The sequence below is a fragment of the Cibotium barometz genome, chromosome 23 (genome assembly GCF_041138505.1).
Source record: "Cibotium barometz isolate CiBa-2024 chromosome 23, ASM4113850v1, whole genome shotgun sequence".
Classification (NCBI taxonomy): domain Eukaryota; kingdom Viridiplantae; phylum Streptophyta; class Polypodiopsida; order Cyatheales; family Cibotiaceae; genus Cibotium; species Cibotium barometz.
In genome coordinates this window covers 25576751-25711550 of record NC_141068.1, presented here as the reverse complement: position 1 = coordinate 25711550, position 134800 = coordinate 25576751, and the positions used below count along the sequence as shown (strand labels likewise).

General features: G+C 44.3%; 3 protein-coding genes across 3 annotated transcripts; 2 read left to right on the top strand and 1 right to left on the bottom strand.

Annotated features, from left to right (window-relative positions):
- Positions 1-293: 293 nt before the first annotated feature.
- Positions 294-2130, bottom strand: LOC147625786 (seed lectin alpha chain-like). Its single transcript, XM_086817363.1, has one exon. The coding sequence runs from the start codon at positions 1941-1943 to the stop codon at positions 573-575; it is 1371 nt and encodes a 456-aa protein (XP_086673489.1). The 5' UTR covers positions 1944-2130; the 3' UTR covers positions 294-572.
- A 22683-nt stretch (positions 2131-24813) lies between these two features.
- On the top strand, positions 24814-87125 carry LOC147625785 (NADH dehydrogenase ubiquinone complex I, assembly factor-like protein (DUF185)). The gene is made up of 10 exons (XM_086817362.1): positions 24814-25066; positions 25156-25220; positions 27707-27850; positions 27945-28055; positions 71264-71507; positions 71721-71779; positions 75647-75699; positions 75809-76040; positions 86318-86426; positions 86591-87125. The coding sequence occupies exons 1-10, from the start codon at positions 24838-24840 to the stop codon at positions 86851-86853; spliced, it is 1509 nt and encodes a 502-aa protein (XP_086673488.1). The 5' UTR covers positions 24814-24837; the 3' UTR covers positions 86854-87125.
- Positions 87126-108505: 21380 nt separating this feature from the next.
- Positions 108506-128562, top strand: LOC147625784 (U2 small nuclear ribonucleoprotein A'-like). The gene is made up of 8 exons (XM_086817352.1): positions 108506-108661; positions 125391-125431; positions 125578-125707; positions 125828-126033; positions 127072-127236; positions 127374-127424; positions 127705-127884; positions 128103-128562. Exons 1-8 carry the CDS (start codon positions 108580-108582, stop codon positions 128106-128108), a joined length of 861 nt encoding a protein of 286 aa, XP_086673478.1. The 5' UTR covers positions 108506-108579; the 3' UTR covers positions 128109-128562.
- The last annotated feature ends 6238 nt before the right edge of the window (positions 128563-134800 follow it).

Sequence of the window (134800 nt, the reverse complement as noted above, 5' to 3'; positions counted from 1 at the left end):
AATGGGCAACGCGATCTGTGCAGGCATTTGGAGAGCTATGAGACGTGTTTAGTACTTGCCATTGTCTTTAATCAAAACCTAGCAACTTGCTAAGCATTATTAGCAAGTTCATGGCTTACAAATGGAGGGGATTAAGCTTGATCTTGGTCATGAGGCTACCACCAAACTTGTGTCTGTTTTTTCCTTGGTAAGTGAAGCTTAGCCATTAATCTCTCTCTCTCTCTCTCTCTCTCTCTCTCTCACACACGCACACACACACACACACATTTATGAAAATGATCACCACCACTCAGTACATAATACATGCTCATTTGTACATTATATAAGGTTGTGTCCATATAGGCATATACCCAAGAGACAGTACATGTAGGCATATTCTCTGTACACAATGCATACTCATTTGTACATTATATAACGTTGTGTCCATAAAGGCTTATAACTGGTCCTTCTTCAACTACACTTAAGCATATCAAGAAACAGAATAAACCTATGTTTCTCATTTACCTCACAGAAATTAATACTATAGTACTCAAAGCATGTCTGGTCTTATGTACGTACACGACTAGATGGGCTTAGGCACACTCTGTCTTGCCTTGAGGTTCAGTAGTGGCCAACTTTTGGTACCCATTACCATCCACTTTGACATCAGTGTCTGGAGTGACGAGCTTCTGAAAACCATATAGGATGCCGACATCCTCCTCAGCATCACCAGCAACTTCCATGTACCTCCTGCGGATGAAAGACCATACCACCAATATAGATGCTGCAACGGCAGTCCCACAGGCAGCACCAAAGAGCAGAGCAATGATAACTCCCCACACGTCACTCAAGCCATCAAGCCATGAGTCATTGTCAACGACATCATGATGGTGGCGAGGGTTAAGGTGCCAGTCATTGGGTTTGTCATGAAGCTGCCAGTTTGGATTCCCATCTCGATGCCAATCACCAGGGCCATGATGCCAGTCACCATGACGATGGTGCCAATCGCCAGGGCCATGATGCCAGTCACCAGGACCATGATGCCAATCACGAGGACCATGATGCCAACCGCCATGACCATGATCCCAGTTGTGAGGACCAAAGAAGCCAGGATGAAAACTTGGACCCTTTTTCCACAGGCCAGGATCACGGGTGACGAAGCTCCACGAGTATATGATGTGCTTTTGTGGAGAATCGCCTGTAGAGGAACTGAATCCAACAAACATCTCCTCTGTCAACACATTAGATAGATCAATGCTGTAAGAAAGGATGGCATTCTCAGGCCTGTTGGCCTCAGATCTGCTCAGTCTAACCTCTAAAACCTTGACCGGGGCTCTGTAATCAATCCAAGCATAGAGCCTTTCACCATCATTGAGCGAGAAGCCATCAGAAACATCGGCTGTAGCAAGGGAGATGAGGCTTTCTATGTCGAGGCCGATGTGGTTTTCACTGGGGTCAAGGACTTCAGCATCCATGGATGTGTCAAACTCAATGGCCATGGTATGAGCCAAGGGGGGGAGCCCATCATCAGATGAAGGGTTCGGAGGGGGTAGCCCTAGCCATGGGCCGCTCCTGCCATGGAAGACCTTGCTGGGGGCAATGACAAAGGCAAGGCCATCGCCCTTGTTGGCATCCATGGAAAACGAGAAGAAAGTTGAGAAGGACATGGACTCACCAGTGCGAAATGGGCTGAGGAGGCGTACGGGCTGAGAGTAGAAGAGACTGCCCACGCTCTGGGGCTGGGAGCCGGAGACCTGGAGGCCAGAGTCGCCGAGCTGGGAGTCGCCCAGGAGGGTGAGCTTCTGCATGCCCGCGCTGAAGTCTGAGAAGGAGAAGGCGATATTGGAGCCATGGCAGGACTTACCCAAGCGAGCCGAAACAGAGGCCAAATTGAGAGCTGAGAACACCAGAATGAAGCTCGCGCAAAATGCTAAACCGGGTCTGAGTCGAAACGAGCCCGCCATAGCTGCCAATTTTCTGAGAAGTACACCACATGCGCCCTGATTCCTTTTAAGGTTTTTGGCTATGGCGAAGGCCTTGACGACTTGACTTTGCAACGCGCTTTGATCATTTTCCTCACGACGCGTGATAGACCGGTCACCGCCCAGCTACCTAACCTGTTAACAATAATAAAAATTCCTCAAATGCAAATCCTCGAAGGCTCTCTCTCGCAAATCCTTCTCGCTCTCTCACTCTCTCTCTTGGGACCAATAATTATATATATATATATATATATATATATATGACTTCAAAATCCACTTTACATCAAGAACCAGACAAACCCTTCCTGAATCCTGACCCCCCCACCTCTCTCTCTCTCTCTCTCTCTCTCTCTCTCTCTCTCTCTCAATGTTCCCAAGTTGCATGAGGGTCTCTGTTTGTGCAAACGACGAGGATGCGGCCATGGTAGGTGCACGGAAGGGGAGGAAGTGCAGGGGAAGGAGGCAACCGAGGATGTGCAAAGGTTGCTAACCTTAATAGTTGAAGCTTAATTTAGCCTATTATTAATAGTTACAATTGACATGTGCAAAGGTTGCTAACCTTAGTTGAAGCTTATTATGAAACCTACATCTCTTTTAATGTTAACACACACACCCCTAAGCACCACAAGGGGATACTATCTTCAAAAGCGTTGGCAATTTTTAAGACACTAGGTAAGCCATCGACAGAACATGCCACATAAGCACATCCTTCACTCAACTAGAGAGAAACCATTCTATAGTTACGAGATGAGATGGAGACCGTGCCTTCAAAGATCCTCGTGGAACAAACTACCAACTATAAAATGACAAAGCTTGGGGACCCAACTTTGCACATTGTTGCTAGTTGACATTTGATATGTGAGAAGATATATAAGATAAAAGAGATTAGGGGTAGAGATCATCCCCATGCATGCCCCTTTGTCCCAAGCTCTCTACCCCAATTGGGTGCCTAGGTTGGGTGTGCACCACAATATTTGGCCCAATTTTGTGTCGACATGATATCAAAGCCTGGTGGAGCCTATGACATTGTATGTTGTGTGAATGGTGTGCTATCTTCTATTGTGTGAATGGTGTGCTATCATCGTTGTTGTGTGACCCTATTGGTATTGTTTTTGTGACATCTTTGGTTGTTGAAACGAAGTCACATGTAATTGCTACTATAGTAGCTGGCTTGTGTGCAACCTAGTTGGTTGAATGTGTGTGTTGTATGTTGGTCCTAGTGTGTGCAAGAGTTTAGGAAGTAGTAAAGTTGATTGGTGTAGTGTTGGTTGTGGTTTCATCGTCCGTTGATTATGTGTCGTTGATTATGTGGTGGTTAGTGGTAATTGTTCGATTAAGTGTGGTGTTGAAAGAAATAATCGAACCCCTTCTAGTGACATGTGGCAACTAAATGCAAGATTAAGTGTGGTGTTGAAAGAAATAATCAAACCCCTTCTAGTGACATGTGGCAACTAAATGCAAGATTGGGGGCTATGTAATAAGATATACAAGGTAGAAGAGATTAGGGGTAGAAATCATTCCCATGCACGCCCCTTTTCTCTAGGCAACAAGGACTCTCTACTCCAATTGGGCAACTAGGATATTGAGTGTGGGACCCCAAGACTCAATCCAGTTATGTGTGTTGATATTGCTATCATCCAATGTATGTTGACATTGCTATCATCCAATTTGTTTGCAGAAGAAACGATACCCATTGGTAATGTATAATGCATGGGAGTTGAAAACCATCATGCCACTTACATGGGACACTAGAGCATGTGAGAACCCTCCCTTACAAGGGGTGTGAAATCCCCATGATATAAACCTAAGACCTCCCTTTTAGGAGTCCTAAAGCTCAAACCAATAGGCTAAAGCATAGCCTACTATATTTAACCCACGACCTCCCTCAAACAAATAGGCTAAAGCATAGGGGACTTTATTTAGCTTTTACATTACATCATTTATATGGATTCAAGTTATGTTATTTTAATGATGCACTTTGGTTAACCACCATGATCTCAAATATTGGGTTTATAAAATCTTGTTAAGGCAAATTCTTAGTTAGCCTTATTCAATAAAGTTAGTTATTATATCGGGTATTGGTATGTCAAATTTTCTTAATTAGGCTATTTTTGGTAGGTTGTTATAGTAATATATATATATTAGAGTATTTTTTGGTAGGTTGTTAGTAATATATATATATATATATATTCCAGTATTATTATTATTATGTCCATTCTTAAGAATATACTTTCATGAGTCAATGTAAATTTAAGTTTAGTGAGTATTTTTGCATAAAATCCCACACGCACATTTAAGCACAAGAAGCATTCAACTATAATGACTTTAGCTCACCATTTAATAATGCTTAAGTGATTCTCCTCTTCATGGGCCATGCTAATACCATGCTTACATTGTTATAGTAGCAACAATGACTCATCAAACTACCCCATGAGAATCATAAAAACAAGACTTGGAAATTTTTGTCCTTAGTTTAAGTTGACACATCGGAGCCAGATGCATTAGAACTAGTATAGGGATGTTATGCCTTTAAATTTTAATAATTCTCCCTAATCTCACATCGGAGCTAGATGCATTAAAACTAGTATAGGCATGGTATGCCTTTAAATTTTAATAATTCTCCCTAATCTTAAAGAAACAATACGGTTACAAGTTATACCTAATTGAAAAAAATTACTTTTTATGTAACCATATTGTTTCTTTCATTGTGCTTATGCATGATAAGTTGCAAAATCAACTATTACTGAATCAAAGCCCTCTTGTATTTACGCTACGTAAATAATTCTCTTTCAAAAGTGTAATCTTATTCTACATAATTCTTTCTTTCTCTTTTGTTGAAACATCTTCCAAAAATTTTAAGCAAGGTATAAAAAAAGATAAAAGTGGCTTTCATAGCAATTAATCTCATGCTTAAGAGACATTCTTTTAGTCGCCTTTAGCAGCATTTGACAAATTTGGCTGCATCTCTAAAGAGAGTATAAGACACCATAGTCTAGCTTGGAGAACCTTGTGGGTTATCATGTTCCCCACCGCCCCAAAGGTCCTTCACCTATGCTAAAATGGGCTTACAGTAGTGAGACAATCATTTTTGTGAACGTATTTCCTCATGATGCCATCTTCTTTCTTCTTGTAAAGCATTTCCATTATCAATCTAATAGGGGGCCGCCTTCCTATAAGGCATCCGGCTCTTTCCTTCTTGATATTAGGAATCCATCTCACTCCATTTTTATATATGGTTCAATGTGGAATAATGGAGAATCAAGAAGATCATATTACACTCTAAGAGGAGTTCTCTGTTTGGAATTTTAGAAAGGTGATCGGCATGCACATGCATAGATCCCTTTTTAACTGTGATAGTGAAAATCAAATTCCAAAAGAATGAGTAACCAACTAGTGATGCACCCTATGGTGCACCAAATAAAGCAAGGCTTAATGGTGGTTGACAAAAAGAAAATAAACTTTGTAGGCCAAGAGATAGTGTCTATAGTGTACATCATGCTTAAGCCCTCTCTCTCTATGGTATAGCTAAACTCTCTCTCTCTCTCTCTCTCTCTCTCTCTCTCTCTCTCTCTCTCTCTCTCTCTCTCTCTCTATATATATATATATATATATAATTGTGTTCAACATTGTTGAGTTGTTCACGACTAGCAAAGGTCGTAGGGAGGTCCATGTTGTGCTCTCATGGTTGTGCTAACATGCATCTAATGACAAATGTTAAAGCATCGAAAACTCCAAGAATATGCAGATCTTGTTCTTGTCTCTGTGGAGATATCATTCTTGGAGACAATCTATCCAAAAGGATGACACTATGTTTAACCCAAAACTAGCATTTAAGTGGGTTCAATGAGATATGGTAGAGTCAACATCTCTAAAAAACAAGCCTAAGGTAAGTGAGATGCTCCTTCCACTTTGAGTGCACGCAAAGGTCAACAATGAATATCTCCCCAAGATCTTACAAAGGAGATCCTTAAAGGTTATACACATCAAGCATTGGAAGGTGGCAGGGGCATTGGTCAAGCTGAGAATAGCATGATGTAATAAGTGTAGGTAGAAAACCTTATCTTATACTGATGAGCTGGATCAACTGTCATCTTGTTGTTGCTGCCTGAGAAGCCATCCAAGAAGTTGTAAGTTTCTACTTTGTGTGACTTGCTCCAACATATGGTCCATTTATGGTAGGGGATAATGATTGCAAACTATGGTAGCATTAACCTTCGTGAGGTTAATGCACACTCTAATGATTGCAAACTATGGTAGCATTAACCTTCTTGAGGTTAATGCACACTCTACGATTTTTTCTTCTTATGAATTCTTCTTGAGAACGATCACTATCAATGAAAAAACCACTCGATGTGCTTAATCTCATACATAAATCATGCATCAATGAGCTTGATGTTCTTCTTAAGAATTCTTCTTACAAACGATCACTATCAATGATAAAACCACTCGGTGTGCTCAATCTCATACAAAAAAAATTGTGTCAATGAGCTTGTTTAGCTCTTTCTTTGGCCATTTATTCGTACTTGGAATTCATGTGGTGGGCTCTTTATTTGGAATTCATGTGGTAGGCTCTTTATTTGGATGGTTTTGTTTCTTCATGGAGAGGGATGGTGTGCTTCATAACTTTCAAAAAATTTTCCTTCATGTAGTAGACTTTTAGATGAAAATGTTTTGGAATATTTGAGTAAGGCTACCAACCCTTCTTCTTACTCAAGAGGTATTTAGTAATAAATACTAGCTTAGGTTCTTCACCAAGGCTAGTAAGTTTTACTTAAAAAGTATGTGAAGCATGCTATATTGGTAAGCAAGCCAAACATGCTTTTCTCACATGAAAAGCATGTCAATGCAAGGCCATTAGATGTTATACATTTTGATATATGGCGACCGACCAAGGTAACAATTTTGTAGGCTGCAGGTAATATGTCACATTCATCGATGATCACATTGGTAAAGTGTGGGTTTATTTCATGAAGGAAAAAAGTGAGGTGTTTGCTCACTCTTAGAGATTTAAAGCCTTGGTCGAGAAGAAAACAGGTATGCATATTAAATGTCTAAGATTGAATAGTAGGGGAGAATATTTCTCCAATGAGTTCAGTGATTTCTTGAGAAAGTAGATAATTAAAAGTCAATTTATATACAAGTACACTCTGCAACATAGAAGGAAAAACATGCACATTGAAGAAACTCCTCGTGTATTGATGTCTAAAAAGGATATGCTAGATTATTTGGGGTTGAAGCAGCAACCAACTACTATTGTTGACATTTGTTAAGAAATATGGTGCCATGGAGCACAAGACTTGGTAGAGAGTGAGTGTCAACCTAGCATGCTATCACATGAGCAAGCAAAAATAGTCCCACACATGAGCAGGAAAAGCCAATATAAGGGTCATTTCCAAGTAATGAATCAAGCAATCTATCTCAAGTCTTTCTATGAGTATAAGTCTCAATCTTGTAACCTAACTAAACTTGAGTCTAAAGCTTCATTAGCACAACACAATCATCATCATGAGTAATCTTGGGCTTCACCCACCTTAGCATTTTCTCAAGATCATAGCTCACAACATAGCCATTTTGCTTGAGGTACTCATGTCTTTCAACATGGTATAGCGCTTAGCTTTAGGATTAGTCATTAGCAAGTGATTAAAATCTTGTTTAGAGTTTATCTCTATATTCTTGCTAGTTGATCTACTTTAGGTCTAGGTATTTGATTAGATAGGAAATCTCTCAATCTAGAGAGAGAGGAGAGCTTTGGGATCTCTACCCACACTATAGTAATTGACGAGTCACTTCCAGTAAAGGAGAAGAGAGAAGAATACATGGTAAAGCTTTTTTTACAACAGTATAATTTCTTTCGCCACATCAACCCTTGGGTTAGTGACTACACCATCTGCTTGACAACGAGTAGCATAGACATGGTCACCACCCTCAACACAACTAGCCACCAATAATGAACCCATACTATTGGGCCGGGGGCTCCTACTCCCTAAATCCCTCCAGGTGGAGCGTTGGCCCCCCTGTGACCCCCTAACACCCTAGGCCCCAAATAACACTCAAACCCTTGACTATGTCCTAGCCATTAATGGTCGCAATAACGACCCCATCGATGTGTCTAAGCTAGGGTTCCCACCAAAGACACGTGAATCAATGGCTTCTCCTCATGATCAAGGCCTTTACAAATGTGCACCAAACATCGATGTGAGATACATGATGTGAGGTAGGTATTAAGTGTATACTCGAAGACTGATCATGTTCTTGGCCCAATGCCAAGTTGATGAAGATGCCACGTGAGCTAGTCCTTCCCAATAACCTTAGTGATGATGTCGGCATAGTTTTGGTCCATAAAATAGTATTATAACTCCACTATCTCATCCTCAATCAACTCACACATAATGAAACATAGGGTTCTTGGCAAAAGCCATGCAATTGTGGTTGTCGTATTACAAGGTTGTAGCCCCACTAATATAAACTCCCATGTCCACTAAAATCCTCCTCAACCATACTACTTCACAAGCAGCAAAACAAGGTGTCTTACTTAGAATAAAGTGCCACTATAGGCTACTTCTTGTTGGTCCAAGAGAAAGCATTGGAATCCCCCACTAATCTAAACTCCCATGTCCGCTAAAATCCTCCTCAACCATACTACTTCACAAGTAGCATAACAAGGTGTCTTACTTAGAATAAAGTGCCACTATAGGCTGCTTCTTGTTGGTCCAAGAGAAAGCATTGGAATCAACCAAAAAACAATATCCAAAACCAATTTCCAAGAATCAGTAATCCATAAGAGTGTCACCTGCATTATAAGTGATGCCATACTTAAGAGTACCTCTGATGTACCTAAGTACTCTCATCCCTTACTCTCCTATGGCTTGTTGGAAAACCTTCTCAAAACTCCAACTATGAAGCTAATATCAAGTCTAGTGTTAGTGAGAAAAATGAAACTCCCCATTAGCTTCCGGTACTTCCTGATGTCTACTAATGGTGAAGAGTCTTTAGCAAAAAGCTTTACGTTCACCTCCATAGGTGTTGGCATAGGTTCAACCATCCCAAATTCTATAAGAACCTCCCAAGCATACTTTTGCTAGGATATGAACATCTTACCTGACTCTTGCTAGAACTTAATGTATAAGACCCAAGTCTGCCATCTCAAACTCATGGCTCAGCATATCCATTGTGTGCTGGATCATTTCTTCATTGTTACCTATGATGTTTAAGTCATCTGCATACATGACAACCAAAGTACGTTCAACCATCCCAAATTCTATAAGAACCTCCCAAGCATACTTTTGCTACGATATGAACATCTTACCTGACTCTTGCTAGAACTTAATGTATAAGACCCAAGTCTGCCATCTCAAACTCATGGCTCAGCATATCCATTGTGTGCTCGATCATTTCTTCATTGTTACCTATGATGTTTAAGTCATCTGCATACATGACAACCAAAGCAATCTTGCCATGCCTTTTTAAAACATACAAGTTAGCATCAAAAGCACTTCGTAAACCCAATCTTTTTGAAAAAATGATATATCCTATAATGCCATGCGCTTGGGATTGTTTCAGCCCGTATAATGCCTTCTTTAGCCTGCAAACTTGTTTTCTGATTTGGGAATGTCAAAACTTGGTGGGCTGAGCTACATATATCTTCTCCTCGAGATGTCCATTTAAAAATACCGATTTGACACCCATGTGAAAAATTGGCCCACTTTTTATGAGCAGCCAAGGTAAGTTCCACCCTGCAACCTTTGGGAACAAAGGTTTCAACAAAGTCAAAACCCTCCGCCTATGAAAATCCCTGGCACAACTAACTTAGCTTATCTTTTTCAAGTGAGCCATTAGCCTTACTAATAACCTTTATGTTTGGTGGTCACTAGACTAGCACCCAAGTGTTGTTCTTTATGATGTTGTCATACTCAGACTACATCATAGCTTTCCACTTTGGACGTGATAAGGCTTCATCCAAGGTGGCTGGATCCTTCACTTTTCTCATTATCTCAACCATCAAGACCATGTTGGCAATGAGATTAGATTCTCTTCTTTTCTCCTCTATAGTCCTTGATTAGATGGTCCATCCATTGAAGATTCTCGCATCTCAAGTACTGGTTTATGCTCAAGAGCTGTTATGCCCACTTTTGAAGTGGCTTTCTTTGTGGTGAAGCAGAGGCTGCAAACAACAGAGTAGAGCAATAGGCTGGATTATTATCCATAGGAAGCCACCATAGCCACCAAGATGAGGGAGGAGAGGAGGGCTCTTATTCACCAAGATGAGGGAGGAGAGGAGGGCTCTTATTCACCACCCAGTGTGGATAAGCATCCACACTGTTAGGCTTATGTAGTGGCCTGCCTACCCACACTTGCCTGACTACCTACGATCCTCTAACTACCTACGATCCTCTGACTTGAGTGTGGATAAGCATCCACACTGTTAGGCTTATGTAGTGGCCTGCCTACCCACACTTGCCTGACTACCTATGATCCTCTGACTTGAGCGCCTCACCCCTGAGCCCTGGACATCCTACCAATTGCACTCTGGCAATCAAGCTCCATGTCTGATCGAGCCCTATTTAGATGGTTATAAGCTACATGGCATTATCTGCCCCTTAAGAGGAGTTTTTATCCACGAAAATAAACGAAGGATAGTTTTTGGTTAGTGTACTCAAGCGTTCCTAAGTGGACGCTTCCTCATCTCTATCCTTCCACTTGACAAGTACCTCTAGGTACACAGTATGCCTCGTGTTCTAATCCCTAAATCCAAGAATCCTCTTGGGTTTATGTGGAAGAGATAGTGGTTCAATAAATTCCACCAAAACGTTAAGAATAACTACGCTATCCTGATGATCCACTCTTTTTTGTATTCTATTGACATGAAAAACATGATGTAATCAAAAGCTCTCCATCAACTCAAGTTTGTATGCTATCCTACTAATATTTTTAAGGATTTTAAATAGACTGCAATATCTAGGAGAAAGCTTTTGACACTTTCTCATCTTAAGAGTCTCCGACTTCATAAGGACTTTTAAGAAAACAAAGTCACCCTCTTCAAAGGTCACTTCTTTGTGGCTCTTGTCAACATACATTTTTGCACGCCCTTGTGCACTACAAATACTATCTCTTATTTCTTTTAGCATATTTTACATCTCCTCAAGGAAATCCTTGATAGGCTGAATTTTCTCCTTCTCTAGGAGATTTTGGCTAGACACCATACATCAACATGAATGGGCTAAATCTAGTCGACAAATGTTTTGAACTATTATAAGAAAATTCCAAAAGTGGTAAGTACTCCTTTCAATTTGATTACTTTTTACTGACATACACTTGACACATGTCTTCTAACTCTTGGTTGACTCTTTCTGTCTTATCATCAAACTTAGCTAAATGGTCAGTTGTACTCATACTTGAAGTAGTATCCATCTTTTTGAAGATTTCCCTCCAAACGTGGCTATCAAACTTGCTATCTCTATCAGAAACTATATTTGCGGGCATGCCATTTAGCGTGTAGAACTGTTTGATAAAAAATTTAGCTAGGTTAGGAGTTTTTACCTCCTTTTTAGTAGGAATAAACTTGGCTATTTTAGTCAACCTATCTACCACCACCCAAACTGAATCATATCCTCAACGTGTTTTAGGTGGCCCGCTATTAAAATCCATGGAAATATTCTCCCATTTCCCTTTGGGAATATCCAAAGGATGGAGCAAGCCTCCTACTTTGAGATGCCCATGCTTATTGACCTAGTACTTCTTGCATTTCAAAACAAAGTCTTGGTCATCCTTGAATAAACTAGGCCAATAGAATTGTCTTTTAACTCTAGTGAATAGGTCTTTTGTAGCCCAAGGTGACCAGCACTTGGACTATCATTGGATAATAAGAATTTGGCAATGAAAGTCACCAATAGATAGTACACAAACTCTACCTTTGTAAAGCAAGTACCTATCATCAATAGAGAAGTTTCTAAACCTTTCTCCCCAATGAACTTTATCACCCCCATTCGAAAAAATGTCGAATGGTTGTGAACGGTCCACCCTCGAGTCTCTATCTCAGTACATAACCCAAAGGACTCGTCTAGTCTTGCTGGACTAGAACTCCCTCTTCTTCTTGTAGAAGCCTCAGCTAATTGCTCTGGATTAGCACTCTTCTCTGACAAGGAAGGCAATGGCTATTGGCAAGTGCGCATACAGCAGGCCTAACCTCTAAATAAGATGGATCATGCTCACACAAATCATGTAGAAAATCCAAGATCTTGTTATTGAATGTGGTTAAGCTCAGTTCGTTCACCATTGGTATGCAGTTCAACACATCCGCCTACTACGTTAAATTTACCTCTTTGGTAACGAAGTTGAAAGAAACTCTTGTAGGATCTCCGCCCACCTAACCTTTCAACTCATTTTGACTTAAATGCCATTTCAAGATTTCATGGTCCATACGAACCTCAAAAGTAGCACCATATAAATAATGTCGTCACTTTTTAAGAGCATAAACTATTGTAAATAACTCTCGCTCTCATAGGCCGAGTAGTTATGCTTTAGCACAATCAAGCTTGTTGCTTTCAAATGCAGCTAGGCATCCCCCTTGCATTAAAACTGCCCTAATGGCTTCCCCACTAGCATTTGTTTTTATGAAAATTGGTTCATTAGGGTCCACTATACTCAAGGCAGGTGTAGTTGCGATTGTGACCTTGAGTTTCTCAAAAGATTCTCCTAAAAATGAATAGTTTTGCCTTTATCTCTCAGGTGATCTATGAAGAGGACTGCAATCTTCATGTAATCCTTAAGAGGACTGCAATCTTCATGTAATCCTTTACATAATGTTGGTAAAACCCTTACAAACCTATAAAAAAATATAGTTCTTCTAAGTTTTTTTGGCTTGGGCCATTTGAGAATAGCATCCTTTTTCTTAGGATCCATCTACTTTCCCTCATTTAATATAATATGGCCTAGATAATGAATTTCCTTTTAGTAAGAATTCGCATTTGCTTTCCTTCACAAATAACTTGTTCTTTCTGAGCAATTCGAACACTAAGCATAAATGCTCTACGTATTCCTTTCTTGACTTATTGTAAAACAAGTATGTCATCTAGGAAAACTACTACAAAATTTCCTAAGCATGGACTTAAAACATTGTCCACATTAGTGTCATAAATGTTGCTTGCACATTAGTTAAACCAAATAGCATGACCAAAAACTCATAATGCCCAAATCAAGTTCTAAATACAGTCTTGGAAACATCATGTTCCCTGATCTTGATGTGGTGGTAGCGTGACCTAAGGTCAATTTATATGCACCATTGAGTTGGTAAAACAACTCATCAATGTGGGGCATTGGATACTTGTTCTTAATCGTAATCTGATTAAGAACATGGTAGTCTGCACATATCCATAAAACCATCCTCCTTTTTTACCAAAGAATGGGTGAAGCCCATGGCGAAATAATCCAACCATCTAGCAAACTCGTGACGTGGCAAGTAGTTCAAATCCACTAACTTTTCCACATGAGGTGGAGATAGCAGATACAGTCTTGTTGCAAGCTACCTGCAAATATATTTCAAACTGTGCAACAAAAGCAACTAGTGCATTTACATCATTGAAAGCCCAAAAAGATGTGTAGAATACGTGTAATTTGTTAAGAGCTGAGCTAGCAAAATCTAGAGCAGAACTGGCATAAGTGTCTGCAATTTGGAACACGATGACAGCCTTGGAAGCTGAACATGAGACCTTGAGGTAGACAATAGAAGCGCTTAAAGAATAGCATAGTCTAACATAGATAAAGCTAGGATGCAAGAAGAAATTTTGGATTTCCAACAAAAGTACACAAGTTCAAAGCTAGAACTATTAATCCATCATCTTTTTGCCATGAATCAACATGAGGTTACGTCCAAATCTTGCAAAGCCAAATAGATGCCATGGATGCAGTCGAGGATCTAGAGGTCTACAAGTTTGCAAGTGCTATGGATTCTTATGAAGCTTGAATCAAGCAACTCATGGAATATATGTATGCTAGATATATAGAATAATTTAAGCTTTTGGTTAATCTTGAATGTTGACCAGGCACCCTACTAAATAAAAAACTAGATGATACATCCGGAGGACATGGATCTAGAGCAGGTGGATTTGGAAGGCTAGGTAGCATTCCGGTGACAACTGCAAGAGGATATGAAGACATACCAGCAAAGACCTTAGTGGCCCAATCTTCAAAGAATGGTGGAAATCAGCATGATAATTTCAAACACGTTACTTTTTAGTAGGATTAACAACTTAGCCGAGTCCAAAGAGAGTGTATCATTTACAAAGAATACACTAAAGCTTATCATAATGCAAGAGCAGTTCAAGAATGAAGTGTTAGCTTTGAAATTAGTAAATCAAAAGCTGAAAGAAAGAAATAAGCAACTTGAAGACCAGCGAGCTCAAGATACTAAGAAGATTAACAATCTTAAAAAGAAAGCTATTGGATCTAGAGAGTTACATACAATAGTTGCGAAGCTAGATAATTATGAAGAGATAATCCAAGATCTGAAAGCGCATCATGTAGAATATGCCAATTTAATGAAAGGCTGAGATAGGCTTTTGAGACACAAGCTAAAGAAATCAAGAGCTCTGTTCATGTGCTAGAAAGAGAGCTGGAAAGATGTGTCAATTTTATTCAAAATGTTGTGGAGACTCTTCAGGCTGGTGGAGATTTGTCCGTTCTAAAAAGCTCACGTGATGTACAAAATATTGTAGCACATTTTGGTAGTAATAGCCTTTTTGCAAATCTCCAAACTATCCATATCCTTTCTAGGATCAGGATCATCCTTCTGGATCTCAGCCTCAACCAGCTCAACATGTTCCATTTTCTGCCAATCTCAAGACTCATGCACAAAGGCAAGTTTGATTACCTGACTATATGGTTAGAGTAATAATCCGGATAGCACGGGGTAGACTGCATAAAATCCATAACCCAACAATATGATTTTTTTTTAAAAAAAAACTCTTTATTCATAGGCAAATTCATCCTTTGGCTCATGTAGATACTAATTTAGACATTCATTACATCGATCCAGATTAGGATAACACCAGCATATATTCACTTAGGAAGCTATAAAATCTAGATTTAATATTACTTATCCACATAATCCTTGTCATCAAGTGGGTTGGACATTTGTCCGCGGGGCGTACTACCCACCACCAGATATGCCAGGTGTTAGCTTAGGAAATAACCCACCTTAGTTTTACATTTACTTTTACCTTAGCTTAGGGGTAGCTTAGGAATAAGATTTCAATAGGCATGTTGGATCAGAGATAACACTTTGTTTCTCGATGTTGCAAATGGTTATTTATGCACTAAGTGTTGATATATAAGCATGCAAATGGTGATTTATGCACTAAGTGTTGATATATAAGCATGAAAAAGAAGGAATACACAGAGTCAATTATTTATCTTTGTCTCACAATTCTATGTGAGTACTATAATGTTTTGTAATCTATGTGATGATCATTTGAAAGTTTGTTAGTCGTAATTATGTTTAATATTAAACCTATAAATATTGTGTTGTTTATCTGCCAACAATCAAATTGAGTGACCTTTTGGATTATGCTAAAAGGTTATTTATATTCAACAAGAGCCTAATGAAGAAGCTCAATCAACTAACTAATGAGCGCTAGGTTACTTGACATTTTGAGTGGGATAGATACACAAAAACTGATCCACCTCTGATAGTATATCTGTATAAAAACCTAATAGCACACCAAGAATTAGGAGAGATGCTACCACTACTATCAAGACTATAAATGTTTTCTTCCCTATTATGGAAGAGATGGAGGTAGAAGATAAAATTTGAGAGGCACGAGTACAAATGCAAATGCTTGCATTTAAGAAGCAAAGCTTGGATTTGAGACGAGCTTCGGTGAAAGGGGGGATGTGGAAACTTTATAATCCTTGGGAAATGGTGGGTTTCAAGTTGACCCCATGGCAAAAATGTGTGCACAAGTCTAGTCTCAAGCTCTAGCTCGAGCATTAGAACAAGGAATGGTGGGTTCCAAGTTGAGCCCAAGGTAAAAAGTCTACATTATCCATATGGAATGCTGGGTTCCAAGTTTACCCACAAAAAAAATGTCATCGTGGGTTTCCAAGTTGAGCCCATGGCAAAAAATGTCACCATGGATTTCAAGTTGACGCCGCAGCAAAAAAATTTGCACGTCTAGTCTCAAGTTCTAGCTTAAGCATTGGACCAAGGAATGCCACCATTGGAACCAATTCAAGAAGGCTTAAGGGAGGGAGGGTTGGGACTCGACATTGTGGAGCATAGTCTCAACAAATCAGTGGAATCCATGGAAACAATTGTTGGTTGATCTTGAGTTGCTAGTGCACATTAGCCCATATGACTCCAAATTCAAGAAGGGAACTCCAAGAGCACCAAAACTGACAACATTAAGAGTACATGTGGTCATGCCCTTACTATACAAAATTATAGGTTTACACCTCACTTTTATTTCTAACCTGGAAAAGAGGAAGAATAAGAGAAAGAGGTGCAGTGTCATCGGTAATATTGACATATAGACCATGGTCACACAAGAACTAGTTATCATAATCCAAGTTTATTTATTAAGAATGGCCAAAGAAATAGGAAGTGGGGTTGCTAGCGAGTTTGGGATAATTCCATAATCACCAAAAACATCATATATTTAACCCTTTAACTTTGCTAAGATCATGCAAAAATTCATAAGTGATGGAGATCCTATCCAACATCTAGAGATTTTTGAATCTATCCATGAGACGTGTGGGGCTATGGTGGATGACTTGAAGAAAATACATTTCTTTCCCCTTATGACATCTAGAGATTTTCATTTCTATCCATGAGACATGGGGGGCTATGGATAACTTGAAGAAAATACATTTCTTTCCCCTTCCAACATCTAGAGATTTTTTATTCTATCCATGAGACATGTGGGCTATGGATGACTTGAAGAAAATACATTTCTTTCCCCTTACATTAGATGGAAAAGTGCACCAAGGGTATCGACAAACACTAAAGCTAGAGGATAAAATCAAATTTACTAGGCTTAAGAATGTGTTTGTAATCAACTTTTACACAAAGTGGCCATAAATGGAGTTTAGTAGCACAACTCCATAATATCAAGCAACATGAGCTTAAGAATGTTTTTTTGTATTAACTTTGCATGAAGTGGTCATAAATGGGGTTCAATAGCACAACTCAGTAATATTAAGCAATATGAGTGAGAATGAGTCCATGATAGATTATGTATGTCAAGCAACATGAGCTTAGGAAAAAACAATTAATTAACTTTTACACGAAGTGGTCATAAATGGAGTCCAGTAGCACAACTCCATACACAACTCCATAATATCAAGCAACATGAGCTTAAGAATGTTTTTTTGTGCTAACTTTACATGAAGTGGTCATAAATGCAGCTCAATAGCACAACTCTGTAATATCAAGTAATATGAGTAAGCATGAGTCTATGATTATGTCTATCAAAAGCAACATGAGCTTAACACTAGTTTGGTACCAAAACAGGACACTTGAGTGTCCTTTTTTGGGGGTTGCGAAAAAAAATCAAACTCCTAATGTAGGCTTTAAAAACCAAAATGCTTCATTGGGCATGTAGAACATAACCCTATGCTTATGTTAAAAATGCTAAACATATAAAATGCCTTTTTATTTGGAAGTACATAAGCAACAAAGTAGCATATGTCTTGAAAATGAACATTTTTCAGGATTTTTCAGGATTTTTCCAAATATGCAAGCATCATTCTCTCAAAAAAAAAATCCAATGATATCAATAGCATTTTTCCCAAGATATTTTGATAGCATACATCAGTCCAAGGAGGTAGAAGTTCACCAAAAAAATCATTTTCCTTTCTTATAATTTTTTCCAAAAAAGTTGTATAAAATCAACAAAAGTAACGCGTATTATCAAAACTCAATCACGCCACTAAAAAAAATTATAGCCCTATCAATGAGAATGTTGATTATTGGTTTTCATGCTTGAGATGAGATAAATAAGCCATAATTTGATGTGTATGACACTAACTTAGCCTCCACTTAAGTAGGTTCTTATCGCCTAGTTCTAAAAAAACTGTAAAAAACAAAAATATAAAATTTGATCATCTTTTTTCAAAAACTAATCATAACTATGCTTGCACAAGTAGTCTACACCTATAGTTACAACAAATAATGCACTTACACAGCTTTCCCCTTTGATGAAAATCAAAATTAGGCTCATAATTAGACATTTTACGTATTAAAAACAGGTTGCGCAAAAGGCCATGTATGAGAAGAGGCCCAAAAAGTGGCTCTAAAGTTTTGGAAAATTCAAAACAAAGTAGTATTTACCCTATATAACATGGGTGCACCTCAAGTTTTACATTATTAGCTTGCATATGGAAGGAGAAAAATTCATGCTCCACCTGTATAAAAAACATCATTTCAATATTAGCGAGTCAAAAATTTATCCAATAATTATCGTTTGATGATTCCAAGATTTAGTTTACATCATGGGCTTTCCATCAAGCCAAGTTTCATGATCAAACTATGTCCCTTCTAAAAGTTATGTACAAATTACTACTATTTTGAAAACAGCAAAAATCATGCGTTTTATCAGCATGTGTCTAAGAAAATTAAAATATTGCCTTGCAAAAGCTAAGAAAAGTGCAATTTAAAAAATCTCAAATTTTTTTTTGGGTCGTGAGGAACATCTGTGGATGTTAAGCATTTCAAAACTCTTAATAGATTGCCCACAAAAATTCAAGAAAAATGCTAACTTTCAGGACACTTTAGTGTCCTCAGGACACTGTAGTGTCCAATTACAGAACTAGTGTTAATAATGTTTTTTTTGTATTAACTTTCCACATGAGGTGGTCTAAATGGAGTCCAATAGCACAAGTTTGTAATATCAAGCAATATGAGTGAGCATGAGTCTATGATAGATTATGTCTCTCAATTGAGACATCTAAACTCATTGCTTAAACTTTGGGAAAGGTTGATCAATGAGATAAACTATTACTGCCTATGTAAGGGGAGTACGTGACACAATAATGCATGACTATGTGCTTGTATCAGCGCCTACTATGCTTACTGAATGTTGTAAATTTGCCATAGACTTTGAAGATAACATGCCAAAACTTAATGATAACTAAATATCCACTTTTATTGCATCACAACTTAGGAATTTGCAATAAACAACTTGATGATAACTAAATCTCCATCTTTGGTTGCATCAACTTGGGAACCATCTCGGGTTTTAAGTCATCAAAACCCGGGAACTTGCAATAAAAAAGTCAACAACATGAATGTTGGCAAGTTAAGAAGCATGGCCATTCTAGAAAAGATAAAGTTAAAGGAGGATAGAGATCCACCAAGCAATCAGCATGTCCATCCAACAAGAGAACTAATTTCATGTTCAAATTATAGGCACAACCACATAAGTATTGTGAATGCCTACATGAGTACCATTCAAATTTGTAGAAAAAACCCATGAGTACTATGAATGCTCGCACTTACAACCTATACAATTGCTTTTATATGCTTGGTAAAACCACATGAGTACTGTGAATGCCCACATTTGCAACGTATACAATCGCTTTTTATGTGCTCAATGGCAAAACTACACGAATATTGTGAATTCCTACACACGAATATTGTGGATGCATGCACACAAGTACTATGGATGCCTACACTCGTAACTTACACAATGACATTATCTAGTGTGGTAGTCATGGGGATGCCAAGTATTTTTTTTAAAGTAGACGGTGAAACAACACTCTTCTTCATGTACAAAGCTAAGCTTGAATGACATATATAAACTAACCTTGGGATGCCAAGTTTTTTTTTGAAGTAGATGATGTGAACAACACTCTTCTCAATGTACAAAGCCAACTTGGGATGAATCCAAGGCTAACTATCGTGTAGGTTGTAAAATACACGCTATAAAGGCCCCTTAATGTTGAGGTAGCCATAAAGAGGAGAGAAAATGATAGTTGTATTTGCTTGCATGTTGATTTGACTGCTTACTTCACAATCCACGAAGGCTTATAGATATGTTTCCTAAGGTAGAGACTCACTTACATGATAGACGCTACATTGGCCAATTCTTCCCTGTTGTTACCGCCTTTATAATATATACAAAATTATGAGTAGGGATGAAGCTTAGGAGATAATGGAGTTGTTGCAAAGGTAAAAGTGGGGTAACCCCATGGAGATGATGGAGTTGCTGCAAAAGTAAAAGTAGGGTAACCTCGTTCAGATAATGAAGTTCTTGCAAGAGTAGGGTACTTCTCTCTCTCTCTCTCTCTCTCTCTCTCTCTCTCTCTCTCTCTCTCTCTCTCTCTCTCTCTCTCTCTCTCTCTCTCTATTCAACCATGAGTTCAAGCGAAATTGAGAAGAGGAAAACAACAAATGGTACTTTATGTTAATCTCTGCCATTCAAAGCCATTGCTACACCCATGGTTTTTCTAAAATTGAGATGTGTCACATGGAGTAAAAGGCATCGTGTGTGCCGATGCCTCGGTTGGTAGGCTCCAAGCTAGCTACACCTTGAAAGGCTGTTTCTACACCTATGATTTTTGTTAAATTGAGATGTTTCACACAAAGTAGAAGGCATCTTGTGTCGATGCTTTGGTCATCATTTATAAATTTACATAGAAAAAGCAAAAAAGGAGAGATTAATCCATCCAACTACTTTTAAGCAAAAAAGGAGAGATTAATCCATCCAACTACTTTTAAGCAAAAAAGGAGAGATTAATCCATCCAACTACTTTTAAGCAAAAAAGGAGAGATTAATCCATCCAACTACTTTTAAGCATATAATAAATATGCTAATACATCATTGAATAAGGGAGAAAAGGATATGAGGGTCTCTTTGTTGCTTGCATAAATAGGATTGGAAGAAATTCTTACACATGGTTGAATAAGGGAGAAAATATTATGAGTTTCTCTTTGTCATGATTGGATAACTAGGAGAGGAGTCTATGGCAAAGCTAATGGTGTCTTATGGGGGTGAAGCCACATACATTGTCTCTTGCTTTGGTTTCCATGTCATGTCAAGGCCCACCTCCACATATGCTTACACATAACTAGGAGAGGAGCCTATGGCAAAGCTAGTGGTGCCAAGAAGCTTGCTTTGTAATTATGACAGTAAGTCATGCAAGGCTGCATCTTATGTGTGTTGTTTCTTGCATGTGGCTTAATCAAACATCGCTCATACCTTTGTATTTGGTTGGCGACCTCAAAGCAAATTTTTGAGCCAGATAAGTTTCCTCATTACAAGAATAATACTATTTATTTTCTCTTGATAAATGCTTACTTTGAGGTGCTTAACTTATCGTCGCAGTTGGAATATGCTCAACTTTTTTATCACAAATATATGATATATTTTGGCACTTCGTATACTTCAAGTCACCTTTGGGAGTGGGCAACTCTTTAAGATCCTCACATCAGCTATGTCATGACACTTAGACTAGACATTTCCATAAAGTGTCATGGTAGGCTAATTTTTGAGAGGAATCGTATCTTTTCAGATGATGGAAGTGGTATGTTCTTTGTTTTGAATCACTACTGCCCTTGTACTTGTTGTCATGTCACCTTTGGGAGTGAGAATCTCTTTAAGATCCTTACATCAATTGTGTCATGACCCTTAGACAAGAAATTTGCCATAAAGTGTCATTGTGGGCTGATTTTGGTATTTTCGTACTTCATATACTTGTTGGAAGTGGTAATTTGGTCCTTTGTATACTTGTTGTCAACTACCTTTGGGAGTGGCCAACTCTTTAAGATCCTCACATCATGTGATGACCCTTACATAAGACATTTGCCATAAAGTGTTGTGGTAAGCTTATTTTTAGATGATGGATGTGGTATGTTCTTTGTTTTGAATGCCCTTTTGTCATACTTGGTTTACATGGTGCTAAAGCTTTGGGGACACTTGTGGCCAAATGGGTTTTCTCAAAGAAATGGCTTTTTCTACGACACTCTCACTTCTTGCTCATGGGGAGTAGACATTTTGGGAAGTTAAATTGGAGATATACTTATTCATAGTAGCTATGATTAGTGACACAACTGATGTATAAAAACATTTGAGAAACCACCAAATACTAAATGACAAGATATTCTTGTACATCAGACAACAATTTAGGCAAAAAGGAGGAGAAGAACCCTTTAAAGGTCTTGGTAAAGGAAGCAATGTCATCCAAGTGATTCACATATTCATTGCCAATATGGCATGTACTATCTTGAAGAAATGGACATGTTGAATTGTTGTTGTTGAAAAGAGTTGGCTCTTTCGCTCTTGAATGTTTTTCCTAGAAATTTTGTCAAGATTGTGACAAGACTATTGACAATGGGGAAGTAGTCCATTTCCCACTTCAAGGAGGTCTAGTTTATATTCCTAAGGAGTTGTGGATTCCTAATTGTGATTGGCGAGCATGCCTTTCATGCTAACAAGAAGCAAAAGAGCAAAGTGAACCAAAGGGGTTCAAGTCATTATTGCATGGAATAGAAAGAGGAATGGAAATAGCTAATGTCGGCACATGGAAATGTTGTGAAACTAGGAAATGGAAATGACAGGTCTTTAACATTATATATTATATATGAGAAGTAAAATTGTAATTAAAATACAAGCAGGGATGTTAGATTACTTGGGAGAGGCTTCTTCCAGATTACTTGGGAGAGGCCTCCAACCTTAGTATGCACTTCAAGGATGTCAGATTACTTGGGAGAGGCTTCTTCCAAGTCGACTTTGACGATGAGAAGGCGTTGCATTGCAAGTTGATTGTCCGAGGATTTCTTCATGGCTTGAGCCTTGGAAGGACTTTCTCATGCAACAGGTTATGAGATACACTCTAGTTAGGGGTGGCGAGACTGGCTCTACAACTCACGGTCTATCTTTTCTGAGGTAGATTACCGCTCCCCCTCCTCCCCTTTGGTTAGGTCCCTTCTTTGGGCCTGGGCGCATATGAGAAGTCCTCTAGTTCATATACCTCCTCGGTCAGTTAAGGAGGGTTACAGACTGTCCATTTTGTGGAATGATTTGATCGTGGATGAGCATGGTAGATCTCTTGGCGCTGCCACACATATCCATTGGGCTGCCTGGTAGATGTTTTTTCCTTTTGTCCTGGAGTGGAAGAGGTTAAGAGCCTCACGGAGGATCAAAGGGTTGGCCTTGAGGGGAGCTAGTCAGAGGATTATGCAAATTGATGTAGCCATACCCAGCCATTGGGTTACAGGGGCTTTTCTGGATGGATCTTCTCACTTGTGGTTTGGGGTTTTTCAGGGACTGGGGTTCCTCTGTAGATTATGGGTCTCCCCTCACCAGGGAAGGGTGAGGCACCATTTTTCTTTTCTGTTCACGATGGGTGGCAGTGGTGTAGGATATGGTTGAGGCCCCAGTGGTTCAACCCCTGAGAGTTGTTGTTAGAGTAGGGAAGCACTTTTATATTGATCCCCCTAGAGATGATCACATATGCTTCTTGCCTTTAGTTGTTTGGTGGATGACCTATCAGACATTTGCCTTGGGATCCTGGTAAGTGGGCATGGATGGATGCCACCAATCTGATGAAAAGTTTGTCTTTCTATCGCTACACTGTGATGAGGAACGCCAGGCAGCTTGTCTTGGGATAGATTCAGAGAGTCCATACCCTTAGACCTCATTGGGGGTCCTATGGTAATACCTCTGACATTCAGAGGAGTTTCTGGCGGAGGCTGTGGCACTCTTATAGGAAGGCACAAATCTCCTCATTCTTTTGGATTTCACTACATGGTGGACTGGCCACCAACTAGTGGAGATCGGTTGTTGGTGTTAGCCCAACTTGCATGAGATGTGTAGGAGCTTCAGAGACAGTTTATCAGTGCCTATGGGACTGCAGGGAAGCACAGAGGATTTGGACCGTGGTAGCACACCTATTTGGCAGGATTAATAAGGATGCCTACATTTCTTTTGGTGCTATCATTTGGACCGTGGTAGCACACCTATTTGGCAGGATTAATAAGGATGCCTACATTTCTTTTGGTGCTATCATTTGGTTGACTCTGTTGGGCCCCCAGCTTAGGTATGAGGGAGACGACAAGAGTCACGTCATTTTGATCAAGAAAGGAGTTGCTCAGCGGGGTTGCCTTTAGGATTTGCTAGATTCAGGATACGCCCCGCTGGCACAAAGATTGGACAGTGCATGGGAGATTATTGCTAGTATTACAGCCTGGCACAAAGATTGGACAATGCATGGGAGATTATTGCTAGTATTACAGCCTGGCACATCTGGAAGGCTAGATGCACTGAGGCCATAGAGGGCACTATTGTCTTGGACACAGTGTCTTTGCAGGATTTGGAGTGATATTATCCATACCCTTATGGCAACTTGGGCCAGAATCCAGGGATCTTCGAGGGCCGCAGAGAGAAAGCGCGGCCAGTTTATGAGAGCGGGATCATGGTCTATTATTCATTTCCACTCATATGGGACCTTGTGGGCAAACAGATTGGTTGAGATCTCCACCTAGTTTGGTTTGAAATCTCCCTTTTGTAATTATTTTATCATTATGGGAAAACATACGAGATCTCGAACCTGGGTTCAAGTCCCCACAGTGACCTACGGATGGATGTTGCCACTTAGGGTTGGGCACCCATTGTGGTGAAGTAAATGCCCCGTGGCTAGGTCTCAGGCCGACTACAAGTCCTGAGTGATTTTGACGGCATAAATACCTCCAGATAACACGGCTCTCTAAGAGCTTATTAAAAGAAAAAATTCATGAACAATCAGATGTGTACTTCATTTGAATAGTTATTGCATTAATTAATTAATGCATTTCAACGTTTGGGCTGCTTATTTTGCTTATTTTGAGATCTTTTATGAACCTTATATAGTTAATAAATCTGCAGGCTTAAATTTATAAGGGCGTATGCTCACTGCGTTGCCTTGCACGCTTTGGATGGAAATGGTGGCAGTGTCTTTCATTCGGAGTGGCATTCAAAGCATTAGAAGCAGCAGCAGGAGGGGGCTCTGCAACTACAAGCTTTTGCCTCTGCTATCACAACGTTTCTGCTCCACCTCCAACCAGCACGCCGATCTTCAACAAGACGAGGGCATCGTCATCAGTGTCGACAGAACAGGCCTGTCCACAGCCCCAGGTGAGAGTTGCCTTTCTCAATTGTTTTTTCATCCATGCACACGTGCAAAAAGATTTCTTACACTCATACACATGGTTGTGTGTGTACAGAGCACAGCCATGAAAAACCGTTGGAGGAGTCCGCCATGGCCAAACACATAAAGTCATTGGTTAGGGTAAGGATCCCATTTTCTGTACCCATGTATTAATTAGGGCTACGCTTTTCCTTTCTTCTGTTAATTAAACACATCATTTTCTGCTAATCAAGCACATTATATCATTGGAATGCATCTAGTGTATAGTTAGGGTGATGCTTCTGTTGCTATTGCAAATCATTACTTAGGCTCCATATACCACCCACCAGCAGAGCATCTGATGAAGAGGAAGAAGAAGAGATTGGATTACCGTCCTATGGAAACCAAAAAATGGTCAGTGGGAGATGTGTGGTATTTCAGAAGCTTGTTTTCGTGATGCACATAGTCTGCAGTCCAAACCATGTGTATGTGCGTGCATGTGTGTGGCTGGTCAAATATCATGGTTGATCTGAGCCATGATTCTCTATGATTGAGCGCTTGAGCAAAGTAGAGCTCATAGCTGCTACATCTAGATTTTTGTGGGGGGTGGGGGGCGAGGGGCTGCTCATGGACAGGCAATCATGTCCAACCACAACCGCCCGGTGGTGTTTTGCAAATTGCTGTGTAGAGTCCCTTAGGGTAATTTCCTACATCAAGCAAAATGTGCCAAGTGATCAAGCCTTCATTATGGCATCAAGTTGCAGGTTTTAGGATGATGTTTTTCTTGGGGCAACTCCGCATGTCAATCAAATGTATGAATTCATTGGTTAGAACAAGTCATTACGGTGTATTCTATCTACATATCAAGCCATTGGTTAGGGTAAGGTTTTTCCTTTGCTGTTCTTGTCACAACTGAAGATAGTCTTCTTTTGCTGCATGCATTGATTGAACACATCATATTATTGTTTAGAGTACGCCTCCATGATTGTCATGTGCATGAAAGATGCCATGGACATTCTCAGGTGCTGGTCCAGAAGAGGCAGCCAGATAAAGAGTATGAAACAGATAGAGCTAGGACTTGGAGCACAAGGAGCAGTGTTGGACTGGAGAATGGACTTGGATCCTTGTCGGCTGTACCAGAAATAGAAGAAGAGCTGTCGGCTGAATCAGAAAAGGGGGCAGCTACATGCGCATCATTTATACGATGTTATGTCCAATCAGCTGGCCGACAGCAATCGGCCAGCTCTCCATTAAAGTTAAGAGACTATAAATAGCAAAGTGTGCTTATAGTTCTAACCATTCAGTCCTTTATGGATTGGATCCTTAGGGTCCTAGAGTAGGACAAGATTTTGGGTGTATACCACCTTTTGTACTAGGCAGCCTATGGCTGACGTGGAGGTACCTTTTTGTACCATATTAATATACTGAATTTCTAGCACCTCTCTCTGTCTCTACTCTCTCTTCATATCTGCGTTTTGCATCAGCATGTTTCTAGGAGTGTTTAGGGCTGAAAGAAGACTCCCAGAGCTTCTGCCTGTTACATTATAGCCTATATCAATTAAACACAAGAAGTTACTGGTTATGGTGTTGCTTTTTTTGCAACATCATATCATTGTGGAGGAGAAGCCTTTGATTTACTGTATATGTCAATTAAATGCATCAAAGGATTCATCAAATTCATCCTCATAAGATGCATCAAGTCATTGGTGGTTACTAAATGCATCAAGTCTTTTGTTAAGGCAATGCATTGCTTAGCATAGCCTTCATTCGAATTAAACACACAAGTCTATCTTGAACTCCCAAAAAACATATTTAGTCATGAGGATCTAATAGACACATAAAGATGTTTGTCAAGGTTAGGCTTAATCCATTGGCTTTTTCGTTTCATTCATTGGCTAGAGTAAGCCTTCTAGGCAAAGCCTTCATTTGTCTCACGTGTCAATAAACACATTAACTTATTTTTTTTAATGATTTGATGAATCTAATCAGCAAAAGAAACTTTGGCTTGACCATTGGCTCAATGTGCTTGTAAAAATAGGCAGCAACAAATGGAGTCTTTTTCTGGCTTAAATATGATAAACTTATACATGTAACTAAGTTAGAGCTATCTTTCTGCTTTAGTTTACACATTGATCATATGTACCACATTTTTGGTCTCATAGATCCATTGGTTTTTAGTAGACGCTAGGAAAATCTTTCTTTCTTTCTATCGAATGAAAAGTTTTTGGGCCTTGCGACGCAGGTCTATTGGAAGTTTCATGCAGAATGCTTTGAGAGCACAACAACATTAGGAAAGCAAAGCATCTTTGTTAATACTTGCAAGTGCTATGTGATGGCACCCATCATGGCATGTGGCCAGGTGCCACCATGCTACACGACGAAAGCCAAAGTATGCCACCTGGCGCAATGTGGTGGGTGCTCACCATGCCACATGGTGCTACATAATGAGCATTCACCAAAGCATGTGGCACATGTTACCACCACAGGGGGACTCTTTGAGATGTTTAGAAAAATATTTATCAAGGAAACAAGAAACATCCTGCTGTAAGGGGTTATTTAAAGACAACCTCTTTGCTGCCTTTGTTAAGAAAACATAGAAACTTCCTGATGCAAGTGTTTTTTTTAACACAGCCCTTTTTTTTTTGCAGTTCCGAGGTGGTCCAATCACCATAGCAGATTACATGGAAGAAGTTCTCACGAACCCAACAGCTGGTTTTTATATCAACAGGGATGTGTTTGGAGCGGAAGGAGATTTTATAACATCACCGGATGTCAGCCAGATGTTTGGGGAGGTTTGGAAGCACATCTTTTCATGTTTAAGTTGCTTGTTTTTTTTGGATCCTTTTGACACATTGTTAAGAAATGAGTCTCGGGAAACCTGTTCAGCTTGTTGGGATATGGAGCATGTGCTTATGGCAGCAAATGGGTCAGCCAAAGGAACTCAATTTGGTTGAATTGGGGCCAGGTCGTGGCACGTTGATGGCTGATTTATTACGGGTAAGACTTGCTTACACATTTCTGGTTACCATCTTTCACATTAGTTAGCTTTTTGTTTGCATGTAAAAAACAAAATCCGTAGAGATATGTATGGACTTTTATCTTTATAGACAAGAGGTAGAGCTGAAGAGAGAGAGAGAGAGAGAGAGAGAGAGAGAGAGAGAGAGAGAGAGAGAGAGATGACACCAGATTGAGTCCCAATATACCCACTGAAGAGCCCCATTTTGCAAGGAGTATTTGCTTTATTACTTTGGAGAACTTCTGTTACAATGTAGAGAATTTACTGACTAAGACTGCCAACGCAAGGACATTGTAGACCGGACGTTTGTTGAACCATCAAGCGGGTTGAAGGCAATTTTGGCCACTTTGGATAGCCTTATGTACGCCGAGATTTGCTGAGGGGGATGCACAACTAAAGGCTGGATGCCAAAAAACAAAGCTTTGGGGCTGCCTTGGGACTAAAGCACTAAGTGTTTGGCCAAGATTTATGCATGCAAAAGACCAAAGTCTTTAGGCACACATGTTTTGCATTGGTTCCACAGCGGAATGAATGAATAATGAGATGATTTTGCAAGGGAATGTGGGCTGCTTATATATGAGACATGCTGTTGGTCGGTTAAAGACTGTTGTCAGCCTGTTTTTAATGCCCAACTGGCTGAATAAAGCATTAAATGCTTCTGCATTGTTCACACATGTGATTCGCTTATCATTGGGCTGGCTGACTGCTGCTTACCAGTCCTGATTAGCTGTCTTCTTGTCACCAGCCTGGACATTGCCCAGTATGAAAGGGGTCTGGTGGACTCCAAGATGTCTAAATATTTGGAAAGTACAAGCTTTGGGAATGGGGGATTATCCTAGAATACAAAGGACCACACTCCTAAAATTTAGGAGAGTTGCTATTTTTGGCCCGACTCCGATGGAAATTCTGTTCGCGTCATTACATCTGGAATTGAGCAGATACCAAGAGTTGGCAAAGTGCCTATGACACAATGTCTACTAGTTGGGTAAAGATTATGGAAGGACCCATCTCTTAGATTGGGACATGTGGCAAGAAAGTGGACCAAAGTGAGAGAAGTGGCCTGACACTTGTTAGAAAGTGGATCAAAGTGAGACAAGTGACCTCACACTTGTCACTTCAGCTATTGTGTGGCTCTCCACTTGTCATTGTAGCCTTCTCTTGCCATTTTAGCTCATGGGAGGCCCAAATCTATAAATTGGAGCCCTCTCTCTTCATCAATGGAGGCTCTCTTGGTGTACACTAGCCTCTACCACCGTTACAGACTGCCCTAATGATGGCTACTCTCTTTCTCTCTCTCTTGAAGGCTGCCCATGAAGAATACCGGCTGTTGGGGACTGTTTTGGAGGCTTCCATCGCGAAGAAATACTGAAGGCAAGGATATTTAATCATTTATTATGATTTCTAACCATTGTACTTGTTGTACCAGTCCTTGTACTTGCTGTACCAGCCACTGTAATGGCTGTACAAGCCCTTGTACCTGCTATACCAGCCACTGTTTTGGTTGTAACAGCCCTTGTACCGGCTGTACCAGCCACTGTACCTACTGTACCAACCATTGTATCTATTGTACCAGCTGAATGGAGAGCTGAACCTGTTGTACCAGCTCTATTGCATGAAGACCCGTGGTTTTTGGGGAAGAATCAGTACCCACACGGAGGTATATGGATTATATTGTTGGCTCGGCATTTCTACAGCCTGTGTTCCAGCTTGGTAGCCTCGTGTTGGGCTGTGTTATGGCATTTGTATATGGATAATCCGGCATCTCCCGTGGGGAGAGTAAGGCCCTCAAAGCTTGTACATGATATTATTCTCCTTGGGTAATAAAATACTCCAAGGGGGGGGGTCGGCCCATTCCGGCCTCTATGTGGTGTCACATATGCAAGCTCCATTTTTAGCATTTGTGGATGTTTTGTCCAACTTTTATGTTTTATGCAAAGTGATGATGGATATGTGTTAAGGTTGTGGCCATGTTTAAATGTTTTAATATGCATTGATGGTATCAACAAGTGTGTCAAAGGCCCTAGTCCCCCGACACCTGCCGCGAGTTACACTTGTGCTGCCCCTACTAGCTGAGCTAGGGTGTCCTAGGGCTGGCCGACTTGGTCCCCAAGGCCAAAGTTGGCCCCTTTGGTGGCCCATGGACTGCCCATGTGTGAGCCCACAGCCTGGCCATAAATAGGCCAGAGCGTTCTGTAACTATTGGCCCTCCTAGCTTTTTTTCACATGATGGAACTCATGCCCGGACCCATGGATAGATGGATGAAAGCATTGGAACATGGATCTTGAAGTTGGCTCAAGAAAAAGCACTAGTCTCGGTCAAAAAAGCAGGAAAACCGTCAGATGCCCTGCTCTGCCATCTCCGCCTGTGGCCCGCCCTGCAGTGCCTGCTCCACCTTTGCACTGCCCTGCAGTGCGTGCTCTGCCTTTGCGCCGTTGCTCTGTCGGAACGCTGCCCTGCTTGTGCTGCGCTGCCCTGCCAGATCTTGCTGTGCCACCCAGTGCCTCTTGCATCACCTTGTCGCCGCTTGTGATACCCGTTTCAGTGCCAGAGCCACCCTGTGCAGCATCGCCCAACAACTTTGCCGCCTGCCGCCTCTGAGCCCCGCTGCCTTGCCGCCTCTGAGCCCCGCTGCCTTGCTGCCTCTGAGCACCGCTGCCTTGCTGCCTCCGAGCACCGCCGCCTGTCGCCTTTGAGTAGACCACCGCTGCCGTGTGTAGTTGCCAACACCTTTGTTGCGCCGCGTGCTCTGCCCTACTCAGCCACTAGCAGCTTCAAGTGAGAGTTCTTCTCGGGAGCACTCTCAGATTTGTCTTCATCAAAGGATTTGATTTTTGGTACAAAATTCCTCCAATAAAGAAAAGGGTTACAACGCTGTCTCGATGTTTGCTCTTCCGAAAAGCTTTCTTGAGGATCTTTTACGGATTGGGTATTGAGTTCTCTTGGTCATCTTTGAGATTTGGGATTTTACTCATACTTTAGTACTAGCCCGGTGAAGAGACTCTTGTGGGTCATCCTCGTGGTGTGCTCAGGCATCAGAGATCTTGTGCCTCGACACTGACTTCAACCCATGCCTCTTCATCAACATACTTGTTTGATATTGTATTCATTTGTTGTATTGGTCCTGGCTTGGAAAAGCGCATGGATTGTTCCTGAATAAATTCTTGAATCGTGGTGGGGCCTGTTCCCCGCTCGGTGTGGTGTACTGTGCAAGATCCTATGAACCCCTTCTCCACGCTAGACCATATCTTTACTCTACGGGCTATCATAGAGGAGGCGAGGTCTTCAAAGAGACACGTGTATTGGTGCTTTGTGGATTTCCACAAAGCCTTTGACTCTGTCCCTCGATCCCGTCTCATAGGACACTTCCAAGAGCTCCAGTTCTCACATGAGATGATATGGGGTGTGATGGCACTATATGAGGTAGTACTCGGCTGAGTACGTGCACCCGGTGGGACCTCGGGAGATATATGTAGCACTGTTTATAGTTGTTGTCTTTGTCCTACTCACCTATACTCTTTGGCCTATACATTGATGAGATCACAGTATTTGTGGATAGTTTTGGAGGTAGAGGTTCACCATTGGCTCGGATAGTAGTGCCCATATTGCTATATGCTGATGACATTGTCTTGATCTCAGATGATGGATGCTTGCTAGATAGGATTGTTTGTAGGTTTTTTTGCTTGCATTAGCTTCTTTTTCTTCCCTCGCCTTTTGTGAGAGAGAACCATCGTAAAGGGCCTATATATTCACCTCCATCTAGGCAAAGAGACCTCTCCCTTCACCTTATTAGCGTCGTTAAGGAACATTCCGGTTTGAAAATGGAGTGAGGATGTGAATAGGCGAGGTAGCACAAGCACATAGGGAAGTTGCAATTGTAGCTCTAAGGCAAGGCCCAATGACACATGCTTTGGCAATGCTAAGCTAAGCTCTTGACGTGAACATGTTTGGTGGTACTACCGCCTAGGGATTAGCTTTGTTTATCCATCCATTCCAAGCTATTAGGATTAGCCAATATTTTCGGCTGCCCACTCTCACCTACACTCCTTGGCCTATACATTGATGAGATCATAGTATTTGTGGAATTTGGATAGTTTCGGCAGTAGTGCCCATATTGCTATATGCTGACGACATTGTCTTGATCTCAGATTCAGCTGAGGGTTTACAGAAACACTTAAATGCATTGGATTGTTTTTGTAGGGAGAGAGACCTTATGGTCAATTTGGGCAAAACCAAGGTTATGGTCTTCAACACATCTTGATTTTCTTTCATATACAGAGATGCCCCAGTGGAGATTGTGAAGAAGTATGTGTATCTAGGAGTCACTTTTATAGGCCCTTTGTTTTGCATGACCACAGCTTCCATTGACCGACTTGTGAGGGGGCATGCCTCCCTAGCCCGTATGGAGAGACAGTGTTTCCAGGCACATTACCAAGAACCTCACACTAAGTGCTGGCTCTTCGATACTCTAGTACTACTAGTGGCTATGTATGGTGTAGCCTTTTGGGGGCCAGGCCTAGGGAAAGATCATTGGAGGAGCATAGAGAGGCTACAGGTGATGATGTTGTCACGCATGATCAGGAGTAAGCCATCTCTACCACATGACATTCTACGTGCAGAGTTTGGGGTGGCCGCAGTAGAGTCCTTTATGCAATTATACTGTGAGAGGGAGAGGGAGCGATTGAGACGAGCTGGACTGCCCTCCTCCTCAGTGACACGGCCACCACCATTACCGACACATGCATGGTACTCTGAGGTAGTCGAGTGGTTTCATGCACATGGCATACAGATGGACGGTCTCCCCCCGTTTCAGTATAACTTGGATTCCCCCTACCTTGATCTTTCACGACGACAGGAGATCAACCAGATCATCCAGTTGGATCTACTCAGGCTACACATACACCACACATGGGTGTCTCTGTCAGAGATTGGTAAGAAGTGTGAGTTCTACAGAGATCACTTCTTGAGACTTTCCAAGGATGGATTCTTTGAGATATCGGGATACATACAAATGCACATGTCACATGCTATGCGTATCACGATCAGCCAGCTGAGGGTATTCTCCCACCGTCTCAGAGTAGAGACTGGCAGAGCTGAGGATATCCCACATAGGAGAGGACATGCACAGTATGCGTCACAAGAGCAGTAGAGGATGAGGTCCATTATATGTTCAGTTGTCCAGCGTACTATGAGATACGGGGGAGATTCCTGTGCCTCTTACGAGAGGGATTCGGACCACTCACATGGGTGATACAATTTGAGGATCAGATGTGCTTGGGCATGTACTTGATGGAGCTCAGATGACACAGGGATGTAGTGTTGAGGCAACATGCTAAGAGAGCCCCGGCTCCGACAGGACACCTCACAGAGTGTCACGTGCACACCTTAATCCAGTGCCATGTAGACATGATTATTCCTTATAGCCGCCTTAAGGGCAAAGTTAGAGGTCGTATATGGGCAGTTTGGAGCCAATTTGGTGGCCCTATAGGTGCCTGGATGTGCCTAGGACATGCACCAATGGTTGGGACATATTATGGGCACAATATGAACACAAGCCTTCCAAAGGCAAAGGGACGACTTCCATTGCCCGCAGTTCCTGAGGAAATAGTGGTGGAGACACCACACCCTATGGGAGATCCACTTTGCAGTTGAATCGACAACATGGCGCAAAGGTGCATCATGTGCACCCGAGCTCCAAGTTTAGCAGGAGGGAATGTCACGTGCTCACCTTAATCCAGTGCCACGTAGACATGATTATTCCTTACAGCCACCTTAAGGGCAAAGTTAGAGATCGTATATGGGCAGTTTGGAGCCAATTTGGTGGCCCTATAGGTGCCCGGAGGTGCCCAGGACATGCACCAACGGTTGGGACATATTATAGGTACAATATGAACACATTTTTGATGACTTTTTATGGCCTGAAAAGTGAAAACCGACATGATTACGACTTGCTATCACTTTACTATATAAAGGCAGGTCATGGGTCGTTCATAATCATTCAAAGATAGAGATTGCAGAGCCAAGACCAAGGACATGCAGTCTAACAGTTTGGATTAGCCAAGTACATCAATCAACGTTTTTCATTAACGCATAGTGGAGGATAGTAAGCTTAAGTTCATTCATAGCATTTATAGTCTAGATCTACATTGGATCTATGACAATCATTGTAATTACTCATTCATTCAGTAATATATAGTAGTAGGTAGGTAAAGAGTCTCTCTCTTCTCCTTCTCTCTACTTCTCTATGTCATGAGCATAGCTGCAAGCATTCTTTGCATTCGTGCATTCGCATTCGAGAATGCCGAGTTTGCAAAAGAATGCATCGAGGGTGGATGCATTCGCATTCGTGGCGGGTAAAAAAATTATTTTTTTGGGCATAAATAGAATGTTCAAAGTCAATGCTTGAAAACACAATGAAAAACTTGAAAGCTTGAAACTTAAAAGATGTTAGAATTTAGAACTTAAGACTCAAGACTCAAGACTCAAGAGTGCTGGAAATGTACTCAATTTGCAAAGGGATGCAAACTGTTAAAAAAATTGCAGGCAAAGTTTGCAAAGGGATGCAAACTGCAAACGTTTGCAAACGTTTGCAAATGTTTGCAAAGCCTTGCATTCGCGAATGTTTGCAACTATGGTCATGAGCATGTGATTAGCGTTAATCTTTATTGCTTTGTGTGAATCATCATTAAGCATGCGTCCGCATAGTAGTCATGTTACACAGAGAGCCATCATAGATTTCTTTGTGGTACACACATCCCCATCGGAATCCACTGCCCACAACAGTTCCTCTACTACGACATCAAAGCCCACCACCCCCACCCGTACCTACGCTTCAGCTACACGCCCGAGAGGAGTTCTTAGCGCGAGAGAGCTCGATCCATTCTGCGAGCTTGACGCCCCCGACCTAGAGCATCAGGACCCTCCACCACATAGAGACGGATTCGTGAGGTTCTCCGCTGACATGACACACTTCCATCACATAGGCTTGACATTCACTCCGCCATCAGATCGGTTTTGGTTGAGGCGGGTATCGTCATGCGCTGATCACAACATATCTCAGTCTACACAGGATCATCCGTTGATCACATGTATTGTCAGATGTTTTCATTTTACTTTTTCTTTCAGTTTTCCATGGCTCAGTATATCCATGGTACCATTGTATTACTTTTGGTCTCATAGGCCCTTGGGGTCTTTCGTAGAGGGTAATATAACTTTCTTTCTTTCTCTATCTTTTTCTCTTGGACACGTGGTTAGTCTGTCAGTGCATTCCCCACTGGGCTTATAGTGGTATCAGAGCAAGGTTTTCTCTTGAAGAAAGCTTTCTTGGGGTGACAAAGCCATGTCAAGAGCAGAGGGAGATTAGGGGCCTAACAAAGGGAACAACTATGAGGTTAATATAGGACCTCAAGATGGGAACCTAGGCCGACCATCTGTTTCTCATGAAACCTTGGCCATGACATCAGCAGAATATTGAGATTTCCGGTAGTTAAGACAGTTTCTCCAAGACGAAGAGCTCCTAGCTTGGAGAGCCAAAAGGGAACAAGACCATTGAAGGGCTCGGATGTTCGAAGATTTCATCAAAGATCAAGCCACCAAAGGTGAAGAGTGGTGGCCACCAAAGCCTACCTTTGAGCCAAAGGAATCACTGTAGAAGGATCCAGAGCTACCCGATCCGCTACCCATGGAGGACATAGAGAAGCTACCTCCCTAGGCCCGCTCTGTCGGATGCAGCTTCTTCGGGCCAAGTAAGAGAAAAGAAGGTAAAAGAGCCTTCAATGGCAAAGTGGAGCTCAAGCCGGGAGAGAAGAGCGTCAAGTTCGATACCTTTTATGGAAAGCGGGACACTCAAAAAGCCTTATCCTTCATCAAACAGTTTGATGCTGCCTTTGGAGGCGAGGACTTTTTTTTTTCCAAGAAAAGATCCTTTCATTAGTTATATAAAAACGCCCGTAGGGCTACAAAAGATCCTCTTCTGCTCATAAGAAAACAGAGCAGAGAACAAAGCAAGGCAGCCAGGGAGACTCTCCCTAGGTGCTGAAAAGTACAAGTATCAGTACAAAGAACTGAGGGGCTATATCATACAATAGGAGGGGGGAAAAGCCAAACAGGTGGCCTGTAGTGCCAACAGGGGGACCCCGCGTGTAGGGTATAGAAGGGGCCGCTGCGCCAAGTGGTGTGAAAGGCCTGGCGTCGCAAGATCGCCTCATCCGAGTCGCCCCGGATGCGGTCATACTGTCCTCGCAGGGTGTGAATCAACTCCTGCCAAATCCCCCGAACAGTCTCTGCTGGTGGCTCCAGATGGTAAGGCTGCTGAGGAGCTCCCATCGTAGATCCATCTCCTGTGTCCAGCCGGCGGACGAGAAATCCGGTGAAGGAAAGCTGGCCCCTAATGAATCTGATGGCCTGGCTGTCCTGCTCCGTCTCATAGTGAAACCGGCCTCTGGTAGAAACCAAAGTGCGGTAGACTAGCAATCGCCCTTCCACTTGTAGTCCAGATATAAAAACAAATGTGATTGGAGCTAGAGTGCCCCAAATCTAAAATAAAACCGACACTTGTTGGCCCCAAAGCTTGGCGCCCCTTGCGGTATTTCTTTATTCCATTTCAAAAATATGTAAGGCTGAGTACAACGAAACCAGCCAAGAGAATACACCTGTATGTCCAATCTTGCAGCCCACAATACCTCTTAGCACAGAGGATTCACACACAGATCTGTGTCTCAAAGCAACACTCTGTGCTTCCCTCTGATCAGCCAAGACCATTCAGCAGGACAGCCTTGAGCATACATCTGGCATATCTCATGCACATGATTCCACAACTCAGCACAAACATACATTCACTGTCCAATCTCTGTTTCCACCCTTTTCAATCTGCCATACCCCTCCTCTCACAAGGGGCCCGATAGCACAAATCTGCAGCAGACATAAGCCAATGGAAAGAAAAATAGATGAACAAATTCAGAGCTTACCAAGTCAGCACGTGGTTCTGCACCCGTGGAACAGTTCGTACCAGTATGCACTTGACAACGACTGTCTGTACTGTTTCCCCTGCAACCACTTGACTATCACACCAACCAAGCTCTGGAAAAGCTCTGTTTGCAACTGTAGGTACTTTACCTGCCTGTACAGACCAGTAATCCAGTACTGTTCCTGTCCGTACAGCCTGTACCAGCAGTCCACGTGGCAGCTGTACCCGCCTACGCTGCGTGAAATCGACCTTTGTACCCGATTGTACCAGCTGGTACAGTTCTGTACCTGCAGCCAGTCGCCTGTCAGCAGTCGTACAACTGCTTGTACCTGCTGTCCGTACGACTGTACCTGTAGCACAGCTTCTGTCAGAACCCACAGCACCTGTACCTGCTCAGCTTGTCAGCGCCGCCTGTACCTGTTCTGTCCAGCGCCGCCAGCACCTGCCCTGTCCAGCGCCGCCAGCACTTGCCCTGTCCGTACAACTGTACGAGCAGCAGAACCTGCAGCAGCAGTTCTGTACCCGTCTTCAGCTACTGTCAGCGCAGCCTGTACCTGCAGCAGCAATTCTGTACGGGCAGATTCCTCCTGGACTGTACGGCCTGTAGCACGTGGACTGTACGGCCAGCTTTGCACAGAAAACAGCAGCAAAAACCACAGCCAGTAGTCGACCAGCTTCCCCTTTCTCTTCCACGCTTGTTTCTTGCACGACTCTCCAAAAGCTAGAGAGAGAGAGAGAGAGGTGAGAGAGGCATGCAACTCCAAAAGTGGAGTGGCCTCTCCCCAAAAATGTCCTAGGGTCCCAACTTTAATAAACATTAAAGTTCCCTAGGGGCCACTAAGGCCTAGGGGCAACCATCAATAAAACATTAAAAACATTAATGTCTTGGTCCCCCCTTTCACATCTGAAGTGTCCACACATCATTTCATTTGTCCGGGCACCCCAAATGTGAATCTTTTAATATTTTTGCTCAGCAACCACCATGCACACACTTGTGCTGTTCCATTTTCACAGGGCCATGACATACCCCCCTCTTGAAAAATGGCAAGCGTCCTCAATTGCATTCTGGTGATACAGCAAAATATCCAAAGTGAAATATACAATATGGCAAGATCAGCATCCCAATCTCTCTAAGCCATGCACATGTAACATCATTCAGTGCAAACCAATGGCGTAGTAGTAGTCCAAGTTGTATACCATTGTGAACCATACATAACCACAATATCCCATGTGACTAGTACACATATATCATAGAAGTCCCATAAACAGATGTACTGTCAGCCATCAGTACCTTCGGGTGAGATAAAAACTGCACCAAGCGACCTCTAGATGTCATCTGAGCCTGTCTGTAAAAAGGGAGTGGAGGTGCTACCGCCCTCTTGAGCATCAGGTAATGCTCCAGACCCATGCTCTGCTGAACCTGAATGAGCCACAACAAGAGTCGGCTCTAAAGGCATCGAGATAAAGTTGCAAAACCTGAGGTGAATCTGTTAAGTCACCTTCCTCCATCCACTTCGCATTCATCGGTGAATAGTTCTTGAACTTCACAAGATAGCGACGGGAAACTTTACCTCGTACCTTTCTTTCCTTATGTGGCAGTATCTGCTCTGGAATAAGAACCTCATCAAGTTCCTCAACTTCCGGCTGAGCCTCATCTGATACATCCTCAGGCACATCCCCACGGAAAGGTCTAAGGAGACTCACGTGAAATGCATTGTGAATCTTCCAGTGATCTGGTAGCTTCAAACGATAGGCTACCTCACCAATCTTTTCCAATACCTGAAAAGGCCCATAATAACGCATGCTCAACTTAGGGAATAAGCGCTCTTTACCCTTCATCTTCTTGAGTCTAGCCTTTTCAAAGCGCAAAAGAACCCAGTGACCCAATGCAAACTCTAAAGCACGTCTGTGATGGTCTGCGGCTTTCTTTTGCTTCTGCTGAGTTTTCTGGAGTGCCAACTTAACTCTCCGATAAGCTTCATCCATGTTTTCCACATACTGATCAGCCTCAAATATCTTATCCTTTGTTTTCCACATACTGATCAGCCTCAAATATCTTATCCTTTGTGTGCAAAATGGGTGGTACCTTCTTCCCTCCTTCCACAATCTCAAAAGGCGCCTTGCCCGTCGAGGTATGGACAGTGTTGTTATATGCAAACTCCACCAAAGGAAGATACTTTTCCCATTGTTGCTTGTGCTCTGACACGTAACACTTGAGAAGATCTAGCACTTTAGAGTTAGCCTCTTCTGGACTGACCATCTGTTTGTTGATGAAATGACGATGAAAACTTGAGAGTTGTACCCATGTTGTCAAACAACCCTCTCTAGAACAAACTCGTCATCCGTGGATCACGGTCACTAATGATAGACGTAGGCAAGCCATGATACTTGAAGATGTTCGCCATGAACAACTTCACCATATGATCCACTTTGATCATCTTACGCACGGGAATGAAATGAGCCTGCTTATTGAACCTGCATATGATAGTCCAAATGCCATCATTGCCCGTTTGTGTCCGTGGAAGATCAAATATAAAATCCATGGCAATGCTCTCCCAAGGTCTATCTGGAATAGGTAAAGGCTGTAATAACACTGGTGTCTTTTGACGGTCAAACTTTACCTTTTGACATACGATGCATTGCCTAACAAAGGCATCAACATCTCTTCTCAAGGTTGGCCAATAAAAGAAAGTCTCCACTGCTTTTACCGTGGCGTCAATACCTCTATGACCTGCATACGGTGGAGCATGACTTTCAATCATAACCTTGAGGCGCAATGGCCTGGTAACACACAGTCTACCATGCATCAATAAAAACCCATCTCTGAGAGCATAATGCTCATGCCGCTGACCCCCAGACATCTGATCATACAACCTTTCAAAGTCCTCATCATGGGCATACTATGCTTTCATTTCATCAAGCTCATGATGATAAGCAGGTGAAACTGCGGAAGCTTCGGAGAAGGATCGGTACTTCAAAACTCAGAAAACAGCACTCTTTTCGCGACGGAATTAACGCACAAACTGAAAGACGATGTGCAGAAAATAGAGAGAGAAGGGGGAGATGGAGAGGACACAGTATTGGGTCCCAATTACCCTCTGTAGGGCCCCCACCACGGATGGTGTATTTGCTTTATTAGAATGATGTAAATCTGAAAACAAATACAAAGTACTTGACCTTTTCTTGGCTGGAAAACCTGCCCTTGACCTTCAGTCCTTCACCCCTTTGCTTTAGCAATGTTCTTGGCTGTCCTGGCCCTTGGTTGCTTGGAGCACTTGGTGAATTATGAGATGACTTCAATGATTCTAGGCTGGAGTATTTATACTCCCTTTTGCATCCAGTTGGCCAGCTTCATGAAGCTCCACGACTGGGTCTTATTCAATTAAATGCTTTCACACTTTAATAAATGCTGGCCACTCTACGCCTGCCTGCTGGACAGTTTCCAGGCTGCTGGGCACCATGCGCATGGGTGTGGGACTGCCCCCTACACCTGGCCGACTTGCTGGGTAGGGTTTCTAACCTTGTCGGCTGCCTGTCCAGCAGCCCTAGGGCTGGCCGACAGCCCTTCCAGCCCATGCCATGGCTGGTGGGCACAGCTTGGGCCCTCCTGGGCCCTTGGGGGTGGTTCTACACCTCCTCCCATGCCCACACTAAGAGTGCAAGTGCAAATCTTCGCACTGGGGTAGGCCTGTGGGCTGGCCCCATCTCCACATGCAAACCTACATGCCCACAGAGGTCTGGCATCCAGTTGCAAACTAGATACACAGAACATCTGACATCATTCCAGAGGGAGACTCACAGCGCGGACTGGCACTGTTTCATGTGCAGGACTGTGCACACCTGACCTTGGACTCATGTGCAGGACAATGCACACCTGACCTAGGACGACTGAGATGGATCCCTGGCTGACTCTCCCGGACTGGGCTCACATGGGACCAGTTCACCATCCCAGGTCCTGCACCTTCTGTACAGAAATGTCTACGTGGCATCCAAGTGCGGGATGCACGTGACATCCCCTTCTGCTTAACTTGACGGAAGCTGCATAGCCTCCAAATAATCCGTCAATAATGCCGGATAGTCTTCGAAAAATTCTTTGTCGAGCCATACCGCTTCATGAGTTCCTCGGTCTTGAAACTTCGTGAGGAACTTTCGTATTCTTCGGCCTGAGCCATGCTTGAAACGGTGCAGAAGGATCTGTTCTGGAATCATTACTTCTGCTTCATCAATAATGTCTGGTTCCGCTTCGTCTTTGACCTCTGAAGGGGGTGGACTTGCATATGGCTTTAACCAACTGACATGAAATACATCGTGCATAGTTCAACTCGGAGGTAGCTTTAACTGCATAGATACCTCATTAATCTTTTTCCGGATGGGAAATGGTCCGAAGCTCCTGAAAGACAACTTTGGGTATCGCTTGCCCACCTGCTTCAATCTTTGCTTCATAATCCGAAGATACACCCAATCCCCTTCCGAAAACTTCATGTCCCTTCGGTCTTTATTGGCCTGTCGAGTGTAGGCCTCTTGCGCTTTAGCCAATCTGTCTTTAACGGACTCTAGGATCTCCTGGTAAGACTCCGTCACTCTGTTCGCCTCCGGTACTGAAGACGAAGTCCTGGTTAACAACGACTGGAAAGGCCTTCCAAACGCTGCCTTATATGGAGTCCTGCCAATAGCTGAAGAAAAAGAGTCATTCAAAACAGCTTGAACTAAAGGCAAAAACGATTCCCACTTACCTTGCTGATCGTGGACATAACACTTCAGCACATCAAAGGCCAACTGGTTGTATATCTCTGTCTGGCCATCTGTGTGTGGGTGGAATGCATTGGAAAAATTCAACTTAGTACCAACATTATCAAACAATGCCCTCCAAAAATGACTGGTAAACTTGGCATCTCGGTCTGACACTATGGTCCTAGGAATCCCGCCAATCGGGTACCAATGCCGAATGAATAGCTGGGCAACATCCTCGGCGGTCACATTGGCCTTGCAAGGAATAAGCATAACAAATTTGCTGAACCTATCAACAATAGTTAAACACTGTGTATTACGCTTACTCGGACTGGGAGGCAGATTTGTGACAAAGTCCATCGAAATGTCCTGGAAAGGACCCTCAGGAATTGGCAAAGGTTGTAACAACCCTATCTTCTTTCCACGAGGAGCTTTCACCTTTTGACAAATGTCACAGCGTTGTACATATGTAAACACATCACGCCTCATCTTTGGCCAATAGTATTGCCGTTCTAATTTCTCCAGAGTCGAATTCATGCCCCTATGACCACCTGTAATGGCGTCATGGGCATCATGGAGAAGAGTTGCCCGGAATGATTTCATGACAGATAGTCGGCCTTTGTAGAAAAGCCAACCATCGCGTATCAGAAAATGGCATGGTCCGGTGGCATCCAATGCCTGTTCCCACTGTGTACCGAATTCCTCGGAATCCGCGTACGTGTGCTTCATGTCTTCTAGTCCTGTACCAACAAGGTCAAGTCTAGTGGTCTGAATCGCAGATACTTGTCCCTTCCTGCTCAAAGCATCGGCCACTGGATTGGCCTTTCCTGGAAGGTACTCAATCATGCCACCGAACTGCTGGAATATCTGACTCCAGCGGTGTTGTCGATCACTCCACTGTGCACTTGGCATCGTCTGAATCCAGCGCAATGCCTGATGGTCAGTGCGAACCTCAAAGTCACGGCCATACAGGAAATGTTTCCAATGTTTCAAGGCCTGTATAACTGCTAGGAGTTCACGATCATAGACTGAGTAGTTCTTCTAGGCGGGCAGTAACTTACGAGACATGTAAGCTACTGGATGACCATTCTGTTGCAATACACCTCCAATTGCGATGTTACTCGCATCGGTGATCACTTGAAATGGTTCGTCCCACGAGGCAAGGGCTAAACAAGGCGCTTCTGACAAAGCCACCTTGAGGTTCTGGAACGCCTCCAACGCTCGTGGAGTCATTCGAATCTTTTGTCTCCTTGTTTTCACTCCCTTTAGCAGATCGGTGAGGTCTGCCGAGAGATCAAACAACTTGTCAATGTGGGTGGAATATGCCTGGCATATACCCACAAATGATCTAATGTCATAAGCGGTCTGAGGTACTTCCCAGTTAACAATCTCGGCCACTTTAGCCGGATCAAGTCGAATGCCTTCAGCACTAATTATATATCCCAAGTAATGTACCTGGAACAGATAAAATTCTGACTTCTTTTCATTGACATAGAGCTCGTTGCTTTCCAGCAACTTAAGGACTTTCTCCACATCAATGTCATGCTGCTCAACTGTAGCTGAAAATATGAGTATGTCGTCCAGAAATATGAACACACACTTTCCAATCAACTCCCGGAAAATACGCATCATCATGCGGTTAAATGTAGCTGGGGCGTTCGTCAAACCAAATGGCATGACCACAAATTCATAGTGGGCCCGTTCTGTACGGAAGGCTGTTTTGGGGATGTCCCCCTCTACAATCCGTACCTGGTGGTACCCACTCTTTAAATCCAATTTAGAGAACACCTTAGCTCCATTCAGCCTCTCGAGAATATAGTCAATTCGAGGCATCGGGAATCTGCTCTTGATAGTCAGCTTGTTGAGTGCACGATAATCGACACACAACCGAGAAGACCCATCTTTCTTCTTGTCAAACAAGATCGGTGCTGCAAATGGTGACACGCTGGGGCGGATGAAGCCAGCTTGCAACAATTCTTGGAGTTGGCGGTCCAACTCCGATTCCATTGCCTTAGAAAGGCGATACGGGAACTTGCTCGGGGGTTTCGAGCCTGGGAGGAGGTCAATCTTGTGATCCTCCGGTCTGGACGGGGGGAGCTGGGGAGGGAGACTGTCCCGAAGAAAAATCTTCTGGAACTTTTCATGGAGAACCGAGTACTTCTCGGAAGCACTGGCCACCGTCTGGGCTGTCTGGATGTAAATCATCGCACACTGTGCGCCTTTCCTGACTGCTCGCTTAGCCTGCAAGTGGCTTATGAGCGGAAAGTTTGGAATACCTGGCTCACACTTAATGGTCACCGGGGTGTTTGACACATTCCGATCAATCTGGAACGTGTGCTTGTCCCACTTGACATCAGGAAGGAACTTGTGAAACCACTGGATACCCAAAATTATGTCTGCTCCTACAAGAGGGGCAACCATAAAGTCACTCACAAACTCTATGCCCTGAATCACTAATTTAGCACCTAGAGCTTCATACTTGACGCTCGTTGTCATACCTGTGCTAAAACCCTCAACTTGTTTGTCCACCGGAGTTAGCTCGAAACGGGCACGCCTAGCGGCCTCTTCCGTGATCACATCCTCCGTACTGCCGCTGTCAAACAAGACAACGACTCTCTGGCCACCTATGTAGCCAAAGGACTTGAGCAATTCGTTGCGCTCATACTCCTGGTCATGGGCGCCCTTCTGCTTATCTTCGAGCTCCCGGCTAATAATTGCTCCAACTGAAGCACCGGGTGTTGAAGAACTAGGGGTAGCCGCTGGGGTCTGTGTGGGAGCTGTGCTCACCACGGAAGCTGTGGAGGCGGCGGCGGCCTTTGGAGGCTTCTTCGGACAATCCCGAGAAGTATGTCCTTTTGTGTGACAAAAGTAACATCTACCCTCCTTCCTGTACTGAGAAAGCTCCTCAACTTGCCACCTGTCTTGCCTGCCTCCGCTTTCTGGTCTGGAGTAAGCTTAGACGCATTGTTCGAGTTCTTGGAGCCAGAGGCTCCCGGGCTCTGTCTTGGGGAAGACCCCGTCTGGTTCTGGCTTTTGCCCCCCGAGGCGTTAGCCTTGGGAGAAGCCGGCTGGGAAGTCTTGGGCTTGCCACCATTGTGTTTCATTTCTGCACTCTGCGCAAGCGAGAGTGCATCCTCAAAGGTGGCTGGCCTAAACATACGCACCTCCCGTTGGATTTGCGTGTCCAGGCCATACAAAAACTGCCTTTCTTGTCCGTATCAGATAAGCCTAATTGCAGACACAAGGTCGAAATTTTATTGGCAAACTGAAGGACTGGTTGCGCGTTCTGACGCGCTCCCCTGAACTCGTCTTCGAGTCGCTCAAGGTAGTGGGGCGGTAGAAACCGCTGCTTAAGGTCGCGGACGAACTCGTCCCACACATAAGCTGCCATACCTGCTCTGGTGTGGGCATGAGCCCACTGAGTCCACCAAGGAATGGCCTCACCTTCCAAGTACCAACTAGCTAAGATCACTTTGTCAATATCTGTTTTCCTAACTACGGCAAAGTAAGCTTCAAATTGATGTAACCATGAATACAGAGTAGTGGGATCGAGTTTACCATTATACTTACTGAAATTCGTTTTCTCGGGAAAATGATTCGAGGGCGCCGCCGGTGTCAATCTGGCGTCCAAAGCTCTGAGGTAACGCTCGTGTTCCACTCGTCGCATGGCGTCGTCTTCTCGTTGTCGAATCTCCAATGCACGCATCTGCATCTCAAGCAAGGAGCTTGGCTGCGGTTGTGACCCCGCGAGAGGGTCCCTGTGACGAGGATCTGGTATCTGGGATACAGAAGGAGAGGGAGGAGGAGATGGAAAACGCAACGCTGGAGAGCGAGAACGCTCCTCCAGAGCCAAAATCCGCGCCTTCTGCCCATCCAACTTGGTTGTCTGGTCTGCGATTGCTTGCATCATCTGCTGGAACATGTTTGTGACACTCAAGCCGGGTGCCCTAGCTCGGCTGCCTGGTGCACTCTGGTCCCATGGTTCTGGTTCTCTCTCGTCGCCAAAGCTCGCCATAGCGGGAAAATGCAATTCCTTTCCGGCACGCAATCTGACCATCCACTATCTGTGTGGGAGACTTCCGGAGGCTTCCGGAGGCTAAAAACCAACCGTCCTTCGAGGGACAGGAGTCACTCCGAAAGGGGTAGTCCACCGGCGTCTAAAAACCAACCACACGAGCGAAAAAAAATTTCTGGTTTTCTTTGCTGAATCTTTGTCCTTGAAGTGAGCTCTGATACCACTGTAATATGCGGAAGCTTCGGAGAAGGATCGGTACTTCAAAACTCAGAAAACAGCACTCTTTTCGCGACGGAATTAACGCACAAACTGAAAGACGATGTGCAGAAAATAGAGAGAGAAGGGGGAGATGGAGAGGACACAGTATTGGTTCCCAATTACCCTCTGTAGGGCCCCCACCACGGATGGTGTATTTGCTTTATTAGAATGATGTAAATCTGAAAACAAATACAAAGTACTTGACCTTTTCTTGGCTGGAAAACCTGCCCTTGACCTTCAGTCCTTCACCCCTTTGCTTTAGCAATGTTCTTGGCTGTCCTGGCCCTTGGTTGCTTGGAGCACTTGGTGAATTATGAGATGACTTCAATGATTCTAGGCTGGAGTATTTATACTCCCTTTTGCTTCCAGTTGGCCAGCTTCATGAAGCTCCACGACTGGGTCTTATTCAATTAAATGCTTTCACACTTTAATAAATGCTGGCCACTCTACGCCTGCCTGCTGGACAGTTTCCAGGCTGCTGGGCACCATGCGCATGGGTGTGGGACTGCCCCCTACACCTGGCCGACTTGCTGGGTAGGGTTTCTAACCCTGTCGGCTGCCTGTCCAGCAGCCCTAGGGCTGGCCGACAGCCCTTCCAGCCCATGCCATGGCTGGTGGGCACAGCTTGGGCCCTCCTGGGCCCTTGGGGGTGGTTCTACACCTCCTCCCATGCCCACACTAAGAGTGCAAGTGCAAATCTTCGCACTGGGGTAGGCCTGTGGGCTGGCCCCATCTCCACATGCAAACCTACATGCCCACAGAGGTCTGGCATCCAGTTGCAAACTAGATACACAGAACATCTGACATCATTCCAGAGGGAGACTCACAGCGCGGACTGGCACTGTTTCATGTGCAGGACTGTGCACACCTGACCTTGGACTCATGTGCAGGACAATGCACACCTGACCTAGGACGACTGAGATGGATCCCTGGCTGACTCGTCCCGGACTGGGCTCACATGGGACCAGTTCACCATCCCAGGTCCTGCACCTTCTGTATAGAAATGTCTACGTGGCATCCAAGTGCGGGATGCACGTGACAGGAGACCTGTGGCTTGCGTGACAAAGCATCTGCCACTACATTCTTTTTGCCTTCCACATGCACAATCTGAAAGTGAAACATAGACAAAAAGTTTGCCCAACGCATATGCTTCTCTGAAAGCTTAGTTTGCGTGAGGAAATAACGCAAGGTCTGATGATCTGTCTGCACAGTGAAATCAGCCCCAAGCAAGTGTGTTTCCATGTAGAAAGAGCGTGAATTACAGCCAACATCTCTTTCTCATAAACCTGTAAATGCTTCTCGGCATCTTGCAATATTCTACTCTCATAGGCGATCACATGTCCCTTCTGCATGAGAACTGCCCCAATGCTACTTCCGCATGCATCACACTGGACAACAAAAGCCTTTCGGAGGTCCGGTAACACCAATACTGGATCCGAAGTAAGCTTTTCTTTGAGCTTTTTGAATGCTGTAATTTCCCGATCAGCCCATCTAAACGGAGTTGCCTTCTTTGTCAAGGCATGAAGAGGCGAAGCAATTTCAGCAAAATACCGTATGTATCGCCTGTAATAGGAACACAATCCTAGAAAGCTGCGTACATCATGCACGGTCCTCAAATCTGGTCATTTAAGAATTGCTTCCACCTTTGCATGGATCCATACGGACTCCATGCTTAGACACAATATGCCCCAAGAAATGTATCTCTTGCAAAAAGAACGCACTCTTCTTGCCATTAATAACCAGCCTATGGTTCCTGAGTTCTGCAAACACAATGGCCAAATGCCTTCTATGCTCTTCCTCAGTTTGTGAATGCACAATCATATCATCAAAGAATGTGCCCACAAACGCTCTATGAGGCCTGAAAATCCTGTCCATCATTCTGTTAAATGTGGCAGGTGCATTTGTCAAACCAAAGGGCATAACCAAGAACTCATACAACCCAAACGTGGTTCGGAATGCTGTCTTATGCACATCCTCGGGTCTAATACGTATCTGATGATACCCGCTTTTCAAGTCAATGCGACTAAAGACTGTGGAGCCCTGTAAGCGGTCCAAAATGTCATCGATCCTCGGTATGGGGAATCGATTCTTGATGGTATTCTTGTTCAGCGCCCTGTAGTCAATACACATGCGCCAAGAACCATCCTTCTTTTGCACTAAGAGTACAGGTGAGCAAAAGGGTGATGAGCTAGGCTGTATCAACCCTTTATTCAAAAGCTCCTGTACCTGACTCATAATTTCTTCTTGTTGGGCTGCACTAACATGGTACGGCAGTCTATTTGGTGGAGTACTACCAGGAATTAGATCAATGGCATGATCTTCTGGCCTCTCAGGAGGAAGTTCTCCTGGCAATGACTCGGAAAAACAATCTTGGAACCCACATAAGAAATCAGTCCTGTCCTTATCTAACATAGACAAATTAGACTTAGACTCATCATCTTGTGCATCCTTTACATAAATCAAGTACGCGGAAAGATGCTTTTTCATTACTGATGAAGTTGCGGAAGCTCATACAATAGGAACAGATTCCCCTTTAAGTTTTACATCCAAAACATGTTCTTTCCCTCTATGAGTCAGAGTGATCTTCCTATTGTATGTATCCACCACCGCATGTACTCTGTGGCACCATGGCATACCCAACAAAACATCACAGCCATCCAGAGGCATGATGAAAAATTCTTCGCTGTCCACATAACCCTGCAAATGAAGCCGGAGCTTCCCAATGATAGGAGTAACGGGTTCTGCATACCCTGGACAAGCCATGTTAGCCTCATATAACGGCCCCATCTCCTCTGCACGAATCCCCAATCGGCCAGCCAAATCTGGTGAAATGAAGTTGGCTCTAGCACCAAAGAATATCAAGGCATTTTGATCTCTCACTTTGCCCCATGCCCTGCACAACTCTGTCTCCTCACCACCTGGCTGTTCCCCCACAAGATCAGGAACTAACCCTGCAGAAGGTTTTGGTTTCTTTGACTTGGGCTCTCCTTTATTGTCAGAGTCCTTTTGGGACTTTCTCTTGGGACAATTAAATGACATATGTCCCTCTTTAGTACAGTAAAAACATTTTCGAGCATCTCTCAAAGCCTGTCTTTCCTCAGAAGTTCTCTTGGGCATTGGCAACTTCTTATACCGCGTCTTTGAAGACCCTTTAGCATCACGCAAAGCATGCCCAGATTTTTCAGCTTTCTTGCTCGAGTTCTTACTTCCTTTAAACCCGGATGAACCTCCAGTGAGTAACGCATTAGCTGTCATAGCATTCTCTATCATCTGTGACATGTTCGTTACTCGAGTCTTGATACAATAATCACGCACCTCTTTGGGCAGCCCACAACAATACTTCTCTACCTGCTCAGACAAAGGCACTGCACGGTAAGAAGTCACTGGGAGTAAAGCTTCCCAAAACTTCTTGTTATAATCTTCCAAATTTTTGCATTTTGAAGCATCCAACTTGTGCCATGCAGTCATAACATCCACCTCAAATGTAGATGTGAGCCATACGGAAGAGAACACCTGTTTATATTGTACCCAAGTAGTGGGTGCTATGCCCTGCAAAAGAAGAGTAGACCACCACTGCAAAGCATTGCCTTTGAGAAAAGTGGCAGCTTTCCTCACCTTAGAGGACTCTGTGTAATTCCCACCAGAAAAAGGAGCATCTAACTGCTGTAAAAAGGTAAGTGCTTTTAATTTATCTTTGGCTCCACTGAATGTATCAAATTTCACAGCAGCTCCCCCTTCCTTATAATCTTTGGCCTTACCCATAGGCGTTAGATTATCATATGGAAGTGGCTTCGTAAGATTGCTGCCCCCAACATTCATGCCCATCATAGGGTCAACATTACCCATTCCCACACCTGGCATGCCATGCATTCCAGCCATGTTTCCAAACATACCATTATGCATACCTGGCTGCATGCCACCATACATATTTGCTTGCATTCCAGGTTGCATGCTCCCAAACATATTTCCTTGCATTCCGGACTGCATACCACCATACATATTCCCCTGCATTCCAGGCTGAAAATTAGCTCCAAAAGGCCCTGGCATACCCATGCCTCCCTGAGGATAACCCCCAGTCATAGATTGGAACACCGAGTCACCACCAAAATAATTTGGATGCATAGTCTGCTGAGGAATAGATGGCTGTCCAAAGAAGGAACTTTGAGAGTTAGCACCATAAGCATGCTGCATGTTCGGAAACTGTCCAAAAGATGGATCCTGTGGGAAGGCACCACTATGACCCTGAGGAAGGTTCTTAGAACGCACCTTCTTCTTCTTCTTTTCAAGCTCTGTGCGGGATCTCATAAATTCAGCAAACTTCTCACTTTGTGTGAGCTGCATAAACACATCCATAACACTAGCCAAACGATCTTTAAACCGAGCATCATCATCCTCTTTACCAAGCACATCTTCTGGCTGTGTTACATCCTCATATTGCTCAACATCTGCAGCCTGTTCTCCTGCAAGAATATCCTCAGATACATTTCTCTCAGGAGAGGTCTCTTGCTCTTACTCTTCATGATAAAAGTACTCGTCTTCTGTATTGATAGGTCCCGGCAACGGAACCTTGAAACCGGCCTCTGGTAGAAACCAAAGTGCGGTAGACTAGCAGTCACCCTTCCACTTGTAGTCCAGATATAAAAACAAATGTGATTGGAGCTAGAGTGCCCCAAATCTAAAATAAAACCGACACCTGTTGGCCCCAAAGCTTGGCGCCCCTTGCAGTATTTCTTTATTCAATTTCAAAAATATGTAAGGCTGAGTACAACAAAACCAGCCAAGAGAATACACCTGTATGTCCAATTTGGCAGCCCACAATGCCTCTTAGCACAGAGGATTCACACACAGATCTGTGTCTCAAAGCAACACTCTGTGCTTCCCTCTGATCAGCCAAGACCATTCAGCAGGACAGCCTTGAGCGCCTGTACCAGCAGTCCACGTGGCAGCTGGACCTGCCTGCGCTGCCTGAAATCGACCTCTATACCCGATTGTACCAGCTGGTACAGTTCTGTACTTGCAGCCAGTCGCTTGCCAGCAGTCGTACCTGCAGCCAGTCGCCTGCCAGCAGTCGTACAGCTGCTTGTACCTGCTGTCCGTACGACTGTACCTGCAGCATAGCTTCTGTCAGAACCCACAGGACCTGTACCTGCTCAGCTTGTCAGCGCCGCCTGTACCTGTTCTGTCCAGTGCCGCCAGCACCTGCCCTGTCCGTACAGCTGTCCGTACAACTGTACCAGCAGCAGAACCTGCAGCAGCAGTTCTGTACCCGTCTTCAGCTACTGTCAGCGCAGCCTGTACCTGCAGCAGCAATTCTGTACAGGCAGATTCCTCCTGGACTGTACGGCCAGCTTTGCACAGAAAACAGCAACAAAAACCACAGCCAGCAGTCGACCAGCTTTCCCTTTCTCTTCCACGCTTGTTTCTTGCACGACTCTCCAAAAGCTAGAGAGAGACAGAGGTGAGAGAGGCATGCAACTCCAAAAGTGGAGTGGCCTCTTCCCAAAAATGTCCTAGGGCCCCAACTTTAATAAACATTAAAGTTCCCTAGGGGCCACTAAGGCCTAGGGGCAACCATTAATAAAACATTAAAAACATTAATGTCTTGGTCCCCCCTTTCACATCTGAAGTGTCCACACATCATTTCATTTGTCCGGGCACTCCAAATGTGAATCTTTTAATATTTTTGCTCAGCAACCACCATGCACACACTTGTGGTGTTCCATTTTCACAGGGCCATGACACATAGCCCATAGCAGGCCCAGACGAAGTCGACCAAGCAGCGGGACCCCACGTATACATACCCTCTGGAGAGAGGGGGGCCAGAATGCACAGCATCCGCAGCCAAATCTGCTGCGCCTGAGGGCAGTCCCATAGGCAATGTCTCTGTGTCTCCATAGGGTGGCCGCATCGGACGCAGGCTGCCGGAAGACCGCTGTAGACAAGCCAGGTGCCAACTGCAGAGCCCCTGTGGGCGACCAGCCACCACTGGAAAGTCGAGATCCTGCGTGCCTGTCGACTAGCCCAAAGCTTGGTCCAAAAATCCTCCAGGAACTCCTGTGAGAGTCCCCGTAGCCGCCAGTGCCCCGATGCAGCTGGAGAGACCTTCCTCCTCGTCGTCAAAATATGTCGCCCCAACCGAACAGTATACTGGAAAAAGGTGATCTCTGTGGCCTCAAGGGATGCATAAGGATCATGCCACTCGTACTCGCCAGGGTCCCACTGGAGCCGGGCCAAGGGGCACGCTGCATATGCCAATATGCGCCAATCAGAGTCCACATCTGCAGGGTTTGGGTCAATATGCCACTTCGGAGAAGCGGCGGCCACTACCCGTAACCTCTGAAAGATGCACTCTGCAACCAAAGGCAACTCCACCTCCACTCTTTGAAGTCTGCCCTCATCCTGGATCTCATAGTAGAGGCATCTGCCATCCTCAGTGCAAGCTCTGAGAGCAATCAGGATCTCCAACTGTGTAAAGGCTCCCATCCACTGTGGGGCCACGGGCTCAAGAGGCGTGAACCACTCCTTTGTGAGTGCCTCCTGAATGCCATCCCTCATAATCAACCCCCCTCTGAAGTGACTCGGCCGCTCCACCTGGATCTCCTCTGGGAGACTGCAGAAGGCCTGCTAGTCTCCAAAACTACGTGCTGGGCCTGCCGCCAATGGTCCCCAGGCTAGATGAGGCCGAGAACCCAGCATATGACCCTGCTCTGTGCGAACCGCTGGGCTCCAGATGAGCGGCTGTCTGGCCCGCTCCTCATCACAAGAAGGAGATCTCTGAGAGAGCCCTGGTCTCAGCAACTCCCAAGCTCTCAGGATGCTCAAGGCAAATTTGTCCTCCCATCCTCTACTGAGGCCTGTCCTCCTCATCTCTATGAAGATCCATCGTATCTCTGGTGCCCAAGTGCCCCTTGCTGGGGGAGCCCGAGCCTGCAGCCGCTGCAAAAGAAGCTCTTTCCAAGGCTCAGCGCCTGGAAGCAGCCCCCGAACAATAAGCTTCCCCAATAATGCTCTACTCTGATCAACTGGATCTATAATGCCCAAGCCTCCTTGGGCCAACGGAAGTGTAATAACTGCCCAAGCAACCTTTGCCCGGGCTGGCTGACCATCCCGCCCAGACCAAAGAAAGTTCCTGATCAGCCTCTGTAACTGGCTGATACAAGAGCTCGAGAAGATCCAGCAAGACGTAATGTACCACATGGTCGCTAAAAGCACCTGATTTGCCACCACCACCCTCCTAGCCAAGGATAGCCGAGCTGTACTCCAATACAAAAGGTTCTTCCGAATGCTCAGAAGAAGCGGAGCAATCTGCTGCTCAGGTGACAAATCTAGTCCAATCTGGCATCCCAAATATTGCACTGCTGTGCCAGGAGGAATCCATCTAAAACCCGGGTCTGGGCTCCATGCCGGAGTGGGAGTGCTACTGATCCAAAAGGCCACTGTCTTGCGCCAATTGATCAATGCTCCCGAAGCTGCACTAAAAACCTGGAGCGACTGCTCTGCCCGCTGAAGATTGGCCTCCTGGCCATGCAAAAATAAACCCGTGTCATCAGCAAACTCAGCATCGAGCAGGTCCTCCCCCCGGACTGGGAGCTAGAGTCCTCTCAAACCAACCTCCTCTGCCGTCAGATACATGCTCATAGCCTCAGCAAAAAAGAGAAAAAGAAACGGGGCGAGAGGACACCCCTGACGGACTGATCTGGTCAACTCAAAACTCGGCCCCCGTCCTCCTGCAATCAGCACACCTGGCTACGAGCTGTGGAATATAGAGCCGCCACCCCTCGAATCCAACCTGGCTCAAAGCCAAGGCGAAGCATAGTGCCCGCTAAGAAACCCCAATCGACTCTATCATATGCCTTCTCAAAATCGAGAAGCATCACGACCAAGTCCTCACCAAGAAATCTAGCTCGGGCCGTCGCCTCCCAGAACGTGAAAATGTTGTCAAGGATACTACGCTCCTTGACGAATCCTGTCTGGGTAGCATGAATCAACTCCCCCAGGAAGGGCTGGATCCTCAAACTCAAGGCCTTTGCTAAGACCTTGTAGACAGTATTGAGGATCGTAATAGGTCTCCAATGCCGAATATCATGTGATACTCCCTCCCCCTTGGGGATAAGAAAGATCAAGCCCTCTGAAAAGCTCTGTGGCATCACCCCAGTGTCCAAAACATACTGAAAGCCCCTGCGGAGGCCTAGCCCCAAAAGGTCCCAATAACGCATAAAAAAGGCAGGCGTCAATCCGTCCACCCCTGGGCAACTATGGCGCGGAAGGACCCTCAAGGCCTCAGCAAGCTCAACCTCTGAGAGAGGCTCACCCAGAACTGTATGCAAACGATCTGTGACCCTCCTCTGCACATGGGCCCACACAGTCTGTCTGCAAGCATCCCGAGCCTCAGTGGCTGGCTCCGCTGAAAGCAGGTCTCTATAGAACCCAGTGGCTGGCTCCGCTGAAAGCAGGTCTCTATAGAACCCAGTGGCAATGGCTCTGATCTCCTCGGGCTCAGTAGCTACCGATCCGTCCGGCCTCCCAAGCTGGCGGACTCCTGCTCGAGCATGGCGGGATCCAGTAATCTCAAAAAACTCCCCAGTCACTCTATCACCAAGCTGCGTCCACCCCACTGAGAGGCCTCGCGGCGATAGTAAAACTCATGTCTCTGCTCCTCTGCCTCTCTAACCTCCTGGCGTGCCTGGCTCAGCTGGGACGCCACCCACTCACATGTAGGCTGCTGCTCCTGAAGGCGCTGAAGCGAAGCAAGGCTACGTCTCAGCCGATGCTCCCGCTCGCGAGCCTCTCCCAGCCGTGTCAAGGCTGCAGCGTGCAAAAAAGAGCTGAGTTCGATGAGTCCCTGGGCACACTGGCCTGCTGCATCCTCGTCAGAGCTCTGACTATCATGCCATATCCTCTCAATGTCCTCAGCGAGACTAGGATCTGTAAGTACCCTCTCTGGGATCCTCAACTGCAAGATGGTCTCCCGTGTCCTCTCCTCAAGTGTCAAAATAACTGGCGCATGGTCTGAAAAAGAGGTGCCAGCGAGAATGCCAACGGAGCCCCCTCGCTCCCCTAACGTGTCGCCCACATAAAAGCGATCAATCCGTGATAGATTAGTCCCTCCCTGTCGGCGATCCGACCGAGAGAAACTAAGACTGTCCTGAGAGCGGGAGAAGGCCTCATGCTGCCATGCATCAGTGATCCTCAGTGTCATGCAAAATCGCTCCCAAGCTGCAAGCTCCGTGCCGTGCACTGTAACATGACTGCCTCCCACCCTATCGGCCGGGTCCTCAAGCATGTTGAAGTCTCCCCCGACACACCAATGTGCGGCCTCTGGCAATGCATCCGTAACCTGGGTCCAGAACTGTGCTCTGGCACTAGCATGGTTGGGCGCATAGACATTGAGCACGCCAAAGAGCTCATCATGCGTCCTCAGAATGACATACTGTGCTCTACGAGGCACAATGATCCCGCGATCCACAATGGCCTGCCGCCATACATCCGCAATGACCATACATACTCCTCCCTGCCCACCCAAGGGGCCAAACCCTGCAGACCAAAAGGTGTCCCATCTACCAGGCATCACCGAACCATATCTCCGGATCCTGCTCTCACCCAAATGGTGCTCCTGCATCATCAAAATATCAATACTGCCCCCAACCAGGCATCTCAGAAGCTCCTGCCTCAAGCAACCACGATAACGTATATAATGTGCGCCGCCAAGGCCCTGTACATTCCATGAGATGATCCTCATGGATGACCTGCTGAGGTGGATGCTGTCTCAGCCGTACGGCGGGCCTTCGCAAGCGGCTTGGATGGAGAATAGTCCCCATCCGAGCGGCTACGAATCTGCCCACCCGATGTGCTGCAAGAATCTCGGATCAGGCGCCAGTGGCTGTCCCATGGCGACTGCCTCCCGCTCAGACAGAGCAACCTCGTGGATGCATACATATCCAGGGTCGCATGCTAAGTCTGCCACTATGCGAACGACCAAATGTCGAATCCTTGAGGCATCCACACTCCCGGGATCAAAGAAAAAATGAGCCAACTCCCATAGTCGGCCTATCACATCTGTCACCTCCAGATCCCTCACATGGTGAGAAAACTCAACTGCCTGAGTCTTCAAAGTGCTAAGAGCGAGCTCCAGAGTCCACTCCCGGTCGCGTGGGCCACAGAGGGGGAATGAGAAGGCCACCGCTGAATCAAGTGCCTCCTCCCCGCGGGCCGGAGGTATCACTACATGAACTCTGAAGGGTGCTGGCTCATGGGGGCCCTCTGCTCCAAAAAGCCGTGTGAAGGAGTAATCAAAAGCCTCCGAGCGCTGTCTAGTGTCGAGGCGACTCAGCCGACTGCGGATAGAGCATATCCGTGAAGCCCGAATCGGCATGGTAAGTCTCCTCTGCGGTGCTCGAGCAAGGTCGGTGCTCAGAGCCCTCCGGACTGTAGGTGAACGCCAGGGGACTGCCAGGGCCTCCCGAGGAGCTGAGGCGAGCGGGGGGGGGAGAGGGGGGAGAAGGAGCCGCTGCCGAAACCGGAGCGGGGACGGGAGGAAGCGAGGCGGGAGGGGGGGTGGGGGCGAAGGAGGGGGTGCTGGCATCTCCTGGTCCTCAGTCGGCGCTGGGGTCTCCTCCTGGAGGGGAGCAAAGGTGTTCCTCACGGGAACCCAGTGATGCTGAGACTATGGCTGCTGCTGCTGCATCGGTATCTGGGCGTGCTGCTGTGGCTGTCTCCCTCGACGGCGCCCCTGTCCAGGCTACCACTCCGAGGTCTCTGTGGGCTGAGCAGGTGTCCCGGAGGGTGCCTGCCGAGCCGCATCTGTGGGCGGGCCATCAGGGGCCTGCTTGTTGCTGCGGTGAAGGTCGGGGTCTCCTGCGAGGGCAGGCCTTGGCCAGGTGGCCGACCTGTCTGCAAATAAAGCATTGGTTCGGGAGCCCCGAGAACTCCACTCTCTGATCAATCCATCCCCCCCCTATCCTAGGTAGCTGAATGACCTTCGGAAGGGAGGAGATGTCAGGAACCAAAACCCTGACCGAAGGTAGCCCAGCTGCTCTAGCCACCACTGAAGCTGTTGTGGGGCCAGTCTCGAGCACCGAGCCCACCAGTGCTCCTAGCCTCGAAAGGAGTGGAAGGTACTTGCGGCGGAGTCCAGGGAAGCAAACTGTAACATGGAAAAGGCACTCTCCTTGCTCGACCGCTGCTAGGACCTGGGCCACGCTCTGGGCTGTCTCGAACTCGATCTGGTAGTGTCCACGGCCTAGTAGCTGAACGTCCAGGATCTTGCCCACATGTGCAAGAAGGCGGGCCTGGAGAAGATCTCGGATCTCCCCTCTACTGGGGCGAGTGCTGACTATACGGCAGATGGTGGAATGTGCCTGGAGGCGTTCCACCTCTGCGGCGAGGCTCGCTTCCTCTTCTGGCAAAAGAGAAAGCCTGATGGGGGTATCCTCAGGGGTGGGCAAGGGGGCTGCGGAAGAGTCCCTCTGAGGTGGGGCGGGAGAAGCCTCCATCATAGTCTGAAGCTAAGGTGAAGGCGGAGCTAATGCGGAGAGACCTGCAAGAACCGAGTTGCACACAAAGGGCGGAGGGGGAAGGCGGAAGGTAAAAAAAAAGGAAAGAACCCCCAGGGGGCGGAAAAAACCAGAAAGAAGGGGAGGGGGGGGTAAGGCGGCGAAGAAAAAACCCCGCCGGGGGGGGGGGGCAGCGCGAAAGGAGGGGTGGGGGGAAAGAGAGGGCTGGCGGAGGGGGGGATAGGGCGCTGAAGAGGGGAGGGGGACGCAAAGGCGAGAAGATGGGGGCGGGCGCTTCAGCGCAAGAGAGCCAGGCGGAGGGGGGGCGCATAAGCGAGGGCAAGCGGGGGGGGGGAAAGGGGCGCGTGGGTGGGAAGGGGGGAGGGCGTGCAGGCAGCGCGAGCAGAGGGGGGGGGGAGCGGGAGCTTCAGCGAGCAATTTTTGTTTTTGGAGGCGAGGACTTCTCCGAATAGTCCAAACTTTGCATGGTTCATATGCATTTAAAGGATGCCGCCTTGAATTGGTGGCTAAAGGTTCTCAAGCAACAAGGCAGGCTTTGTACTTGTCCAAAGTACCATCTACATGAAACTTGACTTTGAAAATTTCACACCAATCACACAATGATGTAAAGGCCATGGCACCAAAGACCAAGTGTGATTCCTCTCAATAGAGGACATCTCTGCTTCCATGGCTTGTTGCCATTGTGCCTGTGAAAGAGCCTCCTCTGGACTCTCAGGCTCATTGATCTCCTGGAGAGAACTCATTACTTGTGTGATGAGATGTGGAAGCCCGAGATGAACTGCGAGGTCTAGGGATGGTGATAGAGATCTGGTTATGGAGCTACAGCAGTGGGACCAGAATCTCTAAAGAGTTGGCTAAACCCACCGAGGTAGGCAAGTCTTTCTCTCAAAGCGGGAAGAAGAAGATCGAGCTGCAGTAGAGGACTCATCCGATGTTGCTAGGAGAGGTGATGAAGTAAGCACTGGTGGGGGTAATCTCGGAGTCACATTAGGACTCATAGAGGGACTAGGAGCTGCAGAAGTTGGTGCAACAGGAACTAGTGGCTGTAAAGTAGCAGTTGGCACTAGAGTTGTAGCAGCAGGAGGAGGAGGAGCAGCTGGACGAGGAAGAGGATAAGATCACTAACATCTGTCGAGAATGGATCATCTAGAAAATTTGTAGATGCATCAGGTGGAGAGGAGTCAATGCCAAACAAGCTCTCATCAAATTGATCATCACGTAAAATGATGATGCCAACAACCTCTGGATCCCAAAAGCGGTACCCTTTGGATCTTGGACTGTAGCCTGTGAAGATCCTCTTTGACTTCGGTGCGAGTGTGGTCCTCTTTTGATCCGGGACATGCGCATAAGCGATACAACTGAAAACACGTAGGTGAGATACAAAAGGCTTGTGTCTTGTAAAAGCCTCCTTCGGAGTCATCCCCTCAACCGCTTTTGTGAGAGAGCGGTTAATGAGATAAACTGAGGTAGCCACCGCTTCACCCCAAAAAGCAAGATGAGGGAGACCTGCATGATGCAATAAAGCACAAGCCACCTCTTTTACGGTCCAATTCTTCCGTTCCACAACTCCATTCTGTTGAGGAGTGCACATATGGAGAAGTCATCTCTGTGATCACAAGGAGTGAATCCTGTGCAGATGTCACTGCCATGTATGCTACCTTTGCAGATTCCTCCTCTGAAACTTTGTCCTTGCCCTTGTCTTTGGTGTTGTCCTTGTCAGATGCTACTTAGCTTTGGCTGCTTGAGAGCTATTGCGACAAGCAAAGCAACGAGCCTCAGTATGACCTGTCTTCCCACAGTAATCACATTCATTGCTTTTGTCCTTGGCCTCCTTTGAATCCTGTTTACCCTTGCCTTTGCCTTTGTTTTTGTTGTTGTTGTTGTTGGGGTTTCCTTTTCCGCCTTTGCCTTTGCCCTTGTCAAAGGCAACAAAAGCATACTCTGACTTGCCTTTTCCGCAAAGCATGCACTTGTCGTGGAGATAACTCACGACTTCCTCAAAAGGGGGAAGAGGATCGTGGCAGTAAATATGATCCCTAAAAGAATCAAAGGAAGCAGGCAATTTACCAAGAAGTAAGTTTATGGAAAGGATTGTTGATTGTGCTCCGGTACTTCTCAAGCTGCAGCTTGATACGGGTGAACTCTCCAATCTTCTCAACCATGTTATCCGACTCATTGATTGGAAGCTTCTCCAGATCTGGTGATCTTCACTGTCGAAACTCTCCTATACCTCCTCTGGATCTCTGTCCACATCTAATGAGCATTACTCTATGCCTATATAGAGGGAGTCATGCAATGGATGATGATAAGATGCGCCCGAGCATCCAATATGCTTCTCAAAGCAAGGTCCACCAAGTGAGGTACAAAGATGGACATCCACACACCGTATCCTTCAAGCAATAACTGAGTGTAGAAAGACCAAGTATGATAGTTGGTTGTTGTAAGCTTCACGGAGTCACTAACTTGGGGAGGATTGTAGGATGGTATATGGGTAGGGGTGGGAGCAAGACCTGGATGAGAGAAACTCAGAGAAGGAAGATTGGGAAAAGGAACCACCTAGGGAGCGGGAGGAGGGGATCCAGGTAGTGAAGGTGCCGGAGTATCAACTGGAGAAGGACCAGTAGTAGAGAAATCTCCTGAAGCCATGTCCTCTGACAAGAAACTTTCTCTGAATCAAGAGGGCTGTAAAAAACAGCAAATAGCCTCCTCTCAAGCTGTGCACAACAAGAGGAGAGAAAGAAGAAAGGGAGGGTCACCATATGGTCCATCTCCATTTCTGGAGCCACTTCTATGGGATTGTCACTCCATAGAGCGGCCAGATTTGTACCATGTTCACATGTGGCCAGGCTAGTGCCCCACGTGAAAGGGTCAGTTATTTGGTGTCACATGGTCGAGAACCAGTTTTGTGCCACCTGTGTGTCACGTGCACACCAGTCAGGTGTACAGTGACATGGCTTCATTCTAGCATCATTAGCATCACAGATTCATCAGGTATTTTTACCAGCATTTAATCAGCATTTTACAGGCATTTTTAGGCATTTTATGAGGCAGCCAACTGGTATTTTATGAGTATTTTATGGGGATATGAGCTGGCCGACTGCATTAGTGCTGGCCGACCAGCCCTCTCAGACACATATATATAGGCGCCTCTCCATTCAGTAGTTCATCAGCCACTCAGCCATCAGGAGGCTCATCAGAGTGAAGCGCATCATCCTTTGGATCATCTGGCGTTTCAGCATATCAGCCTCAGCAGCATATTCAGCAAACGCAGCCTCCTCTGGAGCATCATGCGTTTCAGCCCACCATCAGCATCAGATAAGTTAACGCATCACTTTCAGTAGCATCTTCAGTTAACGCATCTTCATCAGCAGTCGTTCTCAGCAAACGCAGCCCCATTCAGTTCAGTCCAGCCCATCAGTGCTGCGTTTCATCATCAGGACAGCATTCAGCATCATAATCAGCAGTTCATCCCGCATTTCCAGCATATAGTCAGCATATTCAGCAGCACAGATCCAGTTGGATCTCATTGTAACCGCATTCATTCATTTAATATAGCTGCACTGCATTGACACAGACTTGTCTATCTCTTGTATATCTGTTTGTCTCTTAAATATCATTAAGTGCAGTTAAGCTAGACTAAGGTTGTGATTACTACGGTCTTAATCCCTCACATGTCACATTGGTATCAGAGCGTTACAGGGTAACCAGCCTTAGAGCATGTTCATTCCAGCAGTCATTCAGTCAGTCATCATTTTTATCGCTTCCGCACAGTTAAACCCAGTTCTCAAAATCTTGCACGCCACCCTCAGGGATTTTCCCTTAGGTCTGCATCAGTAACCCATCCATCTGCATTCTTGCACAGCATATAGGGTTGCACATGGTTTGCATAGCAGTCATCCTAGCAGTCATCTTAGCAGTCAGTCCTGCATACATGTTGCCCATGAACTCTCAGGGAAGAATGACATCCATCATCAAAGGAACACATAAGTTTTGGCTTCAACTGGCAGCAGGGAGTTTCTCTTCCACAGAAGACGGAAGTTTGCTCCAACATTCGCCTCAGGAGGTTCAAAGCTTCAGGTACGACGGAGATGGTAGGTGAAAGGTTTCCAGGAACAGGTCAGGGGTGACTCAGGTAGTTGCCATTCAGTTCCCGCAGTACATAGAGTTTTGGCTCAAGGATTTCACTCCTGCAGACGGCCTCAGTCCCAGCAGAAGACAGAAGGGGGCAGTGGTTCGGAGGAGAAGGATCGCAGAAGAGTCGAAGGTTGCCAGGTTTATCACCCAGCAACAGTTTAGCAGCGGGGAATGTCACGTGCACACCAGTCAGGTGTACAGTGACATGGCTTCATTCTAGCATCATTAGCATCACAGATTCATCAGGTATTTTTACCAGCATTTAATCAGCATTTTACAGGCATTTTTAGGCATTTTATGAGGCAGCCAACTGGTATTTTATGAGTATTTTTTGGGGATATGAGCTGGCCGACTGCATTAGTGCTGGCCGACCAGCCCTCTCAGACACATATATATAGGCGCCTCTCCATTCAGTAGTTCATCAGCCACTCAGCCATCAGGAGGCTCATCAGAGTGAAGCGCATCATCCTTTGGATCATCTGGCGTTTCAGCATATCAGCCTCAGCAGCATATTCAGCAAACGCAGCCTCCTCTGGAGCATCATGCGTTTCAGCCCACCATCAGCATCAGATAAGTTAACGCATCACTTTCAGTAGCATCTTCAGTTAACGCATCTTCATCAGCAGTCGTTCTCAGCAAACGCAGCCCCATTCAGTTCAGTCCAGCCCATCAGTGCTGCGTTTCATCATCAGGACAGCATTCAGCATCATAATCAGCAGTTCATCCCGCATTTCCAGCATATAGTCAGCATATTCAGCAGCACAGATCCAGTTGGATCTCATTGTAACCGCATTCATTCATTTAATATAGCTGCACTGCATTGACACAGACTTGTCTATCTCTTGTATATCTGTTTGTCTCTTAAATATCATTAAGTGCAGTTAAGCTAGACTAAGGTTGTGATTACTACGGTCTTAATCCCTCACATGTCACATTGGTATCAGAGCGTTACAGGGTAACCAGCCTTAGAGCATGTTCATTCCAGCAGTCATTCAGTCAGTCATCATTTTTATCGCTTCCGCACAGTTAAACCCAGTTCTCAAAATCTTGCACGCCACCCTCAGGGATTTTCCCTTAGGTCTGCATCAGTAACCCATCCATCTGCATTCTTGCACAGCATATAGGGTTGCACATGGTTTGCATAGCAGTCATCCTAGCAGTCATCTTAGCAGTCAGTCCTGCATACATGTTGCCCATGAACTCTCAGGGAAGAATGACATCCATCATCAAAGGAACACATAAGTTTTGGCTTCAATTGGCAGCAGGGAGTTTCTCTTCCACAGAAGACGGAAGTTTGCTCCAACATTCGCCTCAGGAGGTTCAAAGCTTCAGGTACGACGGAGATGGTAGGTGAAAGGTTTCCAGGAACAGGTCAGGGGTGACTCAGGTAGTTGCCATTCAGTTCCCGCAGTACATAGAGTTTTGGCTCAAGGATTTCACTCCTGCAGACGGCCTCAGTCCCAGCAGAAGACAGAAGGGGGCAGTGGTTCGGAGGAGAAGGATCGCAGAAGAGTCGAAGGTTGCCAGGTTTATCACCCAGCAACAGTTTAGCAGCGGGGAATGTCACGTGCACACCAGTCAGGTGTACAGTGACATGGCTTCATTCTAGCATCATTAGCATCACAGATTCATCAGGTATTTTTACCAGCATTTAATCAGCATTTTACAGGCATTTTTAGGCATTTTATGAGGCAGCCAACTGGTATTTTATGAGTATTTTATGGGGATATGAGCTGGCCGACTGCATTAGTGCTGGCCGACCAGCCCTCTCAGACACATATATATAGGCGCCTCTCCATTCAGTAGTTCATCAGCCACTCAGCCATCAGGAGGCTCATCAGAGTGAAGCGCATCATCCTTTGGATCATCTGGCGTTTCAGCATATCAGCCTCAGCAGCATATTCAGCAAACGCAGCCTCCTCTGGAGCATCATGCGTTTCAGCCCACCATCAGCATCAGATAAGTTAACGCATCACTTTCAGTAGCATCTTCAGTTAACGCATCTTCATCAGCAGTCGTTCTCAGCAAACGCAGCCCCATTCAGTTCAGTCCAGCCCATCAGTGCTGCGTTTCATCATCAGGACAGCATTCAGCATCATAATCAGCAGTTCATCCCGCATTTCCAGCATATAGTCAGCATATTCAGCAGCACAGATCCAGTTGGATCTCATTGTAACCGCATTCATTCATTTAATATAGCTGCACTGCATTGACACAGACTTGTCTATCTCTTGTATATCTGTTTGTCTCTTAAATATCATTAAGTGCAGTTAAGCTAGACTAAGGTTGTGATTACTACGGTCTTAATCCCTCACATGTCACATTGGTATCAGAGCGTTACAGGGTAACCAGCCTTAGAGCATGTTCATTCCAGCAGTCATTCAGTCAGTCATCATTTTTATCGCTTCCGCACAGTTAAACCCAGTTCTCAAAATCTTGCACGCCACCCTCAGGGATTTTCCCTTAGGTCTGCATCAGTAACCCATCCATCTGCATTCTTGCACAGCATATAGGGTTGCACATGGTTTGCATAGCAGTCATCCTAGCAGTCATCTTAGCAGTCAGTCCTGCATACATGTTGCCCATGAACTCTCAGGGAAGAATGACATCCATCATCAAAGGAACACATAAGTTTTGGCTTCAACTGGCAGCAGGGAGTTTCTCTTCCACAGAAGACGGAAGTTTGCTCCAACATTCGCCTCAGGAGGTTCAAAGCTTCAGGTACGACGGAGATGGTAGGTGAAAGGTTTCCAGGAACAGGTCAGGGGTGACTCAGGTAGTTGCCATTCAGTTCCCGCAGTACATAGAGTTTTGGCTCAAGGATTTCACTCCTGCAGACGGCCTCAGTCCCAGCAGAAGACAGAAGGGGGCAGTGGTTCGGAGGAGAAGGATCGCAGAAGAGTCGAAGGTTGCCAGGTTTATCACCCAGCAACAGTTTAGCAGCGGGGAATGTCACGTGCACACCAGTCAGGTGTACAGTGACATGGCTTCATTCTAGCATCATTAGCATCACAGATTCATCAGGTATTTTTACCAGCATTTAATCAGCATTTTACAGGCATTTTTAGGCATTTTATGAGGCAGCCAACTGGTATTTTATGAGTATTTTATGGGGATATGAGCTGGCCGACTGCATTAGTGCTGGCCGACCAGCCCTCTCAGACACATATATATAGGCGCCTCTCCATTCAGTAGTTCATCAGCCACTCAGCCATCAGGAGGCTCATCAGAGTGAAGCGCATCATCCTTTGGATCATCTGGCGTTTCAGCATATCAGCCTCAGCAGCATATTCAGCAAACGCAGCCTCCTCTGGAGCATCATGCGTTTCAGCCCACCATCAGCATCAGATAAGTTAACGCATCACTTTCAGTAGCATCTTCAGTTAACGCATCTTCATCAGCAGTCGTTCTCAGCAAACGCAGCCCCATTCAGTTCAGTCCAGCCCATCAGTGCTGCGTTTCATCATCAGGACAGCATTCAGCATCATAATCAGCAGTTCATCCCGCATTTCCAGCATATAGTCAGCATATTCAGCAGCACAGATCCAGTTGGATCTCATTGTAACCGCATTCATTCATTTAATATAGCTGCACTGCATTGACACAGACTTGTCTATCTCTTGTATATCTGTTTGTCTCTTAAATATCATTAAGTGCAGTTAAGCTAGACTAAGGTTGTGATTACTACGGTCTTAATCCCTCACATGTCACACTGTGTGTGACCAGTATTGTGCTATATGGACGGGAGCTTGTTTGCTGCCACCCGTGTATAACCAGGATCTCATCTTATCCATGGGACTGTCACTCCATGGTAGGATTGATATTTGTGCCGGGCTGTCTATGGGACTGTCACTCCATAGGAAGGCCCGTGCTAGGATGTGTGTTTTGCCTATGGGACTGTCACTCCATAGGAAAACCAGGACTTCACATTTCTGTCGCACCAGTTTTTTGCCCGACAAGAAATCCTTGTACAAGTTTCATGAAAGGGAGATTTTTACATGTGCACATGCATTTATGTTTGCATGCATAAACTTGTTTTCGCATGATTTGTTTTCGTGTGTTTGCCTGCTATGACGTGCCAATACACTTGACAGGGATGCCCCCAGTGTACCGTGGGTGTGCTGTCTGCTGACGAAATGGTGTGGCGTGTGAATAGGTGGTAAGTATTGCCCTTTTTGGCCTTTTTAAATGAAATCCTTTAAGAATTGTCAACCTTAATAATTATAAGGTTGGGTGTTCACACACATTTTAATATTGGCTGGACATTTGCTCTCATGTGGATGTCCAACATTATTAATAACATTATAGTTATTATTGCATGAGGTAATTCTTTTCCCCCACACGTGGAGGGTTAATGGGAGTGTGATTGAAGGAAAGTACCCACCTTGTTATTATCAACTGCACTCGACTGCATATATATTGTTTGTAGCCGCCTACATCTGGACCAGTTGTACCTGCTTGTTTGTACCCGCTTGCACCTATACTAGCTGCACCCGCCTGCAGTACTGTACTTGCTGCAGAAATTGTACCCGCTTGCTGTTCTTGCACTCGGCTGCTGCTGTACTGTACCTGCTGCAGAAGTGTACTTGCCTACTGCTGTATTGTACCAGCACTGTATCCACCTGTTGCAAGTGTTGTACCTGTTGCAGGATTGTTACCGCCTGCTGCAAGTGTTGTACCTGCTGCTACCTGCATCTGTATCAGTAGTACCTGTTGTATTTACTGTACCCGATGTACCTACTGTACCTGCATCTGTACAAGCAATACCTGTAGTACCTACTGTTCTTGCATCAAATCTGACAGTACTTGATGTACTTACTGTACTTGTTATACTTGCATCTGTACCAATAGTACTTGTTGTACTTGCTGTACCAGTTGTACTAGTTATACATGTTGTACTTGTTTGTACCTGCTGTTTGCACCAATTAGGAGTACATTAAAAGGGCATGATCTTCTCTCTTGAGATCTGAATTGAAATCTTTGCCAAGTACTTGCTTCTATATTTTTCAAATTTAGATAAAATTAAAGTTAAATGTTATTTTTACAAGTTTTGTGTAGACAAACATCACCCCCAGTTGCCTTCACCATGGAAGGCCACCGGGATAGTGACTTTTCCCATGATTACCCTGACCGCGCCCTCACATTTAGAGGAGCCAGTGAAGGTCATGTGGGTATGAGGAAAATTGGGAGCACTAGGTATTACTCCCTCTGCGGTGCTTCACCTTGCCAAGCTTTAGTACGGCCGTGCTTGTTGGTGCATGGTCCCGGAAGACCAATGAGGGTAGGTGTACACCCAGTGAAGGTGGGAGATTACGTGTGATTTGATCTACTCCGACAATTGATTCTTCATCGACAAAATTTTATTGTTTTTCAGTTGTACAAGAGGCCAGTCCAGTGCTTCTCGTGATTCCGATGCATTGCTTGGAAGGCACAAGCCTCTTGAAAGAGGTTATGACAGTGCTTTGATGGGACAACCATCCCGTGGAAAAGAGCCTCTGCATGAGGATGAGCCCAATGCATTGAGGGCTGAATTGGAGCACATGAAGAAGCTTTTGCAGGCAAAGGAGCAAGAGTTGAAATTTTTGCATGAAGATCCCAATGTACAAAGTGTCATTGAAGCAAGGAAAGCTGATGCTATGGTGGATATGGCCTTTGAGTCCAGGGCTCGTGAAGTGGGCAAGAAGCCAATGGAGTTGGCACTCTCCCATCTCATTGGAAAGGGTGATCTCAAAGAAGGAGAGGATGGAGAGTTAGTATTCAAGAATCCATCTCGTTTGAAGCAGGGGGACCCAACATCTCAATGGTTGAGGTCTTTTATACACAAGGAAGAGATATTAGTTACTTCTCGCCGTGCATCTACTACTCATGGGACAGGAGGCAACAAGTATGTGCATGCTGGAGCTAGTAGGTGACATGATGGCCTTGCGGATTCAAAGGATGTATATCATGGAGAGAGTGGTCGGCATGCAAGCCGAAAGACTTTGCCCATTGAGTTGTCTCGTGGTGAGACATTGAATCAGTTGGGGAGGTCACATGCATATGGGCCACAGCTTCATGATGCACATGCCACCGTGCCTCGAGAAACATCTTTGGTTGCCCATGAAGCCCATGCAGAGAGGGCTGTCCCGTTGGATAAGGGGAAGAGAAAGAGAGAAGAACATGTATCACATCCCAAAAAGCTCAAGGAGTTCAAGGTAGGGGACAAGTCCGTGAAATTTGATGCCTTTCGTGGAGAGTATGATGCCTCCAAGGTGCTTGCTTTTGTGGCATAGTTTGACATTGCTTTTAGTGATGAGGACTTCACTGAGAAGTCTAAAATTCGTTATGCAAGCATGTTCTAGAAGGGGACAGCTGCCCATTGGTGGATCACTGAAAAGACCACCAAAGATCCCATTTGCACTCGGAAAGAGTTCAAGGACAGATTTTATGCACAATTTCTGCCTCCTAATGCGGAGCAAATTCTCACCCAAAAATGGGATAGACTTGAGCAAAAAGACAATGAAAGTGTGTAGCAATATGTCAACAAATTTTGGAAAGTCTTGCTTGAGGTAACTCCCTTTATGCAACTCTCTGAAGATTGAAGGAAGAGAAAGTTTCGCTCCGGATTGCAACCAGCTTATCGTTCAAGTATCGAATTGCACCCGAAACACACTCTTCAGCAGCTCATAGCATCTGCTCTTGTTACGGAGCAATTGGTGCTTAAAATTAAGTAGGATCAAGTAGGTTCTAAGGGCAAAGAAAGGGCTGTCCCAAACCTGCAACCCAAACCTGCAAAAAGGTGAATAGCCACCTAAAAAGAGCTTTCGGGAAGCCCAAAAGGGTGGTAAAGCTGAAAGTACCCCATCCAAAGACATTGCCAAAGAAGAATAAGTTTGGCTTGACCCCTGAGCAAAGGGAGCAATATGCCAAAGAGGGGAAATGCTTTTCTTGTGGTAATAAAGAGCACATGTTTAGGCAATGCCCTACCCGCAAGCAAAAGCATGAAGACAAGCCACCAAAGGCAAATGTGCATGCCATACCCGATGTGCAGGGTACCACTGAGCATGATGGCAAAGAAAGAGTGGTATGCAAAGCTTGGGGACAAATCAAGGATCAGTCCGCTTTATTCATGTTTGATGATTGTGTAACAGATAATTTCATCTCTACACAAATGGCAGCCACCTTGGGCATAGAGATTGGGGACATGGGACTCCAAATTGAAGCAGAGGCAGCTTTTGTTGGCAAAGAGGTGCAGGTCACTCCTCTTATTGAAAAGTTGTGCATTCATATACAGGGTTATTTGGATCATGAACATTTCTTGATTGCCCCACTTAATGGATGTGATGTATTACTTGGCAAGCCTTGGCATCGTAGGCTTGAGCCCTACAAAGAATATAAAACCAACAGGATCACCTTTATGCATAGAGGCCGCATGCATGTCATTGATGCTGGCAAGGAAGGGGATTCTATCCCAGTTGTCTCTCACATCCAAATTAATAAGACAATGAAAAAGAGTCTTTCCACGTACTTGGTTTTTGTTCGTGACAAAATTGAACAAAGTAATGTGAATGTGAATGTATTGACTTAAGATAGGCTGAATTTTTTTAATGCATATAAAGATTGTTTTGCGGATGCATTGCCAAGAGAACTACCACCTATTATGGACTTTATTCATTCTGTATTTTTAAAATATTGAGGCAATTCTAGGTTTGCCTAGGTATTTATGATGGGATCCTTGGGATGAATTGGTTAATTGCAAACCGGCTAGGAGGATGGTTGTCGTATCTCACCACTCTATAGGAAACCTTGATTTTGAGTTGGGTAGTGAGTAGACTCATGGCCATTTTAGAATCTTAGCATTAGGTATTTATGATGGGATCCTTGGGATGAATTGGTTAATTGCAAATAATGCTAGTATTCACTATAACCATGGGAGTATCACTTTTAAAAATGAGCATGGCCAAGTAGTATCAGTTCCAGGGAAGACAGGTAAACCCAAGTCTAGGGTAGTCAAAGAAAAACAACTTCTTAAGGGAGCACGTAAGGGACATCAAGTTTTCCTAGTTAAACTCAATAAATCTGTTGAACCTAGTAAGGAATCAGAACTCTCTTGGCTCTCCAAGAATTCTCTAATGTCTTTCCTGACGAGCTTACAGGGTTACCTCCAGTGCCATCCAGTTGGCAAAGAACCCTGTCTTTCATGCAAAGACGAAGCATGTGGATGTGAAGTATCACTTCATCAGAGAGGTGATAGAGAACAAGCAAATTCAGCTTGTCAAGATTCATACGGATGACAACCCGGCTGATCTGTTGACAAAGAGTTTGCCTCCAGAGCGATTTGCTCATTGCAGACACTTGATGGGCATTGGATGAGGCCAGTTTCAGCCTTGATATGGTCTTGTATATTATCATGTACATGCTGATTTTTTCTTTTCCTTCATTTAAGGGCACTTTGCCTTTAAGTGGGAGGTTATTGGGGTAAAGGCATTATGCCCACCCTTATAGTGTGTACTAGCCCATAAGTTTTATAGTACATAGTACACTTAGTACTTTTAATGTACTAAGTGCACTATGTGTACTAGAGCAAATATACATGTGTGATAGGGGAGTCACACACTCATACTTGATGAGTTGACTTATCCCCACATGTCTCTCTCTCTCTCTCTCCCTTCTTCTCTGTGTATGTCTCCCACATGAAACCCTAACTCTCTCCCTTCAATGTGAAGTGTGGGGGGGGCAAGGGGCCATTTTATATGGCCCCAGATGACCAGTTGGCCTGCTGAAAAACAGCCGACAGCCATCAGATGTGCACACAACCTGCTCTCCTCCAGTCAGCCAGCAAAAAACTCCTGTTGGCCAGCTACAGGGGACAGCCTGGGGGTAGCAAAGTCAGTCGGCCAGCATCTGGATCAGCCAACAGTCACAGGACAGCCTCCCACACCAAGGAAAAACAAGGAAAAAATATGGAGAGTGGGGAAAAATGAGAAAACACCTAAATCGGGCGGGCACACCCGCAACAGAGGCTCTGGTGTAAATATACAGACAGGAGATGACTGCTAACATCAACTTGCTAGAGCTAGCCATCTAGCTCATATGGGACATATATAAGGGATCATGCCCTTCTCATCATTTCCCATCTCATTCTTGCATATTTGCTGGAGGTCATTGGCTGTTGCAATAGTCTCTTATGCTTGTGAGCACCTACGGGCTTCCCTCGTGCTCATTTTCAGCAATAATCAACTGTCTACAGCCTTCTAGAGTTTGTGCTTTTGCCTACAACCTGTGTTTTCTCTTTCTTTCAGGGACCGATTATCTTTGGTTCCTAGCAGTGTACAATCTCACGTGTGATAAATTATGCACGACATTTCTGTTTGAATTGTGATTACTTCTATTCTAGTGATTAATCAAATATTTGAGTATGCTAGGGACATTATATTTTTCTATTCTTGAGCTATTGAGCTACCATGTAGTGAGGTTGCTGAAGGGCTGCATGCTTGGGCTGATGAGCTAGTGTGCTGGCTGTACTTAAATCAGAGACCTTTCTCAAATTAATGTGAAGTGCCGATGATTGTTCTTTTTATGTGCTCACTTTTTGGCAGGGAGTTTCAAAATTCAGCGATTATGCTGATGCAATAGCAGTGCATCTCGTAGAGTGCAGTCCTACTCTGCGTGCAGTTCAACAGAAGTCACTTGGAGTTGTTCCAGAAGAGCAAGGACACAGCACAAATGTGACAGGCAATGCCCCAAGTCAAGAGACTGTGAATGCTCCCAAGAAGATGGTGAGCTCGTTTTTCAAGTCGAGCATTTCATGGCATGCTGACTTGGAACAAGTGCCTCGTGGAGGTAAGAATGATGCTGTTCTATTGTGTAGTAAGGTTGCATTCTCTTTCTTGAGCAAAATGCTTACATTTGCTTTTTAGTGGGTGGCTATCTGTCATGGGTTTACATGCATGCATGTGTGTGCACACGTGTATATTTTAGTTCAGTATCTGTTTTTATCCTTGTTTGGCTTGCCCATCTTTTTGAAACAAAAACTTTCCTGTATCCTGGTTGCAGTACCTACCATTATCATTGCCCATGAGTTTTTCGATGCGTTACCAATACATCAGTTTCAGGTACGACATAATGCCAGGTGTAAGACTCCACAATTCTTGTCACTGCCAAGTTTAGACCTGTCTTGGAAGTCTTGTATAGAGTTTACATGGTTTTGTGAAGATGTCAAATCTGTATCAAAGTGAAGGCTAAGTGAAGAGCTCTTTGCTTGTGTCTAGTCTAGTGAGGTCTAGTTGAGTCGCAATTATTTATTGAAGTCTTAACATAGAAGCAAAAGAACTGGTTTCTAGTTTGCAGAACCTTTGAAACGCCTCTTTTTGCCCATTTTTCTCTCCTTGTATTTTTGCGTTTGTCACATGTTTTCATCTTCCTCTTCCGCCTTTGTTTTGCCTCTTTTCACCCAAAATCTGCCCAAAATTTGTGCAGCCGTTTCTCCTCCCCCCATGCACACTCTCTTCCTTCCACCTTGCTGCAGCCGTTTCTTCCGATCCTCCTTGCCTTCTTCTTCTCATCTTCTGCTTCTCATTTTCTCCTCCTTTTCTTTTTTCTTCTTTGTCCTTTTCCTCCTCACCTTCTCCTTCTTTCTCCTCTTTGGTTACCAAAGCATCAACCATAAACAGGTATGTAGACTATTAAACCCTAGTCCAATAGAAGCTCTTCTCTTCTTTTAATGGACGTGGCTGCTTCAAAGATTGCTCATCTCATCTTACTTCCACCTTGTCTCATCATCTTGCTCATAGCCTCACAATAGGCAAGAAAGACTTTTCTTCTTCGGCTGCCACGTGGTTCCTCAACCAAGTCCCCCATGTTGCCCCTTTAGCTGTGTCTTACGTGTGGGTAAATTTGACCCAATACAAACTTTCTAGGGTAATAACCTTTAAAAAAAATGTTAGTACCTTTTAAATTAGACCCAATACAAAGGTCCCTCTTTCTAAGGTACTAACCTTTTTAAAAAAGGTTAGTACATTTTAAATTTGACCCAATACAAAGGTCCCTCTTTCTAGAAAGGGAAATTTTGTTAGCTGATCGTTGTGAGGCCCCCTCTCACATAGTGCATGCTCTTAGACCACTTAAATGGCTTACTATTTCCATGGCAGTATAGTATCACTTTTGTTCTCTAGACTCTTTGGGTCTTTCATAGACGTTAATGTGCCGTGCAGCTATGCTGCTGATGATCTCTCACCTCTGACTAGTCCCCGGATACCAGGGCTCTGATGATCTGTCGGGAGTGGGGACAATATCAATCCAGCAGTAAGAAAATCAGAGAAATCTGGTGCCTCCTCATAGGAGAGAGCAGGGTCAGTGACCTGGCCCCTAGGTGATGGTGCACCGTCATGTGGAGGCAAAGGATGCTCTACCAAACCTGTTGCGCTTTGGGACCCTGTGCGACTCCGTGGAATGGTTGCAATGCACACACTATGTCGGCCATCCTCCAATGGCCAACCAAGTACTGGTGGCAAGGCTGCAGTGGGCTAACTACCAGAGGAAGAGTGTGATCCTCCTTGGCCGATAGCTGTCTCACAAGTGCTTCCAAAAATCTCCGAGGATGCGGGTAGAGATGCCCTGCCCTGGGAGGACCAGCAAGCTGCCACTGCTGAGGTACCTGTATCTGGATCCTCTGACCCATCCGCACCGTGTAGTGAAAAAAGGGGGTGGTCGGGCTCTCAGGGCTGAAAGGCTCCCTCTAGATACATGTTGAGAGGTTGGCTCTCCCAAAGCCAAAGTCACCAAGGTCTGTCGTGGACCACCTTGGCCAGAGGAGGGTCAATGTGAAACTGGTGATCATGGAAACCAATAATTCTCATTTGCTGCAGAGATCCACTGCTGAAATCTCCGGTGGGAGAGAGGGTCAGCTGGGCCTACTGAGAAAATGAGTGCGGGTCCCCCATCTGAGCCGAAGACTTGTAAGGGGATATCATAGTGAGTTAAGGAGCCTAACCACTCCCAGTGAGGCACCTGTACTGATCCATGCAGGGAATGTCGATCTCCTGGAGGAGGGACTCTGGGGATGTCACGATGATGTGCAGTGGTGGTATACCTGCTCCTTGGGCGATGAAGGAGGCCGCTGTGGGGGGTGTCTCAACTACCTGACCAAGAATCATTGCAAGGACTGAGGTATTCCATGGGGAGTCTTGGGAAGCACATGCCTGTGCCAGAAGGTCTGACACAGGCGAGGATCCATGGTGCCAGCGTGCCAAGAAGAACTGCACCTCCCGTACTGGGAGTGGGCTCCGGTCAAGGATGCTCGTGGCGTGGCGAGGGTCAGGGAGTCAAACTCTATCTTCAGATAGCGCTTGCCTATGAACTGAATGTTGGTGATCTGGCCCTGGTTGCCAATTAAGGCTGCCTCAAGTAGGTCTCTAACCTATCATCATGCTGGACAGCTGCCGACAAGTTTGCCGACTAGAGTGGTGTCCTCCACAGTGGTGATAAAAGAGGCCAAAAGCTGGAATTTGTCGATAGAAAAAGTACGTCTGTGAGCTTCATCTGTGGGGGTAGACGGAGCGGTTTCTGTAAAGTCTTCCGAAAGGGAGGGAAGGGCGGGGCGGTGTGCAGGGCAGCAGATGAAGCAGGAGAACTGGAGAACCTGTTCTGCAAGGGGCCCCGAGGTGGGGGGAGAAGCTGAGCAGAAAGAGCGGGGCAAGAAAAGGGTGAAAACAAGAAGATGGAAACAGGAAAAGAAAGGGGGTGGGGTACACCCCGAGCAAGGAAAGGAGGAGGAGAAGGCGGAGGTGGGGGGTGTCACGTGCATGCCCATGCCATGGCTAATCCTCAGCATGAACAGAATCATCCCTGATTAGGACAGCAGTTAAGGCATAGCATAAAGCATCATTACCATCAGCAGTAGTAACATCATCATCATCATCATCATCAGCATCAGCATCATTACCGTCATTATCATCATCATCATCAGCATAAGAGGGCATGGGAACCCAGTTGGCAGCCATCAGGAGCATTCAGCCAGCAGTCGGCAGCCATATGGGACTCAGCCAGCCTGTCGGTTAGTGTGTGTGAAGGGCAGCTAAAGGGGCAGCATGGAAGGAAAGCACAGAAATTTATCATAATATTTTAGGATTATTTGTCCAAGTAGCAGGCCGACCAGCACCTCAAGCATATATATAAGCATAGGCCAATCATTGGCATAATTGTCATCATTCACAGAAGAAGTTAAAAGTCAGCATAATCATGTAGAAGGCCAGAGGTCACCCCTACGGGTAGACCAAGGGCCTTGAATATGTAAAGTCATTCAGTCACCTTTTTGTACCATATAATACAAAGAAAACCCTGACACCAACTATCTCTTTCTTCTTCTCTCTAATCATGTTTATTCAGCAACTTGTTCTTAATTAGGCTTAGGGCTGTGGATCACTGCATGCAACAGGGGGTGCGCTGGGCAGCAGGCTCAGGTGGGTGTGTGGCTCGCTATCGCGGTAGGAGTGTAGGCCTGCTGAATCAGATTTTCTCCTTGGTGCTAGCCTGGTGGTTTTTGTATTAAGTTCTATCTACATCCACGTGTATTTACTATCAGTGCATCGATGTCTTTGTAGGGATGTCATAGCACATAGTCTACTTTGCATGATGGAGGCAATGTTTAAAGCTTAAGGTCGTAATCAGGCTTATGTATAATTGAAAACACACAAGGTGGCTGCCAAGATAGTTCAGCAAGAACACATGAATACACATGCATGTTATTTCCCCACGGAGCTTGAAGCTTATAGAAAGCTTAACGTTGTAAATGTTACTTAGTATTATATTATGTGTGTGTGTGTGTGTGTATTTGTTGCAACAGCCCCTTTGTGTGTTGCAACACGTATGTATGACGATTCTTAGAGAAGGATATAGCAGGAAAACTATGGCTATTACATGCTACGTGTGCCTCTCAATCTGTTGTAAACCATTTCCAGTTAACAAATTGGTATTACTTGCAGAAAAGTTCTCGTGGATGGTGTGAGAAGCTGGTTGATGTGGATGAAACATCCGAGTGAGATGTTTGTTGTCACCTTTTTTTCCTTCCCTTTTTTGCTCCAGAAAACGATAATTTTGAGAAACAAAATTTAATGCATTCTGCATCCTTTTGATTTTTCTTCCAGGGAAGGTTTACGTTTTGTGCTCTCGCCGAGCCCCACAACTGCAAGCAACCTTTATTTAGCTAAACGATTTAAGTGGGCTTCTCTGGAAGAGAAGGCAGCACTCAATCAAGTAGAAGTATGCCCTCAAGCTTTGAAGTTGACACATGAAATTGCGAAGAGAGTTGGAGAGGATGGTGGTGGTGCTCTTGTGATTGACTATGGGGAAGACAAGTTGATTTCTGACAGTCTTCAGGTGAAGTTGCTATTTAGTTGAAAGTTTAAATGCACTTAATCTATTTTTTTCTCTTACATTTGCACTCGCAGGCATGTGTATATGTGTGTGTGTGTGTGCGCATCTCTGCCATGTCTACTCTTCTAATGTTGAAAGTTTAAATGCACTTAATCTATTTTTTTCTTTTACATTTGCACTCGCAGGCACGTGTATATGTGTGTGTGTGTGTGCATCTCTGCCATGTCTACTCTTCTAATGTTGAAACATCATATTCAAGAAAACTTTGCAATTCATTCTCCCAGATTACCAGAGAGAACATGCATGCTTACACAAGTGTCTTCGCACACTTTCCCACATAGCAAGAATGAGATGCGAAGGCCGATGTCAAAACATGCACAAGTGAGAGCCATTGAGGGGAACCATCAGCCCCCCCCCCCCCCCCCCCCCCCCCCCCCCCCAAAAAAAAAAAAAAAACCTTTTTTTAATCCATGTCAAAAAAAATCGACGAGCTAAGGAAGAACTGGCCCAAGTTTAGGAAGAAGTGGCACTTCTATATTTGACTGTTGAAAATTCTTGTTTATTATCAGCAACACATGTACATAAGCTCAGGTATTTGCTGTAACTTGATGAGAAAAGCATGCCTTTCGTGGTTTTTGTATTGCAAGCAGTTGAGGAAACACCGAAGACCAATGGATGCTTTCCAATCGAAAATCACATCTCTTCCATGCCAACAAACAAAAGACAAAGCTAATTTCCAATCACAAAGAAGAGAAGATGCATAACGGCATCCTTGAATTTTTCCTTCAAATTTACTAATCATTGCTGCTCAGTTAGAAATGTGCCAATTGCCATAAGTTGTAGTTTTGATAGAAGCACACATGCCTGCAAGCATTATGGCCTATGGCTGCTGAAGTTGAAAGAAAGTGGGAATCATGGTTTCTTTTCTTGCTAGAAGATGATAATGTAGATCAAGTATATTTAATCCACCATGCATTTTAGGAGTGTAGACCAAAGATCGTCTCAAAAGACGTAGCGCTCTCATACGATGCTTGGTTTTCCACAACAATTCCAAGGCATCAGACATAAAAGAATCAATATCAGTTTTACGCCAGATCAACAGTGGCAAATAAAACTGCACATATGCCATAATGATTGCTTGAACAATTCTGAGATGCACATGTAAAGGCCATGTAGAAAGCTTCCAATATGCTAGCTTGGCCTTCAACGTGTTCAATACCCAAGGAATAGCATCTTGCATAGACATATGCCATGCCAGTGGATATCCCATATGTCTAACCATGTGGTTTGTTGGAATAATTTGGCCTAACCATAGCAATGCATGCTAATCACAAGAAGTCAACGGAAGTAGTTTGGACTTAGAAAAGTTGATATGAAGTCCAACTGCTTTACCAAACAATTCCAAAGATTTCATGATGCACTTGAGATCGTTTGGATCATTTTGAGGCATAAACAAAGAATCATCTACATAGGCTTGAGCCGAACCATTAGGTAATAACCGTGTAGTTGCCCGTGTGTAGTTAAAACATCCATATACATCAAAAGTGGATGCGTAGCAATCGCATAGAGCAATGCACTAAGAGGGCATCCTTGACATAGATTTTTCCAAAATCCACTTCGATGAAAGATCACGACCATACAGGGGGAAGGGGAGGGAATAACCACTGGGACTGATATTGCCAAAATGCGCAGGTGAGAGACCTGAAGGGCTAGCGCCCCACCTTCCTCCTTGTAGGCCATGACAAGCTCAGCCGCGCAGTGGCCCAAGCGACAGCGCCCCATGAAATGATGTGGGTCGCGGTCTTGTCCATCATGAAAATGCGGAGAAATCACTGCCAAACCTGCTGAGCCCTCGGGCAATCTCAAAGACAATGTCGCTGAGACTCCTGAGGGTGGCCACACCTCGGACAAGCAGCTAGTCAACCGCCAATGGCCAACCACGTGCCAATCGCCAAATTCGTGTGTGCCAACAACCAAAGCAAGAGGGTGATCTTTCGAGGCCGAAAACTATCCCAGAGCCTCTTCCAAAAATCAGAGAGAAAATGCCAAGAAAGGCCCTGTGACTGTCAATGTGCTACTGTTGTCGGGGTGCCCTCAACTTTGGGCATCCGAATCCTGTGGCCTAGTCACGCGGTGTATGCGAAGAAAGGGGTACTCAGTGTCTCCTCTAGGTCAGCAGGATCACTCCAAGTCTACTCCATTGGAGGTGTGTGAGGGGCCGGCTCTCCCAAATCCATAACCGTTAGAGTCTCTCCCTGGCCACCTTGGCCGTGAGGGGGTCAATATGCCACTCATGTGCCTAAAATCCGATCACCCTCACCCTCTTTAAGGTGCAACCACTGAAGTCATCCAGAGGGGGCTCTGATCTCTCTAATCTGCCATGGGTTCCAATACAAAAAGTGAGCAAAGCACAACTCTCATCCGCACCATGAATTGCCAAGAGAATATCATGCCTGTAGGCATATGCTCACTTATGGTAGTGCTATGTGTGAACAGGGCTTAACCAAGGGCACTTTTTCCCATGTGGTTTTTCCCCTTGGACATCAAGTGTGAAAGGACACTCTAACATATAATATTTTGTACTTCTATATTATATGGATGTGGCACACATGCAAGGGTTGACTTGCATTTTGTGGATACCACACTTTTGGCTCTCTCTCTCTCTCTCTCTCTCTCTCTCTCATTTCTGTGTGTGAGCTTCTCTACCCTGCACCTAACCCTAATGTGCAGGTTTGTGTGTGTGAGTGTGTGAGTCCAACACCCAACATTTGGTATCAGAGCTGGGAGCTGGGAGCTGGCCCTGATATTTTGCTGCTGGAAAACTTCCTGCAAAATTCCGTCGCCACTGTGTTTCCGTCCGTTGAATTCCGTCGCCGCTGTGTTTCCGTCCGTCGGATTCCGTCGCCGGGTTATCTGGTTCCGTCGGAGCTCCTCAGGCATTTACAGCCAAGGATAAGGGTAAAGCAAAGAGCTTTAAGCATGGGGGACAACAGTCTAACAAGGTTGGTCATGGACAGCCCTCTTCTAGTGGTGAAAAGTCTGACAAAGGGGATGCAAACAAGCCCAAAAAGAAGGGCAAATGTCACTACTGCCATAAGCCTGGACACTACATTAGTGAATGTAGGAAAAGGATTGCAAAAGAGAAAAAGAAAGAAGCAGGCAATGCAGTAGCAGACTCTTCGGATGACAAGGCACAGCAATCAGCTAATGTAATCCAGGAAGAGTACACTTTTTTGGTCACATGCACTAGTGACACACCAGGTGCTTCAGACACTGATATGTCTTGCATTGCATCTGACAGACAGAATGCATCATGGTATTTTGATAGTGGTGCTTCGAGCCACATCACTTCATGCAAAGATGTATTTCAGCACTTGGTTTATGCTTCAAATGGCCGCACTGTATCATGTGCAGATCATACCACATATCCAGTAAAGGGAATTGGTAATGTCATACTTATTGCAGCCAATGGTGCCAATATATGTATGAAAAATGTATTGTATGTTCCAGGGATAAAGAAAAATCTGCTCTCCGTCTCAGCCATAAACGACCAAGGTTTAAAGGTTGAATTTGAAGATGGGAAGTGTTTGGTAAAAGACCCATCAAAGGGTTATGAAATAGTCACTTCTGGAACACGATACAAAGGCTTGTATAAGCTGGACAGCTATGACAAGCGCACTTATGATGTAAATACAGTGGCTGCCCACACTCCTGCTATGCATGATGCAGAGCTATGGCATGCTCGTTTTGGGCATGTAAATTTTCAGAGTTTGATGCTTTTGCAGAAGCATCATATGGTTGATAATATGCCGCCTCTTGAGTCTCCGCCAAGACATGTATGTGAGGGGTGTATTTTGGGAAAGATGCATCGGAAACCATTCCCCAAAGATGGAGCTGTTAGAGCTGAAAGTAAATTACAGCTCATACATAGTGATGTATGTGGTCCAATGCGGACACCATCCATAGGGGGGCATCTTTACTTTGTCACATTCATTGATGACTACTCCAGGTTTGCATGGGCTTACCCTTTGAAAGCAAAAGAAGAAGTGTTTACATGCTTTCGACACTTTGTAGCAATGGCTGAAAATATGTGTGCATGTAAAGTCCAAACACTCCGCTCAGATAGAGGTGGAGAATACATGTCAAATGCATTCAAGGATTATATGCTTCAAAAGGGCATCAAACACCAATGTACTGTGCCTTATACACCGCAGCAGAATGGTGTAGCTGAGAGGAAAAATAGATCTCTCATGGAGATGGCAAGATGCATGGTGAAAGCACAAAAGTTGCCTCACAAATTCTGGATGGAAGCTATAATGTGTGCAACTCATGTGTTGAACAGGTGTCCAACAAAAGCTTTGAAAACCATAACACCATTTGAGGCTTGGTATAGCCGAAAGCCAACAGTGGATTATATGCGTACATTTGGGTGTTTGGCATATGCACATGTGCCAGAACAACTCCGAACAAAGCTTGATGACAAAGCAATTAAATGCATTTTTGTGGGCTACAGCAATGAAAGCAAAGGATACCGTCTTTATAATCCAACTACACGAAGGATTTTTGTGAGTAGAGATGTGGTATTTGCTGAAAATTCAGAACAGCCCATGGTCAGCTTGTATAAAAGCAATGATACAGGCATACAGGACATGTTTGATGGACTTTTACCCATTGCAATTAGGGGGGATTCAGATCAGCCAGTCCCTACACAAGAAAATCCACATGTAGAACATGTGGACCAGCCAGCCATTCAGCCCCCTTTTGTAGAAGAAGTGGAAGATCTTGTCAGGGAAGAGCAAACAGCCATAGACACAGCCAAGTCAGTGCCAAGATGGTTGCTGAAAACTTTGCAAGAAAGCAAACTTGCAGCTCCACTCACAGGTAGAACAAGGGCTAGTTCCAGCCATGCTTTGAATGTACATCGTGGGGAGTCTGCATTCGCAATGGGTGGTCTCTTTGATTCAGAAGAGCCTTCTTCTTATGAAGAAGCACATGAGAATGAGCATTGGTTGCAAGCTATGCAAGCTGAAATTTCTTCTATCATGAAGAACAATACATGGGATCTTGTGGAATTGCCTAAAGGCAAGCATGTAATTGGAACAAAGTGGGTGTACAAAGTCAAAAGAAAGTCGGATGGTACTATTGACAGGTACAAAGCAAGACTTGTGGCTAAAGACTACTCCCAGAAAAAGGGAATAGATTATGAAGAGACTTTTGCTCCTACTTCGAGAATGACCACAATAAGATCTGTGATTGCATTGGCTGCCCATAAAGGATGGAAAGTGCATCAATTGGATATCAAAACTGCATTCTTAAATGGGGATTTACAGGAGGAAGTATATGTAAATCAGCCCATTGGTTTTGTAGTTCCTGGTGAGGAACATAAAGTATGCAGGTTGCACAAAGCATTGTATGGGTTAAAGCAAGCTCCAAGAGCTTGGTATGATAAGATACATGCTCATCTAACCAGCCAAGGTTATGAGAATAGTCCAGCTGAAAGCACATTATATGTGAAGAAAACCAATGCCGATATTCTCATAGTCATCTTGTATGTAGATGACATGCTCATTACAGGTACAAGCAAAGCACAAATTTCAGATTTCAAAGCTGATTTGAAAGCTGAATTTGATATGTCAGATTTGGGGCCTTTACACTACTATCTCGGCATACAGTTTATGCATACAGATGATGGCATTGTTATGCAGCAAACTAAGTACATAAAAAGTTTGCTAAAAAGGTTTCACATGGATGAATGTAAGCCCATTTCTACTCCGGTAGAACCAGGTGTAAGGCTTACTATGCATGATATTGGAGAGCCTTTTGAGGCGGCCTTTATAGCCAGGCAGTGGGATGCCTCATTTACTTGTGTAACACGAGGCCAGACATATCTTTTGGAGTGTCTTTGTTGAGCAAATTCATGCACAGCCCAGGCACAAAGCATTGGCAAGCAGTCAAACGCATTTTTCGATATCTTAAGGGTACCTTGGATCTTGGTTTGTTCTATCCCAGGGGGGGCAGCTTGCAACTTTATGCATACAGTGATTCAGATTGGGCTGGTGATTACGATACCAGGCAATCCACCAGTGGGAATTGTTTTTTTCTTGGCAGCTCATGCATATCTTGGTTGAGTAAAAAGTAACCCACTGTTGCTACATCTACTTATGAGGCCGAGTACAGGGCAGTCTTTACAGCTACAGTAGATTGTGTATGGCTGAGGAGACTATTGGCTGATCTTCGTGAGTGTCAGCAGACACCCACCACCATTCTCACTGATAGCCAGAGTGCTATGGCCGTGGCACGAAATCCAGTATTTCATGCACGTACCAAGCACATAGAGATTCATTATCACTATGTCAGAGAAAGGCTACATGCAGGGGAGATCAGTTTATCTTATTGCCCTACACAGGATAATGTTGCAGATCTATTCACAAAGGCTTTACCTCGAGAAAAGTTTGAAGCTTTCCGCAAAGCTTTGGGCTTACTCTCATACAGAGAGTGATCTGCTACCTTGTACAGGTTCACACTTCCACTACAGGGGGGATTTGTAGGCATATGCTCACTTATGGTAGTGCTATGTGTGAACAGGGCATTACCAAGGGCACTTTTTCCCATGTGGTTTTTCCCCTTGGACATCAAGTGTGAAAGGACACTCTAACATATAATATTTTGTACTTCTATATTATATGGATGTGGCACACATGCAAGGGTTGACTTGCATTTTGTGGATACCACACTTTTGGCTCTCTCTCTCTCTCTCTCATTTCTGTGTGTGAGCTTCTCTACCCTGCACCTAACCCTAATGTGCAGGTTTGTGTGTGTGAGTGTGTGAGTCCAACACCCAACAATGCCTAGTAAACACGTTGATGATGAGCTAAGCTGTGACTTGGGGGGGACCACGGGAGGCAGTCTTTTGGACTGACGACGAGGACAAGCTCTGCCTACATATGAAACATTAGTCTGGGAGGCGTGAGTACTCTACTCTCTGCAAGATGGAGTCTCCCCGGAGGCAAGGAAAGGATATGACGAGGCACTGTCTCCGGCGAGGCTATTCAAATGCGAAGGGATGGAATCCCAGCCGCATGTGCGAGGGCCGAAGCGGCAATCGGGGGGGGGGGGGGGGAGTTCCATCTCTCCCAATGGCTCCACCAATCACCGGGAGAAGAGGAAGGTATTCCTTCATGAGGCTTGGGAAGCAGATTGTCATGGGAAAGCCTGCAACGCGAGCCAATGGGTCGGAAGCGGGGTCGAAGCCGTGCTACCACCTCGTAAAGAAACCTGGGCTGTACGCAATGTGACAGGGCTGAGCTGCATGACTCTATTTGATGCTGCTGGCAAGTCAAACTCAACTTGGTATTAGCCGTGGCCCAAAGAATGAATGTCTGTGATCTTTGCAGGTCCTCCAAGGAGGCTAGCCTATAGAAGATCTCTGGGTTGTCCATGTGCCGAGCGGCTACCAACAATTTTGCACACCAGAGTGGAGGCCTCTAGGGATCCAACTCTCGTAGCGAGGAGCTGGAGGTCCGCTTGTGAGAAGGATAGGCAAGGGACGGCAGCCTCGGTTGGGGATGACGGAGCGGCTGCCATGGAGTTCTCTTGAGGAGTGCAGACCAGAAGGGGCCGAGGCTTGCCAAGTGAAAGAAATCCCAAGAACTAAAGAAACTGCCAGATGAAACGGAAGGGATGGAGTAGCCGAAGGGAGAAAAGGGGGAGGGGGGGGAGTGGGTAGGGGAGCAGCAAGAGAGGAGAACGGGGGGCAGAGCAAGAGGAGGAGGCGCTGGCGGAGGAGGGAGACGGGGGGGGGGGGGTGCGGCACAGTCAAAAAGGCGGGAGAAGGTGCGGGGTGCAGGCGGGCAGTGGGTGAGAGAAGGCAGCAGTGAAGGGGGGGCGCAGGCAGCACAGAAGTTTGCAGGGGGAGCTCGCAGCTCCATGCTCACTGTACTCTTCTGAGGCTTTCTCCTTATGCTGCACGTCGACTGCACGTCGACAAGAACCTTATTGTTGTAGAATTCATAAGATTGCTGAGACTTTTTCACATGTGTAGCAGGAAAAACTCATTCCACAGTCCTTTCCAGTGAAAGCAACCCACGTAAAGGCTGACAGGCTTTCTGCAATAAAGGCATGGAACAAGTTTGGAGAAACTGATAGCATTCTGGCTCTGAGGGCATTCAGAGTATCATAAGGCAGCTAACTTTAGCCACCTCAGAGACGGCCCACAGTATCTTCCAAATGGTATAGCCAAGTTTCTTTGCTGAGCAAAGCTAGCAAAGCTCTTGCAAGAGGCTACAAAACCTAGAAACGCACAGGTACTGTAGGGCTGGTTTGCTCAAGGACCTCCTTCTTGAAGTTGCTGGCAGTGACAGTGTGGGCAGCGTGGGAAGCACAAGGAGCTGCGTCTTGAAGTTGCTGGCAACGACAGTGTGGTCTTGTGCAGCGTTAAGCGCATCTGGAGGCGCTGCTGGCAACGACAATGTGGTCTTGTGCAGCATTAAGTGCATCTGGAGCTGCTGCTGGCAACGACAGCATGGGAAGAGAAGAAGACGTGGAGACAGGAGCGCCATAGCCAGTGCTCAGCTCAACAAGTGTCAGCAGCTCATCATGAATCAAAACGATAACAGATCCTAGGGCCTTCTCCTTCTCCCTCATCTAGCCGCTTTGCCAACACAACCATAAGCGCAACCACTGTAGTGCTTGGTTGGCTTCTTGAACAGGATGAGCAGCCTAGATGCGCCCTGGATCACCCCTGGCAAAAATAGAAGCGATAAAATGATTTAAATAAAAACATAACTAACATAGAGCACAGCCAGTGTAATACTCAATTCAGAGGTACGTGGAAAAAAGCCAACCATAAAGAAGTGAAGGCGTGAGAAATGGATGAGATTAACTGCAAGTTTATGCAGTTCAGAGATGAGCTTCATTGAGCAATGGGCTCTCAGGAGCGCAAAGTTAAATAAGTCGTCATCAAGTTCAGAGCTCTGAGTAGCGTTCCAGCCAAGACCATTCGTTGATGCTTCATCAAGCTACACATTGAGCTCTCAGCACAAGATTACAAAGGAGGAGCCTTCATCGAACTCAAGGAGAGTTCTCAGCTCAGCAGTCAGCCGCCAGGGTCTCTTGGAGCTCTTGGAGCTCAGTGGCGTGAGAAGGAAAGTTTTGAGCAAAAGAAAAAAAGGGGAGGAAAAGAAAGGAGGTGCCTACTATAACCATCCTATTCTAGGGTTTTTCTTATCTTTTCACACCCTCTACCCTCTACTTTTTGATCCTCTTACACATACACCTAAATCCACATTTTAAACCAAGCTATTCCCTCTACATTCTTTTGAGACTTGGGGAAACTTTGCGCATGGCATGCATATAGAGGCTTGTTTAGCACTTTTTTTTTCGGGATGTTGTAGAGATTGTTCACACACCTTGTGTTGGGTGATTAGGCACTTTATATTTTGTGGCGTTTTTCACACGCTTGTACACTTTGGGTAGTGTTCACACGCGACCATGGGTTATTCCTATTACTTTTACTCTTCATTTGATCACCATGGTTCGAGTTCACATCGTCATCAACATCACTATATTACCATCTCAGATCTTCATCTTAGGAGTGTCACTTATGCATTGCACTTCGTCGTGATTTTGGTTTTTGTATATCGTCATGATTTTGATTTTTGTATATAGCCTTCTCTATATGTGTCTTTTGTGCATGACCACCCTTCAATTTCAAGGATGAAATCATTATAGGAGGGGATGGTTTGTAAGAAGCAATTTAGCAAGCTTCTATGGAGACCTTCTCCCTTGTCTTAGACTCCATGTAAACAATGTCTGCATGTCTCTGGACTCCATGTAAACGAGTCTCCTCTCTATAACTTCCTTTCATTAGACATCGTCTCTAGACTCCATGTAAACGACTCTCCTCTCCCTTGCTTCCATTGGCCTACTCCATGCTTGAGTAGCCTCCTTCCTTTCAGCATTGGCCTTTTCCAGCTGTTCCACTTCTGCTGCAAGGTCAGCCCATGCTTGACATTTCACACTCCTCCGATACATTGCATGCACATTGCATCCATTGTTTGTTGCTTGACCTGTTTCTGTGAATTGAAAGAACTCTTCTTGAATTGGGTTGGTAGCTCCATTTTGAATGCTGTACTGCTCTCCTCCATTTGTTTGTAGAGCTTGTCCTCATCCCTGTTATCTCTTCTTCTTGTAGGGGAATGTCTTTGATTGTGACAAACTATGAGAGAGAGAGAGAGAGAGAGAGAGGCTGACAGGATGTCGTGATACTCTGTATCATGCAGGCCATACATAAGCACAAGTTTGTGCATGTATTACATGATCCTGGCAAGGCAGATCTAAGTGCCTATGTTGATTTTGCTGCCCTCAAACATGTGGTCAAAGAAAGTGCAGGTGAGGAAGTTTTTAATATCAGAAATGACATGACATATGGACTAATTCGGGAAAGGCCTTCTGCACATACATACAAACGGTGCATGTATGCTTTCACACATTGACATAAGAGTACATCCAAGTGGTTTTTCGAACATTTTCTAATTATTGTTGGGATTTTACAGTTGGTGCGAATACTTTTGGGCCCATTTCACAGTCCCAGTTCCTTGGAATGCTTGGAATAAACTTTCGGTTGGAGGCACTACTAAAGAATGCCACAGAGAAGCAAGCAGAGGCACTTCAATCTGGATACTGGAGATTAGTCGGTGAGGGCAGTGCTCCCTGGTGGGAAGGGGATGAAAAGCTGACTCCAATCGGTATGGGGTCTCGGTACAAAGTTCTTGTAATCGTCAACAATGGACTTGGTGCTCCACAATGCTTTCAATAAGCACACACTAGTCCGTATTCTGAATTCACTCCAGGCATGGGTGATTTGGGAATCATGTACTTCTGCTACCAAACAGGGGACCCAATGAGGGAGTCCATGTGGTGGGCAGGGCCCCATTGACTGCTACTAAGCAAGCAAGTCCCATGCTTTGTGACTGAGGCATCTGTGGTACCCTTTGTGACTGAGGCAACTGTACATGGTGAATAACAAGCTCATATGGCATTATCTCTAGAGAATCAATGCATCTGTCGGGAAACCCATCATCTCAACTGGTTTCTGTGTTATTCTTACTTGGAAGTCTCTTGTTAGCAGAATCTCCTCGTGGCATAACTGCTTCTCTGTCTCTTTGTGAACCGTGGTGCCCACTATGATGATGCATTGAGTTTCTTTTTTTCAATGATAAGAGTTATCTGATGGAACTTTTGTAAACCTCTTCCTCTCATGGACCCTTTGGGCCTTTTCTAGATGTTTGATCTCACTCTCTCTCTCTCTCTCATGCCTAAGTTCACATGAGTTTGTAACTGAACAACAAATTAATCCCTATTCTTTACATCACAGCATGCTACTTTCCTGCTCCGTACATTACAGCATGCTGCTACTTTTTTCTATATGATCTTTCCACCCATGGAGAAAGCATGTCAAGTGATATGGTTCCTTTATCATGTGCGGAGCATGGGGATACATGTGATAGGTATATCTTCATATCCAGAAAGAGATGTTATTAACATCCGACAAAGGACCCGAAGGGTCTATGAGACCAAAAAGCTGTTACGTGTGGTCCATGAGTAAATCGGATGTCAAGACACCATGAAGAAAGTAAAAGCCAAAAGGATAGATAGGGTCTATGAGACCAAAAAGCTGTTATATGTGATCCATGAGTAAATTGGATGTCAAGACAACGTGAAGAAAGTAACATCCAAAAGGATAGATAGGGTCAACGTACTATGTAGACCTGGATATCCAACATGATATTGAGGCCAAGTGCACGGTTCATGAGGACACATTATGAGTCTGGACACACGAGGTTTGTGTGCCACATGCTAGTGGAAGCTAGAAACTCATAGTGATGACTGATGAATTGTGTGGAGAAGGGATTGGTTGTATATCAACATAGCCCTCTAAATACACAAGGTGACCATGACAAGACCACATAGGTCTGTGACCATAGTTGGTGCCACTGTCTGCTGTGTAGACTTGGCCCATCAAGATGTACTAGAAACTACTATGCAGCTATCTCACCTCTAGGTCCCATTCGGGCCTGAATGTCAGGACATGAAAGTATCCAAGAGTAAAGTCTACCTATGTGGACCATTAATCCACAACGGTCCAACATAGCATGTAGTCTATTTGACATTTTGCCAAATCTAATACAAGCTCTCTCTAAAACATCTAACCTCCGAGGCCACCATTCCTTGTGAATACAAGGATGTAGAGCGCCCAAACTGCTTAACCATGAGAGCTACTTATAATGAGCGACATACAAAACATGAGCTAGCCAGTGCTTGCATGATACAATATGAGAGCCAAGCATTGTGTACTAGCAGTTCCAAATCAAAAATTAAAGTTGCCTTCACATAAGTACACAGGTGTATCACTTCAATAATACAATATTCTTCTCTATCTTTGTTATTGTGTAATTTGAGTTTTAAAATTTAGTGTTGTGATCGATTCTACTTGCGACTCTTGTATATATTGCACGTTGTATCCTCTTACATGGTATTATATCTTGAGTTTGATACACGACTTCTTTGCTAGTTATTGTCTAACAATCCCTTAGAAGAAATAGCATCTTTTGTAAAACCTCGTCCACTACCATTTGGTACTATTGAAAAGCTTAACGGTACCAATTATCATCTTTGGAAGTTTAAGCTGAAGCCTATCTTATCCTCCTGTCAGCTTGGGGACATGGTCGTTGGTGTTGATGTTCATCACCCACTAACAAGGGATGTATGTAACAACCTTGATGTCGACCTTATCTAAGCTTGGACATGAAGGGATGCAGATGCTCTCTGTGTGTGTCATCATCATTAGGGTGGAAGATAGTGTGCTAACCATGGTTCATCATATCTCCAAAGTTGCAGAAGCATGGGGTTTATTGCAAAGTCAGTATGAGATCGCATATCCTTCATGGATTGAGAATCTTAAAATTTAGCTTTAACAAGAGAAGATGAATGAAGGTGACGCGGTGGAGGTGTTTCTCACTAGAATCAAAGATCCATGTGACCAGATAGTTGCAATCACAGCATGAGTGCTCTCCTTGGATCTCGCTCCTCACTATGGATATTTCAGCCTAAATCTCATAGTTTTGTTACATCTTTGAATGTTGGTGTAAGTCTACTTCTCTCACATTGGAGGAGTTCAGCTTATTAATTCAAGATGAGGAGAGATGAATGTAGAGTCATAAGGTGGTGACTAGGCTTTCTTCTCTAATACAATGAAGAATAGTAAGGATTCTAACTTTTTCAATTTAGAGAAAAAGATTAAATGCTTTACTATAACAAGAAAGGACACATTCAAGGAATGTATAAAAAAGCACGCAAATAACAAGAATGACACACTCAAGATAAAGAAAGAATCCAATCATGTTGTAGAAATAGAGTGGTTTATTGTCATATTGAAGAAGTGTGCATGAGACAACTAATATTACAACACATGATGATGGGATCATTGACAGAGGGGGCTTCTAGGCACATGATCAATTGTAAGGATTGATATTCCTCCTTAAAGGTTGTGGGAGATGACACCATGGTGGTAGTGGGCAATAATGCAAAGTGCCCAATCAAAGAATTAGGTACTATATTACTTATGTCTAAAAAAGGAGGTGTAAAAAGTCTTTCAAATGTTCTTTGGGTTTCAAATATAAAGAGGAACCTCCTTTTTGTCTCGGCCATAATGGATCATGATTTGCAGGTTCACTTTGACAAGAATGGTGTAGTCATTCTTGATGGGGATGACCAGGTCCTTGTAAAGGGCATTATGGAGGAACAACTTGTACGAGCTTTTGGCGTGTGCAATATAGGGAGATTTGGGTGGTAGCAAACTTTGGCATGAGAGATATGGACAACTTATTGTGCATTCATAGATACAGCAAGGTAAGCCAGTTGAGCATTTGCCACCGATTTGTGACAGTTCGGATGTATATGAAGCTTGCATGATGGGTAAACAGTATTGAGAACCCTTTTCACAAGAGGCTAGTTTTAGAGCCAATGCTCCTCTTTAGCTCATTCATGTTGATCTTTGTGGAAAGATTGGTACTATTGCACTTGGAGGTTCTTCCTATTTTTTCATGTCGATAAGTAGGAAGATTTGAATATTTCCTTAAGGAAGAGTTGTAAACTTTTTGAAAGTTTAAGGAATGGTTTGCATTGGTTGAAATTAAGATAGGAACCAACATGAAGAAGTTCAGAACAGACCGAGAAGGAAAAATCATGTTTGATGAATTCTTAGGCCTTACAAGGAAAGAGGCAGCTCACTACCGCTCACACTCCACAGCAAAATGTTCTTGCAAGAGCGCAAGGCAAGCTATTTTGGAGAGGACAAGGAGTATGCTTAATGGCAAAAAACATGATAAATCCTTTTGGGTTGAGACAATGAACACAGCTGTGTACATTCTTAATAGGAGTGCAACAAAGATCGTAAAACTACTTGGGTAAGAAACCTTTAGTAAACGGGTTCCACGCACTCTGGGCATCATTTTGGGTGCTTTGGAATACACTCCTGGATTAGCATATTATCTTTGGATTCATGAATACAGGTGGGGCACCCCTTTTTACTATTTTTATTTACTTATGTAATAAAAGGGGGGGAAGATAGTTATTAATAAAATAAAAGCCTACTTTGGCATGAGCATGCTTTTGTGGAGATTGGTGCATGTTTGTGCTGTCTTTTAGGCCATTCAATTCAAAGTGATACTAGATCATCAAAAGTAGTAACAGAGCAAGACGTAAAGCCTCTAGATTTTTTTGGAATCAATTGATCCCCTGCATGCTCTGATGAGCACAACCTTTTTATATGTATCATCAAGCTAACAATTCAAGCTAGTAAGCTAGTGCACTAATGACCCAAGCTTGGAAAAAGGATCACTTAACTCTTCATTTTCATTTGTCTTTAGATCATAAACTTGAGCTTGAGGAAAACTTTAGAATTAATGATACGATTACCAAAGACTGCTTCTAGCTTCTCCCATATCTCCTTAGAACTAGACTTGAAGTTAATATGATGCACAAGAGAGTCTGAAAAGCTGAGTTCGATAAGAGCAAGGGGTGGCCTCAAAAACGCATAGCAGTCTATCTAGTGGCATAAAAAAACACAGCCCAACTTGGTGGTGGAATGATGCCATCGTGATTCAAAACAAGTGAATCCATGACCACCAAGAGGCCGGTCATGTCCACTATGTTGTTGGAGGAGCAATCTCCCAAATCTCATTTTGTCATATGGAAGGTAGCTACAGGCCAAAGGAGGCAAAGAGCTATGGGTGTGCATTATGGCTAGGGGGGGGCTCTATCCGCCAAGGGAGCCATGATGACCCACATATCAACTCGGTATAGTGTCTAGTCCTCTAAAGGGGGGGTCCTTAGGTTGTAGTAAAAGTATAAGTAATACAATGGTACCATGGATATATTGAGTGATGGAAGAATTAAAAAGGAATTTTTTTAAAATGAAAGAAACACCAATGTGTGTACACATCCAGATAGTAGATGATTATCCTATGACCTCCTTAGCGAGTACCAATCTCACAACAAAAAGAGGGTCAAGCTTCTGTGATGGGATCATGTCACGTTAGTGGCATGATTATCCTATGACCTCCTTAGCGAGTACCAATCTCACAACAAAAAGAGGGTCAAGCTTCTGTGATGGGATCATGTCACGTTAGTGGCGGGGGAGAATCTCTCTTAGATCTATCTCTAGTGTGTGGTGGAGGCTCTTGATGCTCTGGGTGGGGGGCATCTAGCTTGGAGAATGGATCGAGATCTCTCACTAATAAGAACTCTTCTGGGGCATAAAGAAGGAGTGCATGTATGGATGGTGGGATCTGATGTTGGAGCAGAGGCACTGGTATGGGTGGTGGACTATGATGTGGATACGTGTACTACATAAATAAATCTATGATGGTATTTGGGTTAGGGATGGGCTTGTCTCACAGTGTGTTGCCTCAAGATTACATCCTTATGTCATCTAATTGACATGCCCATGTATCTCTGATCCTCATACTGTATCACCCATGTGAGTGGCCCAAATCCCTCTCTCTCAAAAAATTATTGTGGAATCTCCCCCTTATCTTGTTGTAAGTTGGACAACTTAACATATAATGGGCCTCCTGTCATGGTTCATACTCTTCATATCCTCCTCTCCTATGTGATATCCTCAGCTCAACAAGTCTCTACTCTGAGGCAGTGGAAGGATACCCTAACCTAACCAATCATGATGTGCATAGCACATGTAACTCGAGTATTTGTATGTAACTCGGGATTTCAATGAATCCATCCTCGGAGAACCTCATAAGGTGTAGAACTTGTACTTCTTACCAATATTTGACAATGACACCCATGCCCGATGTTTGTCTAGTCCTAGTAGATCTAAACAAATGATCCAATTACAATTCAAGGTCGAGGTAAGGGGTATCTAGGCTAAACTAAAATGGGAGGATATGGTCTATCTATGCCATGTGCATGAAACTGTTGAACTTCCTTCAAATACCCTATATGTGTGAGCAATGTGGATAGGGTAGTTGTCAATTATTGTGATAGCATGAGTAGCATACCCTTGACTCTGCCTCTAATCCCACTTGATAGGACACCTGCAGAAGCTCTGGTTGCCACATGAGATGATCTAGGGTGTGATGGCACTTTAACTTGGCCAAGTACATGCACCCGATGGCCTCTCAAGAGGGAGACATATCCAACACTATTGGGGTCAACAAGGATGGATGCCCACCATCACCTGCCCTCTTCAGCCTATGCATTGATGAGATTGCATTATTTGTGGAAAATTTCATAGGTACATGCTCACCATTGGCCCACATTGCTAAATGCTGACAACACTAGCCCAAATTGCTAAATGTTGACAACATTGTCCTGATCTCATATTCAGTTGAGGGTTTTCAAAAACACTTGGATGCATTGGACATATTTTTCATGGAGATAGACCTTATTATTAATTTGGGAAAAACCAAGGTTATGGTCTTCAACACATCTTATGTGGCAATTATCTTTCTTATATAGAGGGCCACAATAGAGATTGTGTAGAAGTATGAATACCTTAGAGTCACTTTTATAGGCCCCTAGTTTTGCATGACCATGGATGCCATTGATGACCAACTAAGGGCTTCTGTAGTAGTAGAGAGACAATGTTTCCAGGCACATTTCCAAGAGTCCCATACTAAGTGTTGGATCTTCAAAACTTTAGCATGACCATCAACTATGTACAATGCAACCTTTGGGGGTGAGGCCTAGGGAAGGATCAGTTGGGCGAGGAGCATAGAGAGGCTATACGTGATGATGTTATCATGCATGATCAAGAGTAAGTTATGTGTACCACATGACATTATATAGATGCCCTCTCTCACACCACCATCACTTACATCCACAGAGATTGCCTTCCCATGTATACACTCTTGACAGAGATCACCTACCCATGTACACAATCTTGACTGTCCACGTATACACTCTTGATAGAGATTGCATGTCTATTTATACACTCTTGATGCCTCCCACAGCTATAGCACTAGAGTTATCTATGTAGTTATATCGTGAGAGGGAGCGACTGAGATAAGCTAGATTGCCTCCCACAACTATAGCACTAGAGTAATCTATGTAGTTATATCGTGAGAGGAAGCGACTGAGATAAGCTAGATTGGCCTCCTCGACCACATTGGCTCACCCATATCACCAAGTAGCTTCTAAAACCAAGCTACCTCACAAGCTGCCCCACAGTAGCACCCCTATACTCTGCCTCTATACTTGAAAAGGCAGTTGTTGTGGCTGCTTCTTACTAATCCAACTCACAACAACACTCCCAAATGAGAACATAAAACCACTGGTAGATCTTCTATCTGTAACACTACCAGCCCAATCAGTACCCATGTACCTGTATGTCTATACCAGCCTCATAAAAAAAGTCCATAATCAACTGTGGACTTTATGTACCTAAGAATCCGTCTAGCTGCATCCAAGTGTGGCTTCCTAGGGGCCTGCATAAACTAACAAGTCTAACAACATAGCTCAAGTCTGGCCTAATAATGGTCATGTAGATCAAGCTACCTACTATGCGCCTGTACGTAGTAGGGTCCTCCAAAAGCTCACCTGTATCTATAGAAAGCTTTGTGTTCTGCTCCAATGGCACTGAAATAGGCTTACAACCTGCCATACCATACTTGGATAACATGTCCAAGCAATACTTTCTTTGCAATAACAAAATGCCATAAGGTGATGTCACCACCTCTATGACCAAGAAGGGCTGAATGTCTCCTCATAGTGGTCAATGCTATAAGCTGCGCATAGCCCTTGGAAACCAATCTTGCCTTATACGTGCTTGCTGAACCATCAGTGTTATGCTTGACTTTATACATCCACTTACATCCAATTGTCTTCTTTTCCTTAGGCAAAGGCACTAACTCCCATGTTACATTTGCATTCAATGCTACCATCTCGTCATTCATGGTATCTTTCCATTTCTTATTTCCAAGTGCCTGCTCAAAACAAGTGGGCTCCAACTTCTATATTTCTTTAACCATGTAAGCATACTCATGTAACCTCTATTCTTGACTTCTAGAAACATCGCTTTTTTCCTCATCTATGCAGGCACAACTGCCAACCTAGTCCTCTAGAGTAGGGTTACCCACCAGGGACCCATTTATCTAATGTAGAAACTTCAATTAATTTGTTGGAAAGCTACCCGACTAATTGAGTCCACCCGTCTATAAGATGTTACCATCAGGGCATTCCATCCTCCCACTTTCTACCCAACTCACACATCAATTTGTTTTCTGATTAATCCTACCACATTGTTTGACATAAATAAGCAAGTTCCTTTATTAATGGCCTTACACATTGTTCGTTTAAACAATCTTTATCAATGATACAACAATGTTTACAAACAAAGCATTTAATTAAAAAAATAGATACAATGTTCAAAATTATCCATAGCCAAATCCAAGCTCTTTACTTTATTCTGTCTCGATGATCTAGAATTCGGCTTTCTAGACTCTATAGACTAGGCAATCCCTATGAGACCATACACCTCAGGACTCAAGCCGGCTATCGCCCTCTCAGGCTCCATCGCTTGATCCTCTCGCCCCTCAGAGGGATGTCTACGCGCTAGGGAGGACTTATTCACCGCACTAGCCTCGGCCCGCAAAACTAGGCAGCATCACAATACTCACCTCAATTGGCAAACCTCATTTTCCCAATGGTATGAGGGATATCTTGGGCCGACTCTGGGCCTTACTAAACGTCGTCGCCTGGCTACACAAGCATGGAAACGGGTTAGCGTCAAGGCGGGGAGAAGATATACCTATACTTTTTAACTTAATCAAGATTACAATTTCTAAACTAAACCATAGAATATGATAGACATCACTTTCTCGAGAAAACAACAATTTCACAGAATTTTTGGTATAAAGTGGCATCTTCTTTCTTAATTTATTAATGTTAACATTAAAGATTAATCAAAAACCTCTTTTTAAATGATGACCAAGCTAACTTGGCCATTAATTCCTTGTGGGGCTCCCAAGGGGAGAGTTAGGGCCGCATCTGGAGGAGCAATCTCTCTAGGCTCGTTGTTGTGTGCATCTCTCGAGGCGATATTTTGGCGCTTTCGTGAAAGAGCCATTCTTCCCACCTTCTTGTAACCCACATCTCCACGATTCCAATGCTTCAATAGGATTGCAAATCGGAGCTCGTTTGCTCACTTTATGAGCGAAAAACTCCTAGGTGTGAACGACCTCTAAGAGCCAAAAAGCCCTTACTAAAGTCACCGCTAATGGGGGGGAGGTGTCCTTAAACCTAATTTTTAGGGAAGAAGGCTGCACCTAGAGGTAGAGAATGGAGAGTCCTCCCTTAAGTCTATTCACACGGGGGGGGAGGGGAGAGCAGCTAAGGACACCCTCCACTCAACACAAGGGTGAGAGGGTGAGAGGGTGAAAATTTTTATGCAGAGCTTACTTGGAGAAGGGCAAAAAGGGCTTGCTCTGGGAGAGGGTTGTCGGGTACAGTCCCACATAGAGTGTCAGGTACGGACTGTCGGGTACAGTCACTACACAGAGTGTCGGGCATGGGTAGAACAGGGTGTTGAGTGTGTCGACCACACAGGGGTACTAGGGGGTTTATATAGATACAGGTACGGGTATGAATGAGCAAGGAAAGGAAGAGCAAAGCGTGGGTGCAAAGGATAGTGTACAGTGAAAGTACACCACCTTGTGGCTTGCATGGGCCTGGGAAAGGAATGGTACCTGTGCACGGGCAAAAGCTGTGGTATGCATGTACCTTTCGAGTTAGTGGCAGCATGGGCGTCCACGTGGCGGCCAATGGAGACCGTACATTGGGGCGGTTAGCCTTTGGTCCTTACTTGGCCAGTGTACAAGTGCCCGTGTATGTGAACGACATCTTTTTGGAGCGGGGACCCCTTTTTTGGGACGTTGACCTCGATATGCGTGCCAGATTGTCCAGTGGGTGCAAAAAAAAAAATTCAACGAAAACGTCCGAGGTGTCTTTCTAGTCGTGAGGGTGCAGACTGTTCGTCAATTGGACACCCGGTCGTGCATTTATTAAGTTTTAAAGTTTACCATATTTTAACTGAAAATAACTAAAAATTTACATAGAGACTTGATCCGATGTCCGTTTTGGATGCTGTAAAATCCTATATTAGGGTAAAATCATGCGCAGATTCTAAATTTGGACTCATAATTATAATATTCTAAGTGGAAATAGCTTGTTTATTAAAATTATTGATTTTTACACCACAAAAGACCTTAAATTTATCTATTAAATGGACATATATTATTATTGAAGATGGGCATGTTACATCCTTCCCCCCTTTAAAAATCAAGATGTCCTCATCTTGTCATGAATTCAGGGTAATCTTTTAAGAGTGTAGTTTCATCTTCCCAAGTTGCATCCTCTTCTTCAGGGTAATCTTTCCACTGTACTAGATGTTCTACAAGAGTTCTATTTTGGAGCTGCCTTTCTCTACAATCTATGATCCTCCTAGGCTGCAATTCAAGCACTCCTTGAGTTGGAATTACAAGCTGCTCATCATCAAGAATATGATTGAGACTGGGTACATAAGGTTTTAACAAACTTACATGAAATACATTGTGGACTTGGATATGGGCTGGGAGTTGCAGCTTATAGGTACTTTTGCCGAGACACTTATGACTGTGTAGGGTCCACAATATCTTGGGCTGAGTTTCTTATATTTCCCAAGTGATAGAGAGCTATGCTTGGGGCACACTCGCAAGAACTTTATCTCCTTCCTTCTTGAAGATCCTTTCAGACCTCCTTGTGCCAACATAATGCTTTTGCCAATCTTGAGCAACTTTAATATCCTTTTGGGTTGCCTTGGTTTGTTCCTCCATCTCTTCGAGCATTCTTCTGGATGCCTCAACTCTTATGATTTGAACAGAGAAATTTAGAGGAGATAAGCATTCTTGCCCATAGAGTGCTGTGAATGTTGGCATTCCTATGCTCTGATAATAAGATGTATTATAAGTGAATTCTACCAGAGGAAGGTATTGATTTCATCTACTTGGCTCCGATCCACAATATGCTGTGAGAATGTCTTCAATTACTTGGTTGACTCGCTTAGTCTGGCCATTGGTCCTTTGATGATAAGATGTGCTAAAGCAAAGTTGAGTACCCAAGGCCTGAAATAAGGACTACCATAACTTTGAAGTGAAGTCAAAATCCTGGTCACTGAGACTATCCTCTTCAGTAGACCATGAAACTTGAAGACCTCCTTGATGAATAATCGGGCAATGTCTAAAGATTTGAAGGTTTTCTTGCTGGTATAAGATGAGCTACTTTGGTAAGCAAGTACCAATACTAAAATGGAATCATATCCTCCTTGTACAGTAGGAGACTTGTGACAAAATCCATACTGATGCATTCCCACTTCATTTGGGGGATATCCAAGGGTTGAAGCTTCCCAGACATCTTAACTCTTTCAGCTTTGATCCTTTGACATGAGAGACAGTGCTTCAAGTACCGAAGGATATCATTTTTCAAACCTGCCCAATGATAGCTTCTCCTTACAGCATTCAAGGTCTTTGCATAGCCTGGATGCCCTGTAGTGGAGCTATCATGAGCTTTGTGGAGGATTAGATTCTTTAGAGCAGGATCCTTAGGAATACATAGTTTGTGATTGAATTAGAGGCTCCCATCATGGGTGAAATACCCCTTGATTAGATTTTTCTCTCTCTCTAAAGTTTTCCCTTCTTGTACTAACTTCACCATCCTCTGGTAATCAGGATCATGAGATGAGACTTCTTTGACCTTGTCCAGTATGAGATCATTTTGCATAGAAATTGCACTCCAAAAAGATTTGCGGGGGCTGAGTGCATCCACTACCACATTATCCTTCCCCAAGGTAAAATTTGATGTCAAAGTCATATTTTTGTAGGATTTCAATCCATCTTCTCTGCCTCATATTGAGGTTAAGCTGGGTGAAGATCCACTTCAGACACTTGTGGTCCATTTTACAAGCTGGAATTTGCCCACCAAGAGATAATGTCTCCATAATTTGAGGCAATGAACAACTGCTGCTAAGAGTTCCAAGTCATGGGTGGCATAATTTGCTTCATATTACTTCAGCTTGCGAGAAGTATAAGCCACTGGTCTTCCTTCCTGGCCTAAGACACCACCAAGTGCTAGATTACTGGCATCAGTAAACCACCTCAAATTCCCTGGTGAAATCAAGAAGTTTCAAGACTAGTGCAGAGGTAATGATGGCTTTGAGCTGATCAAAGCTAATTTGATGGATTGGCCAACCACACTATTTTGCAATCCTTTTTAAGAAGATCCGTCAAGGGTGCAGCTCTACCAAGGCATAATCTTTAATGAAAATCATGTACCATCTTGTGATTCCCAAAAACCCATGAACTTCACGAACTGATTTAGGGGGTGGCCATTCTAGTATATCCTTGACCTTGGCAAGATCTACTGAGATACCATCTTGGGAGACAATGAATCCAAAATACTCGATCTAATGAGTAAAGAAGATACATTTTCTCTTCTTGGCATAGAGTTTATGTTTGCGCAGCAATTGCAGAACTCTACGCACATGTTCCTCATGCTCTTCCACCGACTTAGAGTAGACCAAGATGCCATCAAAGAAGACAAACACAAATTCATCCAAGTAGGGACGGAATATATCTTGCATTAGACGGTTGAAAGTTGTAGGGGCATTGGTTAACCCAAATGACATTACAATAAACTCATAGTGGCCATAACGGGTATTGAAAGTTGTTTTGGATATATCTACTTCCTTGACTCTAATCTAATGTAACTAGACCTCAAGTCTATTTTTTAGAAAACTTTGGCTCCATGAAGTCTTTCAACAAGAAGCTCATCGTGCGAGGGATAGGATACTTATTCTTGATAGAGTGACTTGATTTAGCCCTTGATAATCTATGCAGAGACGAAGAGTGTCGTCCTTCTTTTGGAAAAGAGCGGGTGCTCCCCAAGGAGAGCAGCTGGGGGGGCGTACAAATCCTTGCTCAATGAGTTGGGAAAGTTACTCCTTAAGCTCAATGACTTCAAGGAGAGATATCATATAGGGTGTTTTTGAGACAGGCTGAGCACCAGGGATCACCTCGATTTCTTGGTCGAGGAGGCGGTAGCCCTATAAGCTTGTCAGGAAAGATGTCAGAGAATTCTTGGAGCCAAGAGGGTTCTGATTCTTTACTAGGTTCAGCAACTTTGTTGAGCTTAACTAGGAAAACTTGTTATCCCTTACGTTGAGAAGATGTTTTTCCTTGACTACCCTAGACTTAGGCTTACCTGTCTTCCCCTGAACTGATACTACTTGGCCATGGTCATATTTAAAAGTGATACTCCTCTATTTATAGTGAATACTAGCATTGTTTGCAATTAACCAGTCCATCCCAAGGATCCCATCATAAATTCCTAACGGCAGAACTCTAAAATGGCCATGAGTTTTCTCACTATCCAATTCAAAATCAAGGTTTCCCATAGAGTGTTGAGATACTCTTCCTTCCCACTAGCTAGTTCTACAATCATTCTTCTAGTTGGTTTTTGACCCAAGTTTAATTTTTGTAAACACCTTGGAGAAAGAAATGAATGGGTATTGCCACAATCAATCAAAAGCTAGAATGGCTTACCGTGATGAGTGGCTAGGGTTTGAATAACACCAAATTTTTGATTTGTACCTTGATGTTCTACCGCCGTGGGTGGATGGTGGCACGTTCTTCTTAATCCATCTCCAGAGTTGGTTCTTCACTTATAGCACAAGCGGTGTGTGAGCAACTGCTCCGCGGCCTCTGCCATGTCGATCTCTTGCACCTTGGTGGATGGGGGTTCCACGGCCTTGATTTGCTCAACCACTTTGAGGAAAAGATGATGCTAGCTTTGGGCAGTTGGCCCTAAAGTGTCCTTGGCAAAAGCTGCTTGGAGACTAAAAAACTCATTCATCATGATGGATCCATGAGATAGGGGAAGATATCGTTCCTTCACAGCTTGCTTGATATCCTCCCATGTTTGGGAGTGTTTAGTGACTCCTTTCTCACGAAACCATTGCTTCCACCAAAGTTTAGCATCCCTAATGAGACGAAATTATGTAAGCATGGACTGGTTTGCCACTCTAGTACCAGGAGCTGAGAAATAATCATCCATTACTTCGATCCAAACCTCAGCATCCTTCTCAATCTTTGAACCTTCCCCCTTAAAGGAGGGAGGTTGCATTTGCTTAAGTAGGAGCTTCTTCTCTTGGGCATCTGTATATAGTGCATTGGGGAGTGGAGGTTGATCATCCTGGCCACCATCATTGTAAGATTAAATTTTAGGATTACGAGATTCATACTTTACATTACGCTCATGCTTTTAAAAGTAAAACTTTTAAAATCATTTTATTTCTCAAATATTTACAAGGATAAGTTTTATTACAAATATTTGAGACTAACATAGTTAGTCTTATTCATCATAAAAGAAAATCCTAGGCTCAACAAAGACATGATACTAGAGCGGTCCACATAGGTGAAATATGGGGGTTCCATCATAGTTTCTAAGACACGGAAGACTAGTGGTAAGGGTGGGAGACTCTGGATTGGGTTGTCCCATAAGACTTGCATTACTTGGTCATATACCCAGCGATCCTGTGGTATGCAATTCCCATCTATGGTCATAGAGCTGTCGGGTTTGGGAGTACCCACAAACCAAATAAATAGAACATCTTCAGCTTTTCGATCCAACAAATCCACTTAAAATCAGCGGTGAGGTTCCCATCTTGATCCGCTCTAATGAAAAAGTACCTCGGCCGCGATTCCAAAGGTGATCTCTACCCCTTCCTCTTTGGATACGAGAGGGATGAGAAGGGGACAACCTCTCAAGTATCTGCACCATAATATCACGGAACTCGAAATTTGAAGAGTGACAAGCCGTCTGGAAGATACACTAGAAGACTAGGAATCTCGAGTAAGAGTCACCCTCTTCCTACAATCATTCAATCACTAATTCAAATTGTTCTAGTAAGTTATTTTTTCAATCATCATTAGGTAAAACATACATTCCAAAGCAACCTTAATTAGGAACTAAGATCAGCTCTGATACTAATTATAAGGTTTCCCCCTAAGATCAGCTCTGATACTAATTATAAGGTTTCCCCCTTCCTAAATAGGGGAAACCTCGAGATAGTCTACTAAGTCTAACTTGATAAATTGCCTATTTGTCGACACCTTGACCATGTAAAGATGCAAGGATATGATTAGTAGGTAGTAAGACCTAGTTCTATCCCGTAGGGGAAGCATGGTCTTTCTAGATGATTCCTAAAATCAAACCACTCATAGAGTCATCGACCTTAACTCGGGCAACCTCTATTCTTGACTTCTAGAAACAATGCTTTTTTCCTCATCTATGCAAGGCACAGCCACCACCGACCTAGTCCTCTAGAGTAGGGTTTCCCCCAAGGACCCATTTATCTAATGTAGAAACTTCAATTGAGTTATTCCTACTACTTTTACCCTCCATTTGATCTCCACAGTGTGAGTTTACATCATCATCGATATTGTTTTGATAGCATTTCTAATTGTGATCGTAGAAGAGCCGCTCATGCACTATCATTGTGGCTCTACGATTGATATTTTGAGTTGCCACTTTGTGTCATGGCTCACGTATCTTTCACCAAGTTCACACATACTTTTGGTGCTTCAAGGCTTGGACCTCTATACCCTCGTTTGCAAACTTCATTGTTGGATGTTTGAGCTTGCGGGTTTGTTGCCTAGTCATATGCGACATTATTTTGATGAAGGGGATATATGGTCTAGATGGTCCACATACGATGACTTTCACTCATTGCTTGGTTACCTCAACATAAATGGTTTGGCATCGTTCACATAGGATGAGTCTTCTTTTGGTGACTTTTACGACTATCCCACACTCTTGAGCCACTAGGGGACGAGTCTTATTTTGGTGACTTTTATGACTATTCCACACTCTTGAGCTTCCATGTTTATGTTCTTGATGGTGTAGTTTAAATTGACATGGATCTAGATGATGATGATGTATCTTATACTCATACAATATATTATGATGTATTGCACACACACACATATATGATGATATTGATGTATCGTGTGCACACACACACATATGATGATATTGATATATCACACACACACCTGATGATATTGATGTATCACACATGCATGTGCATGATGATGCACATGATGATAGGGATATATGCGCATATGATGACATGGACACATATACACATGATGATGATGTATGTGATAATGATGTGTGTGAGCTAGATCATGTGGGCATGATCTCAAGGGCAAGGATGGCATTGAGCATTACGAGTGTTCATACACCTAGGCCTACCTACCTTCCTAGGGATGATAGTATAGCATTAAATAATCTCGTGGGTCATCATTCGATTATTGATGCATCTATTAACACACACGAGGTTAGTTTTGCTTTGCATGTGGAGTCACGGGATACATATGAGCGTAGGCTTGAGTTTCTTATGCTACATCTATCAAGCTATTCTTATAGCGCTTTTGCATGTGGAGATATTCATGATACCGCTACTCATAGTTCTCATAGTTTACTTGGTAGTGTTTATGAGGGTATAGTGCATATATTTGAGTGGTCAGGCATTGAGCATCAGGGTAGCGTTGATTTTACTAAGGTGAGATCTCATAGGAGACACACGATTATTCATATGGATCTAAAGAGTTCTACATTTGACTTAGACATTTTCTTAGATCCGTTTTATTGATGAGGATAGACCCTACCATGAGGATTACTTCAGTGACCTTCCAAGGTTAGTGACTTTCTGGATGATATCGCTCATGTGTGGACATGTTGTCAATGATGAGATGATGGCAGTTATGATGATATGATGGCGATTATGATGATCCTGTTGATCATATTTTTACCTTGGAGGATCACACACACACATAGAGGGATTTGCACATGAGGATGTGGTGCATACTTTATATTTTGCACATACACACATGGATATAGTGGATCATGCTTCAAATGTTTTGAGTTGTGCTACATCGAGCGATGGCATGTATTTCCGTCTGACTTTACATGATGTTGACTATGAGCTATGTCCATTTGGTTCCTGTGAGATTGTCGACACACGACCCTACGTTTTGCAGATCCATGACATTTAACTTTGTTCCATTGTATGATTTTTGATTATGTGGTTCGACATTTAGATGCATCTATGGTGCATCCTAGTCTTGGCCTACATGATGGTTCTTTTGTACCAGGTAGTTCAACATTCTAATCATCACGAGTTTCAAGCTCATTGTGTGGATATCTTTAGTGTTGGATTCACATTATGAGACTGTGATGAGGATGGGCTAGTTGTTAGTATTCCCTTTGACCCAAGAGGATTTGGGGCTAGCCTCACCACCATCAACATTGGCCTTCCATATTTACCATTTGACACCCAGGTGGTTAGAGGGCCATTCTTTTGGAGTTTGCATGGCCCAGATTACCATTTGATCCAAGTGGTGGTTACATTATTGGCCTCATCTTCAAGAGCATATCACCTTTCTTTCCATTCGACTTAGAGGGAATCATGTGACTCTTGCATCGACATCGCGTGACTCATGTTTTTGGCATCTATTTGCTATGACATTGACACTTAGTCATAATTTTGGCTTTTGTATATAGCCTTTCTTATTGGTCTTTTGTGCACAACCACCCTTTAATTTCGAGGATGAAATCATTGTAGGAGGGGATGGCTTGTAACAAAGGGTATTTTAGTATGCACATACACATGGGGGATGGGCCTAGGCATACGGGGCTTAGGGGAATTTACACATGTGGTGTTAGCATATGTGGACTATAAAAGGCACCAACCCTAGGACTATTGTACACTTTTGATATCTTCTTGATCATTTGATATGATAGACATCTTGTGTTCTTGGAGTACATGGTACTTTCCACACTTGGGCTTTCATGGGAGCTGGCCTATGACCTTTTATGTGTGGGTTAACACATGGCTTCTCATGGATATGGCTTAGATCCATTCCCATATCTTAGCTTGGTTCTTAATAAGCAAGCTCAAGTGCCTCAAGGAAGGAGGCAATTTAGAAACTTGCACTAGAAAGAAGGCTTATGAAGCCTTAGTACACTCAAGGGAGGAACTATGGTTCTTAATGGACTTGAACAAGAAACCTCTTGATTGTGAGCATAATGGGAGGCTCACTATGGCCACATTGATGGTTGTGTAAACCTTGAGGAGGAGGTTTGTTTATGCTAAGAAGAGGAAAGCTATGAGCTCCTTGGTGAGCTAGGGATGGTAAAGCAAATAGAGAAATGGAAGAGGCAAATGTGTTGAAGACGTTAGTGTGGGTAGATCCAATTACAAATCCTGCAAAGTTAGCCACTCTTGATGTCCACATTATGGATCAAAAGCTCTGAGTATGTGATATTTGCTATGTGTTTCTAAGTGTTTCTAAGCTTCTATGACAGTGATCGGAAATTAGCTGATCGTTTTGGGGGAAAGCTTCACCTTGGCTATATTCAAATACGCAAAAAATTAGAAGGCTTGTAGGAAGAGCGGAGGAAGTCTCACAAAGATAAGCGCAATGATGATGACCACATATCATAAAGTAGGCACAATGATGAAGGCACAACTCATAGTGGAGGGACTTAGCCATGGTTGTAGCCTAGCAAGTTCGTCACCATTTAGTGATGAGACACAACAAGGCAGCATCAACATAGGTGGCCTTCACCTTCATGTAGTAGAGCATCATGATGGGAAAGGAGCCCACAAATGAAGTTCAACATCAAGGCTAAAGAGAGGCAACAACAATGGTTAGTTACAGGAATGCCGAGTGAGAGAGAGAGAGAGAGAGAGAGAGAGAGAGAGAGAGAGAGAGAGAGAGAGAGGGATCACACATCAAAGTAAAGCTCATTAGAAGCAAAATATATGTCTTATGTTTTTTTTTCTTACAAAAAACGGATAAGGTTAAATCTAATTAAAAGAGAATGCCCATTTACACCACTCATTTACTAAGCCCCCATTCACATGCAAAGGTTGAATCACATTCAAAATCTCTCCTTCCACTCATTGTTCACATAGGCTTATATTTTTGGTGAAGGCATACATGCTTTTTATACACATGAGTTTTTTCCCTCCATATCCCTCCATGTCTCTATAGGCAGTATCAGCTTTGCAAAAGATGTGGTGTTTTTTACCACATTAAAGGGATTCCATGTCTTGCACTATGCATAAAAAGGATGTAACTCTCACTCCACTATGAGGGTTCTCTACTCGAGCCTTGGGGAGAGCAAAATGAATGTAAATTGTAGCATGCGTTGATTTTATGCATGCATGGGCATCACATTTTTTGGGTTTGTTCCTTGCCCAAGCATGTGGGTGTCTAAAAAACACTATGGATTCTTTGCTCGACCTATATGGTGGTCAAAAGGATGTTTATATCTTGAGTCATGCACTTGCACATGCATGCCAAATACTTTAATTTGTGGTTGAGAAGGAGTGTTGAAAGATGACTTCGGAACAATGCCAAATTATCATGGGCGAGTGTTTGGCTAATTGTGGTCGTGTGAGTGGAGACGACCTTTTTCTGAAGAGGGGATATTGAGATATGTAATCTCGGGTGTGTTGAGAAAGTTTGTGTATATGAACACACATTATGTGTGCAAGATATTATCTTGCGTGAGTTGGATGGATGAGAGTGCCATAAGTTTGTGTATATGAACACACGTTATGTGTGCAAGATATTATCTTGCGTGAGTTGGATGGATGAGAGTGCAAGGTATTATCTTGCGTGAGTTGGATGGATGAGAGTGCCATAAGTTGCCACATGAAGTGTAAGGTGGTCAAGAGAGAAAAGATGCCACATGGGTGTACACATGCACAACAAGTGGGGCTAGAGGCTATCTATATCAGAAAACTCTAATTGTATGGTTTACAACACATTGCAATAGAGAATGAATTGAGTGTGCCTATTCTCTTGCATTAGTGTACTAATTATTATCACAAATTTTTTAATTATTTTGAGACTCCTTAAGCATATGCTAAAATCATGTGATTAGATTAGGCTTAGCATGATTTCTCAAATTCTTTATAATGTTCACACTATGGACTGACCATATTATATGTTACAGTAGGAGAGTACTTTGCCTAATAGTATGTACTCTTATCTCTTTAGTTTATGGTTTTGTAGGGAAGAGAAGAAGATAGAAGAAAATTCAGCCATCCATCTCTCTCTTATGGCTTTCTCTCTCTTGTGTGTGTGTGTTTGCTTGCAAGGAACTCAAGCTCTCCCTTTCCCCCACATTCTCTCTCTTGTGTGTGTGTGTTTGCTTGCAAGGAACTCAAGCTCTCCCTTTCCCCCACATTCTCTTTAACTATTGTTGATGACTCTTTCATGCAAACCTTTTATTGGGGCTTCTAAGATTTCACTTAGTCTTTCTTCACAACAATGAATTTTAATTACAATAATTCTAGCATTTTCAACATCCCCTTGGTAGAGTGGTGTTTTTAACATTTCACATTTCTTTCTCAATTGTCCTTTTATCAAAAAACATTAGTGTTCCCATCAAAGCATCACTAACAACTCTTGAAGTGGATCATGGTGTAGGGGTGCTCTTTTATCTAGGATAAAGATCTATCTGGCACAATAATAGTTGCAAGTCATCAAGTTTATTACCCATATATTTAAATACCTTTGGCAAATTTCACTTTGCAATATCACATTATGTAACCTAGTAACACCTAATTTTATGTTTTTAAACTTCTCTTGCTAAACCAACTACCATGCTTGGATTATGATAAATTAGTTAAGGCACCAATGCATTTATACTAGCATTCCCTTCCTGCATTCAAAAGTGCCATAGTATATCAACATGCATAATAAAGTTTAAACTACCAAAATCAATACAATGAAGAGTTTCATTTTATTTACCTAAATAATGACATGTCCACAATGAGCTACCCTATAATGCCACCACTTGATTCCAACTATTTGGACATGGGATATTTATATCTGAAACCTTTCCACTTGACCACCAGGCATGTATACATCTATATTGGAAAGAACCTCTTCTTTTGCTTCACTTGTCCTCCATTTCTTACATAACTCTTTATTCTTACTCCTATAAGTTGTAAAAGTATATATTTGTATGTGTGTAAGAAGTTGAGGCTATCTTTCCAATGAAAAAGGCACAATTATTCTCTTCCAACCTCCCTTATTGTTGTTATAAACTTTACAAATATCAGCTTCATCATTCATATATCCATGATTTTTTTTTTGGCTTAAATCTATTATCATAACTTGGTTCAAGTTCTCCCAAACAACACTTGTGACTCTATATCATTTTCTTTGAGTTCATGTATAGCACTGGTGAGTACCTCATACACACTAAGAAAATTACCAAAACCATTATATAGTCATTATATACTGCCAAAACTAGTAAATCATTCTATGCCAAAATCATTATTAAATTAATGTATAATACCAAATACCATAGTTTTTATAGTTAAAAATAAAAACTATGGTTTCCTAGCCTTCTATTATATGCACATGATCAAAATGATCAATATCAATATCACCATCAACAACCATTCTATTGGCAATATCAACTCATGAAATTGGTCTTATTATTGACATCTACAATTAGGTTGTTGCCCTTAAAGTGGGAAATGACTACTCATAATGACACTTTCAATTGTGCTTCAATATTGCTTCAATTCTTTCTCCAAGTGAATGGTTAGCCTTTTAGTTTTGCATCACTATTTTCTTTAGCCTACACATAATGACACTTTTGATTGAGCTTCAATGTGTACTTTCAAATTCCAGCCAAGCCCCCAAAAAAAGGAAAAAAAAGAAAAAGAAAAATAATTACGTAATAAATAAAATAATTATAATTATTATACCATTTTTGAATACAAAAGAGGAAAACTTTTATTTCACGTGCAGAGCTGTGGTGGTATTTTGAATCGTCACTAGGTCATATATAAGGCTGCAACTCCCCTCTTCTGATCGGCTTCTTGGTGCGTACGACCATGGTGCGCTTGACAGCTGACTTAATTCTGCGTTCCCCCCAGTACTTCAATGCTGTGCGGGAGAGAGAAATCGACCTTCGAGGTAAGCTTCTGCTTCAGAATTAGCGTTAGGGTTTCGAAAACTAGGATTAGGGTTTTGGGAACTAGTTCTAGGGTTCTGGGAACTGGGTCTAGGTAGTCAAGCTGCGAAATGTGTCAGTGGCTATGGCGGGAACAAGTGAACTAGGGCTTAATCAAGCTGCATGCACCTGAGTGGGCATGGCTCAGGAGAAAATAAGGTGTTTATTTAAGCTTGGCTTTTCATTGTTTTTCATGTAAACCACATCGCCATTGCTCTGAACTTATGCTTCAAACCTGTTGGTTTTCATAGATACCAAGTTAAGTTTCAGCTCGAGATTATGGCCATGTTCTCTTCATCTTCGTAACATGTTTAAAAATAAGTTCCAATAGAAGGGTGCCCGAGTGTGTGAGCACTTAGCTTCTTCGTTGCACATTGCATAATCCTCTCTTTATTAGTTTTATTTTAGCACTTTCTTTGATCCTCTCTAGGCCCATGTTTTTAACATGGTATCAGAGCCCCCTAGGGCTGGATCTAATCAAATAATTCTCCTAGGCGTTTTCTGCTTCCTTAATGCTAGTAGGGTAGGATTAAGACCTTAAGCTTTCCATTAGCGAGTTAATCTAGGTAGTTTTGTTTAACACCTTCGTTGAGAGAGAAGGAAAGAAAGAGAGTGAGCTTCTTGCATTAGTTCTCTAGCACCTCCACTCAGCAAATCAAAGTGGGAGTTCTCCTTCAGAGGTCTGTATGGGCAACTGCAAACAAATCAAGCAAGGACTCTTGTGCAACACAGCTTCATTCTATGTGCAAGCAGCTTCTACAAAAGAAAGAGCAGCAACTTTGGTCATCTATTATGAGTGTTGCTAAAGGCAGTAGTTCTTAAGCTTTGTAAGACCTCACTTTGTGTAACAACTAAGCTCCAAGCTGTCATCATCCCAGGTGGCCCAGCAAAATAGTGACTGCAACAACAAACCAAATGACTCGTTAAGTGTGAATGGGTCAGCATTGAGTATTGATGTGTTGACGAGCAGCTGCATCTCGTGCATTCTAGGTGGTATGAAAGCAGTGACACTCTTTCTCCTGTTTCGTGGAATCCTCCAATCAAATTAATAGCAATTATATTACATGTGTGAGAAAGCTGCAGCAAGTCTTTGAGCCACAGCAAGATGAAACACCATCTCCAGTGAAGCCAAGAACTCCAGCTAAGAACTCAGCACTGTGTGGTATTTGATCTGTGTGGTGAACAATCACTTGATGACTCGCGAGCTGTTTGTTTGTGCTTATCCTTCATTAAGGGTTGTGTGGTGTGAAGTGTTCCTTGTCTTAAGAACTTGTTTTCATGCTGAGCCCATTCCATAGTCACAGGGGACAGAAGGGACGACAGCTTGGGATGCCGGTACACGTCAGAAACGGGGACGGAAGGGGACGGTTGGATGTCCCCTTGGAGGCGTCCCTCACAAGGGACGGGGGATGGGGACGGCTGTTGGCAAGGGATGGTGTGGGGGATGGACCTCTGGGGGGACGGCAGAGAGCCGTTGCGCCATACAACGGTCCTTTTTTTTACCCGTTTTCTGGCTGTTTCTGGCCGTTTAGGTGGCCGTTTGGGGATGCCTTCCCCTATTGTGTCAAATCCCCACGGATCCCCTTGTGATCGATCTTGGTTCGAAACTCGAATCCTGCAAACAAACGAACAACAAACAACAAAGGGGGTGCAGGCCTGACTCACCTCCCAACCATGACAGCCGTGGGCGAGCCCACAGTCTTGGCTGTCCCCACCGAGCCACGAACTGAGATTAGGATGACGTACCGACCAATCCCCTTCTCGTGACGTCCCATACCGCCACGAAGCTGCTCTCGCGGGCCTCGAGACTGCTGCCGGCCTCGGTTGCATAAAGCAGGTGCACGTTTGCACTAGATCCAGGCACCAAGACCATAGAGCTCTCACAAGCTCGTGGGACTCTCTATATCCCAATAACTAACCTTGGCCACCCTTTTATAGGCTCTTGGCCGGTCATCGGGCGTCCACACTTGGGCGCCCGCCTGTCCATACTTGGGTGCCCGCCCGTTAGTATTTCCCTAACTCAGCTCGTCAATCAGCTTGCCTAGTTCCAAGCTTCCCCAAGCCTCGAAACTAGTCTTGCATGCGTGTAGCACACGGTAGATACGCACTGTGCACATGACATGAGGAGATTGGTCGGTCATCGGGCGTCCACACTTGGGCGCCCGCCCGTCCATACTTGGGTGCCCACGCGTTAGTATTTCCCTAACTCAACTCGTCAATCAGCTTGCCTAGTTCCAAGCTTCCCCAAGCCTCGAAACTAGTCTTGCATGCGTGTAGCACACGGTAGATACGCACTGTGCACATGACATGAGGAGATTGGTCGGTCATCGGGCGTCCACACTTGGGCGCCCGCCCGTCCATACTTGGGTGCCCACGCGTTAGTATTTCCCTAACTCAACTCGTCAATCAGCTTGCCTAGTTCCAAGCTTCCCCAAGCCTCGAAACTGGTCTTGCATGCGTGTAGCACACGGTAGATACGCATTGTGCACATGACATATTGCCACTTGGGCCTTGGCCTTTGAGGCTTGGGTCTTGGGCCTTGGCCCTTGCCTCTCTCTCTTACCTATCTATATAAGAACAAGGCTACAAGGCTACAAGCACACACATACCTTCAAGCAACTTTCAAGTTTCAAGTCTCTTGAGTCTTGAGTCTTTGGCATGTTGCTCATTGCTCAAGCTTCAAGCGACAAGCCACACTCTATGAGTGTATCTACTCTCTCTAGTCTCTCTCCCTCAGGCTTCTTCCAACTTCCAAGCCTCTAGGCTCTCACACAAGTATTTTTTGAGTGCCGTTCCCTCCCCCGTCTCCCTGTTCCTTACGGCTTCTGCGCCAATGCCATATCAGTATCACTCTAGTAAAAAATGAGCGCCAGCATGGTATGGTGTGGAAACACTGTTGGAAGAAAGTTGTATTGACATTAACAATCTTTTTGATGTGCGATGTGTAGCCTATGTTGTGGTGTCCATGTTGAGGCACGGAGTGGCCGAGAGTGCCACATGTGTGTGTTGAGTAGTGCCTGAGTAGAGGCTTTTGTATGCGTTTGTGAGTTGCCTATGAGAGGTATGTAAAAGAGGAGTTGCAAGTACCCACTGTGGTCAAGGACTAGCGGTGGGTCTTCACTGTTGTCTTGGGTGATGGGTGTCGTTGTTCGCTTAGTTTGGTGTGATAGAAGTTCATGGTTGACATTGGGTGGCATGCGTTCATCATCATGAGAATGGCAAGGATTCACTGTTATGGGAGGGTGACGTGAGAGTTCACCATTTGTGAGATTGAGGGATAGACCTTGTTGAGTCCTACTGTCGCTTATGGGAGGTGTCTTGTGCATCAATTAATCTTGATGCTCATGATCATGATTATCCTTGCTAGCAAGTATATGGGCAGATTTAGACCTAATTTTGCAGCCTTGTAGGCATTTAGAAGTGTACGGAACATGCACTCATGGAGGAGACACCTTGGACACCTTTGTCAAACATGTCATCTCCAGCTCTCTTTTACTTCATTTTATGCCTTTTTTAATCTAGATATTTATCTGATATTTTTCTTAGGCTATTTTAGGCATTGTTATCAGTCGTGGACATTTGTCCTTGTCAGAATATGCAGCGGAAATGATATCCAAACTTGGGTAGACAAGAGCAAGTAGACTGCAGAAAATAATCAGCACAAGAAACACTGAGAGATGTGTGTAAACTCTTCTCTATACACAAGATCCCGGAGATAACTGAATGAGAAAGTGGAGGAGGATGGGGGTGAATATATACAAGCCCATGAGGGCAGTCGGCCAGCTCTGGAAGAGGCCCACGACTCACAAAATGTCCACGACTGCTGAAAAACAGCAGTCGGCCAGCATCTGGTGCCCACATCTGCACAGATCAAGTCGGCCAGCACTCAGATAGCCCACGACTGCTACAGATGCAGTCGGCCAGCCTCAGAGTGGTCCTGGCATCACCTGGCAGCCCTCCAGCCACTAGGAAAAAATGGGAAAAATAGGGAAAAAATACGGGGAGTGTGGAAAAATGATATACGGGCGGGCACACCCACAACAGAGGCCCTGGTGTATACAAATAGACAGGAGATGACTTCTAACACCCCCTCTCAGCTCCTGGCTGTGAAACCAACCCCAGGGAGCTGGAGTGCCGCCTGAGCGTAGCCTGAGGTAGAGACTTCGTGAAGAGGTCCGCCGCATTGTCCTCCGTCGAACAATAAAGTAGCAAGATGTCACCCGCCAAGATCTTCTCACGAACAAAGTGATACTGTATCTCTATATGCTTGGTCCGGGCATGGAAAACCGGGTTCCGAGCAATAGCTATACAACTCTGGTTATCACACTGGATGACTGTGGGCTCCCTCTGTGGAAACCCCATCTCGCCAAGCAGCCTCCGCAGCCATACAACCTCACAAGCAGCACCACAAGCAGCCCGATACTCTGCCTCTGTCGAAGAAAGAGCAATAGTCGGCTGCTTCTTGCTGCTCCAAGAAACCGCTCCTGAGCCGAGGGTAAAAGTGTATCCTGAAGTAGATCTCCTCGTGTCTGGATCTCCTCCCCAATCTGAGTCACTCCATCCTTGGAGCTTGACTCCATTCCCTCCTGTGTAAAAGAGTCCCAGATCCTTCGTACTCTGCAGATACCGCAAGATCCGCAATCTTGCGTCCCAATGAGTCTTCAATGGCGTCTGCATAAAAGAGCTCAACAGCCCCACGGAGAAGCTCAAGTCCAATCTGGTGTTCAGCAACCAGATCAATGAACCAACCAACTTCCGGTACTGCGAGGCATCAACTGGCTCACAAGGATCTGTAACGGTTAACTTTGTGTTCGGGTCCATCGGCGAAGTAATAGGCTTGCAGTTCTCCATCCCAAAGGCCTCAAGCAACTCATGAACATACCGCTGCTGAGAGACGAAAAACCCCCTCTGGGTCTGCCAGATCTCCAATCCCAAGAAGAAGTGGAGTAAGCCTAAGTCGGTCATCTCAAACTCCTTTGACAAGGCAGCCTTCGTCACTCCAATGTGCTCCACATGACCGCCGGTGAGAATGAGATCATCCACATAAAGGATGATGAGTGTGACCAAGCCGCGTTCCCGAAAGAGATACAGGTTCGGATCTGCAACCGATCTCTGGAATCCAGTCCGAATAAAGAAGGAATCAATCTTCTGATTCCAAGCCCGCGGAGCCTGCTTAAGACCATACAAGGCCTTACGTAACCTGTAAACCATCCCTTCCGATCCTGGAACAATGAAGCCTGGAGGCTGCTCAACGTACACCTCCTCCTGCAGGTCGCCATTAAGGAACGCCGATTTTACATCCATCTGGTACACGGGCCACCTCTGAGAAGAAGCAAGGGCAAGAACGGTCCGAATCGTGGTCATCCGCGTTGTCGGTGCAAAGGTATCCTCGTAGTCGATGCCTGGCCGCTGAGCATAACCCTTAGCCACGAGCCTGGCTTTGTGTTTGTCCACCGACCCATCAGCCGCGTACTTGGTCTTAAAGACCCATTTGACACCAATGACTGACCGCTTCGACGGCCTCGGTACCAACTCCCATGTGTTGTTCTTCTCGATGGCGTCAAGTTCCACCTGCATGGCTTCCCTCCAAGTATCCTGTGAAAGGGCTTCCTTTACGGAAGTGGGCTCTTTATCCCGCATGATACGAGACATAAGAGCATAGTTCACCTGAAGAAGCTCCGCCGTGTTGCTTTTATCTCGAACTCGATGTGATCTTCGAGGGCCGTCCTCTGTGGTCCATTCGGAGGGTAGCTCCGTGACACCTGACTCCCGAAGGGTGTCCATCAACCACCTAGGTACTCGAACAGATCGTGGAGCCTCCTGTGGTCGCGGGGGCTCAACTCCAGCTGCGGGCTCAACCTCCTGTGATGACTGAGGTGGATCATCTGGAGTGATAGACTGGGAATCATCATCAGACTCTGGATCTCCAAGAAGTGGCGGCTCCTCGACAGTGGATGCTGGAACATGCTCGTCAAAGACCACATCCCGGCTGACAACAATCTCGTTCCTCTCTGGATCATACAACCTGTATCCCTTGGAAAGAGAGTTATACCCCACAAATACCAGCTTGCGGGACTTGGAGTCAAGCTTCCCCCTCTGCTTCTTCGGAATATGTACATACGCGTCACTCCCAAAGACACGGAAGTGCGAGACATCGGGTTTCCTGCCAAAATATGCCTCAAATGGAGTCATATGGGGTACAGAAGTCGTCAGAGAGCGGTTAATGGTATGGACAGCTGTCGCCACAGCCTCACCCCACAGTGGACGAGGAAGATCTCGATGCTCCAGCATGGTCCTCGCCATCTCCACCACAGTCCTGTTCTTACGTTCAACAACTCCATTCTCCGAAGGCGATCCGGTATTGGCCAATTCCCTCTTGATGCCATGATCTGCACAAAACCGAAAGAATACAGTCGAGGAGAATTCCCCTCCTTTGTCAGCCCTGAGAGTCTTGACCTGAAATCCAGACTCTTTCTCCACCATCACGTGCCAATCCTTGAACCGAGCAAAAGCCTGGTTCTTCTGTGAAAGAAAGTAGACCCACGTGAATCTGGTACAATCATCAACAAGCAGCATGAAGTAGAGAGATCCTCCCAAGGATGGTATCTGCTGTGGTCCACACAAGTCAGTGTGAATCAACTCCAAAGGTTTCGAAGCCCGCCTGGAAGCCTGCTTCGGAAAGGATTCCCTGTGCTGCTTACCACGTATGCAAGAACTGCAGCGTCCTTGCCTACGACCAACATCTGGCAAGCCAACCACCATCTGGTCCCGGAAGGCGCGCCGCAAAGCATCCACATTCAAGTGGCCAAAACGAAAGTGCCACAAGTCTCCGACCTGAGAGCCTGTCAGTGAGGAGAGTGCAGAGAGTTTGTAGATACCGTTCTCCACACCGCCTTCCCAAACAACTTTGCCTGTCTCACGGGCCCTTAGAGCAACTGAATGCTCCTCAAATTCCACCCGAAAGCCAGTCTTGCATACCTCATGCACTGACAAAAGATGAAAGCCCAGAGCAGGGACGTAAAGAACACGGGAAGCATGCTTGCCCCCCTTGCCGTCGGGAATGATCTCCATCCGGCCCTCACTATGAATCGGAATAGTGGAGTTATCACCAATAAAGATACGACCTGACTGCCGCTTCAGATCCAAGAAGAAGTCACGGGATGGAGTCATGTGCCTGGAAGCACCACTGTCGAGAATCCATTCCCGAGTATCCTTTGCGGTGAAGCCAGCTGCCTCCTCGCTCGAAGACGATGAATCATCGGAGTCCACCATCTCCAAGTGCACAAATGCCGGAGTCTTCGCAGCTGAGGTTGAGGACTCAGCACTCTTCCCTGTCCGCTTAGGGCACTTCCTCCAGTAGTGGCCTTTCTCGCCACAATCATTACAAGATCTTTCGGCCTTCAGCTTCTCTCGTTCTGGATCAGGCTTCTTCTCAGAAGACTTATCTGGTGAAGCCTTCCCTTTGCCCTTGTTGGTATTACGGCCTTTCGACCGTTGGCCAGTTAAGGCCTCCGAACCTCCGCCGTGAGGAGGGTTCGTGAAACGTTCCTCCTGGTCCAAGACCATTGGCACAAGCTCCTCCCAAGTAATGGTGCTGAGCCTGCCACTAGTGATCAATGAGGAATAGAAAGCGGAATACTGACCAGGCAAGTGAGAAAGTAACGTGATGGCCATATCTTCGGACGATATCTCTTTCCCAGCTTGAAGGACTTCCTGCTGAAGGGCCTGCAGCTTGTTAATGTGTTCCCGCATCGTCGAAGACTTTGCAGGGTTCATAACCCGCATCTGCACTTCCAAGGATATCCGCTTCATGGGTGACACCCTGTTGTACAAAGAAGCCAAGTGCTCCCATATGCCTCTCGCCAGCGTCATGTGCTTCACATGGTTGATCACCTGTGGTGTGCAATTGAGGAATATAAATGACCGGACCCTGGCGTTGACACGGTCCCACATTTGTGCCTGTGCCTCTCGGTCCTTCCTCGCTGATAAAACCTCCCCTTCCTCAGCTTCCGGCCTTGGCACCCCTTTGATAATAAAATCAGCAAGATCATATGACTCCAGAACTGACTCCATCATGACCTTCCAGATGCCATAATTGGACCCGTCCAACTGCCGATCCACTGGGAACGTGGGAAGAGTCGGAATCTTCACGTGCTTCTCTGCCATCTCGAGTAAATCCGCCATCTCGGAGAGTAACCTGAAAGGGTGGGTGGGTGGGAAAAATCTGAAAATCAGAAAATATGCAAGTGGCTGTCCAGCCCCTCTGCCCGCCTTCCTCTTGCACCTTCACTTCCCGTTCAGCCCGAAACAGTCCACCGATCAGCAACCTGTTGCTCCCCCTCTTGCTCAGAAAAAAAAAACGCCCAAGATCTGCTAGAGCCTAGGGCTCTGATACCAGGTCAGAATATGCAACGGAAATGATATCCAAACTTGGGTAGACAAGAGCAAGTAGACTGCAGAAAATAATCAGCACAAGAAACACTGAGAGATGTGTGTAAACTCTTCTCTATACACAAGATCCCGGAGATAACTGAATGAGAAAGTGGAGGAGGATGGGGGTGAATATATACAAGCCCATGAGGGCAGTCGACCAGCTCTGGAAGAGGCCCACGACTCACAAAATGTCCACGACTGCTGAAAAACAGCAGTCGGCCAGCATCTGGTGCCCACATCTGCACAGATCAAGTCGGCCAGCACTCAGATAGCCCACGACTGCTACAGATGCAGTCGGCCAGCCTCAGAGTGGTCCTGGCATCACCTGGCAGCCCTCCAGCCACTAGGAAAAAATGGGAAAAATAGGGAAAAAATACGGGGAGTGTGGAAAAATGATATACGGGCGGGCACACCCACAACAGAGGCCCTGGTGTATACAAATAGACAGGAGATGACTTCTAACAGTCCTCTAGTGCTACTGGTCGACTGCTCTACATGAGATGTATATTGCTAGCACATTCATCCCCAGATTCTGCTCTTTTATGATGCCCATTTGGTCCCTTTTGAATGGCCCTTGCTTGTGGGCTGGCCACCCCTTTTTTCTAGTATTTTTCTGGGATTTTTCCCAGCCTTTTTGGCATTTTCCAGTCGGTCTTGTCCATTAGCTCCAATCGGCCTGTTTTGCAGCTCCAGTTGGCCAGCTTCCCCCTACTATAAATAGTGGGTGCTGGCCTCTCATTTCTCATTCAGTCTTGTACATATTTTGCTCCCTCACTTATGAGACTTGTAGTGTCTCTTGCTTGGGACTGTTTTGCTTCAGTAGATTCAGCATAGTTCTCTCCATATCTCTCTCTCTCTTGCACTCTCTGTTCAGCACATTCTAGTGCCACTCTGCTTCCGCTCTGTGCACTCTTTCATGGTATCATCGCTCCGGTTTAGCAACCTCTTTGCTGCCCCAGATTCAGCCCTGTTTTCAGCACCCTCTCCTCTGCGTTTACTCTCAGATCAGTATCCGAGAAAAGTCATGCGCTAAGACTTTGAGTCCAACTTGGAGCGATGCTCCTTAGGCACAAGAACAAACGCCATACACCCAAATATCCGGAAATGAACAACGGAGGGCTTCTCACCATGGAAAGCCTCATATGGAGTTTTATCGAGAAAAGCAGCAATAGGAGACCTGTTCTGAATGTAGACAGCAATGGAAGCCGCCTCAGCCAAGAAAATGAAGAATGCTCAAGCATAGCACGGGCCATCTCCATAATGGTCCTATTCTTCCTCTCGACAACTCCATTCTGTGATGGAGTATATGATGTAGTAAGCTGTCTCCGAATGCCATGTGTCTTGCAATACTGTTGAAACTCCTCGGATGTGAACTCACCCCCTCCATCGGTCCTGAGAGCCTTGACCGAGTGACCGGTCTCTTTTTCCACCTCAGCTTTCCAATCACAGAAGTGCTGAAAAGCCTCATCCTTGGTCTTCAGAAAGAAAACCCAAGTGACCATGCACTGGCACAGAAGAAGAATCACCCAAAGTGATCTCGCCTGATCTGGCAGAGAAGTCCTCGAACCAATCTCGATGGGATGTCATATGAGCAGTAGCACCGCTATCAACAATCCAAGACCGTGACTGAGAAGTCACAAGAGCAAGTATACGCCGAGTACCTGCTAAGAGAAGAATGCCATCATCCTTCTTGGATTGAGACACCGCTGTTGAGGAAGAGTTCTTTACTGCTTCATCACGCTTCTTCTTGTGACATTGGGGTGACTTGTGACCCTTCTTGCCACAATAATGACATTCAATGTCCTTATTCTTTGAAGATTTGTTGTCTTTATCCTTGTCGGAATCCTTGGAGTTCTTGTCAGAACTCCCTTTTCCTTTCTTTTGTTGATTCTTCCCTTTATCTCGTGCTGCCAAAGCTCCATCAGGGCCACTAGAGATGCTAGTCCGCTCCTCAAAGCGAGACTCAATCTGCATAACGGAGGGGAGAACTTCCTCCCAAGTAACTGGAACAGGACGAGGAGAAGAAACAAGAGGTTGAAAGTATGCATCAAACCTCTCTGGAAGGTTGGAGAGCAGCCGAATAGCCATGTCCTCTGTGGAGATGTCCTTGCCACAAACAGCAAGCTCGTCCCGAAGATCTTTGATCTTCGAGATGAAAGCATATAAAGATGGAAAGGCAGAAACTAATAAGTTCATAAGTTGCTTTTCCAACGCCAAAATCTGACCCGGAGACTTAATCTCATAGAGATCTGCAAAAGCCTTCCAAACTTCATGTGCAGCATATGCTGCACGCACATGAGAGAACAGAATCCTGACAGTTCAACATCAGAAAGGAGAAAACGCGTCAATCATTCGACTGCCAAATATCAAGCTGTGCCTGAGTCGCACCACCGGAAGCAAGGGTGGGAGGGGTGGCATTGGCCGGTGTAACAAGCCAATCCCAAAGATCCACGCCACGCAAGGCCGATTTCACCTTCACCTTCCATAGGGTGTAGTTGGAACCATCCAACTTGGCAGACTCAGCAAACATATGAAGAGAAATCGGTGCAGCCATCACAAAAGCTTGGGCTCAATCTCAAAAAATGCACAAACTCTGAAGAAGTGTCGTCCTCCACAGGTACCAAGAGTGCCACCAAAGCCTGCAACACCACAAACCCCCTCTGCAAAGGGGAAAGCCCACTTGAGAGGAAAACGCAGCACACAGAAGGCTGCTGTCCTGAAAAAACAGGCCGCCTATGTCCAATCTCCACGTGGAAAAGAAAACGCTGATCAAAGAGTACCTGATGGCTGTGTTGGTGAAGCAAACTGTAGGCGAAAAGACCAGCAGGTGCTGTTCAAAAAACGCAGCAGCAAAGGGGTGATGGTGGATGATTTTACCCAATATACTTGGGTTTTCTTTCTGAAGACCAAGGATGAGGCTTTTCAGCACTTCTGTGATTGGAAAGCTGAGGTGGAAAAAGAGACCGGTCACTCGGTCAAGGTTCTCAGGACCGATGGAGGGGGTGAGTTCACATCCTAGGAGTTTCAACAATATTGCAAGACACATGGCATTCAGAGATAGCTTACTACATCATATACTCCATCACAGAATGGAGTTGCCGAGAGAAAGAATAGGACCATTATGGAGATGGCCCGTGCTATGCTTGAGCATTCTTCATTACCTCGACGTTTCTTGGCTGAGGCGGCTTCCATTGTGTCTACATTCAGAACAGGTCTTCTACTGCTGCTTTTCCCGATAAAACTCCATATGAGGCTTTCCATGGTGAGAAGCCCTCCGTTGTTCATTTCCTGATATTTGGGTGTATGGCGTTTGTTCTTGTGCCTAAGGAGCATCGCTCCAAGTTGGACTCGAAGTCTTAGCGCATGACTTTTCTCGGATACAGCACTGTGTCGAAGGCATATCGTCTTTATGATCCTCAGGCCTGTAAAGTTGTTGTGAGCCATGATGTGGTGTTCGACGAGACTCCTACATCTTCAGAGGGGGGTGGTGAGCTTCTTCTTCCTTCACCTTTGTCTTTGCCTCCTCCTCCTCCTCCTCCTCTTGCTCCTGCTGCTTCTGTTACACCTCCAGCTGAGGATACTCAGTCAGATGATGATGACCCTGCTCTTCCTCTGGTGAGTTCGAGCAGATCTGTACTTGGTTGGTATTATCAGACAGTTCGTGATTCTGGGTTACATGAGCTTCCTTCTGCTCCTCCGCTTGGTTCTCTTCGGCGTTCTTTCAGAGTTACAGGGAAACAAATTCATGAGGGCAACATGTTTGTTAATTATGCTCTTATGTCTACTATCATTAATGGTCCTTCTGATCCCACTTCTGTAGACGAGGCTCTTTCACATGAGCCTTGGTGTCGTGCTATGCAGGGAGAGTTGGATGCTATCGAATGGAATGGCACTTGAAGCGTAAGGTGATTGGTGTGCATTGGATCTTCAAATCAAAGTTCCGAGTTGATGGCAGCTTGGACAAGCACAAGGCAAGGTTGGTTGCCAAGGGTTATGCTCAGTGCCCTGGTGTCTTCGATGAGACCTTCGCTCCGACGGCCCGGATGACTACCATTCGCACCGTTCTTGCACTTGCAGGACATCATAGATGGCCCGTTTTCCAGATGGATGTCAAGTCGGCTTTCCTGAATGGAGAGCTTACACAGGAGGTTTATATTGATCAGCCGCCAGGATTTGTTGTTCCGGGCAAACAGGATCATGTGTACCGGTTGAAGAAGGCTTTATATGGTCTGAAGCAGGCTCCGTGGGCTTGGTACAAGCGGATTGATGAGTTCTTTCAGAAGCTAGGCCTGCGCTGTTCTCACGCAGATTCGAACCTTTATATCCTCCTTGAGAGGGGGTTGATTGTTATCATTGTGGTCTATGTTGATGACCTCATTTTTACAGGTTCTTATTCTGTGCGGATCTGTTCTTTTATGGAAGCTTTAGAGACAGAGTTTGAGATGACGGATCTTGGCCTCTTGCATTATTTTCTTGGCTTTGAGATTTGGCAGACCTCGAAGGGCACTTTCTTCTCTCAGCAGAAGTACACTCGGGAGATTCTCGACAGATTTCAGATTACTGGGTGCAAACGAGTATCTTCTCCTATGGATATTGGTGAGAAGCTTTCTTCACTTGATGCTTCTCCAGGGATTGATCAGGGACAGTATCGGATTCTCGTCGGTTGTTTGGTATGGTTGACCTACTCCCGATTGGACATATGCTTCGCAATCAGTTTATAGAGTTCCTTCTCATCCAAACCCAGTCAGCAGCATTGGTGGTGTGCTCTCAGAGTTCTTCGGTACTTGCGTGGCACACTGGATTTTGGCATCTTTTATGGCCAAGGATGCACTCTTGTTGGATGGTCTGACTCAAATTGGGTTGGAGAACCAGATACACGGCGTTCGACCATTGGTTGTGTTTTTTCACTTGGGTCTAGAGCCATTTCTTGAAGCAGTAAAAAGCAACCTACTGTGGTGCTTTCCTCTACCGAGGCGGAGTACCGTGTAGTTTGTTATGCTGCATGTGAGGCGATTTGGTTGCGGAGATTATTGGAGGAGCTCGGTTGTCCTCCTACCGGATTTACTCTTCTTTGGTGTGACAATCAGAGTTGCATCGCCATCGCCAAGAACCCTGTGTTTCATGCTCGTACGAAACACATTGAGATTCAGTATCACTATGTTCGTGAACGGGTTCTTGCGGGAGATTTGCGTTTGGAGTATTGTCCTTCCGCGGAGAATGCTGCAGATTTGTTCACCAAGCCGGTTTCTCAGGCTTCCTTGGCTCCTCATCTTCAGATTCTCGGAGTTTGTTCAGCATCTGGTGCTGAGAGGGGGTGTTAGCACATTCATCCCGAGATTCTGCTCTTTTATGGTGCCCATTTGGTCCCTTTTGCATGGCCCTTGCTTGTGGGCTAGCCACCCCTTTTTTCTAGTATTTTTCTGGGATTTTTCCCGGCCTTTCTGGCATTTTCCAGTCGGTCTTGTCCAGTAGCTCCAGTCGGCCTGTTTTGCAGCTCCAGTTGGCCAGCTTCCCCCTACTATACATAGTGGGTGCTGGCCTCTCATTTCTCATTCAATCTTGTACATATTTTGCTCCCTCACTTATGAGACTTGTAGTGTCTCTTGCTTGGGACTGTTTTGCTTCAGTATATTCAGCATAGTTCCCTCCATATCTCTCTCTCTATCTCTCTCACACTCTCTGTTCAGCACATTCTAGTGCCACTCTGCTCTCTTTCATATATAAGCATAGCCATTGTGCCTTCATAATTCATTCAATACATTCAATACTTTTCGGTTCTTGGCTCAAGTGTTGGATATCTCTCTTGGCTATCTACTCTCTCTTGTGTGATCTCTATTTCATATTCACATATTCTCACATGGTATCAAAGATCTTGTGCTTCCACAGTTTAGCAAGAAGAGTTTCTAGCGTGTGTTTTTTTCTCCTCTACTCCCTTGGTGGCTGCGTTTTGGAGAGCTACTTCATCGCACAAATCAGTGTTTTTTTGTTGCGTTTCTCCTACAGTAGCACTTTCTTGCGTTTTTTTTCCTAGCTCTCCCTCTCCTCTCCTAATTTTGTATTCTGTTCCCATCTTGGACTAGTAGCACCGCGCACTCGCTCCATTAGCCTCTCCCTGCCGTACTTCATTGTGCATCGGGTCGGCTCCTGTCTTCACTCATGTTTCTTGATCTCTAGTAGGAGTACAGTTCTACATCTTTCTTTCACCTCACTTAGCATCTAGGGAGGAGTGGGCCACCCCCGAGTACCTACTTGTAGCCTTTTTGTTGTAAATTCAAGAGGATTCCATGGCTTCTACACTGGCTGTCATCTCTTCATTCATTCCTCAACTTCCCAAGGAATCCATCTTAGATGGAACCGATTATCTTGATTGGGCACGATGAAGACTCTCCTTCGGTAATATTGGCTCTGGGGTCATAGTCACATGGAACGGGAACAGACAAATGGAACGGGAGTTTGTTTTGGAACGAGAACGGGAACTCGGAAAGAAAATGGGAACAACACGTCATCTCCATATGGCTACCATTTGCAAGCTAAAGAGATACAAGGGCATATATTGCAAAGCTTTTTAGATGCAAGGTCATACACCACTCTCATATGATATGATATGATCATAGAAAAATACAAAAATTCTCATTTATTAAAAAATTAGACCCAAAATGCCTTTAGCCAAGGATGCACATTTCCTCGTTCCCAAGGCTATACTTCTTCTTCAACATAAAACCCTCTATTGCTCGTCAATTTGATGACAATGATGAGGAAACTGCATAATAATTGTGGAATACCATTTAGAGGAGGTATCACCGTGAGAACTTTGCTCAGAAGGTAGCCTTGGAGAATCAGCTCTCCAACTTGAAGATCGCCGATACTGCTAACATCATGGATTCTGTTACGGAGTTCATAACCATTCAGAAGCAATTGGTCTCTTTGGGGAGCAAAGCTACTGACCAGGACTTTGTCAATTGACTCCTCGCCAAATTGCCCGAGACTTTCTCTGCTTTTTGTGATACTAAATCACTTCTTTCTTCAACTCTTGATCTACATACCATTGTTGGCATGCTTCAGGATAAGGCCATGAGAAAGAAGACCAGCTAGGGTACTTCCGAGATCCTTCTTTAGGCTAAGGGCAAATGCAAATGGCAGTCCAAGGTTTCCACGAGCAACAAAGGTGACCACAAATCTCCCAACAATCCCTCTCACAAGGAGCTTACTTGTCATTATTGTGGTCTCAAAGGTCACATTCAGCTTGTTAGGGTCTTTAACACACTTTTTTTTTCCCGACTAGCCTTAGGTCCAATATCCTTCCGTAGTTACAGTTTTTCACCGCCCGTAGGCGATGCTACCAAGGAAGCACCTTGTGGGGGTTCAAATGCAAAACCTCTTGGTCCTAGGCAACACCTTCACCACTTGGGCTATCAGCTGATTGGTGTCTTTGACATACTTTAGTACCATCATTGCATAATAAACATCAAACATTAGCCCCAACCACTTCACCATATTTACAAAGCTGAAACATGAGAAAATATCCACAATTCTGAAAATGAAACATACGTGTAGGGACACCACATTGGGGCCGAAATGGGGCGACCCCCCCCCCCCCTTGTGGATATCTTTATTACCAAGGACTATAAGCTTTGGGAGCTCACCCAATAACTAGGGTTCTTGCCAAATTATCCACATACAAAACAAATCCAAGAATACGAAGGGCTTTGTACACATGCCTAGAAATTCCATGAATATGTGCGACCCTTTTCTTGACTGGGTACTGTTTCTTCCCCATGCTTCACATATGGCAATATATAAAAATAATTCGTCTGTGAAATTTGAACACATCAATGATAACGAAGATAGAGAATGCCATAAAACACCAACTGGTTCAGTTCAACCGGTACAACAAAAAAATAAGCATATTTAGCTGGTACAAAAGCAGTGTAACAGGCACACAAACTGGTACAGCAGGTTTAGAATCCCTAAAACAGCGTACAAAATTCAGAGGGTAGAAGGGGTAGCATTAATTTCCAACACTCCTTCCATTTTATGACCTGCATTTGGGAGTATGTGATGCATTTGATAGGCTGCTTGCAAATTTGTGATGACTTTTTCTGTATAATTAAATTGTCTTAGTGCATGTAGATTGCGTGTGCGCCAACATTTCTATCCTAAATCATCTTAGCTCTTCCGAAGGAGATTGCATGTTGTTTTAAAAATGTATATTTGAAGATCATGGTTCTAAATCTGATTTGTTTTTTTTGGAGTTTGCAGGGAATAAGATTGCTGTGGTAGAAAATCTTGGTGCCACTGAGGTTGGTGATAATATGTGTGCAGGAATTCTTTACCCTGCCAAATAGATTAGTGTGAAAAATGCGGTGTACATGGCAAGGTATTCACTTTACGCTTGAGTTGGGCACTATTCAAAGTCTCTTCTTTGCCCGTGCTCTTTGCATTACAGGATCAGTTTGACAGTATTGATCTCTCCGATAATGAGCTAGTCAAGCTGGAAGGGTTTCCTTATCTTAAAAGGCTGACCACATTGCTGGTTAATAACAACAGAATAGCCCGAATAAACCCCAATCTTGGAGGTATCACTTATGATTTTGTTGTTGTGTACGCAGCTGGAGTTCACAATTTCAAAGCCTCAAATGCACTGAATTTGGGTCATCTTATCTTAAGTAACTTTCTAAGGTTCATGTTGTGTGCAGCCTTTTTGCCAATGCTTCACACTTTGGTGCTCACGAATAATCGCCTAGTGAACTTAGGGGACCTTGACCCTATCGCTGTGCTTTCGAAATTGCAGACCCTCTGCTTACTGGATAATATGGTCACAAAGAAAGCTCACTATCGACTTTATGTCATTCACAAGCTGCCAAAATTACGTCTGCTGGATTTCAGAAAAGTGAAGCTAAGGGTAAGTTGTATTACATTAAATTCACAATTTGCTTTCTTTTTCTGAAACCTGCTAGTATGTATTAGAGCACCCCCCTACACACCACAGCCCCCCTGCCCCTGCGGTTCTACACTTCACCTCCTTGTGTTTGAAACATACACATAAGGGGTCAGGGTTTATGACCTGTTTCCAGTTTGTGTTAAAAGAATCCCTCAACCAGTGCGAACCTTCAAAAACCCAAATATGTATTAGTCCAATGGACAGTCTTGGACAGACTGGGGAGCTCACCAGAGAGCACGCCCGAGTCTGAGGCTAGACCAATGCCATGCTTGGACTTCTCACCCAAGCCCTGGTGTTCCAAGGCTTGAGCCAGATTTAGCCTGATTCCAAGGTTCTTCACCCTCTTTGGAATGACATTAATGAGCCTAATCCTCACTTTTATAGCTAATAGGTGATGCTGTTCTTAACTTAATGGTTACTTTACACTAGCTCATTAGACAAGTGTCCCATTGGAAAAAAAAGCCTGAACAGTTTGAACTGCTGTTCTTTTTTGTCTAACATCTGAAAACATCAGATCACTAAAAAGTAATCATTTTTAATTTAGAAACAAAAGAAAATTAAAGGCGCTCTAATTCTAAGTCATCCTTTTCAGAATGCTTGCTTATTATTATTCAAAATTTGTGTACCATAAAGATAATGCTAGGTACTGCCAACTGGGTACATAGTATGTTTGGTCGATATTAGTTGAGTCCAGATTGAGGTGTGTCTTTGGTGTTTGCTTTGAGAAAAAAAGAGTTGAAATGATGACAGATTGCACAACATGAGGAATAGAGAGAATTGATTGCAGCTACACATGGGCTCGTGCGCAGGCAAAGACCAGACCGTACAAACAAACAAGCATGAACATGGGGAATGGTGGAACCCATATCTCTTTGGAGATTGATAGTTTCAAGACTGGCTACCTACTTGTCTCTCATGGACTTCGAAAGATTGACTGTTTTGTGAATGTTTCATTCTGACCTTGTTGAGTGACAAATCTGACAGCTTTGTTGAGCACAGGAGAGGCAGGAAGCAAGTGCGCTATTCGGGTCTAAGGAGGCAGAAGCATTAAAGGAGCTGGAAAATACTTTTGTTCCAGGTGAAATACCTGAAGAAATATCCCTTCCAAAAGCTGAAGAGGTGCAACAAGTTGGTCCTACTCAAGAACAAATTCTAGCAATTAAGGTAATCTCCGTTAAGTGCTTAGTGTGAAATAAGTCATCAAACTGGTTGTATGAAGATTGTGTATAACAGTAATCAACTGAACCATACCCACTTTAGGATGTGTTTCTGTGACTCATACATGTGAAAAATTATTGCAGGCTGCCATTGCCAGCTCGCAGACCCTTGAAGAGGTTGCCAGGCTTGAAAAGGTAGGCGTATGTGTTTTTAGAGAGCTAATAAGAAACAGATCACTTTACATTTAAGAAACTTGTTCACTTGATGATTGCTAGGAGTTCAAATGATGTTTGTATGTATGCATGCATGCTCAGATGGATGGATGGGTGCATGCATATATGTCTACATGTGGATGCATGGATGTATGTAAGCATGTATGTGTATATGTATGCATGTTTGTATTAATTTATGGATTCAGTAGGATGCTGATTCCCACATGAATAGTATAATAACATTAGATGCTTTGTTTTGAAGGCCTTGAAGTCTGGCCAACTACCAGCAGATCTCAGGATAAGCGACGATGAGAATGTGGTGAAAACAATTTCTAGCCAAGAGGTAGATCCATCTAACACTGCTCAAAATGATGTTATGATGATGGAGGAAGCTACAGGCCTGTTGCAGATCCTTCAAAGTGGCGCTGAAGCTATGGATCAGGTATGCTGATTCATTTTCTCCCTTCGCATTTCTGCATCAGACTAAAGCTATATACAAGTCTCTAAGCAAGAAGGTATATACACAAGCTATGGATAAATATAACTCTTCCCAACTTTGGTACTTAAAAACAACGCAGTATTTTGGTATCTAGGCATTATGCATTCTCACTAGTTTTTTTGATGTTGCAAGGGATGATGTTGAAGTTGGTTTGTATACAGGGTTAGGTGAGCTGTTGATTCTTGAAGAGTGAGAAGCAATGTTCAAAGTAAACAGGTGGTTATTGTGTCATCTTTTCTGTCAAGGCAACAACAGGGACAAATTAGTGTTTTTAACCAAGCTGTCTCGCAAGAAATTTTGTAATGGTAGCCTTGAGCTTCAGAGAATTATGTTAGCTTTCCTCTAACAAGACATCTGTCGTTGGGATTTGATTTGCACTGGCTTCATTGAGATTTTGCTCTCATGTTGGGAGTCACATGTTCTTGGGCTCCTATGGCTAAGCTATAACATTACCAAGCCTTTCACTTTATTCTCCATGGACAGGTTTTGTTGACCTTAACTAGGTATAGGGGTTGGTACTCCAAGGTAACCCTTGAAAGTTTGATGGATGCATTGTTGTGTTCAGTTAAGTGAGTGCCCTTGAATTGCAATACCATATGAGCTGAATAGTTTGTCCATCCAGTACCCCCCCCCCCCCCCCCCCCCCCCAAAAAAAGAAAAAAGAAAAAAAGTTTTGACAATCTCCATTTGTTATACATGAAATCATGCCATAGCTGCTGGCTATTAGGATTTTATGTATTGTTGAAGTTGATGATGCTAATAGCCGCATGTAAGTGCGTCCTTTCAAAATGGAGCTTTTGTAGGAATTTTTTTTTATTGTTACTGTTGTGAGCAGTTTGAACCTAGGTTAGGTGCATACATTTTCACCTTGGGTAATTAGATGCCCCTATCTTGACTTAATGAAAGTAGAGCGGTTCAAGCAGAGGAGGTGCTGTCACTTTTAGGGTGTAATTTCGATGTAATGAATGTCTCGATTATACGATTACAGGCAGAAAGCGAAGGACTAGTTCTCATACAGGAACAATCCTGAAAGAATGACCTTGGTAGTATGTTTATATTGATGAGTACCTGGAAGGAGGATGGTGGCGGGCTAAACCGGTGTTGAGGTAATATGTTAGGTCTCATGGAGAGGACTCTAATCTAATTGTATGGAACTGTGCTAGAAGCAATTTCATACAAGAGGACTTAGAGCTGGTTGAGAGAAATAGGCACTTCTTTTCATTTGTGCCCTTCATAAGGCATTACTTGGTGATTGTGATCTCCAACTTCTCCCTTGGGTGACATCCTCCTTGGGTGATGGCCTCTCACAGTACCTTTTTTCTTTCTTGAAAGGCTAGTGAAGTAGTGGTTAAGCTTATGGATCCGTCTCTGTAGTTTTCTTTCAGTCTCTTTTTATTTGTCTTCACATTACTTCATTTTCTCTATGCTGTTTTCCAGCCCCTTCTTGTTAATGCCATTTTGAACCCATATTTTGGAGTTTTCCATCATAAGATAATTGCCGTGTATTGACTCCAAGGTTACCATAATTACCCTGTATCAACTCCAAGGCTTTTGCCAGGAGTCTATCTTGTTGGTTCATGTAGTCTATGTGAATATTAATGTAGATAGTCTTTTAAATCTTTTGTATGTATGTCCAGCCTAATGTGAACACATGGGCATAGTATATAAGTAATTTTTTGTTGACACTTATTGCATACACTCATACATAATAGAGAAATCTCTTGTTTGGAGAGAGTGAGCATTCCATTGTGTGTTTTGTATTTCATTCCTTGTGCATTAGTGTGTGAAAGAGAGAGTATCTCATGTAGCAAAGCAACCACGGTGGTGATTGGCACATTGGTAGAGTGGACGACAAGAATGTGCGAACAAACGGAAGTAGCACCTTGGAGCATTGCTTGGTGTTGGTAATTTTTCAACAAGTCATGCAATTATCTAGCTTAGGTCAAGTAATAGCTTAAGTGCCATTGTTTGGGAATAACTAATTGTCTTCTCTTTTCTTGTTTTCTAGTTTAGCACACTTAAGATTTGTCTATTTTCATGTGTTTCTCTTTTCTTGTTTTCTAGTTTAGCATGCTTAAGATGTCTTTTTTCATGTGTTTTTTAAGATGGTGTTAAGTTCAGAAAAGAAGTTTTTTTTAAAAAATATAAAAAGTATTTTGTTGTTAGTTTCATTGGCATTGAAAGATAAAGACCATTGGAAACATTGAGGAATTCTAGTAAATAGATGTTTTTGTTTGATTTTATGTCTAGTTTTTTAAAAAAAGTTTCTTGCTTTTTTGGTTCATTTTTGCTTTTTATTTTTATTTTTGGTCAAAAAGCCAAAAAAGCTAAAATATACATAAATGGCAGTGAATTAGGAGACCAAAAACTTTGATTGTGCCATATTCACTAGTAACTGCTTATGGGTGTATTGCAGGGATTTTTTTTTTCAAAAATGGATGAACAATAACTCGACCATTGAAGGAATGTCAAGTTCCTAATGCAAGAAAAGCTGCATAGACTAGTATTTCTTAGAATGAGAATTAAAGTGTGCATGAGTTCATAGCCTGCATTAAACATTTGGATCAAAGATGTGAAAAACGGGACATTAATATCCTCGTGGAGATCTAGTGTGGTGCGCAATATGCTACCAAATCAAACATCACACACAGCTAGTGTAAATGGTCGCACAAATCAATCAATAAATCAATCAAGTGTTGATTGAGGAATCATTAGAGAATACTTTGCCTTACCAACAAAGATGTTTCACCAACTTCCCCAAGACAAATCACAACTAACCAAAATCAGAAATCATAATAGCCAATGCAAACGGTCTCACAAATCAATCAAGTGTTGATTGAGGAATCATTGGAGATTTTGGGTATGTAGTTGCGTTGGGATTCTGGGTATCATTAGAGGTTTTGGGCTACTGCTAGGGCTTGGGGTTATCAATTTGAAGGGGGGATTATTGAACAAATCGATGTACTTGGGATTTATGGATGTAGAGCATATGCCTTAGGTAAGGTAATCTGTCAAAGGTTAAAATCTTACAGTAGTAGTAAAATATGTCAATCATGGTGAAAGAATCCATAAGGTGTGCGATGAGCTAGGGAGCTATATTCATGGCCTACATTTGGGGAAGAATATGTGGAGGCTAGAAACATGGAGAGAATCATTGACTTTGATAAGCTATAAGTATTAGTACTCATCTTATTTAAGAGGCACACATCTAATGGAAATTATTCTCTCATTCTCTCACGTATGGTGTCATTAACTCTAATTAAGTTGCTCAGTGATTAATTCCATTGCTTAAGCATGTCATTAGTGCTTAATCATGTTAATTCTTGATCATTATATGAGCCAATTAATTTCAAAAATTGGTTTCAAAGCTTAGTTTCATTTTTTATAACTTGATTATTAGTATCCTCATCTTAATTAGGAAACTTAATCATATTTTTTTTCATCTTCCACTTCTTGCCCTTCACCCACTCCGAATGAAAGGCTAATTGCTCAATCTCTCTAGCCCACCATAGCTTAAGTAACTCAAGGGGGACTTTTCCTAGGTCCAAGGCACATGCGCACATTGCACAAATTATCAAATAAACGTAACGAAGCACCCCGCTGTCGATGGCAGGTCATCAAAAATTTTAAAAATAACATGTTTGGGGGATTCTAAGATCTAAGCTTCTCTTGTTCAAATCCTACTCATTCCTTAGCCCTAAGGGTTTTTCTACATACTCTACACACCTCTATTGTCAATTTTTGAAGAAGATGACTCCAACACATTGAGATCTCAGCTTGATATAGCCTGTAACCTATTTTGGTAAGCAGATGATTAATCCTTGCTAAGTGGTGCTTATGACTTGTTATTGGGTTTAAGCTGAAGCTTAATCCATTGCTATTGTTAGCCCTAAGTGCATTTGAAGTCATTCATAGCATAACCACTTCAAATCAGTGCTCCAAAGTCTCTTAGTTTTGGTACACATCTCACTAATCCTTGATTAATTAACACTAATCTCAATCATTGAGTACGATTGGTGTTGCATTCTTGCCATTAGGGACTTGCTACAGCCTTGTATCACTTCACATTAAATTTGCCCCTTGTTTTAGTGCTCCAACAATCCACTCTAAATAAATCTATTTACTGTTTTATGCATTTGGGAGTGTGTTTGACAATCATTGCTTAATCTTTGTATTTAGCACTAATAAAATTCATTTGTAAAGGATTAGACACTGCCTCTGGTTAAAAACCATCTTGGTAAGACTTTCCCTCTATCTTGCACACTTGGCTATCACCACCAAAACTGATAAATTTGAGGGTCATTCTTTCCATACATGGCAAACCAAAGTAAAATTTACACTTATTGAGAAAAGGGTTATGGAACATAGCATGTGGGAAGGAAAACAAAACTTCAACCATAGAAACTGAAGTCAGATGGGTGGCCAAAGGCGAGAAAGATCTTGCCATAATAGCTTTGGGCCACCTCAATCATTAATTCATTCATCATATCAATGGAATGGACACATCCTTTGAAGCTTGGCAAGACTTAAAAAACTCTTTAGAGTGTAAACCAAAAGCTCCAAGATTAGCTTGCTAATCTAATTATTTGAGCTCAACATGATGAAAGAAGACTCTCTTATTGTGCACACCTTAACCATATGAAGATTCTCACAACTCAACTTGCAGGTATTAAAATAAACATTAATGAAGATATTTGAATTGCTTTGTTGCTTAAAAGTCTACCATAGAAAGACTATGGAAACATAGTCACTACACTCACCAATCTACCATCTCCAAAGTTGGTCAATATCATTAGTGTTTACCAGATTGAACATGCTTTCTTGCACAAAGAGAGGGTGAGGAGAAGAAAAAGAAGATCATGCAAGGGTCCGTTCGAGAACTAGCAATTAGCTAACCCTAATGAGGGTTAACTCCCCTATGTGAGGCCGCTAGGGGCTCACTCCACCACCACTTGTGTCACTCAAGTGGAGCTTCCATAAGCTAGGTAAAGAGCAAAGAGAAAGAGAGCTATGGAGAGCTCAACGCTTACTCCATGTCTTCATGTGTGCATGAGTGAAGATGAGGGAGAAGACAAGAAGAGGGAGAAGAAGAAGAAAGCCAAGAAGCCATCACCTACATGCACACACCAACAATCAAGTAAGCAAGCATAAACCTACACAAGCCTACCACCATAGCCACAAGAGAGTAAGAGAGAGAAAGAAGGAAAACTCAAATGTGATAATGGGATTGTCCCTTTTCATATTTTATACGTCACTTATATACATGAGCTCTCTTTTATAATGGCCGGCCGCCCATTTAACAAATGGGGATCCAAAACTGATTTCCTAGCTCTATATACACCTAGGCCGGCATTACACAAGTCGTAAGCTCTATGTACGCCTAGGCTTATTCTTATGGCCGGCATTACACAAGTCGTAAGATCAGTCATCCCATACATCTTTTACATGTAGCGCTTAGCGTGGTTAAATAAAAATGAGTTACATGAAGCGTAACCATGCTTGAAAATAATGTTAACTAGTGTGGTTAACATACCCCCCTCCCTAATTCAGATTCGTCCTTGGAGCTAGCAAGTATAATCAGTGGTAGTATATGGAATATGTTGTGATGAAGTCATACCACGATTTAGGATGCGGGGGGGTTGATGGAAGACTTTGTAGCTGGTCTAGAATGTTGTCTCCATCATGTCCTCGAAGGTCTGCAGTCGCATGCGCTCATAATATCGGAACAACTACTTCAAGGTAGGGCCTTTGTTGAGGTTGAAGGCAAGGCCTTGAATGCCCTCTGGTAGTGGTCCCATTCTGGGAAGGCCTCCAAGAGTGTGATGATGAGGTTGAAAAATATGATGGTTGCTACAATGGTGGGGTCAGGAACTTGATCATAGAGGCTGATGAAAGCGTGCATCTTTATTAGCATATTGGACTCGGTGTATGGGCTTTGGAGCATGGGCAAACTAGGGGAAGTTGTATTGCAATTTAGGGTTCGCTTTCTCCTCGTGTCGAAACAAGTCCCAAGCCCAGCGTCTACAGATAGGTAGGTACACGGGATTGATCCACAAGTGGTGGGGTGCCTTGCAGTATTCCGCCCAAATGTAGGTCTTCAGAAAACAGAAATGGTTAATGCCGAATGGGTTGCTCGCAGGTGATGGGCCGAGTGTCACGGTAACCACCGCATTGCAGATGCGAATGTTGACGCTTCTAGGAGGCTTGTTTGGCATCGAGGTAAGGCCAGAGGACATGTATGTCCAAAGAGTCAATGAGCTTGCTGATGGGTGCTTGTTGGAGTTGTTGATCGAGCAAGATATTGATGGCCTGCTCGAACTCCGTGTGATCCAATGGGTCATGCCAGTTAAGGGGGTTGAGTGGTGCGTCCATCTCTTCGTGTTCCTATGGGGGTGGTGGGGGAATCTCTCCTTCCACCAAGGGTGTGGGGGAAGGGAGGTCAGTAGGGAATTGTGACAGGGGTGGAGGAGTAGTTGAAGTAGAGGTAGGCGAGGGTGGCATCAAGGAAAGGTGGGGGCCTTACTGATGTAGAGGGTATATCTGTGAAGTGCTTGGGGAGGCCCAAGTGAAGATGGAGGGTTGGAGGTGGTGATGGAGGGGAGAGGGAATGGGGGGGGGTGTTGAGGATGGTGAGGGAAAAAGGGGTAGGGTTGTGTGAAAGTGATGGGGGGTGCCGAGGTATGGTGAGGGAAAAAGGGGTAGGGTTGTGTGGAAGTGATGGGGGGTGCCGAGGTATGGTGATGGGTATCAGGTGGGGGTTGAGAGCTTGGACCGTGGGATTAATGATGTGGTGGGGGCGGACAATGGTGAGGAGGGAATTGGGGGCGGGGGGATCACCAAGGGAGATGTCAAGGGGGTA

Bases quoted from the DNA above. Each gene is read 5' to 3' on its own strand.
- LOC147625786 (XM_086817363.1), bottom strand. From the start codon at position 1,943: ATGGCGGGCTCGTTTCGACTCAGACCCGGTTTAGCATTTTGCGCGAGC.
- LOC147625785 (XM_086817362.1), top strand. From the start codon at position 24,838: ATGCTCACTGCGTTGCCTTGCACGCTTTGGATGGAAATGGTGGCAGTG. The intron at 25,067-25,155 runs GTGAGAGTTGCC...GTGTGTGTACAG, and splicing joins AGGCCTGTCCACAGCCCCAG to AGCACAGCCATGAAAAACCG. The intron at 71,780-75,646 runs GTACGACATAAT...TATTACTTGCAG, and splicing joins TACCAATACATCAGTTTCAG to AAAAGTTCTCGTGGATGGTG.
- LOC147625784 (XM_086817352.1), top strand. From the start codon at position 108,580: ATGGTGCGCTTGACAGCTGACTTAATTCTGCGTTCCCCCCAGTACTTC. The intron at 126,034-127,071 runs GTAAGTTGTATT...TGTTGAGCACAG, and splicing joins TCAGAAAAGTGAAGCTAAGG to GAGAGGCAGGAAGCAAGTGC. The intron at 127,237-127,373 runs GTAATCTCCGTT...AAATTATTGCAG, and splicing joins AACAAATTCTAGCAATTAAG to GCTGCCATTGCCAGCTCGCA.